The 135,653-nt window shown below is 55.1% G+C and overlaps 10 protein-coding genes across 18 annotated transcripts in view; 5 read left to right on the forward strand and 5 right to left on the reverse strand.

Annotated features, from left to right (window-relative positions):
- Window positions 1-2,775: 2,775 nt before the first annotated feature.
- MEX3A (mex-3 RNA binding family member A) lies at window positions 2,776-16,171 on the forward strand. Its single transcript, XM_063176293.1, has 2 exons — window positions 2,776-3,259; window positions 15,063-16,171. The coding sequence occupies exons 1-2, from the start codon at window positions 2,791-2,793 to the stop codon at window positions 16,166-16,168; spliced, it is 1,575 nt and encodes a 524-aa protein (XP_063032363.1). The 5' UTR covers window positions 2,776-2,790; the 3' UTR covers window positions 16,169-16,171.
- Window positions 16,172-28,502: 12,331 nt separating this feature from the next.
- LOC134429348 (ras-related protein Rab-11A-like) lies at window positions 28,503-39,283 on the reverse strand. The gene is made up of 6 exons (XM_063176482.1): window positions 39,185-39,283; window positions 33,220-33,341; window positions 32,050-32,123; window positions 30,998-31,191; window positions 30,310-30,390; window positions 28,503-29,707 (listed from the first exon to the last, which is right to left on the reverse strand). Exons 1-6 carry the CDS (start codon window positions 39,222-39,224, stop codon window positions 29,568-29,570), a joined length of 651 nt encoding a protein of 216 aa, XP_063032552.1. The 5' UTR covers window positions 39,225-39,283; the 3' UTR covers window positions 28,503-29,567.
- Window positions 39,284-40,126: 843 nt separating this feature from the next.
- On the reverse strand, window positions 40,127-44,753 carry RAB25 (RAB25, member RAS oncogene family). Its single transcript, XM_063176630.1, has 5 exons — window positions 44,505-44,753; window positions 43,210-43,405; window positions 42,905-43,098; window positions 41,795-41,875; window positions 40,127-40,781 (listed from the first exon to the last, which is right to left on the reverse strand). Exons 1-5 carry the CDS (start codon window positions 44,542-44,544, stop codon window positions 40,651-40,653), a joined length of 642 nt encoding a protein of 213 aa, XP_063032700.1. The 5' UTR covers window positions 44,545-44,753; the 3' UTR covers window positions 40,127-40,650.
- A 2,210-nt stretch (window positions 44,754-46,963) lies between these two features.
- Window positions 46,964-48,933, reverse strand: LAMTOR2 (late endosomal/lysosomal adaptor, MAPK and MTOR activator 2). Of its 2 annotated transcripts, XM_063176438.1 has the most exons (4): window positions 48,835-48,933; window positions 47,636-47,798; window positions 47,431-47,520; window positions 46,964-47,172 (listed from the first exon to the last, which is right to left on the reverse strand). In XM_063176438.1, the coding sequence occupies exons 1-4, from the start codon at window positions 48,900-48,902 to the stop codon at window positions 47,116-47,118; spliced, it is 378 nt and encodes a 125-aa protein (XP_063032508.1). In that variant the 5' UTR covers window positions 48,903-48,933; the 3' UTR covers window positions 46,964-47,115. The 2 variants fall into 2 exon arrangements, with proteins under 2 accessions (XP_063032508.1, XP_063032509.1); XM_063176439.1 differs by lacking the exon at window positions 47,431-47,520.
- Window positions 48,934-49,329: 396 nt separating this feature from the next.
- Window positions 49,330-64,877, forward strand: UBQLN4 (ubiquilin 4). 2 transcript variants are annotated; one of them, XM_063176628.1, is made up of 11 exons: window positions 49,330-49,482; window positions 51,460-51,611; window positions 53,736-53,941; window positions 54,829-55,091; window positions 56,193-56,351; window positions 57,008-57,233; window positions 57,580-57,719; window positions 58,166-58,249; window positions 58,843-58,958; window positions 59,526-59,703; window positions 63,664-64,877. In XM_063176628.1, exons 1-11 carry the CDS (start codon window positions 49,330-49,332, stop codon window positions 63,814-63,816), a joined length of 1,830 nt encoding a protein of 609 aa, XP_063032698.1. In that variant the 3' UTR covers window positions 63,817-64,877. The 2 variants fall into 2 exon arrangements, with proteins under 2 accessions (XP_063032698.1, XP_063032699.1); XM_063176629.1 differs by lacking the exons at window positions 49,330-49,482; window positions 58,166-58,249 and having other exon boundaries at window positions 51,147-51,611.
- A 3,350-nt stretch (window positions 64,878-68,227) lies between these two features.
- LOC134429238 (G patch domain-containing protein 4) lies at window positions 68,228-70,880 on the forward strand. 2 transcript variants are annotated; one of them, XM_063176357.1, is made up of 7 exons: window positions 68,228-68,433; window positions 68,897-68,970; window positions 69,050-69,142; window positions 69,323-69,430; window positions 69,523-69,623; window positions 69,717-69,767; window positions 69,864-70,880. In XM_063176357.1, the coding sequence occupies exons 1-7, from the start codon at window positions 68,358-68,360 to the stop codon at window positions 70,540-70,542; spliced, it is 1,182 nt and encodes a 393-aa protein (XP_063032427.1). In that variant the 5' UTR covers window positions 68,228-68,357; the 3' UTR covers window positions 70,543-70,880. The 2 variants fall into 2 exon arrangements, with proteins under 2 accessions (XP_063032427.1, XP_063032428.1); XM_063176358.1 differs by lacking the exon at window positions 69,717-69,767.
- Window positions 70,837-72,881, reverse strand: NAXE (NAD(P)HX epimerase). Its single transcript, XM_063176359.1, has 6 exons — window positions 72,694-72,881; window positions 72,364-72,472; window positions 71,893-72,003; window positions 71,646-71,759; window positions 71,413-71,560; window positions 70,837-71,333 (listed from the first exon to the last, which is right to left on the reverse strand). Exons 1-6 carry the CDS (start codon window positions 72,879-72,881, stop codon window positions 71,131-71,133), a joined length of 873 nt encoding a protein of 290 aa, XP_063032429.1. The 3' UTR covers window positions 70,837-71,130.
- A 499-nt stretch (window positions 72,882-73,380) lies between these two features.
- On the reverse strand, window positions 73,381-78,511 carry TTC24 (tetratricopeptide repeat domain 24). Its single transcript, XM_063176168.1, has 11 exons — window positions 78,451-78,511; window positions 76,926-77,627; window positions 76,641-76,853; window positions 75,583-75,711; window positions 75,353-75,474; window positions 75,170-75,271; window positions 75,002-75,072; window positions 74,840-74,904; window positions 74,601-74,733; window positions 74,317-74,375; window positions 73,381-74,241 (listed from the first exon to the last, which is right to left on the reverse strand). The coding sequence occupies exons 1-11, from the start codon at window positions 78,509-78,511 to the stop codon at window positions 74,195-74,197; spliced, it is 1,704 nt and encodes a 567-aa protein (XP_063032238.1). The 3' UTR covers window positions 73,381-74,194.
- A 1,013-nt stretch (window positions 78,512-79,524) lies between these two features.
- Window positions 79,525-103,187, forward strand: IQGAP3 (IQ motif containing GTPase activating protein 3). The gene is made up of 39 exons (XM_063176410.1): window positions 79,525-79,599; window positions 80,782-80,869; window positions 81,205-81,361; window positions 82,024-82,101; window positions 82,281-82,357; window positions 82,486-82,553; window positions 82,799-82,912; window positions 83,832-84,010; window positions 84,633-84,720; window positions 84,958-85,121; window positions 85,726-85,813; window positions 85,935-86,098; window positions 86,890-87,050; window positions 87,269-87,393; window positions 87,768-87,928; window positions 88,622-88,712; window positions 88,792-88,959; window positions 89,057-89,199; window positions 90,211-90,381; window positions 91,265-91,348; window positions 91,795-91,866; window positions 92,443-92,512; window positions 92,837-93,045; window positions 94,118-94,270; window positions 94,793-94,956; window positions 95,597-95,821; window positions 95,905-96,045; window positions 96,542-96,626; window positions 97,531-97,763; window positions 97,843-97,975; window positions 98,258-98,360; window positions 98,506-98,647; window positions 98,784-98,871; window positions 99,467-99,679; window positions 99,780-99,946; window positions 100,102-100,203; window positions 100,538-100,646; window positions 101,464-101,581; window positions 103,068-103,187. The coding sequence occupies exons 1-38, from the start codon at window positions 79,575-79,577 to the stop codon at window positions 101,575-101,577; spliced, it is 4,917 nt and encodes a 1,638-aa protein (XP_063032480.1). The 5' UTR covers window positions 79,525-79,574; the 3' UTR covers window positions 101,578-101,581; window positions 103,068-103,187.
- A 30,263-nt stretch (window positions 103,188-133,450) lies between these two features.
- The window catches only part of MEF2D (myocyte enhancer factor 2D), a 109,618-nt gene continuing 107,415 nt past the window's right edge, over window positions 133,451-135,653 (forward strand). For 3 of the 6 annotated variants that reach the window (XM_063176220.1, XM_063176218.1, XM_063176221.1), the window contains exon 1: window positions 133,451-133,513. The gene's annotated coding sequence lies outside the window, so the exon portion shown is untranslated. Of the gene's footprint in view, window positions 133,514-133,860; window positions 133,996-135,653 lie in introns of those variants that run through there. The other 3 variants (XM_063176209.1, XM_063176210.1, XM_063176216.1) reach the window with 3 other exon arrangements.

Consider the following 135,653-nt stretch of genomic DNA (forward strand, 5'->3'; position numbering starts at 1 on the left):
TCTCTGGATGGATCCCAGGGTGTAACCCAACCCAATCCCTGTGGGTCTCTGGATGGATCCCAGAGGTGTAACCCAACTCAATCCCTGTGGGTCTCTGGATGGATCCCAGAGGTGTAACCCAACCCAACCCAGTCCCTGTGGGTCTCTGGATGGATCCCAGGGGTGTAACCCAACCCAATCCCTGTGGGTCTCTGGATGGATCCCAGGGTGTAACCCAACCCAACCCAGTCCCTGTGGGTCTCTGGATGGATCCCAGAGGTGTAACCCAACCCAACCCAGTCCCTGTGGGTCTCTGGATGGATCCCAGGGGTGTAACCCAACCCAATCCCTGTGGGTCTCTGCATGGATCCCAGGGGTGTAACCCAACCCAATCCCTGTGGGTCTCTGGATGGATCCCAGGGGTGTAACCCAACCCAATCCCTGTGGGTCTCTGGATGGATCCCAGGGGTGTAACCCAACCCAACCCAATCCCTGTGGGTCTCTGGATGGATCCCAGGGGTAAAACCCAACCCAATCCCTGTGGGTCTCTGCATGGATCCCAGGGGTGTAACCCAACCCAGTCCCTGTGGGTCTCTGCATGGATCCCAGGGTGTAACCCAACCCAATCCCTGTGGGTCTCTGCATGGATCCCAGCCCTGGACACCCCTCTAACACCCTCAGGAGTGGGCAGCAACAGGTCCCCACACAAACCCTGCTTCACCCATGACCCCTCCACAGTGTGGGGCACATGGTGGGTGTCCACAGAGACCCCTTCCACTCATGGCCCTCCATGCTGGGTGCACCCAGTGGGTCCCCTCACAGACCCCTCATTCCTGGGACCCCTCTCTGGCAGGGTGTGCACAGAGAGCCACTCGTGGAACCCACAGTGGGTCTCCATGCAGCCCGTACACCCACCCAGGGCATGGTGGGTCCCCAAGGAGTCCCCTCCACGTGTGACACAGGGAAACCCCACTGCAGCCCACCCCACCCATGGCACAGCGATCCCACCACAAACCCTTCCACCCACGCCATGGCATATCTGTGTTTTGGGGTGCACATCTGTGTTTTGGGGGGGGACATCTGCATTTGGGGGTGCACATCTGCATTTTGGGGAGCACATCTGCGTTTTGGGGTTGTGCTCCTCTGTGTGTGCACATCTGGGCACGCCTGGATGTGCATCATCCTCCAGCCGGGTCACGGTGGCTTCCCCGCAGTCCCCTCCATGGCTGGTCCCCTCGCACCTCCCTAGTCCGTGTCACAAAGGGACCCCCCAGTCCCCATCCCCACGTCATGGCATGTCCCCCTGCAGCCTCTCCACGTGTGACACAGCGTGTGTACCCTCTGCACGATGTGTGTCCCCACACCATCCCCCTCTCCGTGTCCCCACACCTCCCTCCACCCCTGTCACCGCGGGTGCCTCTCCACTCGTGTCACCGCGGGTCCCCTGGAGCCCCCTCACCGTGTCCCAGCCGGTCCCTCACATCCCACATCCCACATCCACTCGTGTCCCCGTGGGTCCCCTGGAGCCCCCTCACCGTGTCCCCCACATCCCACATCCACTCGTGTCCCCGCGGGTCCCCGCATCCCCCTCGCAGTGTCACAGCGCGTCCCCCCCATCCCACGTCCCACATCCACTCGTGTCCCCGTGGGTCCCCGCATCCCCCTCGCAGTGTCACAGCGGGTCCCCCACATCCCGTATCCCACATCCACTCGTGTCCCCGCATCCCCCTCGCAGTGTCACAGCGGGTCCCTCACATCCCACATCCACTCGTGTCCCCGTGGGTCCCCGCATCCCCCTCGCAGTGTCACAGCGGGTCCCCCCCATCCCACGTCCTACATCCACTCGTGTCCCCGCGGGTCCCCTGGAGCCCCCTCACCGTGTCCCCCACATCCCACATCCACTCGTGTCCCCGCATCCCCCTCGCAGTGTCACAGCGGGTCCCCCACATCCCACATCCACTCGTGTCCCCGCATCCCCCTCGCAGTGTCACAGCGGGTCCCTCACATCCCACGTCCCACATCCACTCGTGTCCCCGTGGGTCCCCGCATCCACCTCGCAGTGTCACAGCGGGTCCCCGCATCCACCTCACCGTGTCACAGCGAGTCCCCCCCATCCCATATCCCACATCCACTCGTATCCCCGTGGGTCCCCGCATCCCCCTCACCGTGTCCCAGCCGGTCCCTCACATCCCATATCCCACATCCACTCGTGTCACCGTGGGTCCCCTGGAGCCCCCTCACCGTGTCCCCCACATCCCACATCCACTCGTGTCCCCGCGGGTCCCCGCATCCCCCTCGCAGTGTCACAGCCTGTCCCCCCCATCCCACGTCCCACATCCACCCGTGTCCCCGCGGGTCCCCCTCCGCACGCCGCCGGTCCCCGCCGCCCCGGTGGCCGCCGCCGCGGGCGGGGGTGTGCCGCCACCGGACTACATCCCCCATGAGCCCGCGGGCCGGGCCGCTCCCGCAGCGCCCAGCCGCCTTCAAACAAAAGAGTTTCCCCCCGCGGGGCCGCGCTCCGCTCCGCGCCCCCCGCACCCCCCGCACCCCCCGGCGGCGGCGGCCGGGGGCGGGGGCGGCGGCGGGGGGACCGCGGTGGAGGCGGCGGGCGCGGGGCTCGGGTTACACGGGAAAGGGGCTTGGCCAGGCGGGGGGCGGGGGGCGGAGGGTCCTTTTCTCTCTCTCGTTCTCTCTCTCTGCCTTTTTTTTTTCCCTTCTCCCTCCCGAGCTCTTTGTGTCCCCCCCCCTCCCCTCCTCTCGCCCCCCCCCCCCCCCCCCAGCCCCCAGCCCCCTCCCAAGCCTTTGTTAGCCATGCCTAGCCTGGTAGTCCCAGGGATAATGGAAAGGAACGGGGGTTTCGGCGATTTAGGCTGTTTCGGTGGGAGCGGCAAAGACAGAGCGCTGCTTGAGGATGACCGGGCGCTGCAGCTCGCCCTGGACCAGCTCTGCCTGCTGGGGCTAGGCGAGCCTTCCTCCTCCTCCTCCTCCTCGGCCGTGGTGCTGGTGGAGGACAGCAACAACAACAACAATAACCCGCCGCCGCCGCCGCCGCAGCAGCCCCCGCCGCCGCCGCCGCCGCCGCAGCAGCCGCCGCCGCCGCCGCCGCCGCCGCCCCCGGCGGCCCCGAAGGGCTCGGCGGCGCCCAGCGCCGGGGCGGCGGAGCCCAAGTTGTGCGCGCTCTACAAGGAGGCCGAGCTGCGGCTCAAGAGCAGCTCCAACACCACCGAGTGCGTCCCGGTGCCCAGCTCCGAGCACGTGGCCGAGATCGTGGGACGGCAAGGTGAGCTCCGGGCCCCCGGTACCCCGCGATGTGCCCCGGTGTGTCGCCGCTCGCCGGGCCCCGGGACACTCCCCCCGCGGCCGCGGGGCCCCGCCGCTCCCTCCCGCCCATTGTTCGGGGCCGGGGCCGCTCGGCCCCGCCGGGGACAAAGCCCGGGGCTCCCGGGATGTGGGCGGGCGGCCGCGCTGCCGGCACGGCGGGGCTGGGGAACGGCGGCACGGGGGCTCTGCGGGAACGCTGCGGGGGCTCGTCCGGCACCGGAGCCCCGCGCGCCGCTCCCCGGCTCTGCCCGAGAGCCGAGCTCGACCGCGCTCTGCTTAAGAAAGGAAAAAAAACCCTGGGAATAAGGCGGGGGAAGGGCGGGGGGTGCAGGCTGAGCCCGGCCCCGCGCCTCGGAGTCCCCCTTTGTTGGCCGGGCGGAGGGGGTGTGGTGGTGCCGCCGGGCTCGGTCCGAGCGGCCGCTGGAGCGGCGGGGAGCCGAGCTGCCGAGCTGCTCCCGCCGCCCCCCGGCCACGGGGGGGACCCCGGAGCGAGGGGACCCCGGAGCGGGAGCCGCCGTCCCGCGTGGGCCCCCCGCAGCCGCTGCCCGCGCGCCGCCACAGTGATGCTTTTGTTCTCCCGGCTCCGTTCGGAGCGAGGTGGAATGGAGGAGGGCTTTAAAAAAATTATATATATCTATATATATCTATATATATATATATATATATATCCCCATACCACACCCACTCTTAAGTCACCCCTCGCCCACCCCCACCACTCCCGGGTGTGCGGTGCGGGGCCCCGCGCCTCCCGTGGGCACTGCGGGAGTCGGGGCACGGCGCTGCCGAGAGAAGTTTTGTGTCGCTACAGAGAAAAAAAAAATAATAATAGTGCGGCTAAGTGTTGGGCTTTTTTTTTTTTCCTTTCTTTCTTTCCTTCTTTCTTTCTCTGAACAAGTAACTTGACGCTCTGGAAGTGCGATGGGCAGAGCCTGCGGCTCCATGGGCAGATGCTCCCCTGTGGGTTGGGATGGAAGGGCCCTGAGCAGGGGGTTTTTGGGGGGACACGGGGGGTGATGACCCCCAGTGGCCCGAGGAGGGCTGAGGTGGGCGAGGGGAAGCCACGGGAGAGGGACACAAATGGCTCCGTGCTGGACATCTCTGACGCTAGGGCGTGCGGCTGGAACAATGGGGCCTGCGGAGGCTCTGCTTGCTCCCAGCCCTGGAGCGGGGTCCGGTTCCACGGGCCGGTGCCGGTTCTCCGGGATGGAGAGCGGGCAGCAGTGCGGGCGTGCTGACCTCCCCAAAGCTCGGGGTCTCTGCGGCAGAGGGAGCAGCTCCTGCTGTGGTGTTCACACTGGGATGGGGGCCCTCATGGGGGAGATGGGCAGGAAGGGGTGAAGGTCCAGCCCAGGAGATCCCACTGGCCCCGATCCTGATCCTGGACATGATCCTGATCCCGATCCCGATCCTGATCCTCCCTTGGCTCTGCAGGCGCGGCGGGGCTCAGCACCAACTCTGCGCTGGTGTGTGTGTGTGTGTGAGGCCGTGGAGAATCAGGCCCCCTTTGTTTCATAAAGTTGGGAAAGAGGATTCGGCAGGCGGAACCGAGGGGGAATGTGCCAGGGCTGTTTTGTTGCAGGATCTCAGCGCTGCCCCAGACTCCAGAGAAGGGGGTGTGTGCTCAGAACGCAGCACGTGCCTCTTGTGTCCAGAGCCATGGAGAGGAACGTGGAGACCTGGATTTTTTCCACCATTTTTTGTGTGTGTGTGTGTGTCTGAGTGAGTGAGGGTTTTCCCACATCTGGGAAGCTGAAATGTCAGCGTGCTGGAGCTGGGGGGATGCAGCTGTGGCTGTGCTCCTTTGGCTGGTGGGGCAGCCTGTGCCCCACCGTGGAGGTGGGTGGGATGGATCCTGTGCTGGGGGCTCCTTCAGCACGGTCCCTGCAGCTGTGGCTCTTCACCCCAGCGCACATCGTGGCCCACACTTGTTTCTGAAGGCCTGCAGGAATGTCTCTGCTGTCTCCTGTGCCTTGTTTTTGTGTAGAAGGCCGGAGTAAGAGGGTCTGGAGCTGGGTGTGGGGCTCCCTGGGGGATTGATTCCTGGACTCTCATGGATGCCTGACCAGGAATCCCACAATGCCAGGTTGTCATCCCTTGGTAGTACTGCTCCTGCTGCAGATGGTTTTCTAGGAAAACAATTGTTTTTATGGGTACCTTTGAGCAGGGTGACGAACATCTTGAAAAAGGGAGGGGGAAAAAAGTAATAATGAAATAAAAAAATTATTTCACAGCTTTACTTGGTAACGGGGTTTAGCTTTTTCTTCAACTTATTATTTTCTGAAGAAACACACTATCCCTTCAGATTATTTCATAATAATATCAACCATCTATTAAAGTGTTCCTCACAGGCAGGTGTGGATATGAGAGGCCTGGATCTGGGCACAGGGACCTGGCCACAGGAATTCCACCTGCTATCAAAGCACTGAAAAGGCACTTAAGTGTAAATAATGCTCCAGCCCGATGTATTTTTATTGGAATGCCTGTAAGAGTGGTTTGTGAAGAGGTGTAATCGTGGCAGAGGGGGTGGCTTCACTCCAAGCAAGGATGCTGCAGGAACTCGACCTGAGCCTGGCAGCTCCTGCTTTCCCCAGGAGCTGTGAACGTGCCCTGGAGGAGCCAATGGCCTGCTGAAATCCTTGCTCCAGTTTGTGCTGGGGCTGCTTTGTGCTCTGAATTTGAGCCACGAGCTGGTTGGGGTGGGAGACTGGCCTGGGGTGAGGTGGTGGTGGGCTGTGGGAAGGGGGATTGGTGGGAACTGGCCAGGCTGGTGCCCCTGGGTCCATGGCAAAGAGCTGGGTGATGTGCCAAGGGCTGCTTTGCAACCTGGAGGGCAGGAAACTGGGAAAGGAGGAAGGAGGGGATGAAGTCACAAGAATCCCTTTGACTGGGCATGGTTGGTGGAGCCGTGACCTCCACGCCCGTCCTTCTGTGGGACATATCAGGGGTGAGTCTGCCTGAGTCAGGGCTCCTGCAGGTCACCCCCTTCCCTTGGCGTGTGTGTGAACTCCAGCTGTGCTGGGTTTGGGTGACCAAACCTCCTGGTGTGCGCCATGGCACAGCCAGTGCTCCCTGGGACCTGTGTGGCACATCAGGGAGCTTGGTGGCCCTTGTGTTCCTCCTGCCACCCCTCATTGTGGGTGTCCTGCCTGCAGCACCCTGTCCATGGCTCTGCTGGCTCTCACGGCCATGCCCGTGAAATTGTAAAGACAAAGCACTGGAGGGGTTTGCAGCAGGTTTTTCTGGAGATGGTGGGACATCGAGGGATGTGGGCTGAGATGGGGTGTGGGTGCTGGGAGCAATGCAGAGTGTCTGAAGGGCATCATCGTGTTTTGGTTGTGCAGACTGAAATTAGGAAGGGGCAGAAATCATCAGGCGCTGCAGCTCTTCCCGAGAAGTGACCCGAGGTGGGTGTGGATTAGCCAGATCAAGATTTGTATCCAACTTTTCTGCCTGCTCCCACAGACAAACCGGGCTGCTGTCGCTGCAGCCAGGGGAGAGGCTGAAGGGCACGTTTGAGGCCAGATGTTGTGGGCAGGGAGACGTGGTGCTGGTTCTTTGTGTGCCTGGTGTGTGCAGGTGTCGGGAGAAGCCGTGGGGTTTGTGCTGCGCCCACTCCTAGATAAGACTTTCCCTGTAAAGGATTTTTGGACTCTCTTAAGGATTTTTGGTCCTTCTAAGGGTTCTTGGTCTCATCACAGTAATAGCATCCATTGTCACCTGTACTCACAGACACCCTTTGATGCAGCATCTCCCAGCCTGCTCCAACCAGCCTGTTGTCACCAGGAATGAGATTATGCGAGAGAGGATCTTAACATAAATTGCTCTTTCTTGGCAAGGTGAAGTCAAATAACAAGAGGCTCCACTAAACCCAAGGTGATTGGGTTCTTTGTGTAGCTCCAAACATGCTCCAATGCTTTCAGCATTTAAAAATAGTCCGAGGAAGCCTTTTCCATTGAGGAAGTCTGATGATGGCAGCTCCCCCACCCACCCTGTGGAGGTGGATGTATGTACAGCATCCGAGGAGCAGCGAGGGGGGCAGATCTTCTTGTCTCCTTGTTTCATGGAAATCTTGGCTCGAAATCCACCCGATCCGCTGAGGTCTGAAGGCTCCTCCAGCACCTCGGGATGGGCCCGAAAGGGAGGGAAAGATTTGCAGCCGGTATCGGATTGTTACAAAGTGTTAACGAGAATTACTCCGAATTTACACCGGCGTGGGGGGGGGGGGGGGAAAGTGCGGAGCGGCGGCGACTTTGTGCCGTTTGAACCGGAGGTGGGAGGAGAGAACGGCTCTGGGAGAGAGAGGGAGAGGGAGACAAAGGGAATTTTCTGCGAGGGAGCCACGCACGCTCCCCGCGCAGCGCTCGGGCGGCCGGTGCGGCGCTGACCGAGTGAACCGCAGCGCGGCCGCCCGGAATCTAGGGCAGTGGGGAAGAAAGCGGCGCTGGCACTGGGTGGGGGCCCCCGCCTTTGTCTGGCAGCCCCCTCCCTCGCTGCCCGCGTCCCCCCGCGCTCGCCGTGCCCCGCTTCCCCCGCTCCGCCCGGCCCCGGCTCGCCTGGAGCCGTGCGGGACCGAGCCGTGCCACGGGCACACCCACTCCGCGCCGGGGGCTTCGCTTCCCAACTTTGCTCCGCCGCACAAGGGTTGTCTGTGCCTCTAGGCTTGATGCCGTTTACTGTTTTTTGTTTTTTTCCCCTTTTTCTTTTTGTGTGTTTTTTTTTTTGTTGTTTCATAAACAACTTTCATCACAATGTGAAAAAGCGTAAAATCGCCGCGCTGGAATGAGGCAGTCGCTGGTTTTCCTGGCATGGTGTGCGTTGGGTGGTGGTTTTTTTTTTCCCCTTCTTGTAAACACAACTTGCATCATCGGGACAATAAACCCTGCGTGCAAAGAGATTTACTCGGTTGGTTGTGGTCCTTTTGTGTGCATTTGTGGGGTTTTTTTTTTTGACACCACTTTCATCGGGTTTTCGATGCAGCAAAACCTTACCCCACAGGCCGTCAGGAGGGTTTATTTGTGAAGTTCTTTGTGTGCTTGTCTTTTAACAAGGCTTTCATGTTAACGGGGGGAAGAATGCCCCACCTTACCCGAGGTAGCTGAGGGTTGTTTATTTTATGATCCTCTTCAATTTTATGACTACAATAGAAAAAAAGGACCAAGTTCTAATTTGCCCTTAGACCCTCTTGCACCCCACTAGCAGCGCCAGAAGGGACTGGTGGGGTATTTGCAGGTGTAATTTGTATCTGCGCCTTGCCAGAAATGAGGAGAGGGCTTAAAAAGCTTTTGTCTGCAGAGATTACTTTGTATCTGATGAAAGCATGAAATATCAGGACCTGGAGTGGTTTGCGGGGTGTGTTTTCCAAAATAAAACCACGACGCAGTCAATCAAACAAAAAGATGCAGCTTGGGGTTGGCTCTGGAGCTGTTTGCTGTGGTTGGTGCAGCTCCCTTGGTGCTTCCAGGGTCAGGGTGATGCTCCTGGCATGGAGGTGCCAGTTGGTGCCAGGTGGGAGCCTCCCCTCTGCATCAGTGGCAGAATATACCTGTGCAGGGCCTGGCCTTGTCCCAGCACCGAGGAGGTGGTAATCAGCAGGTCTAACTCTGAATTTACACCAAAGTGAAATCATTTCAGGGATCTGCTTCACAGGCACAGCTGAGTGTGCCACTGCACTGTCCTGGTGGCATTGTCACCGTGGTGCTGTGCTGGGCACATCCCTTCCATGCTCTGATCACCCTCTGCCCAAGGATGGAGCAGCACCTTGGGGTAAACCCTGTGAAAACCAAACACTGGCTTGGGGCTGCTCAGAGTGGGAACATTTGGGATGGGTTTGGCAGCTGGATCAGATGCATCCAGCACCCTGGTGTCCCTTGTGAGCAGCTGGAGAGGTGAAGCAAGCTCCTGGAGCATTCTCTGTTGATTTTGATGGATTTGTTGCCCCGATGCAGGGGAAAGAGAGAGAGAGAGAGAGAGAAGGTGGCCATGCATCCAGATCTCCCCCTGACCCCCACCACCCATCTTGGCAATGTCTAGACTCAGTTTATTTCTGTGTTTTCAGCCAGAGATGGCTGCTCTGCGGATTAATTCCAGTTAGCTGACTGGTCTGGGCGCCAGAGGCTCTCCACTCCTCCAGGGTTTGGTCCTGTGTGGGAATGTTTGTGATGTACTCAGGTAATTTGCAAACACGTTTACTTTGAGTCAATTGGTAATCAGTGAAATTAAAGAGAAAAAAGGATGAGGGAGGAACTGAGCTTACAGCCTCCTTCATGGAATGCTTTGGGATCTGCTTTATTGACAAAACCCAGGATAATAGAAGGTAGGCTGTGGAAACACAATGAGAAAGGGCTTAATTCTCTGTTTAATATAAAAATCTAAGTGGCAGGGGTCTGCCAGGGATCGACGCACTGATGTCTGTGTGCTGCCATAACGAGGAGAACATAGACCAAGTTATGTTTTTATGGGTCCCTTTCTTCCCTCAGCTTCATTTTGACACCACCTGCCAGGCAATCCCCTCCCTTCCACCTCCCTCTCCTTTGAATAATCCCCCGAGTAAAATGCTTTGTTACACGGTGTTTTCAAATTTCAGTTATGCACGAAGGGAAAGTGTCAAAAACCACCCCATGCACGATGAATTTTGTTTGGAATAAGCACATTGGGGTGTGCTGCCCATCTGGCTGGGGCCACATCCTGATCCAGCTGAGCTCCATCAGAGCAGGGGGATCTCAAAGGAGGCTCAGCCCCTTTTTAGTGTGCAAAGCAGTCAGGGATGGGGCTGAGATGGGTCTGGAGCCTTGGCACTAAGTGAGTAAATCACATGTAAGCCCAGCCTGGTTTTAGCTGATGTAAAAAACCAGTGCACACCCCTGGAAGTTGTGGAGTTCTCTGGATTTGGGCTGCTGATGGTTTGCCCATTGTCTGTGCCAGGTCAGAGCTGCTGGAGGTCAGGGCTGCTGAGCCCTCTGGGCTTGCTGGGGTTGGTCTAATTTCCTAGGAGGTGATTTTCTCCTGTTTTTAAGCACAGGATCCCCATCTGTCTGTCTCCACAAAGCTGGCTTTCCCGTCTGCAGGCCTGCACAGGGACCCTCCCTCCTCCCCCCCTTCTCACACCACCGACTGCACCACGCGTCCTTTTGTCCGTTCCACATCCTCCTTCCCCTCCCTCTCGCCGTGCTCTCTCCTTGCCCACCTTCCCTTTGCCCTTTTGGGGTGTCTTTGGCTTTGCTCCCACGCACCTCATTCTCCTCCTCCCTTGGAGGCATCAGGGTGTGCCTCTCCCTCGATTTCCACCACCTTTGCTCCATGCCCAACTCCCTCCCGCTCCTCCAGCTCGTGTAACATGCTTACATTTGCCCTCATTCGTGTGGATTCCTTGCCACTGCTCCCTTCCATCTGTCCCCAGCGTGGAGCCCTGGTCCTTTGTCACAGCTCTGCCTGCCTGACCCTCCCTGTCGGCTTCGTGATTGTTTCCTGTCCTGCCGGGCTCACATCCCTGTCCCCCACATGCTGCCATTGTCCCACAGCTGAGAACAGCACGGAGCCCAGATCCAGCCCCAATGCCAGCCCCAATGCCAGCCCCAATCCCATCCATGCCACACGCCTGCCCGAGGTCTTTTCTGCACAGGAGAGCGAGCCTGGCTCCAGAGGCAGAGCTCGGGTCACTGCGGAATTCCACGGAGCTCCTGCAGCCCGGGGTGATGCACAGGGGAGGCATTTTCAGCTTGGTGCTTGCTGTCAACGCCCCCCTGTCTTTTCCACACGATGCTCTGGTGATATCCCTGGGGAAATGGTGGCATCTCGGTTAATCTTCCTAAGATGGAATCTCCCTCTTTGGAGAGGGAGGGAGCAGCACAGGAGAGGGGCAGGGAAATGTCTGCCAGCGGTGGGGCAGGGACAGCCCACCCTGCCAGGGCTGCCAGAGGGCACGGGTGACCTCTCAGGGATTTATGCAGCTCTCCTTGGGATGCACCTTTATTATTTATTATAATTTATCCCATAGTTGAGTTGGTGCCTTTATCCTATGGTTGAGTTATGCCTGGCTCCATGAGGTCCTGTCCTTTATCCTGCAATTGAGTCGTGCCTGGCTCCATGAGGTCCTGTCCTCTGAGTTTCCTGGAGCTGACAGCACACCCACTGCGTGACCACTGCTCCACATGGGCTGTTTGCAAACTTTACTCAACAAAGCATCACAAATCTACCTCACGGTGCAAACTCCGGGGAGTAACCCGTGAGCTACACTGCGTTTGGCGAGGGGTGGATTTGGTTTGGATTTAGGGATTTTCCCAGATCCTTCTTTGTGGCGTTTCCATTCCCCAGGAATGTGGAATTCCTGTTTCAGGGATGGCTTGAGTGCAGCAGTGCTGAGATATGAAACTGAGAGGGAATTTTGCGGGAGCACAAGGCAGGAGACAGCGATTCCTGCTCCGGAAATGGGAAATGAGGCTCGGGGAGCTGAGGTGGCTCTGAGGAGTTCAAAATCACAGCGGGAGTTGACAGTGAAGTTCTGATTTACCAGCGTGCGTCCCGTGCTGCTGCCAAGACCCTCTGAGGGGCAGCGGGCTCATGGCTGTGCCAGGGGCTGTGTGGGGCTGCACTTGGCCAGGGCTGTGCCCGGTGTCCCTGTGGTGCCATGCCCGCGCTGTGCCATGCCTGGTGTCCACGCAGCACCACGCCCGTGCTGTGCTGTGCCATGCATGGTGCCCGCATGGTGCCGTGCTCAGTGTCCGTGTGGTGCCGTGCTGTGCCCGGTGTCTGTGCTGTGCCTAGTGTCCCTGCGGTGCCATGCCCATGCTGTGCCCAATGCATGTGTGGTGCCGTGACTGTGCTGTGCCATGCCTGGTGCTCGCACGGTGCCCGTGCTGTGCTGGGCCTGGTGTCCATGTGGTGCCATGCCTGTGCCGTGCCTGGTACTTTTGTGGTGCCATGCCTGCTGCCCACGTGGTGCTGAGCCCAGTGCCTGTGCAGTGCTGTGCCCATGTGATGCCATGCCCCATGCCCACATGGTGCCGTGCCCCTGCTGTGCTATGCCCGGTGCCCATGCCATGCCTGGTGCCCACATGGTGCCATGCCCGGTGCTTGTGCGGTTCCATGCCCCTGCTGTGCTGTGCCTATCGCCTGTGCAGTGTCGTGCCCATGCCATGCCCGGTGCCCACATGGTGCCATGCTTGGTGCCCGTGCAGTTCCATGCCCCTGCTGTGCTGTGCCCACTGCCTGTGCAGTGTCATGCCCATGCCATGCCTGGTGCCCACATGGTGCCATGCTTGGTGCCCGTGCGGTTCCATGCCCCTGTTGTGCTGTCCCCGGTGCCTGTGCAGTGTGGTGCCGTTCCTGTGCCATGCACGGTGCCCACATGGTACCGTGCCTGGTTCTTGTGCAGTGCCGTGCCCCTGCTGTGCAGTGCCCAGTGCCTGTGCAGTGCCGTGTCTGTGCCATGCCCCATGCCCCTGCGGTGCTGTGCCCAGTGCCCGTGCGGTGCTATGCTCATGCCATGCCCGGTGCCTGTGCGGGGCTGTGCCCCTGCAGTGCCCCTCCTGTGCCATGCCATGCCTGGTGCCCATGCTGTGCCATGCCCGCTGCCCATGTGGTGCTGTGCCCCATGCCTCTGTGATGCTGTGCCCATGCTGTGCCCGGTGCCTGTGCAGTGTTGTGTCTGTGCTGCGCCCCATGCCCCTGCAATGCTGTGTCCGTGCCATGCCCGGTGCCCACATGGTGCCATGCCCCATGCCCCTGCAGTGCCATGCCCATGCCATGCCCGGTGCCCACATGGTGCCATGCCCCATGCTCATGTGGTGCCGTGCCCATGCCATGCTCGGTGCCCACGCAGTGCCAGCACTGCGAGCACAGCTGGCCGGGCTGAGCGCGCTCCCCGCCGGGCACTGCTGGATGCAGCGGCTGCCCTGGCACCTGTGAGCCCAGGGAGCTTTTTCTGCCAGCTCTTGTGGCACCAGGCTGCTCCAGTGCCACAGGTGTGGGTTCAGCTCTTGCTGGCATCCCAGGGGGCACCCCGATGTCACCAGCCTGTGTCTCCCCAGAGGGGCTGAGCATGAGTGGCAGCCCTGAGCTGCCAGCCTGAGAGGTGCTGTTATTGATCAGGATCTGTAGAAATAATAAAATCCCAGCCCGGGAGTTGAGGAATCTGCATTTGGTGGTTGCAGAGGGAGTATTTGCAGGTCATTGTGTGTTGAAGTGTGGTGTCAGTGGGGTGTGTGGAGGAAAAGCTGCTGGTGTCAGGTAATCAGAGGAAAATGGTCTTTTCTGGGGAGGGAAGGTGGGGTAGGAGGTGCTGGGGGACCTCAGAGAGGTCCCAGTGCTGTGTCCTTGTCCTCTGGTTCTGTCAGACACCCAAATCCTCAGGAAACCGCGGCAAAGTGCTCACCTCGCTTCATCTGCACGGGAGAATCACAGGTTTCAACTTTCCTCTGAGATCTGAGCTCAGAGCACACCTCCTGCAGAGGAACCCCCAGCCTGCCCTGGAGCTTGTGCCAGAAATGCCTTGGGGCACCAAGTGAGGCTTCTTGAGGGGCGGGACAGCAGCAAGGAGGGCTCCAGGTGTGGTTTAGAGAACTGTGCCACATCCGTAAAAAACTCTTAGTTGTTGATGGCATCCTGGTGTCATCTGGGAACCTGAAGCCACCCAGCTGGATCGAGACCCTCCAAAAAATCATTTGGAAGCCAAAACACACCGGAAAGTCTTTTGCCCTTTTTGGGAAAGCAGAAGGCTGTTTTCTGAGCTGTGAGGAGCTGGGGAATTGGCTTGGTGGGTTCTAGGATTTGGGGAATGGGCTCTGGGGTGTGGGTGTGGTACACAGAAGTATCACTTGGCCAGTGATCTCAGGAGAGGCTCTGAGTACCTGGAGCAGGAGTCTTTGCACAGCCTGCTCTGGGGCTCACAGGAGGGCAGCCCTGCCCCATTTCTTGCTGTTTCAGCCCCAGAGCAAATCCTGGCCTCCTGCTACCCTTGGCCATCTAGCTCTGCTGGCATTTGTTGTCCTGCCCTATCTGCCGTGGGGAGGCGCAAAGTGCTGCATCTCTGCAACTCCCCTGCAAACTTGTCCCCCTGAAGTTCATGGTATTGACCCCAAAACCTCCTCAGTAGTACCAAAATCCTCTGGAGTCAAGGCGACTCCCCGTGGGAGCTGGCACAGGGTGGCCAAAGGCTCCACATTGGCAATCCAGGCTGTGGGACCAGCATCTCTCTGTTCTCCTGTGACCTCCAGGCTGCCCCATGAGGGCATCAGCCCTGTCCCCAGAGCCCAAGGATGACCATTGTCACTGGGGGGCCACCCTGGGGCTCTGGGGATAGGCCTTGTCACGGAGACCACTGACACCTGGGGTGGATCCCCCATTGCTCCATGGTGTTGGGGTGGGTGGAAGGGAGATCTTTGGGATGGCTGCTGAGGGAAGGCAGTCGGGGGGGATGGTGTGGTGGGCTGCAGCACGCAAAATGGTGATCCCCATTTTGGGGGACGAGGGAGCATGGCACTCCTGAGGGAGAGAGTCTGTGGGAATAGTGAGGCTGGGCCTCCCTCTGGCATTTCCCCTCAGGGAGGGAGTCTGGGAATGGTGAGGGTGGACTTCCCTCTGGCATTTCCCCTCAGGGAGGGAGTCTGGGAATGGTGAGGGTGGACTTCCCTCTGGCACTTCCCCTCAGGGTTAGAGGCCTTTCCCTTGTTCCACGTCCTGCACAGTGGCTGCCAGGTGGCACAGGAGATTGTGGCCTGGTGGGGCAGCCTCATTAACTGCTGTGCCTTCTTCTCTCTCTTCCCAAGGCTGCAAGATCAAAGCCCTGCGGGCAAAGACCAACACCTACATCAAGACCCCAGTGCGAGGGGAGGAGCCGGTCTTCATGGTGACGGGGCGGCGGGAGGACGTGGCCATGGCCCGGCGGGAGATCATCTCGGCGGCCGAGCACTTCTCCATGATCAGGGCCTCGCGCAACAAGGCGGGCACCACCTTCGGCAGCGCGCCCACCCTGCCGGGGCAGGTCACCATCCGCGTGCGCGTGCCCTACCGCGTGGTGGGGCTGGTGGTGGGCCCCAAGGGAGCCACCATCAAGAGGATCCAGCAGCAGACCAACACCTACATCATCACGCCCAGCCGGGACCGGGACCCCGTCTTCGAGATCACCGGCGCGCCGGGCAACGTGGAGCGCGCCCGCGAGGAGATCGAGACGCACATCGCGGTGAGGACGGGCAAGATTCTGGAGTACAACAACGAGAACGACTTCCTCTCCAGCAGCCCCGACTCCGGCATGGAGAACCGCTACTCGGAGGCCTGGCGGGTGCACACGCCGGCGCCGGGCTGCAAGCCCCTGTCCACCTTCCGCCAGAACAGCCTGGGCTGCATCGGCGACTGCTCCGTTGACCCCGTCTACGAGACCCCCCGGCTGAACGACCAAAACGACTTCAATTACGGTTACCTCTTCCCCAACTACGGTGTGAACAAGCAGGATTTGTACTACGGGGTGCCGGAGTCGGGCGCCCCGATGTGGGCCGGGCAGGAGAACACCAACCCCGTCTCGGTGCTCTTCTCGAAGCAGCAGCGCTCCAGCAGCACCGGCGCCATCCACCCCAACTCGCACCGCTCGCCCTCCTCGTCCATCCCCGAGCCCGGCCTGTCCGGGCTGCCGCGGCGGTCGCAAGGGGAGCCCCTGCAGGGCTTCTCCAAGCTGGGCACGCCCGCCGCCGCCCGGACGTCGGTGGGCAGCAGCCGCGAGTGCATGGTGTGCTTCGAGAGCGAGGTGACGGCCGCGCTGGTGCCCTGCGGCCACAACCTCTTCTGCATGGAGTGTGCCGTGAGGATCTGCGAGAGGACTGATCCCGAGTGCCCCGTCTGCCACGCGGCAGCCACTCAGGCCATTAGAATATTTTCCTAAAAGAGACAGAGCAGGGCATTGGGGGGCGGGGGGGGGGGGGTGGGAGTAGGAAGGGAGAGCGGGTGGGATGAGAGAAAAATGATGATGATAATAATAATAATGATAATAATAATAATAATGACATCTGAAGAACAAAAAAAAAAAAAGAATGAAAGAATAAATTAATTTAAAGAAGAAGAAGAAGAAGAAAAAGAAGAAATGAAATTATTTTACAAGCAATGTATGTTATTTTTTAAAAAAATAATAAGTGAATAATAAAATTAAAATGAATAGCAAAGCCAGAAATTTTGAAGGGCGAACAATGCTCCAGCCTGCAATGTCTTTTGTAAACCAAGTACTCAGAACGCACACTCGGATCTCGCAAGCAAAGCAGTTTAGTTCAGTTTTTTTTGGTGGTGAGATTGGGACTTCTTGGCGATGACCAAGCCAGGCCACCTGGATCGACCGGGGAGGGAGCAGGGATGCAGGGAGGGCCCTGCCAGCCTTTCTCCAGCCACCTTCAACCTTTGTCTTGGCTTGAAGCCCCCACTCTCCTCCCCCCAGGGTTGTCGGCCCAACTGGGAGCTCAGAAAGGAACAACAGAAAGAAAGGAAAACGGATGACAGGGATTTGGAAGAACAAGAAAGAAACCATCAACCTCTGGGAACCTGTTAGAACGAGGGCACAACTGTATTACCTCAAAGATTTAAACAAAAAAAAAAAATCACAGCTAAAGAACTTTTATTGTTTTCCTTTTTTTCTAAAAAAAACCCAAACAAAAAACACAAAAAAAAGAAAATCAAAAAAAGAAGGTGAAGAAATAAAAAACGACGCCAGTGAAACTGAAGAAGGTTTGGAAGAACCTACTGGGATCACACCAGGCGACGAGCATTTATTTTGTTATTCTGAGCCACCGTGGAGTCTGGAACTTTGTTCTTTTTTCCTTATCCAAGCAGGGATTTGTTCATCAGTCCAATCAGGAGTCACTAACAGGGTATTTCCAAAGCATTCCCGTCCATGGGGGGAATGCGTCGACTTCCACGTTTCCGTAGGTCACTCTTCATTCTTTCCTCCAAGTGATGCCAGCTGCAGCTACACACACCACACACACACACACACAGAGAACATTGTGCTTTTCTTTTCTTAAAAAACATACCTATTGCACCAAAACCTAAGAGAGACGATCATGCAATACAGGCAAATGAGCCCATAAGAAACCAACATGCATCCCAACAGAGAGCAAAAAAAAAAAAAAAACCCTGAGTTTATAGAGATAATTTTGTTGTCGTCGTTTTTAAACTGGACCAAAACTTTTGTTACCCAAACCAAGTAGGGGAAAAAAAAACAAAAAAGAAGAAAAAGTATTTCTTTATGGACCAAAACCTCTTCAGCTGTCCTTTTCCTGGATCTTCCTGAGGTTGGCCACTTTTATATATTATATTTTTTTCAGAACGAAACAAAACAGAAAAAAAATTGCCTTGTTGAACATCCTTTAATCATTTCAAGACTCCTGGTTTTGTTAAATGAGATACTTTAAAACCATTGGGAAGTGGGAGAGGATGGGCTTCAGATCTGGCTCCCGTGCCAACGCATGCAAGGTGCAGGCCAGCACCTTCACTCCATCAGGTTTGTTCAGCTGGTCTGTGGATGCCAAAATGCTGTGATGTTAAAAATGTGTTGGATTAACCTATTGAGTACCAGTACACCCAGCTATAAATATATGTGTGTATATATATATATAGGCACTTAATTAATCAAGCACCTATATATATATATATGTGTGTATATAAACCCATATATATAATTTTTCTCCCACTACCACCACTTCCCCATTTCCTACCCCTCAACTTCTGCTCACAGATCCTGGACCCTGATTTAGAGCTGAACCAACAAGTTTCACAACTTGGCACAGACAGTTCTAACATCAAAAAAAAAAAAAAAGAAACCCAAACAAACAAACAAAAAAAAATCACCTGAGATTTTTTTTTATTCCCTTCAGTTACAGGAGACTTTCTTTTCATCGTGGTAATGTTCCTGGGAACATCCTCCCTTCTGCTTGGTTTGCTGCCTGTGCCCTGGCACAGCGGGCTCAGGGGCACAGTCACTGAAGGGCTGAGCTCACTGTGCTGGGGCAGGTGCTGCTGGTGCTCTGTGCTGATAAAAATCCACTTTTGATCTTCAGATACCAGTTGGAGGGTTGGAAATGGTGGTGGGATGATGGGATGCCTCCACTCTTTTGCATCGACAGTGATGTATTCCGTAGGGGCGGATTGGAGGGGTGGACAATGTTCCCAGGCTGTAGTAGATGCTGATGTTTTGGAAGCAGTAAAGACAAAAGTTAAAATGCTGTGGTAACGGGACGCTGTCAGGCAGGATTGGTACTCCCCTCCTCCCCAAAGCTTTAGGAAATCCCTGGCCAGGCTGTTGTCCCAGCCCTGCAGCCTTTCGCACCAGGAGCGGGTTGGGATGCCAGCACTTCCTGGGGGAAGGCGCCGTGTTCTGCACCCTCTGCTGTGGGGCCTGTGGGGTGATGGGGTCTGGGGTGCTCTGGATGGAACCCCCAGAGCCCCCATGTCCCGACTTTTCCTGGGGCACAGCCCGTCCTCAGCATAGGAGCCCCGGCCAGCACTGGCTGCATCCTTCCTAAAACTGCCCCATTCTCATTCAAAATCTGGCCTCAGTTTGGTCCCAGTTAAGGAAGGGCAGGGCAGGGCAGGGCGAGGGGGACACGGCCGTTCTCCGGGAACCTCTCCCCTCCCCAGTGCCACCTCCCCCGTGCCGCGCTGCCCTCCCCACGCCAGGGCTGCACGGGATCCGTTCGTGGCGCAGAATTCTCCCGCCGGTGTGGAGAGAGAGTGGTGGAAGCACGAGCTGGGGGGCGGGGGGTGGGGGTCGGGGGTGGGCAGGGGGCTCAGCCACCCTTCGGAGGGGCGTTCAGAAACGTTGGTGTTGGTGCTGGAGGGGCTGAGCTGGGGGGCTCGGCCGCTGTCTTAGTGAGTGAGTAGTCGTTCTTGGCTGAGTGGAGTCTGTTCGTGGTAATGTGAGCAAGTTCTTGATCAATGTCTTTATTCGATGCCAGGTTGTGAAGAGGTGGGTGGGAGTGGGGAGGGGGGGAAGGAGACCCCTGTGTTGGGGACCTGGGGTGGGGGGACCTGTTCTAGCACTGACTGTAGGGGGTGGGGAATGGGGAAGATACAAGGGGCTCAGCTCTGCTCCTTGTACCTCCTCCCTCACCTTAACAAGCGAAAACGATGTAAAAGCCTCCTGCATGCTGAAAAAAAAAAATGTTAGAGAAAAAGACAAAACCCCTTTCTTTAAAAAATAAAAAAAAAAAATAGAAAAAAGAAGGGAAAAAAAAAAGAAGAATCATGACCCAAACAAACGTCCAATGCTTGCTGTTGGGAACCGGAGTGGGGCTGTCCTGGGGGGGCTGCCCCTCTCTACAGATGAGGTTCCTACTCAAGTCTCCAAGTTGGCCTTTAATAAAATCTTCAGTTCCAATAACCTTTATATATATATATATATATACACATATATATATACATATACATATATATTAAAAAAAAAAGCTTGATGTAGCAGTTCTAGTTTAAAATGAATAGAAGTATTTCGGCCCCTGTTTTTATTTTGATTTTTTTCCCCCCTGTGCCCTGCTTCCCGCTGTACCCCCCACCGACTCCATATTTTGATGTAGCAACTTTGGAAGAAAGAAAAAACAGGCGCTGTAAATGCACCGAGAGCTACCTCTGCCTCGAGTGGGGGCTGCAGGGAACTCGGGGGGCTCATGGGGCACCCAGAGAGGGGCAGCCCGGGCCCTGCCTGTTGGCATCCATGGGGAGCCCGGTTGCGGGGCTTGAACAACAAAAATTTGCGTAATTTTTTTTTTTTCCTCTTTTTAAATATATGTATATATATAAAAATCTTTAAAAAAAAATAATAAAAACAAAAAACAAGAAAAATGCCCATGACCTTAACTATTTGCTCTGACTTGTATCTTCCTTGATAGGTGACTAAAAATGGCTTGTTGGTCTAATTCACCAGCAATAATGATAACTAAATACAGCCCCCTCCTCCTGCACCCATCCCTTTTCTGCAGCGCCCACCGAGCCGGGTCCTTGCGCTTCTCCCCTTCCCTCCCACCACGAGGATGCCCTTGGTGACATCTTGTTGCAGTGTGAACCAACTGGCCTGAGCCTCGCTGGCTTCAGCTGCCCCACAATCCCTCCCAGGCTTTTGGGATACCCCTTTGGGGTGTTGAAGCCACGGGGGGCTGGAGGGAGGCAGGTGGAACTGGGACCCCGTACGCCAAACTGGGTCTTCCTCCCTCTGGAGTAGGAGCAGCAAGACCCTTGTGGGAAGCCTGGTCCCTGAGACCTCCATCCTGCAAAATCACGTCCCAGCAAAGCAGGGTGGGTTCCTGGGAGTGATGACAGGGCACAGACACCCCACGAGGGGGGGCTGATGCCAAGTGGGTGCTGCTGGTTTCCCCTTGGCCTGGCTGGGGAATGGGGAGATCCTTGGGGTTTGCATTTGCTGGAGCTGGGATGGGGACCGAGGTGACCCGTGCCATGCTGTGCTGTGTACGTGGTGGTGATCTTTGCAAGGCAGTGACACGAGGGCACAAGCAGTGGCGCTGAGGGCAGGTACCCAAAACGCAGGGCTGGGAGCAGAGAGGGCAGGAAGGCGCTGAGCTGCTGGCAGGACATGGCCAGGTGTGAGCAGGACACGTCCAGGTGTGAGCAGGACATGTCCAGATGTGGGCAGGACAGGTCCAGGTTTGTTCAGGACATGTCCAGGTGTGAGCAGGAGGTGTCCAGGTCCAGGCAGGACAGGTCCAGCTTTGTTCAGGACACGTCCAGGTGTGGGCAGGAGGTGTCCAGGTGTGAGCAGGACGTGTCCAGCTTTGTTCAGGACGTGTCCAGCTTTGTTCAGGACATGTCCAGGTTTGTTCAGGACGTGTCCAGGTTTGTTCAGAACGTGCCCAGGTTTGTTCAGAACATGTCCAGCTCTGTTCAGGACACGTTCAGCTTTGTTCAGAATGTGTCCAGTTTTGTTCCTGACCTGTCCAGGTTTGTTCAGGATACATCCAGGTTTGTTCCTGACCTGTCCAGCTTTGTTCAGGACCTGTTCAGCTTTGTTCAGGACCTGTCCAGGTTTGTTCAGGATACATCCAGGTTTGTTCCTGACCTGCCCAGCTTTGTTCAGGACATGTCAAGCTTTGTTCAGGACGTGTCCAGCTTTGTTCAGAACATCTCCAGGTCCAGGCAGGCTCACCCCAAGGGAGGACAGAGGGGCTGTAGTGGGGTGCCCACCCAGTTCAGCACTGGGATTTCCATTCGTGCTTTGCCAAACTGCCGCCGACTTCAGCCCCGGCTGCAAATAAAGAGTGGGGCCTTGGGGCTCTGCTGGGTTTGGGACTCATCCTGTGGCTTTTCCTTGTGGATGTGACCTCCTGGGTGGAAGGGAGCTGTGACAGGGCTGTGGGAACTCCCTGTTCCCATGCCAGGGTCCTGCCGTGTCCCCAAACTCCGTTTTGGGGCGGTGTTTGAGAGCTGCCATGGGGGGGACAGCGACTGCTGGACAAGGGACGGTGCAGGGGAGCGGGTGACAAATAACAAAGGGAAATGGAGGGGAAAAGTAATATCATGCTGTGATGTCATCCTCATCGACATAAATTATATAGAGAATAGTGTGTATTATAATGCATAACAAAAGAAAGTAAAAAAGAACCAAAATTGGATTTATAGTTAATGAGGAGATACTATAAAAATATCTTGTCCTAGCTCCCATTTGCAAAAGTATTTTTCAGCTGGAGGGATATCTATTATTTTTTTCTCTTTTCTTTCTTTCTTAAAAAAAAATAATCTTCATACATACAAAGGCTCAGACTGTTAATATTGTTAACCTCTGAAATCAAAATACTCCAACCTGTTTTGTTTGGTGTTTGAAGGGTTTATTTTGATGCATTTCCTGGTGTTTTTTAAAGAGAGAGAGAGGAGGGAAAAAAAGATTAAGATTTTAAAATTAGAACATTTCTTTATAATTTAATATTCTATTTTAATAAATGCATTTATTACATGTAAATGTAGCAAGGAACTGGGCTAATAAAAATACTTTTTATTAGGTAATTTATTATAAGAAAAAAGGATATTTTATTTTATGATAAAGTGATCCTTAAAAGTTTAGAAGGTTTAGAATATATGTAGGTTAAAAAATACATTTGTATCCAGAGTATTGCTTAAAAAGTGTTTTTAATATATGTTTCATTTTTCGTGTGTGCGTGTGTGTATGTAAAGGTGATAGTTATGGTGCAGATAGCCCTTTCCACAAATAAGAAATTAACACAGTTGGATGTATTTAAACAAAAAAAAAAAAAGATTAAAAAAAAGGTGATTAAAAACAGAGAAGTAGAAGAGAAAAAAACCACTATGAACCCAAGCCTGTGCCCCCATCCTGTGGCTGCTCCATCTGGGAACCCCCTTGGAAAGGGTCGAGGTCTGGATTTGGGATTGGGGCAGTCTTTGGGTGGCACAGCCCTTCCTGGGCACCCTGAGCATCCATGCCAGGCTCCCACCCACCTGCCAGGCTGGGGAGCAGCGATTGCTCCTGCTCTGCTTCCCTGGGGCTCGTGGAGAGCTGGGTGCTCGCAGGGCAAAGCTGGCACTGCCAGCTCCCACCCTCCTCCTCCTCCTCCTTGTTGCCAGCCAAAGGAGCCGGAGGAGTTCTGTCCTTGCTCTGCTTGCAGAGGGCCCAGTGTAATGCCAGGATCCGTGGTGCTTTCCCCAGCCTTGCAGACAGGACTGACGGACACTGCTGGCACAGACACGCCCTGGACACGCTCCGGGGGGCTCTGGGTGGTCTCTGGTGCCCCCCTTGAGGCTTTGGCTCCGTCTCTCTCCGTGCTGGGTGGGTTGCAGGGAGAGCAGGAGGGTTTGGTGCCGGTGTTGAGGCCCGGCAGGATCTGAGACCATCCCTGGTCGTTCCTTTGGAGGTTGAGCCACACCAGAGCCCCGCACTCGTCCTGGGGCTTTGTCCAGCTCACACGGAGCTCCTGGCCAGCTCCAGCCCATCCTAGGAGGGAACAGATCACCCCATCTGCTGCCCAGGGCAGTGTGGGCACAGCTCCTGCTGGACACCCATGGCAGGGACAGCCAGAGCAGAGCGAGTGCCCCCGATGGGTTCTGAGCTTCTGGAAATCCAGGAGAGCACTTCAACACGGCTCCAGCACATCCTGAGGGGTCTCACAGCATCTTCTCTGCTTTAGGGGTGTGCTGAGCAGCCACCACCTCCCTGTGGGCTGAGGATGGGGAGAAATTTGTCCCCCCTCACACCCCAAATCCAGCCCGTGCCCTGCAGCAGGATGATGGGGTGATGTTTCTGCTCTGTTGCCTTTCAAAGAAGCATTTTAAAATAAGATTTTTTTTCCTGTTTGTTTGTTTGTTTTTAACCAAAAATGAGAAGAAGAAAAAAAAAAGTTTGCTTTGATGGGTATTAAAAAAAATGTTAATAATAATAAACACTCAAATTTATTTCATATAATCCTAGAGTAAAGATTAAAAAAAAAATTAACTAGTTCAAATAGTAGATGCTATCCATATTGTTTAATCTATAGTAGATCCAAGTGATCCCAGACAGAGCAGAATGTAAAATAAACTTGTGAACACGATCATTGTTAACTTCCCCAGGAATTCCATCTTTTTTTGGTACTATTTTTCTGAAGCAAACGAATAAATGACCGAAAGCCTAACAAAATAACAACCACCAACTGGTACCTTCTGTCAATCAAAGTCCTGAAGTTATTTTTATAGAGGGGAAAAAAAAAGACAAAAAAAAAAAAGGGATCTAATAATATGTATTTTTTTAAAAAGATACGTTTGGGGGTTTATGTTGCTTTTTTAATAAAAATAGACAGATTTGGCTAGTCATGGAACAAAATAAGGAAGTTTTAGGCCATTAATTTTTGCCTTATTCTGACTTCCAGCCTTGGGCTTGGAGCAGGAAATTGCAGAAAAATGTTCAAAGTTGCTGTTACTTTCCTTGGGCTGTTGTTGGTTTTTGAACTTCTCCAAGCACCAAAGGTGTGGGAAGCTCCTGGGCTGGGCAGGTGGGGCCGTCCCAGGCGGGAAGGAGAAGGAAAGGAAGATTTGGGCCATCTCCCCTCTGTAAGGTGACAGACAGAGCTCGAGGGCAGCGAGGTGCCAGGAGGAGGCTCTGCCCTTGCGCTGGGCAGTGCCAGGGCATTAGGGTTGCTTTGTTCCCTCTTTGTTTTCTTTCTTTTTCTTGGTTCTCTCTCACCCCGGTGCCGCGCGCCTCGAGACGGGCTCATTGCCCCGCGCGCAGCATCTTCCAGGAGATTTGCTTTGTCGGGCGTCTCTTTGCCTCCAAACATCAGCTTTGAGCATTGCAGCTGCTGTGAGATGTTTGGGAAAGCTCCTGCTGGCCCCAGAGGGCTTTCTCACAGCCCTGATGGGGCCACCACGTCCCTGATCCCCCAGCTCTGCTCCCTGGCAGCTGCCCTGGCACTCAGTGGCACTGGTGGCACCTGCCTGGGTCTGGCTGCAGGAGCACGGAGGAGGCTGAGGGCTGTTCTTAGCTGTTGGGTGTGGATGGATCTGAGTCCCTGCAGTGCTGAGGGCAGGAGCGAGGGCTCCTGGAGCTGGCAGCAGGCAGGGGGTGATGCGGTGGCACACGGGTTCAGATGCTGAACCCCTGGCGCCAGCACTGGGGCAGGACGTGGCCCACACCCCTGCCAGCTGCTCCACTCACTCCACAGAGAGGCCAGCCCTTCTCTCTGGATGCTTTTCACTGCACCCAAAATCTCTGCTTGAAGGAGAGAACTCAGAAAGAAACATCCACGAGGCAACGTTGTCATTAGCAAAGAAAACCCCCTTGGGGAGTTGCTTCCCTCTGGGTTTAGCCTTTGCTCCTCTCCTCTGAGCTGTGGCTCAGCTGTAGCAAACCCACGGATCTCCTGCAGCTTGGGAGCATCCACACAGATGCCTTGAGGAGCACGGTGGCCTCCCCCTGCCCCCTGCCTGCCTCGGGGGGCCGGGGGGGCCCTTACCAGCATTCATCACTCAGCAAAGCCATGCAATAGGTCAGGACAGGAATGAAGACAGTTCTCATTCGGTTTCTGAGCATTAATAGCACTGTGAATCTGAGATCCCTCCCCTGGGACCCTCCTTGGTGCTGGGGTGTTTTGGGGAGCGGGGCAGGGCGGCTCCTGCACTTCTGGGGGGTTCACACTCGGTGAATCAAGCGCCTGGTCCTTCCCTGCCGGGGCGGCGAGGCAGCCTGTTTGCTCTTTCAGTTTTGTTTTACCTCATTTTTAATTTTGTTTTTTTTTAATTTGATACTTGAAGAAGCGTCAGTGATGGACATTGTGCATTGTGGTGCCCCTGGACTGGAGAGTGGATGCACTTTATTGTCACTTGTGTGTCACAGTGGCTCCATCCCACCCGTGTGAGCCCCAGCCAGGTGCCCTTGGTGTGGCAGCAGAGCCAGCACGGGCTGGTTCTTCCAAAAACCCTTTCTAGGATGTTTAGGGAGCAATCTCTGTGTTTTAGTGTGGGTTTTCACATCCTGTAGAAACTTGAAGTCATGTTCTGCTGTCAGTGGACCCAGTGGGAAATTCAGCTGGGGTTGTGCTGGGGCAGAATTTGGTTTGCCCATGCGGCTCCTGCCTCCCTCCCCTGTGACCCCCCTGTTCCAGTAGGTTTCTCTGCTGGAATCTGGAATCTGGAGGCTGCAGCATCCCTGCTGGATCTGCTCCAGCAGCGCTTCAGGGCTGCTAATGGAGCAAATTGAAAGTCACCCCCAGTAAAGTGACACTAATGTAAAATCTGGAGTAGTTCCACTACTGTCTGTGTGAAAATGAAGCCCCCCTCCAATGGTGGCACCGGGTTGCTGACAGCAGGATGTGCTTTCTGGGCTTATGATGATGCTTTTGAAACAACTTGCAGAGAAAAGGAGCAGTGAGAGGTAGCAGTGTGGTGTGGCCATTGAGATCTGCTGCTGGCTCCCAGGAGTCGGGGCACAAAGCTGGTCACAGGCTGTTTTGCTTATCTGTGAAACCATCAGCAATTCCTTTTCCCCTTTTTATTTATGAATTCTGTTCAAGATAATCATTAAAAAAGGGAAAAATAAAAAGACCAGGGGCTGGATCCTGTTTTGCAGTATGGGGTTTGCTCCTGAGTTAGAAAGCAGTGCTAAGCAAACGTGAAAGGCAACGGGCACGAGGGCTGGAGGATCCTGGCAGGTGTGGCAGAGCCAGCTCTGGTCCCAGCCCCAGGCACGCCAAGGAAATGCCCAGGGACGCCCAGAGCATCCCTGCATTTCCTGTGGCTCTGCCCTGTATCAAACACACCCGGGCTGCAGTGGCTGCCCTGGGGCTGTGCCAGAGCAGCTCCTGTGGGATTTCCCACTGAAATAACCCCCGGGGCAGGGGGTCCCTGCAGAGCTGATCCCCCCCAGCCCTCCCCAGCCCTTCATGGCTCTGCTGGCACAGCACCACGTTGGCTTCCTCTGCTCAGAATGATGCACACGGGGCTGGCACCGCTCCTGCCCCACGCTTCTCCCACCTCACGCTGAGCCAGCTGGGCACGGGGTCCCCTGGCATCGCCACGCCAGCTCCGTGCCCCTTCCGTTCAAAGTCCATTCCCTGGTATTTTTATTTTGTGTTTGCCTTTTTTGTTTTTGTTGCTGTTGTTGTTGTTGTTGTTTTTTTTCCTCTTTTCTTTTAACATCATAGGAAACCTGTAGTCGGGATTGTTACTATTGGAAACCGATCACATGTTCCATCCAGGTATTTTCATCTCTCTCTGGCAAAAATAAAGGCCTGAGAGGGAGATATAACCGAACATAGAAGTAGAGTTAGGCTTGTTGTCTGAGTTTTGAGGCATATAGTATAATGGGAGAAGGAAAAAAAAAATTAAAATAAAATAAAATTAAAATAATGATGTTGCACAACTTGTAGAAAACAAAGAAGGGAAAGGGTTAATGTATTAAATGTGCTAAATTACATTAAGAACTTAATTTTATTAAAGTATTATTACTTAAGAAACTTGGTGTCTGCTCTTGATTTGTGTCTGTTCACACTTTAGGAAGGGCCAGGGCAGTGGGGCTGGACCTCCCTCTGCCACCCCTCCTGTGTGTCCCACCAGCCCCCTGCTTGTGGCAGCAATTCTTGGGGCTCATTAAAGCCCCTGTGAGATGAGGAGCCTCCCAAGGCAGCTCCCTCTCCCAGAGCTGGGGATAGCAGGTCCCAACCCTGTGTCACATTTTACCCTTCCTACTCCTCCACCCCAGCAGAAAACACCCAAAAAACTGGAAAGCCTGGATTAAAATTGTTGCCAAGCCCAAAAGTGCCTCCATGAGTCCATAAATGAGCCCACCAGCCCTGTGTCCCTGGCTGATGGCACATCCCATGGCAGTGGGGCCCGAGGGATGCTTGGCACAGCCCTGTCCCTTTGTGGAGCAGCATCCCTGCCCTCCATGCCCACCCCTCCTGTGTGTCCCACCAGCCCCCTGCTTTTGGCAGCAATTCTTGGGGTTCATTAAAGCCCCTGTGAGATGAGGAGCCTCCCAAGGCAGCTCCCTCTCCCAGAGCTGGGGATAGCAGGTCCCACCCCTGTGTCACATTTCACCCTTCCTACTCCTCCACCCCAGCAAAAACTACCCAAAACCTGGAAAACCTGGAACAAAACTGGGCTACCGAGGCCAAAAGTGCCTCCATGAGTCCATAAATGGGCCCACCAGTCCTGTGCCCCTGGCTGATGGCACATCCCATGGCAGTAGGGCCCGAGGGATGCTTGGCACAGCCCTGTCCCTTTGTGGAGCAGCATCCCTGCCCTCTGTGCCCACCTCTCCAGCCCCTGGGGCTGACATCACCTCCTGGCACTGTGCTGTGGGCAGATGGTGTGGGAGGAGGGAGGTGGTGCTTGGCACTTTTTTCCACTTTTTTCCCTGCACGTTCCCAGGGCTTTTCCAGCTGAGGTGGGCATGGGGTGAAGCACAGGCACCATCCAACCTGGGACAGCCCCCAGAGCTGCAGGCAGAGCCAGGGTTGTGCAGCAGAGCCAGCCCAGGGATCAGGCTGCCTCTGGAGGGGCAGTGGGTGGGTAAAAAGGGGCACCCCTATGGTGTGGCTGCTTCTGCACCCCATTTGTGCATCCCTGTGCAGGCAGCAGGATCCAACCTGTTCTAATCCTGAATTTCAAGCTCTCCCCTCGGGCCTCCCAGCAGGACACGGCCATATCTTCCTCCCAGCCCTCCTCCTCCTCACCCTCCATTGCCTGTGGGTGCTTCCCTGCAGCCCCACTGCTCTTGCCTCAAGGAGAGACCTGGCAGAGAGAGAAAAGGCTCCAACAGCAGCTTTATTTGGGGATTTTGCCTCAATTTCTGTTTCATTGACAATTCATGCCCCAAGGGGGAGCCACGGCCTGGATCCTACTGGCACGGCCAAGTGAGATGCAGACACTGGGGGCAGCGGTGGAGAGAAAGATCCCCCAAAACCCCACAGACAGGGGCCACATTCCCAGTACTGATCAATGGGGCTGGCCTTCCCACCTTCACCCCTTTGATTGACACCTGCCAATCACCCTGACAGCAGCACGGGGCTCAGCAGGGTCTGTCCCAGTACCCTGGGGGTGGCTGCTGTCCCCCAGGCAGGGGGCAATGCCACTGTCACCCTGCTCAGCAGGCTCCCCATGCAGTGGTGGCATGTCCCCAGCCACAGTGGCCAAACGCTGGAGCAGGGCAGGGCCAAACTATGCCAGGGGGGACCTCGAGGGGGTCCCCAGTGCTGATCCTGGCTGCCCCACAGGGTTCTGTGCAGAGGGACCATGTGCACATCATCCCTGCCCTCACCCCAAATCCCTGCTGTCCCCTCCTAGGGGCTCCCCAGAGCCCCCCAGCCCATGCTCCCATCTCTTTCCATGGGGGAGTCACAGCTTTTCCCTTGGCTGGGGTCACACAGAAACACAGAGGCACCCCCACAGCCCTCCCTGGATGGCCCCAGAGGCACTCCCAGCTCTCAGGGATGAAGGGACAGGGCTGGGCACCACAGGACACATCACTGCTGGCCTCAGCAGGCAGGAGAAGGAGGCACCCAGTGTCCCCTCCACACCCAGGGTGTCACCAAACAGGGACTCAGCGCGTTCAGACTTGCTCAGTGCCACCCAGTGAGTGTGCCTGCAGGGCTGAAGGGAGCAGGGACACAGGGGATGGCATGGGGAGAGGGGGGACACCCTCCTGCTTTGCCTCCCCCCTGTTTTTGTCGGTCCTACACAAACACGGGCAGAGCAGCACAAGAGCAGGGGGATGGTGCACAAGCAGCAGGCAGAGCTCACTGCCCTGCCCAGAGCTGCAGGCTGGGGATGCCACCAGGAGCTGGGGGGCACGGTGGGGGCAGCCCAGGGGCTCAGATGTTCTGGCAGCACGGTGCCTGCCTGGCCTCCTGCTGCGTGGGCAGCACCTGGATGGGCTCGATGGAGGTGGAGGGTCCAAACTCGGACTCTGGCTGTCCTGTGATCTGCCTCTGCGACACGATGTGGTAGATCTCTGCCAGAGAGAGAGGGAAAGGGAAAATGTTCTTTAAATAAGTATTTCAGTGGGGGATCTGCTCCCTCCTGTCTTTTATGGAAAATACTTTCCTTAAGATTTTTCCTCCTGAGAAGCTGGGAGGCCTCAGGAACAAAATGTAAACAATGGTTATCTGCTGCTGTGGAATGCAACAGGTGGATCTGTGATTGGCCCGTGTTAATTGTTTCTAATTAATGGCAAATCACACTGAGCTGGCTGAGACAGACAGCCTGAGCCACAAGTCTTTGTTATAATTCCTTCTTCTTCTATTCTTAGCTGGCCTTCTAATGAAATTCTTTCTTCTATTGTTTTAGTATAGTTTTAATGTAATATATATCATAAAATAATAAATCAAGCCCCATGAAACATGGAGTCAGATCCTCATCTCTTCCCTCATCCTCAGATCCCCCTGTGAACACGGTCACACCCTGCACAAACACACAGCTGCCCACCTCTCCCCAAGAAGGGCAGCAGGATTCCAAGCCAGACCCCACCCAGGCTCCCAGGGCTTGTCCTGAGAGGCCACAACGTCCAAAGCCATCTCCACACTCCTGTCCCTGCCTTTCCTGGCTGCCCCTTACCGGAGAGGATGTTGTGGAAAGCCGTCTCCACGTTGGTGGAATCCAGAGCGGATGTCTCAAGGAAGGACAGCCCATGCTTCTCTGCAAGAACAGCGTGAGCTCAGGTGGGTGCCAGGATCTCCAGCCAGGTGGGAATGGAGCAGGGAAAGACCAAACTATGCCAGGGGGGCCTTGAGGGGGTCCCCAGTGCTGACCCTGGCTCCCACACAGGGAGCTGTGCAGAAGGACCATGTGCACATCATCCCTGCCCTCGCCCCCAAATCCCTGGTGTCCCCTGTCCCCTCCTTGGGGCTTCTCAAAGGCCAGAGCCCCCCCAGCCCCTGCTCCCATCTCTTTCCATGGAAGAGCCACAGCTTTTCCCTTTGCTGGGGGGGGGTCACAAGGAGGGGCTGCACAGGAGGGGGGGAAGATGTAGGGGGATAGAATATAAGTAAATAAAGGTAGTATAGAAAGTAATCTGGCCCCCTAAAGAGTTGCAGCTGGGTTAATTATTAATGATTAGGAGCAGGCCTGATTTTAAGAAGAGTGTTATAACAGAAAGGGTTGGTTGGTTGAGGGAAACTGGACTCAGCTGGCTGCTGTGAGGACAAGGAAGAGTCACTAGAGGAGCTGCCCACAAGAAACGTGAAGGAGGTGCGAAACTCTGGCAATATGGAACCCTTGCAGTGTAACGACAACACGAAGATACCTGCAAAGCTCCTGGCCTCGTCGGTGGGCACGGCCCTCAGGTGCCTCAGGTCACTCTTGTTGCCCACCAGCATGATGACAATGTTGGCATCGGCGTGGTCCTGCAGCTCCTTGAGCCAGCGCTCGGCGTTCTCGTACGTCAGGTACTTGGCAATGTCATAGACCAGCAGGGCCCCCACTGCCCCTCGGTAGTACCTGGGGGTCACACACATCTCTTATCAAAAATCCTTTCCTTAGCATGGTTCCTTTTGAGAAGCTGAGAGGTGTGGCTGGCAGGGGGCTATTTACGAATCACAAATGGGATGTGGGCTGCTGTGGAACGTGCCTTGGGCTGTTTTATTTTCCAGCATCACTCTCATTGCATGGTTATGGCAATGGGAAGATGCCAGCAGCTCACATCTTAGGCAGCAGACAAAGAACTTAATGTTACAACTTACTTTATAAGCTTCTCGACCAATCACACAAAGCAAAAGCATATTGAGTTAATACACAGGCCGTTGTTCTATTTGTCCTTGCTTTTCAACAGTTTAAATAATTTTTCTGCTGACCAATCTCATGGCTGCTGCTTAGCTCTAACCACAGTTCTGCTGTCTCTGAGGCCTGCCTTTTGCAGCTTTCCCAAAACCCTCTAATTTTGTGGATTCCCACAAGAGGCTTCAAGAGCAAAATGCAAACAATGATTATCTGCTGCTGCGGAATGCAACAGGTGCATCTGTGATTGGCCTCATGTGGTTGTTTCTAATTAATGGCCAATCACAGCCAGCTGGTTCGGACTCTCTGTCTGAGACCCAAGCTTTTGTTATCATTGTTTCTTTTTCTGTTCTTAGCTAGCTTCTGATGAATTCTTCTAATCTTTTAGTATAGTTTTAGTATAATATATATTATAAAATAATCAATCAAGCCTTCTGAAACATGGAGTCAGATGCTCATCTCTTCCCTCATTGTGGGACCCCTGTGAACAGGGTCACACCTGGGGACAGGGGGGCACAGGGAGGGGACAGGGTCACAGCAGGGCCCCAGACAAGGGCTCCAAGCTGGAAGAAGGAGACTCACGCGGAGGTGATGGCGCGGTAACGCTCCTGCCCGGCCGTGTCCCAGATCTGAGCCTTCACTGTCTTGTTGTCCACCTAGGTCACAGATATGTTTTATTAAAAATCCTTTCCTTAGGATTTTTTTCTCCTGAGAAGCTGAGAGGCCTCAGGAACAAAATGCAAACAATGATTATCTGCTGCTGTTAGCCTTTTAAGCTAAAGAAAGATCGTTTCCCCCCTGTTTAATGATTTGCCTCAACTAAACCCCAGGCCCACACACATTTCATGACTCACTTTCTCTTTAATTATCCAACCCAAACTTCTGTCATTCGTATCAATAAACTCCCCTCTAGCAAACCACCCATCACTCCAAGCACTGCCCCCTGAACCTGACCATGCAACAGGTGCATCTGTGATTGGTCTCATGTGGTTGTTTCTAATAAATGGCCAATCACAGTCCAGCTGTTTGCACTGTCTCAGTCAGACACAAACCTTTGTTATTTCTTCTTCTTCTATTCTTAGCCAGCCTTCTGATGAAATCCTTTCTTCTATTCTTTTAGTATAGTTTTAATATAATATATTAAATATAACATTAAATATAATATAATATCATTATATATATAACTATATATATAGTTATATATACACTTATATATATAAATATATACTTATATATATAAATATATATAAAATACATATTTAAATATATATAAAATATATATATTTAAATAGAAATATACTAGAAATAAATACACATATTAATCTCTAATATTTATATAATATTTATAATGTGATATTTATATTAGAAATATACATATTATATAAATATGATGCATAATATAATGTATAAAATATTGTATATATTATATATATTTATCTATTATATAACATTTATATTATTTATAGAAATATATGTTTATATAAATATAATATAGTTATATTTTGTTTATATAAATATAATATAGTTATATTTATATAGAATATTTATATGTTTATGTTTATATTTATATTTATAGTGTGGGTATATTATACATTATATATATATATATATACATAAATCAATACATGTCAGTAAATTTACATATCAATAAATCAATATATATAATAAATCAAGCCTTCTGGAACATGGAGTCAACATTCTCATCTCTTCCCTCATCGCAGGACACCTGCAAACACAAACACCACCACACACCTGGATGCTCCTGGTGGCAAACTCCACCCCGATGGTGCTCTTGCTCTCCAGGTTGAACTCGTTGCGGGTGAAGCGGGACAGCAGGTTGCTCTTGCCCACCCCCGAGTCCCCGATGAGCACAACTGGGTGGGCACAAACACAGGGTCAGCTCTGCCAGGCAAGGGGAACCCACATCCCACAGCCTGGCAGGGATGGGAATCCCCCATCTATCCCCACATCTCCATCTCATGCAGGAGGAGCTGCCTCCATCCCTCCCAGCAGCGTCACTGCTGCCTGTAAATCCCCTTGAGAAAATCCCTGACAGCACTGGGAAGTTACCAGAAGTGGAGGGGTTGGATGCAACCCTCCTAAGACAAAAGCCAACCCTAAAAATAAAACAAATTCTATCATAAATTCCTCTCTCCGAGATCTACGGCCTGAAAAACCATTGTTATAAAATTTAACTAAAGGAACGCCAAACTGTCCCCTCCTTTCCCCCTTCCCTCCCCATGGGGGATGGGAAAGCACTGATGATCTGCACTGATGTACCCAAAATGGGCAGAAAAGCAGGGCCAGGAGTGTGCAGGCAGAGCCAGGCAGAGCTGGGGCTCCTCTTGCCAACCCTGAGTGCCCTCCAGCCCTGAGGGCACTCTGCAGGACTTTTAGACATGGTTGGAAAGGGAGCATCCTCCTCCTCTGCTGCTGCCCATGAGCTGGGAAGTCCCTGGGTGTGGGTTAAATGCACTTTGTGCCTGTCCCAGATCAGGCTTGGTTCCTGTAAAACCTGGTGAAACAGGCTCTGGAGGAGCTTTATCACGCACCTCCCCAGTCTAGTTTGTTGAGTTTATGACTCAACAGGTTTTGGTTTTAATTTTTAAGTTATTTTTTAATTCCTTCACTGCCTATCCTGCTGATTGCCCAGGTGCACTCAGACACTTCACCCACCTGTGGGACACATCTCCCCAGTTCCCAACTCAATTCCCAGTTCATGGGACAGGAGGGCACTCCCAAATCCCTCCATCTTGGCTTCTGAAGCCCCCATTCCAAAAACCCCAAAATCCTACATTTTCACCCTGTGACAAACTAACTATCATTCTTCATAAACTCTCATGACTTGTAAATCCTCATATAAAGTTGGTGATTTTCTCCATAGGTTAAAATGAAAGGTGCAGGGGTCTGTGGCTTTGTGCCAAGGTCTCTGAGCCCCCAGCAAGGGGCTGGAGCCCTCCAGGACACCCAGAGGAGTTTCCTGGGTTCTGACCATGGTGGTCTCTGGAGTCCTGAAAAGAACAGGAGAACTCAGTTTTCAATGCCAGGGCAGCTCATCCCTTCCAAAGCTGGAGCAAAGTCAAATGGAAATGCAACGTTCAGGGGCTTGGATCAGTGCTCCCAGGGTGCAGCAGCTCTCCCCCGTGAGAAAAGGGAGATTGTCACAGCTGGAAGCAGCACCATCCCCAGTTCCACTGAGGTGGGAGCATCAGCAAAGCACAATGCACCTCCCAGCTGTGCAGTGTCCCCTCCTGTGCTGCTGCAGGGGCTCAGGGTGGCTGAGGAGCAGCTCTGGCCATGGCTGCCCCTCACACCCTTCCCTGGGGCCCTGTGAGGAGCTCCAGGCTGTTTCCATCCCTGCAGTGAGGACAGAAAGTGCCAAATGCTTTTGTGCCTGGCTTAGGGGGTGCTGCTGCAGCTCCTGGAGCCATTCAGGCTCAGGGACAGGGGGCTCATCACCCCCACAGGCTGCAGCACCCACCCTGCACCCCTGGGGTACCCAAAGCCCTCTGGAGCCTGCCCTGGGGCATGGTGGCACTGCCAGGATGGGCACTGTGGCAGCTGGGCTGGGGAAGCAGCAGCCCCATGGCCTGGATGACTCCTTCCCTCAGCTCCAGCTCGTAGATGTAGCTCCCCTGCATGGTGCAAAGCCTCCTACACCAGTGCAGCTGACAAAACCCTCAGGCTGGTGCCAGGAAACCCAGCAGGAAACCCAGCAGCTCTGTGGGATCACTGGGGGAAGCTGGAAGAGCTCAGGACAGCCAGTGAAGGAGCCAAGGGCAGCTCCTCCACTGCATCACAGAGTGCTTGGGGTGGGCGGGACTGTAAAGCTCATCTTGTCCCACCCCTTGGTTTACTATCCCAGGTTGCTCCAAGCCCTGTCCAGCCTGGCCTAGGACATTTCCAGGGATGAGGCAGGCACAGCTTCTCTGTGCCAGGGCCTCACCACCCTCACAGCCAAGAATTCCCTCCCAATATCCCACCCAACCCTGCCCTCTGGCAGTGGGAAGCCATTCCCGATTGTCCTGTCACTCCATCCCTCATCCAAAGTCCCTCTCCAGCTCCCTTGGAGCCCCTTTGGCACTGGAAGGGCCTCTGAGGTATTTCCAGAGCCTTTTCTTCTGCAGGCTGAATATTCCCAGCTCCCCCAGCCTGGCTCAGCCCTTGGAGCATCTCTGTGACCTCCTCAACTTCTTCAAGGAGCTCCACACCTTTCCTGTGCTGGGAGACCCCACCAAAGTGGAGGAGAGGGGCAGAATCTCCCCCATGTCACAGACATCTCTTATGAAAAATCCTTTCCTTAGGATTTTTCCTCCTGAGAAGCCGAGAGACCTCAGGAACAAAATGTAAACAATAGTTATCTGCTGCTGTGGAATGCAACAGGTGCATCTGGGATTGGTCTCGTGTGGTTGTTTCTAATTAATGGCCAATCACAGTCAGCTGGCTCAGACTCTGTTATTCATTCCTTCTTTTTCTATTCTTAGCCAGCCTTCTGATGAAATCCTTTCTTCTATTCTTTTAGTACAGTTTTAATATAATATATATCATAAAATAATAAATCAAGCCTTCTGAAACACGGAGTCAGATCCTCATCTCTTCCCTCATCCTCAGACCCCTGTGAACACGGCCACATCCCTCACCCTTTTCCCAGCTGCTGGGGAGAATTCTCAGCTGCTGCCACTGCAGGGAGGTCTGAGAGCACCACGGCAGCCTGGACTGCCCTGGACAAGCAGCAGGAAATGCAGGCCACGTTCGTTAGCACTTTCCCAGCTCCGAAGTTTTGATGCGAGCTTGGTTTTTTACCAACAGGAAATTGCTGCTTCCCCAGCCCAACTGCCACAGTGCCCATCCTGGCAGTGCCACCATGCCCCAGGGCTTTGGGCACGCCAGGGGTGCAGGGTGGGTGCTGCAGCCTGTGGGGGTGATGAGCCCCCTGTCCCTGAGCCTGAATGGCTCCAGGAGCTGCAGCAGCACCCCCTAAGCCAGGCACAAAAGCATTTGGCACTTTGTGTCCTCACTGCAGGGATGGAAACAGCCTGGAGCTCCTCACAGGGCCCCAGGGAAGGGTGTGAGGAGCAGCCATGGCCAGAGCTGCTCCTCAGCCGCCCTGAGCCCCTGCAGCAGCACAGGAGGGGACACTGCACAGCTGGGATGCGCGTTGTGCTTTGCTGATGCTCCCACCTCAGTGGAACTGGGGATGATGCTGCTTCCAGCTGTGAGAATCTCCCTTTTCTCATGGGGGAGAGCTGCTGCACCCTGGGAGCACTAATCCAAGCCCCTAAACATTGCATTTCCATTTGACTTTGCTCCAGCTTTGGAAGGGATGAGCTGCCCTGGCACTGAAAACTGAGTTCTCCTGTTCTTTTAAGGACTCCAGAGACCACCATGGTCAGAACCCAGGAAACTCCTCTGGGTTCCCTGGAGGGCTCCAGCCCCTTGCTGGGGGCTCAGAGACCTTGGCACAAAGCCACAGACACATTTTATGAAAAATCCTTTCCTTAGGGTTTTTCCTCCTGAGAAGCTGGGAGGCCTCAGGAACAAAATGTAAACAATGGTTATCTGCTGCTGTGGAATGCAACAGGTGGATCTGAGATTGGTCTCATGTGGTTGTTTCTAATTAATGGCCAATCACAGTCAGCTGGCTCGGACAGAGAGTCTGAGCCACAAGGTTTTGTTACTCATTCTTTCTTTTTCTATTCTTAGCCAGCCTTCTGATGAAATCCTTTCTTCTATTCTTTTAGTATAGTTTTAATGTAATATATATCATAAAATAATCAATCAAGCCTTCTGAAACACGGAGTCAGATCCTCGTCTCTTCCCTCATCCTCAGACCTGGTCACACACAGCAGAGGTATCAGTGGGATGGGACACCCTGAGAGCCAGGAGGGGATGAAGAGCCTGTGGTGAGCTGCTCCCAGGGGAAGAACAACAGGGGATGGACAGACACACAAGGGCCATGAGCTGAAGGCCCCTCAGAGCCACGCAGCTGGCACAGCAACGGGTGGGAAATGCAGAACAAAGCAGCTGGAGCAGCTCCTGCCTGGGCGCCCCACTGCAGGCACCACTCAGCATCAGAGTTTCCCCCATCTCAGGTGCCAGAGTGACTCCAGGCAGGAGGATTTTCCTGGGCAGCAGCCAGGGGAGGTGTGCAGGGAGCCAGGGGCTACCAGAGCGTGGCTGGCTGGAATTACGTCCTGTGCTGGCTGGAATTACTCAGGGCCTTGCAGGCAGGCCTGAGTGGGTAGGCTGACTCACAGGTGAGCTCACAGCCTGGATTTTACAGCTCAGGAGGCAGCTGTGGCATTGCCAAGATGTCCCTTCGCTTCCCCAGCACTGCTTTGGCCACAGCAGAGTGCATGGCATGCACAGGGATGGGGGCACCGGGCAGAAATGCCAATGTCATGTCTCCAAGAGCCTGTCCCTGTCCCCCACCCTTCCTGGGCACAGCAGAGAGGTCAGAGCATGACCAGCACCAGGAAGGGTCCCTGGATGCTGGGGAGCAGCAGGGGTTCCTCTCCTGGGGGAGATCACTCAGCTCTCAGCTGGGCTCCCTTCACCCAGCGCCGCAGAGCAGAGCACCCATGGGCGCTCAGGGCCTGACACAGCACCCACAGAGTCCCACGGAGCAGCCCTCCCCAGCACCCTGCCATGGTCACAGCCACCTTGCCATGGACCACATCCACGGCCACCCTGCCATCCTGCCCTGGTCACAGCCACCCTGTCCTGCCCACGGCCACCCTGTCCTGGCCACAGTCACAACCACGGTCACAGCCACCCTGCCACAGTCACAGCCACCCTGCCATGGTCACAGCCACCCTGTCCTGGCCACGGCCACCCTGCCCTGGCCACAGTCACAGCCATCCTGCCCTGGCCACCCTTCCACAGCCACCCTGCTGTGGTCACAGCCACCCTCCAGGGCACTGCACACTCGGGCTGGGGCTGCAGCCCCCTCCTCAGGAGCCAAGAGCAGCTGTGATGAGCATCGGGACCACAAACCCACCCAAAAAGGAGCAGCTCTAGCAAACCCTCTGACCACCTCAGCCTCAGCAGCACCCACCCTCCTGCACAGCACAGTGAGACACCACAGCAAGCCCCCCCCTCCCGTCCTGTGAACTGGGAATTGAGTGTTCTATCCCAGTACAAGCCCCCCTCCCCATCCCCTGGACTGGGAGCTGAGTGTTCTATCCCAGTACAAGCCCACCCCGTAAACTGGGAATTGAGTGTTCTATCCCAGTCCAAGCCCCCCATACCATAAACTGGGAGCTGAGTGTTCTATCCCAGTACAAGCCCCAGTTCCCCATCCCATGAACTGGGGGCTGAGTGTTCCATCCCAGTCCAAGCCCCAGTTCCCCATCCCCTGGACTGGGAATTGAGTATTCTATCCCAGTCCAAGCCCCCACCACGAACTGGGAGCTGAGTGTTCTATCCCAGTCCAAGCCCCAGTTCCCCATCCCATGAACTGGGGGCTGAGTGCTCTACCCCAGTCCAAGCCCCCACCACGAACTGGGAGCTGAGTGTTCTATCCCAGTCCAAGCCCCAGTTCCCCATCCCATGAACTGGGGACTCAGTGCTCTACCCCAGTCCAAGCCCCAGTTCCCCATCCCATGAACTGGGGGCTCAGTGTTCTATCCCAGCTCCAGCTCCCGCCCCACACCAGGGCTGCCCGCAGCGGGCTCAGAACTGGCACGGGCACGGCGGGCACGGGCAGCAGACCCACCTTTGAAGAGATAATCGTACTCATCGTCCTTGCCCCGCATCTCTCCCAGCTCCACAGCCCCGCTCCCACTGGGCCAACTGGGATTTCCGGCCCTTCCCAGCCCGGCCAGGGGCTGTCCCCAGGCACCCATTGGTGGCCACAGCCTTTCCTGCTCCGCGCCCATTGGCGGCCAGGGCTGCCCGTCACACTCAGGTGTGCTCACCTGGGCCAGGTGAGGGGGCAGGGACACGGCAGCGCCTGTGTGCGCTCCTGATGGGGACAGCGCGCCCCGCGCAGAGCCCGCGTGTGACACGGAGCGCGGCTGGTGCAAAGGGAAATCCAGTGAAAAAACACGAGAATCCAGCAGGAATTATCCCCGTTCCGAGGGGTTTCAGATAGCCGGCAGAGGCTGCGTCATTGTCTGAACTGATAAAGATCAAACGGGGGAGCTAAACTGGGAAAGGCTGCGTGGGGAGGGGGCACGGGGGACACGGGTTTAGGGTGGGAAGGGGCACGGGGGGCACGGCTTTAGGGTGGGAGAGGGGGCATGGCTTTAGGGTGGGAGGGGGCACAGGATGAGCCCAGTTTCAGGGGGAAAGTGGGCACAGGGGGCACGGCTTTAGTGTGGGAGGGGGCACAGCTTTAGGGTGGGAAGGGGCACAGGGGGCACGGCTTTAGGGTGGGAGAGGGGGCACAGGATGAGCCCAGCTTTAGGGTGGGAGGGGGCACAGGGGCCATGGCATCGGGGTAGGAGGGGGCACAGGGGCCATAGCATCGGGGTAGGGGGGCACAGGGGCCATAGCATCGGGGTAGGAGGGGGCACAGGGGAGCCTTGGCATCCAGTCGGGCAGCTTTGGAGGCCACGATCTTCATTCAGCACATTATGAAGGTGGGGAGCCCCAGGGCGTGGAGCGCAAACACGCAGGAATTCCAGCTCAGTAAACCTGCATTTCACAAGTCCTTTAATGGTTGTGTCACGCCCCTGCTGGACACGGAGCTGCTCCCTGCCCCGTGGCACCGGGCCCTGCCGGGACAGCCAAGGGCTGAGCGCTGCCACTTCACACCCCAGAGCAGTCCCTGGTGGGACAGACACCTGCAGGGCAGCCTCATCTCCGTGCAGGGCACAGGGTGGCCCTACAGGAGCCACAGATAATCAGAGATGCTCCTGTTGCTGGCACGACCCTGCCCAGAACCTCCTGGCTCCTTCCCCAGAGGGTGTCCTGGTCATTTTGCCCTGCAGGTCCAGAAGGGCTGAAACAATTGGTGACAATGGTGATGCTAATCGGGGCCCAGCAAAAATGCAACAGAGCTCCTGGAACTGCGGCTTCTCGCTGTTTATGGCACAATTTAACCCCTCCCTGTCCAGGCTGCTGGACCCCACTGCGCCAGGACAGGGGTGGCACTGCGGGCAGGGTGGCACCAGCTGGTGCTGGGGGCCACTGGTGTGTCCCGGGCTTGTGGGGGTCCCTGGGGACGTGCTGGGGTGCTCAGAGGGCCACGCAGCACGGGCGCCTCTCTGCCTGTGCTGGGGCTGTGCTCGCAGGGCTCTCACTGGCAAGTGACACCGTGTTGCTCTGGCTGCTCCTCTGCTTCTGCTTCTGCACTTTGTGGAAGATTTCTGCAAAAGAAGAAGTGCTGGGGAGGGGGGGTCTGTGTGTCAGGCAAAGCCCCCTGGGGATGCAGGGACAGCTTCAAGCCTGCAGCCCCCACTGCTGGGTGTGCTGGTGGCTCCCCTTCGCCTCTGCACAGCACAGGGGTGACAAGGGGCGAGGGATAGAATGTAAGAAATAGTGCAGAAGGGAATCTCATCCTCATCTCGGAGGAGTTGGAGCTGTGCTAATTACCAAAGGTTAGGAACAGGCCTGCTCTTAATAGGCCACGATAAGGATGAGTGCTATAAAAGAGTGGGTTAGATGGTCGAGAAGACAGCTGGAGTTTGCTGGCAGGGCTGTGAGGAGCTGCCCATGAGCAATCACCGAGGATGCATGGAACTTTTGCAATAAGATAAAGACAACAAGGGACAGGGCCTGCATCCCTGCAGCGCTTGGGGAACACCCTGTGCTTGGGCCATTTCCTCTTGCCCAACCTGGGATTAGTGCTTCACCCTGTGCTGGGGCTGGCAGCTCACTGGGCCAGGCTGGCTCAGCATGGCATGGCATGGAACAGCACTGCATGGCTTGGCACGGCTCAGCATGGCATGGAACAGCACGGCATGGCATGGGACAGCACTGCATGGCACAGCACACCTCACTGCCTGGATGCTGCATTCCTGAAGAGCTGCTCTTGGACTCCATCCTTGGCCCCCCAGGTCCCCCCAGCCGGTTTGGCAGGATGCTGGAGACACCAAGTCATGAGCCCAGGACAACAGGAAGGAGACTGGAGATTATGGGGGAGAAGCAGCTCCTGGGGCTTCAGGGACGCCCAGGGGCCGTGAGAACAAAGCTTCGGGTGTGGGGAGTGAAACGCCCAGCACCAAAGGCTGAAAACCAAAGCAGACAGAGAGGCAACACCAAAAGACCTCATGAAAATAGCCCCAAATAGCTCAAGTGGAGCAGGGAGAGAAGTGCTGCACATCATCTGCCCAGCCCTGCACCCCTGGGACCTGCTGCAGCACAGCAGCAGCGCCTGTACCCTTCAGGATGGTCTCGAATGCTTCCTCAACATTGGTGGAGTCCAGCGCCGAGGTCTCCACAAACAGCAGCCCGTTGTTGTCTGCAAGGAGAGGAGACCCCTGAGATGATGCTGACCCCATGGCTCCAATCTGGAGCACCTTTAGAGGTGTTCAGGTGCCATGACTCCAATCTGGAGCGCCTTTGGAGGTGTTCAGCCCCATGGCTCCAATCTGGAGCACCTTTAGAGGTGTTCAGGTGCCATGGCTCCAACCTGGAGCACCTTTGGAGGTGTTCAGCCCCATGGCTCCAATCTGGAGCACCTTTAGAGGTGTTCAGGTGCCATGGCTCCCATCTGGAGCACCTTTAGAGGTGTTCAGGTGCCATGGCTCCATTCTGGAGCACCTTTAGAGGTGTTCAGCCCCATGGCTCCAATCTGGAGCACCTTTGGAGGTGTTCAGCCCCATGGCTCCAACCTGGAGCACCTTTAGAGGTGTTCAGGTGCCATGGCTCCAATCTGGAGCACCTTTAGATTTGTTCAGGTGCCATGGCTCCAATCTGGAGCACCTTTGGAGGTGTTCAGCCCCATGGCTCCATTCTGGAGCACCTTTAGAGGTGTTCAGGTGCCATGGCTCCAATCTGGAGCACCTTTGGAGGTGTTCAGGTGCCATGGCTCCAACCTGGAGTACCTTTGGAGGCGTTCAGGTGCCATGGCTCCAATCTGGAGCACCTTTGGAGGCGTTCAGGTGCCATGGCGCCCATCTGGAGCACCTTTAGAGGCGTTCAGGTGCCATGGCTCCAATCTGGAGCACCTTTAGAGGCGTTCAGGTGCCATGGCTCCAATCTGGAGCACCTTTAGAGGTGTTCAGGTGCCATGGCTCCCATCTGGAGCACCTTTAGAGGTGTTCAGGTGCCATGGCTCCATTCTGGAGCACTTTTAGAGGTGTTCAGGTGCCATGGCTCCCATCTGGAGCACCTTTAGAGGTGTTCAGGTGCCATGGCTCCAATCTGGAGCACCTTTGGAGGCGTTCAGGTGCCATGGCTCCAATCTGGAGCACCTTTAGAGGTGCAGGTCCACACTGTTGGGGAGGTTCTCAAGCCCCCAGCCCTGCGGGGGAGTTCCAGCCTGTACCTGCAAACATTTTGGCCTCCTCCATGGGCACCTCTCGAGCCTGTGCGAGGTCGGTCTTGTTCCCCACCAGCATGACAACGATGCTGGCCTCAGCGTGGTCGTAGAGCTCCTTCAGCCAGCGATCCACCACGTCGTACGTCTGGTGCTTGGTGATATCAAACACCACCAGAGCACCCACAGCCCCCCGGTAATACCTGTGAGAGACCCCCACCATCATTCCCTGCTCCAGATCCCCTCCCCCAGCACCCATTGTCACCCGTGGGGCTGCAGCCAAGCCCCAGCAGGGCCGGCTCTGAGGTCCTTACGCGGAGGTGATGGCGCGGTAGCGCTCCAGCCCCGCCGTGTCCCAGATCTGAGCCTTGACCGCGGCGTCTCCCACCAGGATGGTGCGCGTGGAGAACTCCACGCCGATGGTGGTGCGGCTGTCGTGGTTGAACTCGTTGCGGGTGAAACGAGACAGCAGGTTTGTCTTGCCCACTCCCGACTCACCAATCAGCACAACTGTGGGGGTAAGGAGAAGGAGAAGGAGAAGGAGAAGGAGAAGGAGAAGGAAGGAAGGAAGGAAGGAAGGAAGGAAGGAAGGAAGGAAGGAAGGAAGGAAGGAAGGAAGGAAGGAAGGAAGGAAGGAAGGAAGGAAGGAAGGAAGGAAGGAAGGAAGGAAGGAAGGAAGGAAGGAAGGAAGGAAGGAAGGAAGGAAGGAAGGAAGGAAGGAAGGAAGGAAGGAAGGAAGGAAGGAAGGAAGGAAGGAAGGAAGGAAGGAAGGAAGGAAGGAAGGAAGGAAATCAATCTCACTGTGCTGCCCCAGCTACCAGCACTGGTTGCACGGGCATTGCTCACTTTGTTGGGTGCCCCAGCCCGGGCAGCTGTGTGGGTTTAACCCCTGATGGGGTCACTCCTTCAGCAAACAGGGTCCCCGTGGGAGCCCAGCTGTGCTCCCTAGTGCTGGTCAGGGGGGTCATATCTGCTGGGCAGCAGGAGCAGGGCGAGGATGTTGGTGAGCCCTGGGTCACCCAGGACAGGTGGCACACCAGACCCTGTCTGTGCCCACTTGCCCAAAGGGGGCACTGAGCCCAAGCAGAGTCCAGCCACCAGCACCTGGCAGTGACCAGGTGGGCCCAAGGAGCTCAGCATGGGAGGTGTGAGGCTGTGCCCCCATTTCTGCAGCTCAGCTCTGACCCCCATGTCCTCAGCATGTGCCACTGCCCAGGTCGCTGCAGGAAATGACATTTCAATGCCCACTGCTCTCAGGGGTTACAGGCTCTCATGGCATTTGTCTCACACACTCAGCCCCAGTTTCCACACCCGCCCTATCCCATAACAGCAATTTGCCTGGCACTGCACACCTTCAGCCTTGGGGTGAGTGTGGATCTCCCCGGGTCCCTGTGGACCTTTCTGCTGCTCACCAGCCCTGGCTGGCCTCACTGCCTGCCCCCTCCGTAGCTCCCGGTGCCCACCACAGCTGCAGGGAATCATCAACACGGTGCCAGCTCAGGGCACAGCCACCCTTGGGGAAAGGGAACCCACGTCCCCTCCCCGCAGCCCCTGGATTTCTGCTCCCCTCCTTTTGGGGAAGTGGGATCACACCGAGAGCAGGACTCACCCTTGAAGACAAAGTTATAATCCTCCTCGGCGCTGCCCATGTCGCCCCGGCCGCCACCCGCCCTGCAGGGCCGCCCTGCCTTTGCCTTTCCTCCTTCCCGCTGCCGAGCCCCGAGCACCGGGCGGGCGGAGGCACCGAGGGAGCGCACGGAGCCACCGGAGCTTCCTCTGTGCCGGGAGCGAGAGGGGGGTCCGGGGCAGCGGAGGGTCCGGGACAGCGGGCAGGGAGAGGCCGAGCTGGCGACAGCGCGGCCGCTTGACTCAAGGGGTGGGACCGGGTGTCGCAGCGCAGGTTGGGCAGGTAATGTCACCCCTGGGACGGTCACGGGGCGGCGGGAGGAGGAGCCAGGGACCGATCCGGAGTGCGGGCAGGCTGGGGCGGCGAGGGCAGCACCGACAGCACGGGCAGCACCGACAGCACGGGCAGCGTCAGCATGGAGGGTGCCAGGGCAGCACCAACACCGTGGGCACGGAGGGCATCACGGGCAGCACCGACAGCACGAGCAGCGTGAGCATGGAGGGTGCCAGGGCAGCACCAACACCGTGGGCACGGAGGGCATCACGGGCAGCACCGACAGCACGAGCAGCGTCAGCATGGAGGGTGCTAGGACAGCACCAACACCGTGGGCACGGAGGGCATCACGGGCAGCACCGACAGCATGGGCAGCGTGAGCGTGGAGGGTGCTAGGACAGCACCAACACCGTGGGCACGGAGGGCATCACGGGCAGCACCGACAGCATGGGCAGCGTGAGCATGGAGGGTGTCAGGGCAGCACCAACACCATGGGCACGGAGGGCATCACGGGCAGCACCGACAGCACGGGCAGCGTGAGCATGGAGGGTGCCAGGGCAGCACCGACGGCACGAGCAGCCCCGGCAACACGGGCAGCGTGAGCATGGAGGGCATCACGGACAGCACGGGCAGCGTGGGCACGGAGGGTGGCAGGGCAGCACCGACAGCGTGGGCACAGAGGGCAGTACCAACAGCACGGGCACCGTGGGCACGGAGGATGCCCACGGGCAGCCCGCACAGGACACAGAGGGCATCACGGGCAGCGCGGCAGGGAGGGTGTCGCCCAGATTTTTTAAGATTTTTCCAAGCCTTCTGATGTTTACATTCTTGTAACGAACTTTCTCACTTTCTGTAAGTAACTCATTGTTTTGCATTCTTTTATGGAGGAGGAGAAATTTGACGGACTGTTGCATTGTCCGGTGTCGTTGGAGAGGTGGCACTGTCACCCTCCAATCCACTGTCGCTTTTGGAAATCTGTAAATGTTGGAGTCAGAAAATAAACGTCCCTTTTTTTGCCTTGAGAACAGCAGTGCGTGCGCGCCGTGTCGTGTCGTGTCCTGTAGTGACAGGGAGGGTGCGAGGGCAGGACACGGGGAGGGTGGCACGGCCGGGAGGGCAGCACGGGGAGCGGACGGGTGCGATGGCATCGCGGGCAGCGGTGGCAGCAAAGGCACAGCGGGGCACTGTGGGGTAGGGATGGCATGGCAGCGAGGGCAGCTGTGCCAGGAGCTGTGCCCCCGCCCAGCCCGGCTCCCGCCGCTCCGGATGTTCCCTCGCCTCTGCTGCCATCGTGTGAAAGGCAGGGAAATAGGGATGGGAAGGAGCCCCCAGCACCCCCAGCTAGCCCAGGGTGACCAGCAGGGCTGTGCCGGGGCTCGGCTCTGTCGGAACCCCCCTCCTTTGACAACAACCTCTTGTCTTTCCCCAGGGCGATGGGCACCTCCCAAACACTGACCACTGTCCTGGATTGTCAAACTAATTGTATTCTATTTCCCATCTGTGTGGCAGCTGTCTTCTGTTAAGTGGGCAGTGTTCCTTATCTCTTCCACAACTGGGGAGACATCTGCTGATAACAGGCTATTGAATATCACTGCATGACTGATAAGAACTACAGCATCCCAGTGTGAGATGTGAGCCCAGAGGGAAGAGCCAAGCATTCTACCCCGATATAAAGTGGAGATTCTGGGATACCAGCATGGCTTTTCTCTACTGGATTTACCAGAGGAACAGCAGCTCTCTTCCCCTGGATCTTTAGAGGAAGACTACACCTTTTCTACAGGATCCCTGCTCCAACAGAACCACCCCTGGCACTGCAGGAGGACTGCAGCCACATTTCCAATGGGACTGCTGCCAACACCCTGACCAACAGGGTGTCAGGTGGTGTTCTGACTCTGGCAGTGTTGTTTTAGTTTACTGTGTTCTTTTTATTTTCTTCCCTATTAAAGGGAACTGTTATTCCCTGCTCCCATATTTTTGCCTGAAAGCCCCTTAATTTAAAATTTATAGCAATTTGGAAAAAATGTGGGAAATGTGGTTTACATTTTCCATTTCAGAAGAAGCTCCTGCATTCCTTAGCAAACAAGGAATTGTTTGAATTCCTTTTGAAACCAAGACAGCCCAGTCTGGCTGTGTAACCCCTCAGCTCCCCCAACAACAGACACAATGGACACAAGCATCAAACACACTTTATTCACCCCAGATTCTGGATTCCTGCCACATTATTTTTCAGACCACACTGGAGCTCTGGGATGCCCGTGGGGCCTCTCATGCCCAGCCCACGGTGGTGATGGTGATGCTGTCAGAGCTCTCCACTGCCTGCTCACGATGCAGCCACCTGTGTGAGTGGCTCCTCCAGGTACTGGACCAGTGCCTGTGCCTGCAAGCAGAGAATGGCATGAGACACGCTCAGGTGGGTTTTGCAACACATGTGCCCACTGCTCGCTTGTTTATTGTAATTTATATTTCAGTTTAGAACCTTGAAAAGGTGTCACCGGGGGGAAGGGAGACAGAGGAGTCTCTGCAAGGTGCAGAGTGTCCCAGGCAGCTTCCTCCAGCCCTTCCATCCCAATGCTGTTCAACAGCTCCTCCCCACACCAGAGCAGGGATGCAGCCCTGCAGCCTCCCCAGCCCTTACCTTGGCTTTCAGCATCCCAAACCCGACCGTCTCCTTGGCGTACATGCAGAGCAGCAGGTTTGCCACCCGTGTGATGGCCACTCGCCCCTCCTGCCCGGGGAGAAACAGCACCCATGGCACCCCAGCTCGGCCTGGAGCCCCAGCAGGGCCCTGGCACCACGGGCACGGCCCCAGGGAGGGCAGGGCAGGCTCCAGCCCCACATACCATGCAGTCCATGAGGATGAATTTCAGGTTGTCCTCATTGAAGGCCTGGTGCCCGTTTTTGTCGTAGGCCACCCAGATGTTGCTGGCGATGGCTGCAGTGACCCTGGCATCAGTGTCCCCATAGCCAGAGTAGGCAAGCAAGGAGCCCTCGTTGTTCAGCAGCCTGGCAAGGACACAGCAGGGCAAACTGATGCCTCTAACAGCAGAACACTTTCAGCACCAAGGGAAGAACAAACCCTCCCACCCAGTCCCAAGCACTGCTCCCAACACACTCCCACTCCGCAGGGGTTTGGGGGCTTCAAAGCCAGAAAGTTCTGCAGTGTCCCCAGGCCCGAGCAGGGCAGGATCTGTCTGGTGAAGCAGCAGGACCTGCCACAGGCTGGGCATGAGCCTGGGGGACAAACACTGCGCACAGCCCCAGCTTTGTGCCTGGCCCTTGCACTGTGCACCAGGCACCAGGAGCCCCACACACTGTGCACAGTGCCAGCACCATCTGCAGCCCAGCTCCATGCAGGGTGTGTGGTCTCAGTCTCATGCTTGCTCCTGGAAGGGCCCCTCACCTTCCCCAGGTAGGGACAGCGAGCATCCCTGGGCAGGGGCAGGAGCAAGGGCAAGGTGCAACGCTGGGCAGGGGCAGGCAGCATCCCTGGGCAGGGGCAAGGGCAAGGAACATCCCTGGGCAGGGGCAGGAGCAACGGCAAGGAGAATCTCTGGGCAGAGGCAGGGGAAAAGTAGGCAGCATCCTTGGGCAGGGGAAGCATTCCCAGGGCAGGGGCAGGAGCATCCTCCAGTGCAGGGACAGGGGCAGGAGCATCCCTGGGCAGGGGCAGAGGCAAGGAGCATCCCCAGGCAGGGGCAGGGGCTGGGGAAAAGCAGGCAGCATCCTTGGGTACGGACAGCATTCCCAGGACAGGAGCAGGGAGCATCCCCCGGTGCAGGGACAGGGGCGGCACGGCCGAGGCAGGTTCAGGGACATGGACAGGAGCACGGTTAGGGTCTGGGGCAGGCAGCATCTCCGGGCAGGGGCAGCATCCCCGGGGCACGGACAGCGGCAGTATCCACCGGGGTCGGTACGAGGGAACCATTCCCGGGCAGGGAAAGCATCTCCCCTCAGGGGCGTCACCCCGCATCACGGAGCGCTCGCTGCCCGCGGTGCCCGCTCGGGGAAAGGCGCCCCCCACCCGGCCCCCCGCACTCACAGCGTGCTCTGGACGCCGCCGGTGTTGGCCTGGCTGAGCACCTGCGTCAGGGCCTTGGGCCGCAGCATGGCCGCCGCCGCCGGCACCGCGGGGCGGGGGTGCGGCCGCGCCGGGCCGCGCCGTCACGGGGCCGCGCCGGGCCCGCAGCATTCTGGGGGTTGTAGTCCCGCCCTGCCCCGCCGCTGGCCCCGTGGGCACCGGGACTCCAGAGGGGCCTCGGCAGCAGAAGGGAGCGCGGGGCAGGCGCGGGGCCTCGGCGACCGCGGGAAGCGGGGATGGGGTCGGTGAAAGGGGAGGTCGGTGGGGGCACCGGCGGGCGGCGCCCCCTACCCAGGCTCCGGCCGCCTCTTTCCGCTCCCGTTCCGCCTCCGCGCCCCGCGCTGCCGCTGTTCCTCCGCGCCGCCGGGAGGCGCTGTCCCGGCCCCAGGCGGTGCTGTGGCGCCGCTCCCGGCTCTCTGTGGTGGCGGTGGCCCGGGCTGGCGGCGGGCGGCGAAGATGGCGGAGCCGAGTGGCGGCGGCGGCGGCCCCGGCCCCGGGTCTGGCGGGGAGGGCCAGGCGGGGCCCGGCGGGGCGCTCATCCGCGTAACCGTGAAGACCCCCAAGGACAAGGAGGAGATCGTCATCGCGGATGGCGCCTCCGTGCGCGAGGTGGGGGCGGCGGCAGGCCGGGGAGGCGGAGAGGCCTGGGGGGCGCTGCCGCGGGTGCTGAGGGGCGGGGGCGGCTGCTCCGCGGGGGCTGAGGGATCCGGGGGTGCCGTGAAGGAATTTTGGGAAGGAACCTGAGTTCTGGGGCCGGGGAGGAATTTCGGGCGCGCCTGAGGAGCGGGGGAAGGGTGCTGTGGGCTGGGGGGCGGTCAGAGGGTCCGGGAGGCCGCTTGGAGAGCCGGATCAGGGCTGGGGCTGCGTTCGGGGGCTTTTCGGGGCAGCCCCGGCCGTTGGGCCTTGCTGGAGCCAGGGTGGGAGGGAGCGGGGAGATCCGAAGGAGGGCAGGTGCTGGAGGCCTTTGGAGGGCTCTGGAGGTGGTTTGGGGGGCTCACCTGTGGGAGGGGTCGTAGGTGTGGGAACCACAATAACTGAGGGGCTCGGAGAGCGGCTTTAGGGGGCGGTGGCAGTGGGAAGGACCGGGTGGGGTCTGGGGGCTCGGCCAGTGGGCTGGGCTGGGCTGGGCTGGGCTGCGGGGGAGAGCGTTCCTTGGACGGAGGGGTGAGAAAGGTGCTGGGGTTGTGAGCAGAGCGTGGGGGGCTGCCGGGGGGATATCCAGGGGTCCTGGCGTGCATCTGCGCTTCTCTGGAGGGAAATTCTCCAGGCGAGGAGCCGGGCAGATGTTTGGGGCCAGCGTTGGATGAGGTGGAGGAAAGGAAACATCGGGTGGGCTGGGGGGTGCTGTGCACCTGCTAGGGAGCGGGAGAGGGCCGGGATTGCCGAGAACTGCGCTTAGCAAAGGCTGCCATTGGCAGGGGCGGGCTCTAGGGCCGGTCCTGGCGTTGAGGAAGCGGCGATGCCCACTGGGACAAGGTGTCATGGGCTCTGCGTTGGGCTGGCTGGCGCTTCGCTCGGGCGTAGGGCACGAGGTCGGCGTGTGAAGGGCCTGGCAGAGAGCTCCGGGCAGCAGTTCATGCTGTGGGCAGGAGCTGTGCACGTGTGGCCCTCCTGATCCTTTCCCTCGGGAAAGAATCCCTTGGTAAGGGTGTGTGGGGAGAGAGCAGAGAGGGGGTGTGGGGAGAGAACAGGGTATGTGGGGAGAGAACAGGCAGGGTATGTGGGGAGAGAACAGGCAGGGTATGTGGGGAGAGAACAGACAGGGTGATCTGGGGCCAGGGCTGTGCTGTGCCCAACCTTGATTTTAGAGTTGTGAAGGCTGAGAGCTCTGGAACCAGCGTGTGTTTCACTCTCCGTCCTGGCCTTCCCCTCTGAATTCCCTTTAGTTTTGTGTTTTCGTCGATTTCCCTTCCCCTCTGGAACCAGCGTGTGTTTCACTCTCCATCCTGGCCTTCCCCTCTGAATTCCCTTTAGTTTGTATTTTCCAAGTGCAAGGCTTTATTTCCTCCAAATCAATCTGGGGATGCCCTGGCAGGGCCAGCAGTGAGAGTCTTGCTTGCAGGTGTAAATCCCAGCACACAGTAAGGATGAGGTGTCCATGCTCCGTGGCGTGCTCACAGGGAATTCAGTTGCAGAAATAGGAATTGGAGAAGACCTAGTTTATTTCCATTGGCTGATAAAGGATTATTGCCTTTTCCATAGAGCTCTGTCCTGTATTAAATCAGAGTTTGGCTTTCCTTAGAAAAAAAAAAAAAAACTCAAATGAGCAGATGAAACCAGTTCAGTCATTCAGCATAAAAGATGTGTTTGGGTTAGGCCTGAAGCAAATTGGTCTGGCTTTGGAAGCCTTCAGCCTCTTCTGAGGGAATGGCTCTGTTTTTTATGAGATTTACTCCATAATTTGTGATTTCAGAGCTTGTCTTTGCTTTGGTTTGGTTTTCATTAACACCTCAGACATCATCAGCACCTGGTGAATGTGTGGTACCTTCATGGGCTCCTTGGGCTCTTCCTAGACTACACGTGAGCCCTGGAGCTTTGTGTTCCTGGTACCAATCCGTTGCCTGAAAAATGCTGTTTGTTTTTCAGTTCAAAGAAGAGATTTCTAGACGGTTTAAAGCCAAACAGGATCAGCTGGTTCTGATCTTTGCTGGGAAGATCCTGAAGGATGGAGACACGTTGAATCAACATGGGATCAAAGATGGGCTCACTGTTCACTTGGTCATTAAGACTCCGCAGAAGTAAGAGCTTGGTCTTGGGGAGGCTGGGCTCAAATAGGGGTGGGAATTACTGATTGTGATGATTTTTCCCTGCCCCAGCAGTGGGGTTTGTCCCTAAACTGTCCATGGATGACACAGCTGTGATGGTGTATGGCAGGTACCTGGAGGGGCTGGTACTTTACCATTAAATGTGTGTGTCTGTGTTGGAAGAACCCATCAGAAATGGATACTGGTTCTAGCAAACCTGCAAGAGTTCTAGGAAAAGTTGCTGATAAAAGGAATTACTTTCCCAGTGAATTTGTGTTAGTACCTGGGTTTTCTGTCACCTCCTCAGGCTCTGAGAGGTGCCACAGAGGCACACGTGCCCTGCAGGCACAGCTGCCCAGGCTGGGGCAGGCACAGGGCACTGTGGGGTTCACTCATGTGGGTGCACCTGGGCACTTCCCTGTGCTCAGGATGTGGCTCAGGAGCACCACAGACCTCAGACTGAGGGCAGGACACAGGGCTGACCTCAGGCTCCTGCAGGTTTAGCTCTTCCCAGCACTTTCCAGAGGGGTGCTGGGCATGGAAGGGCTTTGGGAACAGCTGCTGTGCTTTAGTTGCAGCCACATTTCATTGATCTTGAAGGACCTTCACAGCCATGCCTCAGGCTCTGGCCACAGTGAGCCCCAGCTCTCAGGGCTGTGTCTCTGTGCAGTTCTGCTGTCCCCTGGAGGAGCTGCATTAATCAAGATGAGTTTTCTCCCCGTTTTTTTTTTTTTTTTTTTATTCCACTTGTTTTTTTTTTCACAAGCACAAGGAAGTTTGCTGCCAGGTTCTGCAGCCTCTCCTTGGATTCTGCCTCTCCAGGTAGCCTGAGAGCCCAATACTATTTCTGCTGTCTCCACTATAAATGTGGTATTGGTAAATCATTTCAAAGAGGGAATCAGAGCTGTCCTGGGCTGCTCATTTTTCTCCTGCTAATAGTTCTGTAATGTCTTCAGTAAGGACTTTTCTAGAGAAACCAAGTGCCCTTTCTCTGGCTTCCTTCTTCCTTTCTTATTCAGCTTCCCATTTGCTTTGTTTCCCCACTCTTTGCCTCCCTCAGTGGCCACTGGTTTTCAGCAGTAGTCAGGTCTGTCTGGACAGTGGACAGGGACCTCCAGGTTTGATTTTTCATGTTCTAGAAGAGTGAAAAAAGAAAGGGAGATAGAGAAAATGAATAATTAATGGTTCGGGAAAAAAAATCAGGAGATCATTGGTATTATTGTCAGAGGCATAACAGCATTATTGAGGTGGGTAAAGTGAATTTTGTGGTCTAATTTAATGAAAGCTCTTCAACACTAGTCCAGGGCTCACTGTTGTGACTGCAGGGGCTTCAGAAAATCTTTAAATGTTCTCTTCCAAATTCCTGTAACACACTCTTGAGGATAACTGTGGTAAGAAGGTACTAACCTGGGTTGGTGCATTCAGCAAAGCTGATGTCCAGCACCTGCTGCATGGTGGCTTACAGCACAGTGTCTGTGTGGGTGGGTTTAAAGAAGCTCCAGACAATTGTGTTGGAGCAGGAGCCTTGCATCGACGTGCAGCCAGTGGCAGAGCTGGGAATTTGGAGCCAAGCTGGCCAGAAACATTCCATGGCTTTGTGAGACAGGCGCTGGCTGCCTCGTGCCTCAGTTTCCCTCTTTGTACAGCAATGCTGATGCTTCTTTTTGCCCCAGAAGCACTGATAGGAATATTCAGAAGTGAACATTGTTGTTTACCCCATGCACTAGCCCTGCTGTAACCTGCTGTGGTTTCTGTGGGAGCAGCAGAAGGATTTTGCTGTTTGGAGCACACTCCTTGCTCAAGGATATGGCTGCAGTAAATAGTTCAGTGGGATTCAAGGAAGAGCTGGAGACAACTCAGGGTAAGACCCGTCCAGGAGCTCTGCGTGGGCCAGGACATGTCAGGGGCTGCAGTGCTTCAGAAGGGAGGCAGATCCCAGCAGATGGAAGGCATCTGGGAGCACAGCTGTGCAGCAGTGCAGGCAGACACGGGCTGGAAGCTGGGCTGGCTGCTGTGCTGGGAGCCTGCTCATTATGGGGTGCACACCCCGTGTCCCCACGGAGCACTCCCCTTGCCTTTCCCCAGTACCAGCAGTTTAATACCTTCTATCCTTTACAGGGTCCAAGATTCAACATCTGCTGCTTCTGCCCCCAATGCTGCTTCTGCCCCCAATGCCAGCCCTTCTTCTCCTGCTGCCCCATCTCAGCCCTCCACATCCAGCAGTGCTGGCCCGGACGCAGGGAGCGGCAGCAGACGGAGCAGCGGCTCAGGGAGCGTGGGAGGGCCTGGAGATGGAGGCCCCAACAGTGCTGCATCCATCCTGTGTAAGTGGGCACTGGGAGAAGGAAGAATTTTCTGGGCTTAGACCAAGGAGTTGGGGTTCTTGGCTCCTGTTGCTGCCATGGGTTTTGCTGAGTCACTCCCATGGTACACCTCTGTCCCTGCTCAGGGTAATGCCACTTGGTGAAGTGTGTGTGTGTAGGGGTGTCCTTACTCAGAGCTGGCTGCTGTAGGAACACAGGGTACCCCTGGGTTTGTGGGGAGGCAGTGCTGTGCCTGTCCTTATTACAGCGACCTGAGTGGTACTTTACCATTAAATGTGTGTGTCTGTGTTGGAAGAACCCATCAGAAATGGATACTGGTTCTAGCAAACCTGCAAGAGTTCTAGGAAAAGTTGCTGATGAAAGGAATTACTTTCCCAGTGAATTTGTGTTAGTACCTGGGTTTTCTGTCACCTCCTCAGGCTCTGAGAGGCGCACGTGCCCTGCAGGCACAGCTGCCCAGGCTGGATGAGAGATGGACAGGAATCTTGTTTCTTGATCAGAAGGCTGGATTTATTGATAGATGATATATATAATACATTATAACAATACTAATAGAAATAAAGAGAGAAGTTTGCAGAGGCTGCTAGGTAAGAATAGCAAGAAAGAAAGAATCTATAACAAAGTTGTGTCCAGGGACTCTGTCCCTAGCTTGCTCCTGTGATTGGCCTTTAATTATAAACATGGAAACATGAGCCAATCAAGGTGCATCCCATTGCATTTCACAGCAGCTGATAACAATTGTTTACATTCTCTTTCTGGGGACCCTCAGCTTCCCAGAAAATGCAGAAATCTGAAAGGAAGGATTTCTGTGAAAAAATGTCTGCAACATGTCCTCTCTGCCAGTTCCTGACTCATGCCTCTCTTCCCCTGTGTTGTTCCCTCTCCAGCTGGCTTCGGTGGCATCACTGGGCTGGGCAACCTTGGCATGGGCTCTGCCAACTTCATGGAGCTCCAGCAGCAGATGCAGCGGCAGCTGATGTCCAACCCAGAGATGCTTTCCCAGATCATGGAGAACCCCTTGGTGCAGAACATGATGTCTAACCCTGACCTCATGAGGCAGATGATCATGGCCAATCCCCAGATGCAGCAGCTCATGGAGCGAAATCCAGAGATAAGCCACATGCTCAATAACCCAGAGCTCATGAGGCAGGTGAGTCACACCAGGGCTCAGTAAGAGTGCTGAGGAGAGTCTTTGTGGACCAACATCAGTGTCTGCACTGCAGAGGAGGAGTGGGAATGGCAGAGCAGTGGTTTTGGAGATCTCTTCCTTCCTGCTGTGAGCTCCCCACAAACAGATGGTGGTCTTGAGTTATGTGAATACTAAATGCTCAACCCACATCCTTGCAACTCTTTTCTTCCTTTCAGAGTTATTGAATCCATGGTGTATTGGGAAAAAAAGGGATTTTGGGATTTTCCTAGCAAGGCTACTGTGGTGTGATTCAGGAATGGGAGTAAAAACAGTGCTGGAGAAGTGAAGCTACTGCAATAGTTCTTTGTTTCTCTCTAGTTCTTTTGACAGATTATGTAGAGATTCCAGAGCTGTACAGTGAATGTTTCACTACCTGTATCAGTGGGGAGCATTAGTGTAGGCTGGGATCCCAGAGAGGTCTCATTTTTCCCTGAGCAGAGAGGACCCATGTCCAAGAGAACTGGCTGGCTGGAAGACCAAAGGTTCATTGGAAGGGAATCCTAAGGGATCAGTGAGAATCTGGGTGTTAATAGTCATTAATGTTAATAGTCATTAACAGGACTCTGCTGTTTACTGGGGAGGCTTGTGAAGAGGATTGTGCTGAACAGGCCTCATTTCCATCTGCTTCTCAATCATTCTGCTTTCAGCTGTGCTGGCCACACATGAAATTCCAGAGCTGCAGGACTAAGTTGTGAATAATCTGTACTTGAGCAGTTCTTTAAATTGAGACCTGGATATATTTTTGTGCAGGGGAGACCCATCAAAAGTCTGGAGAGGGTGGAAGGATCCATCTTCCAGTTGTTGTATGTAGTCCATGCAGTGTGAGTGGGAACATATGGGTGTTGGATGTCCTGATGCTGCTTAGGAACAGAACAATTTCATCAAGCTGAGCTGAGGCTGAGAAGGAGGAGAGCTGAGCAGGGCTGGGGAGGAGCCTGGATCCCTGGTCTCTCTACTTGTATAAATGATCTCTCTGCTCTCTGCCTGTGAATTGGGTTTCATTATCCCCTCTCTCTCCTGGGAGAGGAGCTTGAGCTTTCCCCCTTCTCCTCCTTGTGGCAGACGATGGAGTTGGCTCGGAACCCTGCCATGATGCAGGAGATGATGCGGAACCAGGACCGTGCTTTGAGTAACCTCGAGAGCATTCCAGGAGGATACAACGCCCTGCGCCGGATGTACACGGACATCCAGGAGCCCATGTTTAGTGCAGCCAGGGAGCAGGTACGGCTGTAGTGTGGCAAGGGGGTCTTTAGGGGGTCTTTCTCTGTCCCCTCTGCTGATGGGGCAGTTGTCCTACAGCGTGGCTCCACTCCAGGCAGGCACTGGCTGGACAACATGGTGCAATGCCTCTTGTGACATGGGTTGGGGTGTCAGAGGAGAGACCTGCTCTGGCTCCTGCAGTCCCCCAGCAGCCTGACTGATAGGCAGGCCCTGTCACTGTTAGCCCAGCCCTCTGCTCCCTGGATTAGCTGGAGCCTGACGCCTTCAGTATGGAGCTGGCTCAGATCCAGCTGGCTGGTAGTGCAGGAGGAGGGAGCACAGGCCTGGCTGCAGAGGGCTGTGCAGGCAAGGCATGCTCCAGTCCAGCAATACCTGCTGCTGTGTCCGGGTGCTGCTTTTACAAGGGCATTTTGAAGCCCTGCATTTGGGAGCTGAATCTGAGGCTGTGGCCACTCCTGAGCCTGGTCTTTTTGTGAGTGAGGTGTGTTGTGGATTGCAGATTTCTCAGGAGGCGGATCATGGCACATGTTTAGCAAATTCTGGACTTGGCTGAATATGATCTGCTGTTCCCTGGCTCGCTCAGTGCTGGGGTTGGTCTGCTGGGACTAACTGATTCCATCTGTTTCTTTTTTTTTTTTTTTTTTTTTTTTCTCTAGTTTGGCAGCAATCCTTTCTCTTCCTTGACGGGGAATTCTGACAGCTCGAGCTCTCAGCCTTTGCGGACGGAGAACAGAGAGCCATTGCCAAACCCCTGGAGCCCCACACCCCCTGCTTCCCAGAGTCAGGCACCCAGCAGTGAAGGGAGCACGGGCTCAGCAAGCACCCAGGGCACCCCAACTGTGTCCAACCCCTTTGGGCTGAATGCTGCCAGCATCGGTGCTGGTACGTAAGGGGGGAGCTGCAGGGTGCTGCTGGCTGAGCAGGTCACCCAGGCTTCCTTGGAGGGCTGGTTCCTCTGGCATTTGAGCCCTGTCTGTGGCTGTTATCCACCAATGAATTATTCTGATGCACTTGTTGGATGGTTCCTTTGGGAACTGTGCTGTCCCTGAAGCTCTCAGGAGCAGGATAATGGCCAGCAGAGCACTGCCATGGCTGTCCACAGCCCTGTTTGCTGCTGGATAGGGGATGGAGTGCAGGCAGTGCTGTCACCTGTCACATTGTGTTTCAGGCAATGCAGTGGTGCTCAGGCTCATCAGATGTTTTCTTTTGTCTTCCCTTCCCCTTGCAGGCATGTTCAACAGTCCAGAGATGCAAGGACTCCTGCAGCAGATTTCTGAAAACCCTCAGTTGATGCAGAATATGATCTCTGCCCCTTACATGCGGAGCATGATGCAAACTCTTGCCCAGAACCCAGACTTTGCAGCACAGGTAAAAGTGTTGCAGGTGTCTGCTGTTGCCAGGCAGGCCATGAGCTCAGCGTGAGGTGTCAGTCTGCTCTGGGGTCAGACTGGTTCCTCCTGCAGACCCTGGAGCAGAGTGAATGCACAGTCTGGTTGTATTTCTCAATAGCCAGAAGGCAGCCCCAGCTCTGAGCCCTGTGTGTTTTGCAGAGCCCCTGACACAAGAGGTGGCTCTCAGAGGGACATGGGAATGGCCCTTCTCTTTGCCTGTGGCCAAGTGGCCCCTGTTCAACACTGCTGTCAGGATTTGAGCTGTCCCATTTTGATCCCCCATAGCAGGGCAGCATGTTGAAAGCCCAGGGAGGGAGTCAGGGGCCCCAGGAGTGACCTGTTCTTCATGGCTTAGTTGCATAGGGTTTAACAGCAAGTGGCAGCAACCCTCTGACCCTACCTACATGTGCTGTCTCTTGCTAGATCATGGTAAATGTCCCCCTCTTTGCTGGGAATCCACAGCTTCAAGAACAGCTCCGCCTTCAGCTCCCTGTCTTCTTGCAGCAGGTAAAGGCCTCTGGCTGGCCCTGTGCTGCCCTCAGCCCCTGGCTCCAGAGCTTCTCCCCCACTGTGGCACAGGCAGGATCTTGGTTCAGTGCACTAGGAGGAAGCATGTGGGCTTGGGAGGCTGGGCTGAGCAAGCAAGGGGTTGCACAGGGGAGACAAAGAGGAAGAACTTGGTTAGAAAAGGTGATCTGAATTTTAACTCCTCTGAATTATTCAAAGGTGGACTCCAGATTAGGCTTGTTAAGATACTTGGAACCCCTATGTAGACAGTCTCTCACTGTGTAGAGTTTACACGAATGATGCAGTTAATTGTGCTAGAGCAGCTGGTTCTCAGGTAAATCAGAATCCAGCTGTGTCCCCAGTTCTAATGTGACTCACCCAGTTCATTTAGGAACCTGCTGTGAGCTCTGTGAGTGTCCCTGCAGGCGAGCCCTGCAGTCTGGAGCCTCAGAGGAGGATCCAGACACGACGGGCAGCCCTGGCTGTGGGCAGGAGGCACAGCTTGGTGCCAGCCCAGGTGTGGCAGTGCTGGAGCTCTGGCTGCCTGAGCTCTCACTGGTTGGTACCGTGTGTGTCTCTGCCTTGCTCCCCAGATGCAGAACCCGGACTCGCTGTCCATCCTCACCAACCCCCGCGCCATGCAGGCCCTGCTCCAGATCCAGCAGGGGCTCCAGACGCTGCAGACGGAGGCGCCCGGATTAGTGCCAAGGTATGGAGTGCTCCAGAGCAGAACTGCTGTGCCCAGCCCCAGCAGGCAGAGCTGGCTCTGCACTCATCCAGGAGATCTGCTTAGGGCAGTCTGTCATGGTGTGCTGGGCTGTGCCTGCAGGCCCCTCTGAGCGAGCTCATTAGCACTTGCTGCTCGCTCGTCCTTCCCTGGGAAATCCTTGACCCGTTGCTTTTGGAGAAAAGGTTTGGAATGCACTTGGTCCTTCCCCCATCCTTTGTCTGCTGCGTTTAATGTGGACTGAACTCAAGAGTTTTATCTCTGGAGAACAGTGTGAGATGGACAGACACAGACACAAGGCTGGGTGGGTGTGCTGGGGCAGGCTGATCTACTGGCTCTCTGAGCTCCCTGCTTACTGTCACAACAGTTCTCTAGAGGCTTCTGCTCCCTCCCAGTGCCAGCTGTGACCACAACATGGGTGCAGCTGGTTCAGTTTGCAGAGCTGCCCTGTAGCAGGGCCTTCAGTGAGGGTTGTTCCTGCTGGCTGCCCCACTCTGGGGGGTGCCCAGTGCCAGTGTCACCCTGAGCATGCCCTGCCTTCCTCTGCAGCCTTGGCTCCTTCGGCATGCCCCGGATGCCCCCGTCCTCCACAGGAGGAAGCACAATCCCGGAGAACCCCGTTCCCTCTGCTTCGACGCCGGCCAGTGCCTCTCCAGCTGGGGGTGGGAACCCTCAGCAGCAGCTCATGCAGCAGATGATCCAGCTGCTGGCCGGAGGAAGCTCTCAAGTACGTAACACCTGGGGGTGCTGGCATGGCCAGGGAGGTCTCCAGGGGGGTGCCCACCTCACCCCACTCAGGGCATGTGGTCCCCAACAGTCTCTTGTGGCTGTGGTGCTCTAGGCCAGGTTTGGTGTTGGGGTCTGGCTGACTCTTTGGGGTGTTGAACCCTTTAAGAGGTTTAAGCTCAGCATGCTGGGGTCCTTCTGCCTGCACTGCTGCCACTGTTGGTACTAAACCAGGACTGACTCTGGTGTGGCTGCTCTGCCACATCCTAAGGGGACATGGAGACTGTCCCTACACAACCCTGAAGCTGAGCTTGGGATTCCTGCACAGGCTGCTGGCAGTGCCTGTGTTGGGATGCTGTGTGTGCTCTGACTCCAGGCTCTGTGTGTGCTCTCTGACTCCAGGCTCCCTGTGCTCTCTGACTCCAGGTTTTGTGTGTGCTCTGACTCCAGGCTCTGCATGTGCTCTGTGTGTGCTCTCTGATTCGAGGTCTGTGTGCTCTGTGACTCCAGGCTCTGAGTGTGCTCTGTGTGTGCTCGGTGTGTTCTCTCTGACCCCAGGCTCTGTGTGTGCTCTGACTCCAGGTCTGTGTGTGCTCTGTGACTCCAGGCTCTGTGTGTGTGCTCGGTGTGTTCTCTCTGACCACAGGCTCTGTGTGTGCTCTGTGTGTTCTTTCTGACTCCAGGCTCTTTCCTCTCTAACCCCAGGCTCTGTGTGCTCTGTGTGTTCTCTGTAACTCCAGTCTCTGAGTGTGCTCTGAGTGTGCTCTGTGACTCCAGGCTCTTTGCTCTCTAACTCCAGGCTCTGTGTGTGTGCTCTGTGTGTTCTCCCTGACCCCAGGCTCTGTGTGCTCTGAGTGCTCTCTAACTCCAGGCTCTGTGTGTGCTCTGTTACTCCAGGCTCCCTGTTCTCTCTGACCCCAGGCTCTGAGTGTGCTCTGTGTGTGCTCTGTGTGTGATCTGTGTATTCTCTGACCCCAGGCTCTGAGTGTGCTCTGTGTGTTCTCTCTAACTCCAGGCTCTTTGCTCTCTAACTCCAGGCTCTGAGTGTGCTCTGAGTGCTCTCTAACTCCAGGCTCTGTGTGTGTGCTCTTTGTGTTCTCTCTGACCCCAGACTCTGTGTGCTCTGTGTGTTCTCTCTAACTCCAAGCTCTGAGTGTGCTCTTTGTGTTCTCTGTGTTCTCTCTAACTCCAGGCTCTTTGCTCTCTAACTCCAGGCTCTGAGTGTGCTCTGAGTGTGCTCTGAGTGCATATTACCGCACCTGAGTGGACGCGGCTGGTGAGAGAGAGACGGTGAATCTTGTTTCTTGAATCAGAAGGCTTGATTTATTAAGATATTATATATAATACATTATTACTATACTAATAGAATATAGAGAGAGGTCTGCAGAGCAGCTAGCTAGCCTAAGAATCGATAGAAAGAATCTATAACAAAGTTGTGTTCAAGGACTCAGTCCCCTAGCTTGCACTGGTGATTGGCCCTTAATTATAAAGATAGTAAATGAGCCAATCAAGGTGTCCCTGTTGCATTCCCCGGCAGCTGATAATAATTGTTTACCTTGTCTTCTGAAGCCTCTGGCCTCCAGAAGACGCAGAAATCCGAAAGAAAGGATTTCTGTGGAGAAATGTCTGCGACAAGTGCTCTCTAACCCCAGGCTCTGTGTGCTCTGTGTGTGCTCTGTGTGTTCTCTCTAACTCCAAGCTCTGAGTGTGCTCTGTGTGTTCTCTGTGTTCTCTCTAACTCCAGGCTCTTTGCTCTCTAACTCCAGTCTCTGAGTGTGCTCTGTGTTTTCTCTCTGACCCCAGGCTCTGAGTGTGCTCTGTGTGTTTTCTCTGACTCCAGGCTCTGTGTGTGCTCTGAGTGTGCTCTGAGTGCTCTCTGACTCCAGGCTCTGTGTGTGCTCTGTGACTCCAGGCTCCCTGTTCTCTCTGACCCCAGGCTCTGAGTGTGCTCTGAGTGCTCTCTAACCCCAGGCTCTGTGTGCTCTGAGTGTACTCTGTGTGTGCTCTGTGTCTTCTCTCTAACTGCAGGCTCTTTGCTCTCTAACTCCAGTCTCTGAGTGTGCTCTGTGTGTTCTCTCTGACTCCAGGCTCTGAGTGTGCTCTGAGTGCTCTCTAACTCCAGGCTCTGTGTGCTCTGAGTGTACTCTGTGTGTGCTCTGTGTCTTCTCTCTAACTGCAGGCTCTTTGCTCTCTAACCCCAGGCTCTGAGTGTGCTCTGAGTGTGCTCTGAGGGCTCTCTAACCCCAGGCTCTGAGTGTGCTCTGTGTGTTCTCTCTAACTCCAGGCTCTTTGCTCTCTAACCCCAGGCCCTGAGTGTGCTCTGAGTGTGCTCTGTGTGTTCTTTCTAACTCCAGGCTCTGAGTGTGCTCTGAGTGTGCTCTGAGGGCTCTCTAACCCCAGGCTCTGAGTGTGCTCTGAGTGTGCTCTGTGTGTTCTTTCTAACTCCAGGCTCTGAGTGTGCTCTGAGTGCTCTCTAACCCCAGGCTCTTTGCTCTCTAACCCCAGGCTCTGAGTGTGCTCTGTGTGTTCTCTCTAACTCCAGGCTCTGAGTGTGCTCTGAGTGCTCTCTAACTCCAGGCTCTGTGTGTGTGCTCTTTGTGTTCTCTCTGACCCCAGACTCTGTGTGCTCTGTGTGTTCTCTCTAACTCCAAGCTCTGAGTGTGCTCTGTGTGTTCTCTGTGTTCTCTCTAACTCCAGGCTCTTTGCTCTCTAACTCCAGTCTCTGAGTGTGCTCTGTGTTTTCTCTCTGACCCCAGTCTCTGAGTGTGCTCTGTGTGTTTTCTCTGACTCCAGGCTCTGTGTGTGCTCTGAGTGTGCTCTGAGTGCTCTCTGACTCCAGGCTCTGTGTGTGCTCTGTGACTCCAGGCTCCCTGTTCTCTCTGACCCCAGGCTCTGAGTGTGCTCTGAGTGCTCTCTAACCCCAGGCTCTGTGTGCTCTGAGTGTACTCTGTGTGTGCTCTGTGTCTTCTCTCTAACTGCAGGCTCTTTGCTCTCTAACTCCAGTCTCTGAGTGTGCTCTGTGTGTTCTCTCTGACTCCAGGCTCTGTGTGTGCTGTGAGTGCTCTCTAACCCCAGGCTCTGTGTGCTCTGAGTGTGCTCTGTGTGTTCTCCCTGACCCCAGGCTCTGAGTGTGCTGTGAGTGCTCTCTAACCCCAGGCTCTTTGCTCTCTAACTCGAGGCTCTGAGTGTGCTCTGAGTGTGCTCTGAGTGCTCTCTGACTCCAGGCTCTGTGTGTGCTCTGTGACTCCAGGCTCCCTGTTCTCTCTGACCCCAGGCTCTGAGTGTGCTCTGAGTGCTCTCTAACCCCAGGCTCTGTGTGCTCTGAGTGTACTCTGTGTGTGCTCTGTGTCTTCTCTCTAACTGCAGGCTCTTTGCTCTCTAACTCCAGTCTCTGAGTGTGCTCTGTGTGTTCTCTCTGACTCCAGGCTCTGAGTGTGCTCTGAGTGCTCTCTAACTCCAGGCTCTGTGTGCTCTGAGTGTACTCTGTGTGTGCTCTGTGTCTTCTCTCTAACTGCAGGCTCTTTGCTCTCTAACCCCAGGCTCTGAGTGTGCTCTGAGGGCTCTCTAACCCCAGGCTCTGAGTGTGCTCTGTGTGTTCTCTCTAACTCCAGGCTCTTTGCTCTCTAACCCCAGGCCCTGAGTGTGCTCTGAGTGTGCTCTGTGTGTTCTTTCTAACTCCAGGCTCTGAGTGTGCTCTGAGTGTGCTCTGAGGGCTCTCTAACCCCAGGCTCTGAGTGTGCTCTGAGTGTGCTCTGTGTGTTCTTTCTAACTCCAGGCTCTGAGTGTGCTCTGAGTGCTCTCTAACCCCAGGCTCTTTGCTCTCTAACCCCAGGCTCTGAGTGTGCTCTGAGTGTGCTCTGTGTGTTCTTTCTAACTCCAGGCTCTGAGTGTGCTCTGAGTGTGCTCTGAGTGTGCTCTGAGGGCTCTCTAACCCCAGGCCCCGTGTCCTTCCCCCCCGCAGGCGCAGAGTCCCGAAGTGCGATTCCAACAGCAGCTGGAGCAGCTCAATGCCATGGGCTTCATCAACCGCGAGGCCAACCTGCAGGCGCTCATCGCCACCGGCGGGGACATCAACGCAGCAATCGAGAGACTGCTGGGCTCCCAGCCTTCCTAAGCTCTGCCCTGCTGCCCCACAGACGTCAGCACATGCATCCATACACATGCACAGGGGATCTTTCCGGAAAGCCCGCCATCATTTTCATATCTGACAGCTGTCCATGTATTTAAAAACAAAAAGATACAGCTTAACCCTGACCTTCCTACTAAGTTAAGATTTCATGTTGAAATGCTCTTTAACTGGCTTGTATGTGGATTCCAGTTCTCATCGTGGCCACAGAGACTTCAGATGTGTATTTTTTCCTAAATATGCCCTGTCTCAGACACTCTTCTCTCTCTCTCTAGATGGTAGAGGCGATACTTCTAGTTACTTACCTGAATGATTGTGTTTTGAGTAGCTTGATTTTAACTGTACATGATTCCTTCCCCTAGCCCTCCTTTCAGGCAAATATTTAAAAAATTGAGCCAAGTTTGGGGATTGGTTATTTCTCTCAGTGTCTTATTGGGAATGGATCAAAAGAAAAAATTGAAATTACCTGAGAATTTCTGATGTCATTTGTCTTAATGTTTCCTGGGATGAACCGAGCCCATGTCCCTCACTCACAGGTGCCTCCAATCTCCTGGTAGAGGGTTAATGGGTGAGAAACCTGCATTTGAAGTGTGGCCTCTTTACATCTTGGGGGTGGTGTAATGGAGCCCAGGGGTGTGCAGTGACCAGGTGTGCTGTTCTTGAGCTTGAGTTGAAGGTGCTGTGCAGATGAAGGTGTTTGGAAGGTGTTTGGTTCTGCCCAAGTCGTGTGGTTCCTGGTCAGAGGTGTCCAGGGGCATCGACTCCTGTGCTCAGTGGGTTCATTTGTACAAGTGTGAAAAAAACTAAAAAGGAAATGGAAAAATAAGCTAACGGTCTTTTCGCTTCACTGGAAAATGTTGGAAGTTCATGTTCCTCCCAGTTTAGATCCATCCTCCACCCCTCTTCCATTCTGGTGTGTTTGAATGCTCAGACTGTCCAAGAGCCTCCCCAGGACCAGCAGGGTGGTATTTCCCAGGAGCCTCCATGGCTGTGTAATTTGCATACACCATTTTTATCAAAAGGAAAATAAATGCGCACAACCATCTGTCTCCCTGCATCCCTGTCTCATCCTTGCCTGCCTTTGGCTCAGCTGGGCCACTTCCCAGTCACTTGGGATGAATCTGTGCTGTCCTGTTCCCCCGAGCTCAGCTCAGTGCAGGCACGGGGGAATCACCCCCTCCCTCCTGGCCAGGAAACCTCTGAAACTCCAGGAATGCAGCACTGGCCCTAAAGTGCCGGGTTGGAAGCTCCCTTTGAATCAGAATTGGCAATTAGCGGCTGTTAAGAGCCGGGAGTCGGTGTTATTTGAGAGTTTAGAGTTTCTTTCAGTGTGGGAGGATTGGGCAGAGAGGGAACAGGAGGTTTGCTGCATACCTGTAAAACCTGCTTGCACCCAGCTGGAACTGGGATCATCTATGGGTGTTGGTGTTGCTGAGAGTGTAGGTGGTGCTGCTGGTGGAGAAACACGGGGCTGGAAACGCTCCTGCCTCTCTGTGTGCATCCTAATGAAGCTGCAATCCCTTGGAGGAGGATTTAGAAAGCAGCTTCAGCCTCTTCTGGAGGCTGTGCACAAATGTGTGCTGGGCTTTGTGCAGCCTCTCCTCAGACGTGGGAAGTTTGCACAGAGCTGTGTAGGGACGGGGCTGGAGGTCCCAGCTGGCACTGGAAGGGTTAAAGCTTTTCCCAAATGTTCCTGATTGGCCTCTTTTCAGCTCAAAACAGGCTCCTGAGAGTGCCTGTGGGAGCCTTGGGACCTCTTCAGGGTCTCTTGATGGCACTGAAACCTGCACGAGCCTGCTCTTGTAAGGGATGGATGGATGGATGGATGGATGGATGGATGGATGGATGGATGGATGGATGGATGGATGGATGGATGGATGGATGGATGGATGGATGGATGGATGGATGGATGGATGGATGGACGGATGGACGGATGGATGGATGGATGGATGGAGCAAGCAGGGAAGGGGGGATATAGCCCTGAGTGAGTGAGTCCCTGAGGAGCAAAATTAGTCCCAGCAGTGTTTCTGGCCAGGCAGAAATGATCCTTGCACCCCCTCAGTGTGTCAGCAAGGTGTGACATGGTGGTGTCAGTGACACAGTGCAAGGGAGCTGTGTGTGTGTGCTGGACCACGGCCTTGGAGGGCTGGAGCAGGTTGGTGACTCCAGAGCTGGCTGGAATAAGTCCCTGCATGGTGGAAGAACCCTGCTGCAGTGTGTGCTGTGAAGCACTGAGGGGAATGCACAGGAGTCTGAGAAGCCCAGAAAGGGTTGGGTGGGAAGAGCCCTCATAGCTCATCTCACCCCACACCCTGCCATGGGGGCACCTTCCACCATCCCGGGTTTCTCCAAGCCCTGTCCAACCTGGCCCTGGGCACTGCCAGGGATGGGGCAGCCACAGCTGCTCTGTGCCAGGGCCTCCCCACCCTCACAGGGAACAATTCCTTCCCAATATCCAGCGTAAATATTCCCTCTTTTTGTTTAAAACCATTTTCCCTTGGGTCATCATTATCTGTCCATATAAAAAGAGTTTGTCCATCATTTAACAAGTTCTCTTTAACTCCTGAAAGGCCATGATGAGCCCTCAAAGGCTGTCCAGTCCTTGGTTAAGTGGGAAAACAAATTTTTCCTGTCTCTCCACATTGTAGCATCTGCTCTTGTCCCACTTTGGGATCATCCTGCCCTGCTGCCAGCCCAGACATAGAAACAGAGACCCAGGGCATCAAACAGAGACTCTGGTGCCCATCCAGTGCCACCTCCCCCAGCAGAGCTGCCCATCCCACGCTGCTCCCACGGACTTTGCTGCTCTGCTCTGTGCTGGAAGGAGAGTTGGGATCCCAAACCTTTCTGGGATTCTCAAACCCTCCTGGGCCTGCAGCCTCCTCAGGGGTGGGACAGCGAGCCTGGGATCACTGGGACAGGGCTGGGAGGTGGATGCAGCTGGGTCTGATCTTTGGTACCCGCAGGGTGCAGATCCTTCCCAAGCTCTGGAGGAAAAGGAGCTTTGAAGGCTGGTGGGAAGGAGCCTTTGAGCCTCTTAATCCCCTCCAGAGCTTTCCCTAATCCCTGGTAATGTGCTGTTCAAAGGCCCACTTCCAAAGGAACCACTGCACTTTCTCGCTCCCATATCTCTCCTTCCCCAAGGAACTGCCCCAAGGTGTTCCCACTGACTGTTCCCTCTCATTTTCCTCTGATAAATAGAATTAATTATTTTAAAGTATAATGAGCGAAGCAATTTCTGCAGCAGGCAGAGGTAAATCCAGCTGATTGATTGGGAGAGATTTCTGCTGTCAAGGATATATTTGTGCTTCATTCCTCCCCCTTTTCCTGGAGGGGGGGGATCCACAGCCTTTCCCCACAATGTCCCGGTGCAACACTTCAAAATCAAACCTCAAAAATGTCTGTGTGTGTGTGTGTCTGTGTACAGGTCACCTCTGTGTGTCTGTCTGTGTATAGGGCAGAGTCAGCTCTGTGTCTGTCTGTCTGTCTGTCTGTGTACAGGTCAGCTCTGTGTGTGTGTGTGCATGTGCCTGTGTGCCCACGTTCCTGTGTGTGACACGGCTGCAGCTGTGGGTACGGGTGTGTGTGCACACGCGTGCGCGAGGTTTTGTTCATGTGTGCACACCCATGTGTGTGTCCCCGTGTCCGTGAGTCCCCATCCCTGTGTATCCCACACCTCCATGTTCATGTCCCGTGTCGCCATGTCCGCTATGACCCCGTGTCCCCCCATCCCCATATCCCTATCCCTGTCCCCATGTCCCTGTGTCTGTGTCCCCCTGTCCCCATATCCCTATCCCTGTATCCGTGCACCCCCGTCCCCATGCCCCTATCCCTGTTGCCATGTCCGTATGTTCCCCTGTCCCCATGTCTGTGCGCCCCCATCCCCATGTCCCTATGTCCATGTGTCCTCCCCATATCCCTATCCCTATCCCTGTGTCCGTGTGTCCCCCTGTCCCTATCCCTGTCCCCCTGTCCCTGTCCTTATCCCTGTCCCCATATCCCCATCCCTATCCCCCTGTTCCTATCCCTGTCTCCATGTCCGTGTGTCCCCCTGTCCCTATCCCTGTCCCCATGTCCCTGTCCTTATCCCTGTCCCCATATCCCCATCCCTATCCCCCTGTTCCTATCCCTGTCTCCATGTCCGTGTGTCCCCCTGTCCCTGTCCCCCTGTCCCCATGCCCCGCCCCACTCTCGACGCATCTCCGCCCCGCCCCTCGCGCATGCGCACAGCCCTTCCCGGGCGGCGCGGCCGTGACTCCGCCCCGGCCTCGTGCGGCGCTGCCGGGACCCGCCGGTACCCACACCGGGACCCGCACCGGGACCCACACCGGGACCCATCGGGACCCACACCGGGACCCACACCGGGACCCACACCGGGACCCGCACCGGGACCCATCGGGACCCACACCGGGAGTCATCGGGACACGCCGTGACCCGCACCAGGACCCTCCCCGGGACGCACCGGGGCACACCAGGACACACCGGAACTCCCCCCGGGACCGTCCGGGATTCCCCGGACCCCCCGGGCCATGAGCGCCGCGGAGCCGCCGGGCCGCGGGATGCTGTTCGCCGAGACCCAGCTGAGGCGGCACGGCTGGCGGCGAGGTGGGGCCGCACCGCGGTCCGGCCTGTCCCGTCCCGCCCTGCCCTGGGACCCCTGAGCGCCCCCGGCTCCCCCAGACTCCGATCCCTCCCAAAGCTCCCTGTCCCCAGTGCCCCCCAAGCCCCATCTTCCCAGCTCCCTCCAGGCCCCAGCTATCCCCGAGCCCCGGGACCCTCCCAGTCCCGTTCCCAGAGCCCCGGGACCCTGCAGGCCCCCAGACCCCAGTGTTCTCCCGGGACCCTGCAGCCCCCCGATCCCCACCCCAGCCCCAATGGCCCCCCAAGTCCCGAGACCCTGCAGACCCCGGCAGTCCCTCTGTCCCCACCCCAGAGCCCAATGGTCCCAGAGCCCACCCCCTCCTCCCTGCAGGACCCGGTCTGGACCTCTCCCCACCCTCGGGCTCCTGCAGCCCCCGGTGCCCCCGGTGTCCCGGGCCGTGCAGGGGTGACGCTGCCTTGTGTGCAGGGCAGGGGCTGGGCCGGCGGGAGGACGGCATCGCCGAGGCCATTCGGGTGAAGGTGAAATGCGACACGGCCGGGGTGAGTCCCGATGCCCGCCCTGCCCCGCCCGGTGCCGCTGCCCGGTGCAGCCATTCCGGCAGCTCTCTGCACCCCGCAGGTGGGACACGACGCGGCAGAGCCCTTCACCTTCCACTGGTGGGACCACGTCTTCAACAAGGCAGCTGCCAACATCGCTGTGGAGGCCGGGCAGGTTGGAGGGATGGGGTTGAAGGCAGGGTTGGAGGGTGTTTAGGTTATTTGGTGACTCCTGTAGTGCCACCGTATCCCCAGGCCCTGTCAGGAAGCAGCATCTTGCACAGGGGCTGTGGTGGTGGAAAGGTGCTGCTTGGACAGATCATTTCCAACCAAGCCTTTGCCTTTTCTCTCCCAGGATGGCATCTCTGTGAAGGCACTTTCTGAGCAGGGAGGCAGCATCAGCAATAAGAAGCCACGCAAGGCTGGCAGCAGCGGGAGCCTGCTGTACGGCCGCTTTGTGAAGGTGACTGTCCCCAGGAGCTTTGGGCTGCTGTGGCCCCAGAACCCCATTTTCCGTGCCCCCTTTCTCACAGTCCCTCTGTGTCTGTGCTGCAGTCAGCCACGCTCACAGCCTGTGGGGAGGAGTCGGTGCCAGCCAGCTCTGAGAGCAGTCAGGAGGAGGAGGAGGAGAAGCTGGACCTCTCTTCGGTCAGGAGGTGAGGCTGGGCTCACGGGGAGGGACGAGGCCTGAAAGGAGGAGCTGTGTTCCCCACAGATGCTGAGGTGACAGGTCCTGTCTGCGTCCCCAGGCTGACGGACGAGGAGCTGGTGCAGGCGTGCGGGGGCCGCACAGCACACAAGTGAGTGCCTGGGGGGTCAGGGCTGCCCCCTCCTCGCAGCCCGGGCTGGGGAACACCTTCCCTGCTGGGGAACCTCACTGCCTGTGGTCATTGCAGGGGTGCCCGGCACGGCCTGACCATGAGTGCCAAGCTGGCACGCCTGGAGGAGCAGGAACGAGCCTTCCTGGCCACGTACCGGCAACGGGAGCAGCAGCAGGAGCCCCCAGAGAGCAGCCAGGGCAAAAAGAAGAAAAGGAAACGGTCCAGGGATGGAGCTGAGGTGCCACAGAGCCAGGAATCAAACACAGAACAGGAGGAGGTGTTGGAAGAAGAAAAGGTTGTGAAGAAGAAGAAAAAGAAGCGGGGGCCAAGCAGAGAAGAGGAGGTGACAGGAGAGGAGGAGGTCATGAGGAAGAAGAAGAAGAAAGTGATCACGGAGCCATGTGGAGAAGAGGTATCAGCAGAGGAGGGGAAGGTCATGAAGAGGAGGAAGAAGCCAGAGCTAAGCACAGAAGAGGTGGTGGAAGAAGATGGGAAGGCTGCAAAGAGGAAAAAGAAGAAAAAGAAGAAGAAGCAGCAAGAGGAGGACAAAGAAGAGCCAGCTGAAACAGAGACAGATGAGCCAAACTTGGGACACAGGCCTACAAAGAAGAGGAAGAAGAAGAAGCAGGAAGAGGAGGATGAAGAAGAGCCAGCTGAAACAGATGTACCTCTACAAGAGACAGATGAGCCAAACTTGGGACACAGCCCTACAAAGAAGAGGAAGAAGAAGAAGAGGAAGAGGGAGCCAGAGTGAGCAAGTGACGTGGCTGCCATGCAGTCCCACCTGGCTGTAAGGGTCCTGATCCTGGTGCTGGTGGGTGCCATGGGCTGCTCTGAGCTCGTTCCAGCCAGAGCCCAGCACTGTGACCCAGCTGCCTGGGGATGCTGAGCTAGGACAAGTTGGTCTGCAGCTGGATCAAGCTTTACTTCACCACCTGAACCTTCAGGAGTGACCCTGGTTCCTTCCCCCCAGGCCCTGGGGCAGGGACCCATTTGCCATGGGTCTGTCACAGAAGGACACAAGGACACGCCCTGCAAAGTACTAAAGTATTTTTTCAAGGGCATGAATAAATCTTTATTGTGATCAGCTTACCCCAAAGCGTGAGTGGTGCCATGAGTGGCAGAACCCCAGATCACCTTACACCTGCAGCACTTGCATTAGGCAGCAGCCCCAAAGAGAGCAGCCCCTCACCACTCCCACCTGCTGGGCTTTTCCATCCTGCAGGCTCACACCAGAGCCCAGTGAGGTGCTGAGCACCCTCCTGGCAGAGGCTTGGGCAGAATTTGGCCCCGGTGTGCAGTGCTGAAGCTGAGCCTGGCCCCCAGCCCCTCTGGGCCAGCTCTAGGTGAGCTGCAGGACGCAGTCTGTGCCAGGGTACTCCGGCAGGTTCAGGCTGTATTTCTCCTGCAGCGCAGGGGGCACAAACCTGCCCCCAAGGAAGTGGTACCGGCCTGTGAAATGCATCGCTGCCTTCTTGGGCGCCGTCAGGGAGATGAGCATGTCGGGCTGGAGGCCGTCTGCCTTCCCCTTCTCCACATCCCAGCCTGCAACGAGCCACGGCCATGCTGGAGCTGGGAGCACCCTGGCTGGCACCTTCCCGCAGCAGGTGCAGCCACAACTCACCTGAGGGGATGTCAATGCTGGCAATGGGCACCGTGACACGCTCCAGAGTGCTCAGGATGCTGCCAAAGGGCTCCCGCACCGCTCCCGTGAAGCTGAAGCCGAAAATGGCATCCACCACCAGGCCGTAGAGCTCGTCAATGAACTCAGCCTGCGGTGGGGATGGTGGCAGGTGAGGAGCAGTCCTGGCCACAGCTCCAGGGGCAGGTGCTGCCAAGCTGGGGGCTGCTCCTCACCTCAGCTGGGAACTCGGGGAGGAAGGGAATATCCATCTTGTTGCACTGGGTGGTCAAACCTTCAAAGAGGGGCTTGCTGGAGCGCTTGGGGTAATACACAGTTGGCTGGTAACCCTGCAAGGGCAGAAGGAACCTGAACTAATCCCACTCTGGCACCAGCAGCAGCCAGAGGAGTGGGACCCTGGAGCCCACAGGTACAGGGGCGCACAGGACCAGCACCCTCATGGGGATCCTGTGCAAGACTCACAAACATCTTCAGGTGCCTGGCACAGACCAGCCCATCACCGCCGTTGTTCCCTGGCCCGCAGACCACCAGCACAGCAGGCTGGCTCGTGGTGAAGGAGCTGGGTGGGTAGGCCTGATGGGGGACAAGAGGCACAGGGTTATGATGGGGAAGTGGGCCCACACCATGGAGCCAGGATTTGCAAGACCCCCAGCTTGGGACTGGCATGCCCATGGCGCTGGGATGATTCCCAGGATCACCATCTGCGTCCCTGGTGCCCACCTTGGTGGTGGCACAGCTTGGTACACAATACTAGAACCTACAGGACCCTCCCTTGGCTCCCAGGGCCTCCAGCTTGGTGGTGGGGATAGCACTCAGCTGGTAGTGCTGGAACTCTCTCCCAGGACCTCCACCCACCTCCTGGGCACCCATCCCAGTAGTGGCACAGCTCAGCCCACCACAGCAGGACCCCCTTCTGCCCCCCAGGACCCCCACCTTGGCAATGGCAGTGGCACAGCTCAGCCCCGCCAGCTCCATCAGCTGATCCACGCTGAACTTGTACTCAGTGAAGAGCTCCTGGTCGATAGCCTGGGCCTCCTCCTGCCTAGGGTGGGACACGGCACCGCTGGTACCCCAAAACCCGGCCAGGCCCAGCCTGGGGGCTGTGATCCCCTCGACTTTGCATGACCGGGGGGGGACACACAGAGCCGAGCCCCCCGTGTACACCCGCACCCCATCCCCGACCCCTCCTCAGCCCGCCCGTACCCCGGCCCGGTGTCCCCGGGGCCCGCCCGCGTGCCCTCCCGCCTCCCTCCCTCCTCCTACCCGAGGAAGCGGAGCCCCTTCGGGCCGGCCCCCGGGCTGGGGACGTGCATGGCGCGGCGGGGCAGGCACCGGCACCGCTCCCGGTTCCAGCCCAAACCCCAGCTCCAGCCGCGCTCCCCGCACCGCCCGCCCGCCCGCGCCGCCGCCACCAGCAGCCCCAGGCCCAGCAGCGCCCGCGGGCCCGGCATGCGGCGGGCACGGCCCGGTACAGCCCCGGACGGCACCGGAGCGGACACGGCCCGGTACAGCCCAGTACGGCCGGAGCTCCACGGAGCAGGCGCGGGGCCGCCCCGGGGCGGAGCGCCCTTCACGGCCCGGGGAGGAGCCGCGGAGAGACCGCGCTTCCTGCAGGCCCCGCCGGGACTCCGCGGTTCCACCAGCCCCGTCGGCACTCCGGGTCCCTTCAGTCCTTGCCGGCTCTCCGCCGTTCCCCCAGCCCCCGCCGGTTCTCCGGGTCTCTGCAGGCCTCACCGGCTCTCCGCCGTTCCCCCAGCCCCGCCGGCTCTCCAGGTCCCTTCAGTCCCTGCCGGCTCTCCAGGTCCCTTCAGGCCCCACCGGCTCTCCGCGATCCCCCAGCCCCGCCGTCTCGTTCCCCAGCCCCTGCCGGCTCTCCGCCGTTCCCCCCGGCCCCCGCCGGCTCTCCGCGATGCCCTAGCCCCTTCCTTTCCTCCCCGTGACATACAAAGGATGGCAGAAACGGAGCGGGGTCAGAACCGTGTTGGCTGAACGGCCCACCCTCCCTCCGGTTTGGGCCTGCACAGCGCCCCGAGAAGCGGCGTTTCCCCGGTGTCCTCCCGGTCACACGAGGCTGCAGACGAGGGACAGAGTCCTGGTGGCCGTGCGGGGTCCCCGGCGGGACCAGCAGCCGGCAGCGGGGTCATTGTCACGCCTGCAAGGTCACAGAGGTGTCACAGGGAGTGAGGGTGTCCAGCAGGATGCAAGATGGAATAATCAAATCACGGAGTCACTGACTGGTTTGCGTGGGAAGGGATCTTAAAACCCATCTCATCCCACCCCCTGCCATGGGCAGGGACACCTTCCATTGTCTCAGGTTGCTGCAATCCCTGTCCAACCTTGCCTGCAACGCTTCCAGGGATGAGGCAGGCACAGCTTCTCTGTGCCAGGGCCTCCCCACCCTCACAGGGAAGAATTCCTTCCCAATATCCCATCTAACCCTGCCCTCTGGCAGTGGGAAGCCATTCCCCCTTATCCTGTTCCTCCAGGCCCTTGTCCAAAGTCCCTCTCCAGCTCTGTTGGAGCCTCTTTAAGCACTGGAAGGCAGGAATGGGCAAGAGGTTCATACCAGGGGACTGGAAACCACCCTCAGATCTGCTGCCCCATCCATAGGGCACGGTTTTGGTGTTGGCTATGAGGTACCAAAATCCCCAGCTTGGGGTCGTGTCCATTCCAAGAAACAGCTCTGCTGGGTCCATGAGGTTCCACTCATGAACCCTCCCCTCTGGAACCCAAGCCTCCCTTGCCCACTCCCCCAAGGCATCACCTACCTCTCTGAAGGCCTCCGATGGAGGGTTTGGTGGTTTTGGTGCCCTGTGGGATGCAGTGTGAGACCCTCAGGCCTGGGCTCACTGCAGGATTGATGTTCTGGTGGTCTGTGGTACTTACGGAGCTGGAGGCTGGCATGGGGCAGCTTGGCCGGGGGCAGGGGGCTGGTGGTCCTCGTGCTGAGAGACAAGTGAACCTCGTGTGGGGCTTCTGGACAGGTCCCCTGTCACATCATGGCTGGATCCCCCCCAGGATCCAGCTGGAATGACCCCAAACACACTCCCAGAATTATGTATCTTTAAAAATCTCTGGATTTTCACCGTTAAACAGGAGAGGTCCCCTATGCTGCAGAGGTATTTGGGTGCCAGGGGCTGTACTGAGGTGCCTCCCCCTTGCCCACCCACCTGTTAGCCTGGGGCTCACTGTGGTACCCTGGAGCTGAGCTGGGACCATCATCATCCTCCCCAGAGGTGCCCAGGAGGCCACTTGGGTTGCAAGGCTCCAGTGTGAGACCACCAGTCAGGGCCACTCTTGTGCCTCCAAAACAAACAGACAAGAACACAGTATCAGACTGTGCCAAAGACTCAGCTCCACCAGGATTTGCCTGATGGCTCAACCCCACGTTTAATTTGCAGCCTCTCACCTGAATACCTGGGATGTGCTCCTGGTGTACACCAATACAGCTTGTCCACAGCCTGGGCTTTCCCCCTGAAGGACATGGAGTGAAGAAAGGCTTTTCTCCTGGATGATCTGGAAACTCATTCCAGAGGAAGGAGAGAGAGAGGATGGCAGCTTTGCTACTCACACCTTGCTCCCCTGGAGCTGTGTCCCACTGGCACGGGGCAGCGTGGAGCAAAACCGCAGGTGGCTGGGCTCCTGATGGGATGAACATGTGTTAATGTGCCCAGCAAAGCCCTCCTGGGGTCCCAGTTCCCAGCCCTGCAGAGCGTGCCATGCCCTGGCTGATGCTCACCAGGCCTGGGTTGGGGTAGGAGAGGTGGCTGAGGTGGAGTCGGTGCTGGATGGCATCTGTGAGCTTGTGCACCACCCGTTTGTGGGCAGCTCTGGGGCTGTCCTGTGATGGAGAGAACCCATCTGTGTGATGGGCTAAGTGTGCGTGCCCCTGGGCTGAGGCCAGTGCCCCATCATGCCTTACCTGACAGCGGGAAAGCAAAACCAGGGCCTCCTGATAGTGCCCGATGGCTTTCTGGGCGTCTCCCAGGTGCAAGCACGCTGCACCCAGCCCCTCGCACGCTTGCCACTGCCCCTGCAAGTCCCCTGGGAGGCAAAGGGCTGCGTTAATCCCTGCACTGCTCAGCTGAGATCCCCAGCAGGCAGCATTGCCCAGCCTGAGCCCGCTGGGCTGTGGGATGTGCCTGCCCTCACCGGAGTCCCTGAAGGCCTGCAGGGCGTGCAGGTAGCTCTCGGCAGCATCCCCGTGCTTCCCCAGCTGGCTGCAGGCGAACGCCAGGTTCCCGAAGCTCTGCCCCTGAGCCCTGCGGTTCCCCAGAGCACCTGGAATGGGAACTTTATGCTGAGCTGGCCCGTCTGGCACAGCCAAGGGCAGGGATGGTGGTGTGAGGTACTGGTGTGAGGTACCAGTATGGAGTACCGATGTGAGGTACTGGTGTGAGGTACTGGTGTGAGGTACCAGTATGGAGTACCGGTGTGGGGTACTGGTATGGGGTACCGGTGTGGGGTACTGGTGTGAGGTACTGATGTGAGGTACCAGTATGGGGTACTGGTGTGGGGTACTGGTGTGAGGTACAGGTGTGAGGTACCGGTGTGGGGTACAGATGTGAGGTACCGGTGTGGGGTACTGGTGTGAGGTACAGGTGTGAGGTACCGGTGTGGGGTACAGATGTGAGGTACCGGTGTGAGGTACCAGTGTGAGGTACCAGTGTGAGGTACTGGTATGGGGTACTGGTGTGGGGTACTGGTGTGAGGTACTGATGTGAGGTACCAGTATGGAGTACCGGTGTGAGGTACTGGTATGGGGTACCAGTATGGGGTACCAGTGTGTGGTATCAATGTGGGGTACTGATGTGAGGTACTGGTGTGAGCTATAGGTGTGAGGTACCGGTGTGGGGTACTGATGTGAGGTACTGGTGTGAGGTATCGGTGTGCGGTACTGATGCGTGGTACCAGTGTGTGGTACTGGTGTGAGGTACCAGTGCCAGGTACCGCTGTGAGGTACAGGTGTGAGGTCCTGGTGTGAAGTACCGGTGTGTGTGAGGTACCGGTGTGTGTGTGAGGTACTGGTGTGCGGTCCAAGTGTGAGGTACCGGTTTGGGGTACCGGTGTGCAGTACCCGTGCCCGTTACCAGTGCGAGGTACCGGTGTGTGTGAGGTACCGGTGTGCGGTACCAGTGTGTGTGAGGTACCGGTGTGCGGTACTGGTGTGTGTGAGGTAACGGTATGCGGTACCGGTGTGTGTGAGGTACCGTGCAGCGCGGCCGCTCGCCGGTGCCAGCCCAGCGCGGTGCCGAAGCTGCGCAGGGCGTTGAGGGCCGCGCCCAGGTTCTGCAGCAGCGCCGCCTCCCGCTGCCGGTCCCGCTCCCCGCCGCACAGCCCCAGCGCCCGCTCGAAGCTCTCGGCAGCCAGGGAGAAGATGTGCAGCTGCGAGTAGCCGAGCCCGATGTCGCTGTAGAGTTTCCCTGGGGGCAGAGAGGAAAAGCAGGCGTGGGAGCTGCCGCGCAGGGCCCTGAGAGGGGAGGGCGCGGCGTTACCTCGCAGGGCCGGGTCGGGGATGGATTCGCAGAGCGAGCGACACCGGGCGAGGACGCCGGCGATGTCCGCGGCCCGGAACCGCCGGCTCTGCAGCATGGAGCCGCTCGCCTTGCTCAGAGCCACGGCCGCGGCCCCGGGGCTCTCCGCCGCCGCGTAGGCCTGCGCCGCGTCCAGGAAGCACCGCGCGGCCCGCGCCGGCTCCCGCATGCCCAGGTAGCAGCAGCCCATCTGCACGCAGGTCCCCGCTCGGCTGCCAGCCTGAGCAGCACCGGCGTGCCCGGGGACTTGCTCAAAACACTCCAGAGCCTTTGGAAAATCCTGGAGCCCTTCGTGAGCCGCCCCGACGCTGAAATAAAGGCTCCCCGAGTAGTCCCCGCTCTCCGCCTCTGAGGGCTGGGACTGGAGGAGGAACTCAAAGCCCTTTTTGGGCTTGCCAGTCTCCACGTAGGCAGCCCCTAGGTTGAAGGCACAAGCCCTGTGGAGCTGCGGGCTCGCTGTGTCCCTGGAGAGGAGCAGGGCTTTCCTGAAGCACCCCACTGCCTCCCGCACCGCGCCCAGGGCCAGCGCCCGGTGTCCGGCCCGTGTGAGGCCCTCGATCGCAGCCACCCGCCCTGCCGCCTCATCCCCTCCCTCCTGAGCGGCTGCCCTGGCCTCAGCCGCCTTCTTCTTCTTCTTCTGGCTCTTCTTGCAGCTGGAGGGGGCTGCGGGGGTGGTGGGGCCAGTGGGGTGTGTGGGGGCAGAGGGGTGTGTGAGGCTGGTGAGGGCAGAGGGGACAGTGGGATGTGTGGGGGCTGTGGGGTCAGAGGGGACAGTAGGGTGTCTGGGGTCAGAGGGGGCAGTGGGGTGTGTGGGGGAAGAGGGGTGTGTGGGGGCAGTGGTGACAGTGGGGTGTGTGGGGGCAGTAGGGACAGGGGGGACAGTAGGGTGTGTGGGGACAGAGGGGGCAGAGGGGTGTGTAGGGGCTGTGGGGACAGAGGGGAGTGTAGAGTGTGTGGGGGCAGTGGGGTGTGTAGGGGAAGAGGGGGCAGAGGAGGCAGTAGGGTGTTTGGGGGCTGTGAGGACAGAGGGGGCAGTGAGGACAGAGGGGGCAATGGGGTGTGTGGGATCAGAGGGGACAGTGGGGTGTGTGAGGGCAGAGGGGTGTGTGGGGTGTGTGGGGGCTGTGGGGTGTGTGGGGGCTGTGGGCTGCACTTCAGGCTCAGCAGCCTCTTCCAAATCCATGGGCAGGGGCAGCAGCCTGCCTGCAAGAGAGAGAGGTGCTTAGGCAGCCAAGCCAACACCGTCCAGCACTTCAAACGAGCAGCATTATTGTATATTATTTATGAACATTAGGGATGGCTTGTAGCCTGTTTGCTATTAAGTTCCAGGAAGAAAAAAAGGCCTTTCCATGGAGGACCCCACAAACCTTGGCAGCCATGAGAAAGGAAAGAGGTCACTGGGGGAGGAGGAGGAGGGACACCACAGCATGGAGTGGGATGTTGCTGGCGTCCTTTTTTGGGAGGCAGGATAACGGGTTGCACTCACTTACTGTTTTCTCTTCAGGTTGCAAAGGGTGCCGAGAGCAGGGAGCAGAGAGACGAGGCATCCCCGGTGCCGCAGCTGCATTGCTGCCACCAGCCAGGGCCCTCTGCTGCAGGGATGGAGGATGTCTGAGGCACCTCCCAGCTTGGGCTGCCTGGAAAGGTGCCTGGAGCAGGTGACAGTTCTGAGACAGGAGCGTGGCAGGCGGTGGCACAGGCTGGGACAAAGCCAGGCCTGTTCCTGGGAAAGCACATCCCACAATGGCCCCGCTGGCTCCAGTTTCAGCCCTGTCACCAGCGTGCTGTGCAGTGCCATGGCAACTCGGTGCAGCAGTGCCAGTGTGAGGCCTGTGAGGGATGGAGGGACGGGAAAACTGTGTGGTGGATTGTGGTGGTGTTCACAGGGGTCCCAAGACCAGGGAAGAGACGAGAATCTGACTCCATGTTTCAGAAGGCTTGATTTATTATTTTATGATATATATATTATATTAAAACTATACTAAAAGAATAGAAGAAAGGATTTCATCAGAAAGCTAGCTAAGAATAGAAAAAGAATGATAACAAAATCCTGTGACTGACTGAGACAGTCTGGACAGCTGGACTGTGATTGGCCATTAATTAGAAACTACTTGGACACGCTGCTCTTTTCAAGGCAAAAAGGGATTTTTAAATTTCTGACTCCAACATTTATAGGTTTCCAAAAGCGACAGTGGCTTGGAGGGTGACAGTGCCACCTCTCCAATGACACTGAACAAACCAACAGTCCATCAAATTTCTCCTCCTCCATAAAAGAATGCAAAACAATGAGTTATTTACAGAAAGTCTGTGAGAAAGTTCCTTGCAAGAATGTAAACATCAGAAGGCTTGGAAAAATCTTAAAAAATCAGGGCGACACCGGTGCCCCGCTGTGGCTGGGTCCCAGTGCCGCCGTTCCCCGGGGTCCCGCGGTCCCCGTGTCCCGCTTTTCCGGGGTTCGGGGTCCCGGTGTGCCGGTGCCGCCGTTCCCCGGTGTACCGATGTTCCGGTGTCCCGGTGTTCCGTGTCCCGCTGCCCGGCAGGCCCCGCGCGGAGCCACGTGGGCGGCGGGAGATTCAAACCTCGGGCGGAGCCACCGGAGCCACCGCGGCCATGGAGGGAGCGGGGCCGGGGCGCTGTGAGTGACCGGCACCGGGGGGCACCGGGGGGCTGAGAGGCACAAGGATGAAAGCAGCGGGAATGTCCGGGGTGCAGGGGACGGGAGGGGACGAGTCTGGGGTACGGGTAAGGCTGGGGGTACAAGGGATGGGGGAACAGGCGGGTTTGGGGTGCAGGGGAATGTGGGGGGACAGACAAGGCTGGGGGCCAGGGGGATGTGGGGACAGGTGAGGCTGGAGGGGCAGGGGAATGGGGGAACAGATAGGTTTGGGGTGCAGGGGAATGTGAGGGGACAGGTAAGGCTGGAGGGGCAGGGGAATGGGGGAACAGGTAAGGTTGAGGGGGCAGGGGATGTGAGGAGGACAGGTAAGGCTGGGGGGGCAGGGGATGGGGGAACAGATAGGTTTGGGGTGCAGGGGATGTGAGGGGACAGGTAAGGCTGGCGGGGCAGGGGGATGTGGGAACAGGTAAGGTTGAGGGGGCAGGGGATGTGAGGAGGACAGGTAAGGCTGGGGGGGGCAAGGGAATGTGGGGAACAGATAGGTCTGGGGTGCAGGGGGATGTGAGGGGACAGGTAAGGCTGGGGGGGCAGGGGATGGGGGAACAGGCGGATTTGGGGTGCAGGGGGATGTGGGGGGACAGGTAAGGCTGGGGAGGCAGGGGAATGTGGGGCCAGCTGTGGGGTGCACATGGGGACAGGGACTCTGGCAGTGCAGAGGGATGGGGGAGCAGTCGGATTTAGGGGTGCAGGGGGTTCAGGGGGAACAGGCAGGTCTGCGTGTGGGTAGAGTGATGGTGGTGGCAAGGTGCCAGGCCCTGGGGACAAACTGAGGGTGACATATTTTGAGGGATGGTTTGTTGGGAGGCAGCCAGGTGCCCCCCAAAAGTCATGGGTGCCTCCAGCACCAGCAGCAGGGTAAAAGGGCCCCAAACCTGTCGCTGTGCTCCCCTGAATGCTTGCTCTGTGCCCTCCCCCACTCCAGTGCCAGCTCTGATGGCCGTTATTTGGGAAAAAGGGAAATTGGAAACTTTCCTTCCACTGCCAGAACTGTGACGTTGGTGCCACTCCCACAGCGCCTGTGGGAGGCTACTGCACCCAAAGCCTGGCTCCCTTTCCCAAATCACAGTTTCAGTGGCCATGGGGGCTTCAAAAAGCCTCCCTGCACAGGGGGCTCTGATGGGAGACCTCCTTTGTGCCCAGGTGAGCGCCTGACTGCCGATGAGATGGACGAACAGAGGAGGCAGAACGTTGCCTACCAGTACCTGTGTCACCTGGAGGAAGCCAAGCGGTGGGGCTGCATTGGGGACATCCTCGAGCTCACATTTTGGGGGGAAAAGGGGTGGTAAGGGGAGGGACAGGGGGAGTGGGTGGGGAATGCCCATAGTGCTGCAGAATGCTGCTTGGATCCTGTGGCTTTATGGCTCCTCAAAGCTGGTTGGGGGGTTGTGGTTTTTTGTGGGGGGGACACTCAGCCCTCCACCCAAACTGAAAACCACCCAGCAGCAAAAGCCTGAGGGCTGAGCAACCCTGCCAGGGGGGATTTATTGGCATGGAGTTGGGGGTGATGTCCTTTGGGTGCTTTTCTCTGGGGGTCTCTGCCATGCCCTATCCCTGCCCTGGCAGCTGGATGGAAGCCTGTCTGGGTGAGGAGCTGCCCCCACCCACGGAGCTGGAGGAGACCCTGCGCAACGGGGTCCTCCTGGCCAAGCTGGGCCACTGCTTTGCCCCTGCTGTTGTGCCACTGAAGAAGATCTACGACCCTGAGCAGACACGGTACAAGGTAAGGCTGTGGCACCAGAGGAAGGTGTGGTAGCCCTTGAGGTGTAGCCCCAAACCTTTCCCTCTCTGGTGAGTGCAGAGTGAGGAGGGACTTGCTGACAGCTGTGACCGTGTTCACAGGGGTCTTAGGATGAGGGAAGAGATGAGGATCTGACTCCATGTTTCAGAAGGCTTGATTTATTATTTTATAATATATATTATATTAAAACTATACTAAAAGAATAGAAGAAAGGATTTCATCAGAAGGCTGGCTAAGAATAGAACAAGAAGCAATGATAACAAAGGTTTGTGTCTTAGGCTCTCTGTCTGAGCCAGCTGACTGTGATTGGCCATTAATTACAAACATCCAACATGGGCCAATCCCAGATGCACCTGTTGCATTCCACAGCAGCAGATAACCCTTGTTTGCATTTTGTTCCTGAGGCCTCTCAGCTACTCAGGAGGAAAAAATCTTAAAGAAAGGATTTTTCATAAAAGATGTCTGTGTCAGACAGCAGTCACTGAGGGACTGCTCTCTAAGGGGGGCTGCAATGGGGTCCCTGGGGATCACAGGCATTGCCTCTGCCTTTGACCTCCTGCCTTGGCTGGGTTGCTCTGGGGGCAAGGGGGACCCCAGGGATGGGGAAAGTGGGGTTCAGCCTGACCTCAGCTCCTCTCTTCCAGACAGCTGGGCTGCACTTTCGGCACACGGATAACATCAACCACTGGCGTGATGCCATGAGCCACGTGGGGCTTCCCTCGGTAACACCTCCCCTCTGCTCTCCCCAGCCTAGGGGCACACTGGCCTTTGCCTTGTGCCACTACTGGGGGGTGCTGATATGGCAGGGGGGCTTTGTCTTTGCCCCCACTCTTTGACATCAGCCAACCCTGGGGACTGTCTCTCTGCCATTGTCCCTGATGTGTCTCTGTCTTGCTGGCAGATCTTCCACCCAGAGACCACTGACATCTATGACAAGAAGAACATGCCCCGGGTGGTCTACTGCATCCATGCACTCAGGTGGGTGCCCTGGCCAGGCTCTCATGGAGTGTGTTCATGCTCATCAGCCCTTTGGTGGTGTCACCTGTCAGCCTCAGGTGACACAGAAGCGTCAGGAGGGGATGTCACCGTGTGGGTTTGTATTTCAGCTTCTACCTCTTCAAGCTGGGGCTGGCTCCTCTGATCCAGGACTTGTATGGGAAAGTGAACTTCACAGGTATGTGCAGGGACACCTGGGCTGGGACTTGCCAAGGGGGGTTTGCCACCAGTGCTCTGGGGTCCCGTGGAGTGAAAGCCTTGGATGCCTTTTGCCAAAGCTGCCTCAGGGATGCTCACCCCAGTGTGGGGGCTTTCTGCACCCCTCTTGGTCTGGCAGGGGAGTGGGGGCTCTGCTGGCTGCCCCTGCTCCAGCACTGGGCTGTGGGGCTGGTGCTGAGCTGTGCTGCCTCTGCTCTGCTCCAGAGGAGGAGATCAACAACATGAAGCGGGAGCTGGAGAAGTATGGGCTGCAGCTGCCTGCCTTCAGCAAGATTGGAGGCATTCTGGCCAACGAGCTCTCTGTGGATGAAGCAGCAGGTGATGGGTGCCTGGTGGGGAGCAGGGTGTCAGCCTGTAGCAGGATTTTGGCTCAGCTACCAAATCTTCTATTTTTGGGGTGCGCAGACGAAGGAAAGAATGATGAATCTGACTCCATGTTCTTAGAAAGCTAATTTAGTATTTTATGATACTATATTGTATTGTATTTTCAAAAGCTAAAAAATATTTTTAATATATATATAAATATATTAAAAATATATTATATATACATATAAAATATATATATTTAAAAAATATATACTATACTAAACTATACTAAAGAATACAAAAAGGATACTTACGGAAGGCTAAAAGATAATAATGAAAACTCATGACTCCTTCCAGAGTCCTGACACAGATTGACCTTAATTGGTCATTAAGTCAAAACAATTCACATGAAACCAATGAAACAACCACCTGTTGGATAAACAATCTTCAAACACATTCCAAAGCAGCAAAACACAGGAGAAGCAAATGAGATAATGTTGTTTTCCTTTTTCTCTGAGGCTTCTCAGCTTCCCAGGAGAAGAATCCTGGGCAAGGGGATTTTTCCAGAAAAATATGACTGTGACAAACTGAATGCCAAATTTGGGGCCAGCAAACTGGGAAGGGGTGCCCTGGGAGGTGATGGTGGTCTGGGATGCACCTGGTTGTTCTCTTTGAGCCTGGCACGAGGCTGCAGGTGCTGGCACAGCCATTGCTGGGCAGCAGCAGCAGCAGCAGCTGGGGTTCTGCATTCCCTGGCTTGCTGTGAGACTTCCCAGGTGCTGGGAGCTCCAGCTGGGTCCCAGAAAGGGTGGCTTCCCACCATTGCCTGTGGAATGTCTTGTCCCACTGCGTGCAGGGATAAAGCAGATGGTCCCTCCTGCCCCTCTGTGTCCCATCTCACCCTCTGTGTCCCTCCCTGCCCCACCTGCAGTCCACGCTGCTGTGCTGGCCATCAATGAGGCGGTGGAGCGAGGGGTGGTGGCCCAGACCATGGAGACCCTGCAGAACCCCCACGCCATGCTGGTGGGCCTGCGCCAGGAGCTGGCAGGTGCCTACCAGGAGGTGCTGCACCAGGCCAAGCTGGAGAAGGGCAGCAGTGCCAGGAACAGGGTGAGTGAGGAGGGCGCAGGGGGCTCTGGGCTGGATGGGAGAGGAGCAGCCCCTTTGCTGATGGGGAGGTGGAGGGGTCCCTTGGCTGAAACACAGCCTGGGAGCCCTTGTGCTGAGCAGAATCATCTCAGCAGGAGATGTTTCCTCTTTGGGGGCTGGTTCATGTGACAGTGTCCACAGGGGTCTGAGGATGAGGGAAGAGACGAGGATCTGACTCCATGTTTCAGAAGGGCTTGATTTGTTATTTTATGATATGTATTATATTTAAACTATACTAGAAGAAAGGATTTCATCAGAAGGCTAGCTAAGAATAGAAAAAGAAAGAATGATAACAAAGGCTGACTGATTGGCCATTAATTAGAAACAACCACATGAGACCAATCGCAGATGCACCTGTTGCATTCCACAGCAGCAGGATAACCATTGTTTACATTTTGTTCTGGAGGCCTCTCAGCTCCTCGGGAGAAAAATCTTAAAGAAAGGATTTTTCATAAAAGATGTCTGTGACAAGTTCACCCAGGGGCTGGGGTTGGGAAATGAGCCCAGGCATCTGCAGGGGACCCCACTCTGCATGGTGGGGTGTGCTTGGGCAGAAAGCTCAAGCTGGGGAGTCCCTGTCCAGTGCCCACAGGTGATCCCTGAAGGAGAGGACATCTACGACTGGTGTCTGACCCAGGCTGAAATCCAAGGCAACATCAACAAAGTGAATGGTGAGCAAAGCTGGGCCTTCCCTCTGGGGGTTCTCCAGGGCTTATGGTGGGACCATGGTAGCCCTGGGCATGGGGAGAATAGTGGGCATAGCAGAAAGACCCAGTGGGGAGAAGGGCTGGGTGTGCATTTCCAAGGGGAAATTAAAATGATGGGTATGCAGGCTTTAGCCATAGCTGCCTTGCAGCCCTGTGGGATGATTTACCTGCTCACCTCTGGGGTGAACTGGCCTCTTGCAGTGCGTGGAGCCCTGGAAGAGGTGGACAATGCCCTGGAGAGACAGGATGTGCTGGCACTGCACTGTGCACTGCAGGAGCCCAGCCTGGCCCTGCGCTGTGTCCAGCGGGACAACCTCGAGCTCTACCTGGAGCAGCTCAGCACGGACAGGGAGGAGAAGGCACTGGTAGGGGCTGGCAGGAGCACTGGCAGGGGCTGGCAGGACCTGGGGTGCAGGGTGCTGGTGCTGGGGGGGCAGCCCATGCTCCCCAGGAAGAGGGAGGGCCCCGAGTGTGACGGTGGTCACAGGGGTCTTAGGATGAGGGAAGAGGTGTAGATTTGACTCTGTTACAGAAGGCTTGATTTATTATTTTATTATATATATTGCATTAAAACTACACTAAAAGTATAGAAGGAAAAGTTTCATCTCAGAGGGCTAGCTAAGCTAAGAATAGGAAAAAAAAAGAATGGTAACAAAGGCAGCTGCCTCAGACTCTCTGTCTGAGTCAGCTGGGTTGGCCATTAATTAGAAACAACCACACGAGACCAATCACAGATCCACCTGTTGCATTCCACAGCAGCAGATAACCTTACCTTGTTTACATTTTGTTCTTGGGGCCTCTCAGCTTCTCAGGAAGAAAAAATCCTAAGGAAGGATTTTTAATGAAAAGATGTCTGCGACACCTGGGCTGGGGAGTTGGCAGCTTTCTGCCAGGGGTCTGGGCATGGCTGCTCTGTGAGCACAAGCATGGTGAGCTGTGAGAGCTGACAGCTCTCTCTGCCTGCTGCAGGAGCTGGGCTACCTGGAGCTGCTGGAGCAGGAGGAGGTGCAGGCAGGGATCCTCACAGCAAACCGGAGGGGCGAGAAGGAGCGAGCCAGTGAGTGCCTGGGTGAACTCTTACTGCAGCTTCTGCTGCCCAGGAGCTGCTGGGCATGCTGGCAGCCTGGCCCTGAGGCAGGGCACAGCCCCCCTGTGCCAGCCCCCTGTGTGTCCCTCAGTGCTGCAGGCCGTCGGCCGCATCAACGCTGCTGTCCGCCAAGGGACGCCAGCCAAAACCTTGGAAGCTCTGCTGGACCCTGCAGCCCAACTGCCTGATGTGCACAGCCCTGCTGCACCCCTGTACCAGCAGCAGCTGGCCCTGCTGCAGAGGCAGCACCCACGGGTGAGACACCCCAGGGATGGGCCATGGGTGCCCTGGACAATGGGTAGGGTCGTCCCTTGCTGGGTCTGGGGTGCTTCCTTTGCTGCTGATCCTCTGGGGAAGCTGGGCCTGGAGGGAGGAGGAGGTGGAAAAGCTTTGGAAGCTCTGCTGGACCCTGCAGCCCAGCTGCCTGATGTGCACAGCACTGCTGCATCCCTGTACCAGCAGCAGCTGGCCCTGCTGCAGAGCCAGCACCCACGGGTGAGACACCTCAGGTGTGACCGTGTTCACAGGGGTCTGAGGATGAGGGAAGAGACAAGGATCTGGCTCCATGTTTCAGAAGGCTTGATTTATTGTTTTATGATATATATTACATTAAAACTATACTAAAAGAATAGAAGAAAGGATTTCATCAGAAGGCTGGCTAAGAATAGAAAAAGAAAGAATGATAACAAAGGTTTGTGGCTCAGACTCTCTGTCTGAGCCAGCTGACTGTGATTGGCCATTAATTAAAAACAACCACATGAGACCAATCCCAGATGCACCTGTTGCATTCCACAGCAGCAGATAACCATTGTTTACATTTTGTTCCTGTGGCCTCCCAGCTTCTGAGGAGGAAAAATCCTAAGGAAAGGATTTTTCATAAAAGATGTCTGTGACACCCAGGGATGGGCCATGGGTGCCCTGGACAATGGGTAGGGTCGTCCCTTGCTGGGTCTGGGGTGCTTCCTTTGCTGCTGCTCCCCTGGGGAAGCTGGGCCTGGAGGAGGAGGAGGTTATGTGGGTTCAGTGTCTCTGCCTGCTCTGTGCAGGGCGAGTTGGCACAGGAGGAGCTGTTTGTGGCTGTGGAGATGCTCTCAGCTGTGGCACTGGTTAACCAAGCCCTGGATGCCAGGAACCCCAGCAGGCTCTGGAGCAGCCTGGTCAGCCCTGCCCTGGGCCTCTCAGGAATTGAGGATGCAAATGCACAGCGGTGAGTTGGGCTCTCTGTTAGGGGCTGGGGTGAAGAAATCTTGTGGAAAGGGCTGGTCACAGTGCCTGGGCTTTTTGTGGCTTATTCCAGCAGCCTCCCTATCCTGTGCCTTGCCTCTCCCCTCTGAAGGATCTGCTCAGAATGCACCAAACCCTCCTTGGAATGCACTGAGCCCCGCTTGGAATGCTTCAGGTCATTGCTTTGTTTCTCTCCTGCAGGTACTTTGATGACTTGCTGCAGCTGAAAGTCCAATCGAGGAAAGCAGGAGCCGAGTTCCTGAGCTGGAACGACATTCAGGACAGCATCAACAACACCAACTCATCAGTGCAGGATGAAACCGACCGTGAGTGCTGCCCACACAGAGTTTGGGCATGCAGGGGGTGGCAGATATCCTCGGAGGGAGGTTGCACTGGGATTCCATCCCCAGTAAGACACCGGAGAATCTCACACCACCCTGGGCTGTGATTCCCTTGGTGCCTGGAGATCGGAGGGGCTGTAAGGCGGAGATCGGAGGGGCTGTAAGGCGGAGATCGGAGGGGCTGAAAGGCCGGAGATCGGAGATCCGAGGGGCTGTAAGGCGGAGATCGGAGGGGCTGAAAGGCCGGAGATCCGAGGGGTGGAAAGCGGAGATCGGAGGGGTTGGAAGGCAGAGATCGGAGGGGTTGAAAGCGGAGATCCGAGGGGTTGGAAGGCGTCTCCTCCCTTCCCTGCCCGCAGGTGTCCGTGCGCTCCGGCTGCTGAACGAGGCGCTGCTGCAGGAGGACCCTGAGGTGACACTGGCAGCGCTATTGCTGGTGCCAGCCCTGCCCGACGTCGCCCTCCCCACTGCCCCGCGCTACCACAGTGTCCTGGCCCGGGCACGGAGGCAGAAAATCCAGGTGGGGGGGGTCATCAGCTGTGGGGACCCTCCATGGCAGCATGGCACACCCCCTGGGACCGTGCCTTGGTCACAAGACTGTGAAATAACCCCCGCTGGGGGTTATTATTATTGATATTATTATTATCATTATTTACTATTATATTTATACATTATAATATATCTAGATATTAATTTTTATTATACATATTTATTAGTCACTATTATATTACATTATTATACTACATTATTATATTTTATTATTATATTTCATTTTATTATTATAATTGTTATATAATTATAATTTATGATTATATTTTTATTAGATTTACATATCATTATTTATATATTATTATTATATTTGTATATTAGTTATAGTTATTATATTACATAATTACTATTATTATTACTATTATCATTACATTATTATTATTATTTATAATATATCTATATATTAATAATATTTATTTATCAGTTATTATATTTTATTATTATATTTTATTATTATATTGCAATATTATATTATATTAAATAATTATATTTCATTTTATATATTAATTTTAATATTATGATATTTTAATATATATTTACTATTATATTTACATATTATTATTTATTATTATTATTACTGCTACTACTACTACTACTACTATTATTACTATTATCAAAGCAGGATGTGCCCAGCTCACCAGAGCCCATCTCCCCCATCTCCCAGGCCACCCAGGACAGTGGAGCTGCTCTTTGCTGGGAAGAAATCCAGGAAGGGGTCTGCCAGGCCAACCAGGACACAGCGGCAGCCAGGAGGAGTGAGTGCTCACCCCATGTGGGTGCTGCTGGAGGCTGGGGGACAAGAAGGGGCTGATGTGAGCCCCTCTGCTCCCACAGTGGCTCTGGGCATAGCTGCCATCAACCAGGCCATCAAGGAAGGGAAGGCATCACAGACACTGAGGGTGCTGTGCAACCCTGACGTGGCCCTGCATGGGGTGGTGAGTGCCTGTGCTGAACCCTACCAGGAGCAGCTGGCGGCTCTGATGGCCACCAAGGGACCAGCAGGTAAAACCCTGGGGGCTGCAAAACCTCCCCTACCCCTGGTCAGGGTGTTCTGGGGGAGCAGCACCCTGCAGCAGCTCCCATCCATCCTGGCATGCAGGGGGCACAAAGCCATGCTGGGTCAGGCACAGGCTGCTGGATGGGGCCGAGTTCTACCTGAACCTGCAGACCTTGGAGGGCAGCTGGCAGTGCCCACGCCATGGCAGCTTCTACACCACACACCTGAGCAGGGAGGAGATGCAGGTATGGCAGGATGGGCTGGGCGGGTGTGATGGTGTTTGCAGGGGTCTTAGGATGAGGGAAGAGATGACATGTTCCACCATCCCAGGGTGCTCCAAACCCCATCCAACCTGGCCTTGGACACTTCCAAGGATGCCACAGCTGCTCTGGGCACCTGTGCCAGGGCCTCTCCACCCTCACAGGGAAGAATTTCCTACCAAAATCCCATCCATCCCTGCCAGCTGGCAGTAGGAAGCCATTCCCTGTGTCCTGTCCCTCTGTGGGCACAGGGAGGTTTTGTTTCACCTGGACCAGCCCCAGCACATCCTGTCCAGCACCCAGGCACCACCAGCACTCCCTGCATGGCACAGGGCATCACTGTGCTTGCATTAATGCCCCCAAAGGGCATCACTGTGCTTACATTAACCCCCTTGCACACCCAGTTGTAATAGAGCATCCCCAGGTCTGTGCTGAAGGTGCCACCTCCCCAGATCCCTCACCAACTCCAGCCTTGCTCCTGCTCCCTCCTCACTGCCAGAATTGCCTCCAGGAGCACAAAGGAGCTGCCAGATGGGTGGATTTTGGGAAAAAAAAAAAAGTTAAAAAAAGAAAAGGAATGAGGGAGTGTGACGGTGTTCACAGGGGTCTTAGGATGAGGGAAGAGATGAGAATGTTGACTCCATGTTTCAGAAGGCTTGATTTATTATTTTATGATATATAATATACTAAAACTATACTAAGAGAATAGAAGAAAGGATTTCATCAGAAGGCTGGCTAAGAATAGAAAAAGAATGATAACAAAGGCTCGTGACTGACTGAGACAGCTGGGCTGTGATTGGCCATTAATTAGAAACAACCACATGAGACCAATCACAGATCCCCCTGTTGCATTCCACAGCCAGCAGATAACCATTGTTTACATTTTGTTCCTGAGGCCTCTCAGGAGGAAAAATCCTAAGGAAAGGATTTTTCAGAAAATATGGCTACAGGTGGGCAGCGCTGGCACTGAGCTGGTGCTGCCTGGTGTCCTTGCAGTCTGTCATCGCCCGAGTGACGCTGGCCCACGAGCGGGAGCGCCTGTGGGCATCCCGGGTGGCGCTGGTGGTGAAGCTGCAGGCGCGGCTGCGCGGGTTCCTGGTGCGGCGCCAGCTCGCGGCACGGCGCCACGTCCTGCAGGAGCAGAGGCCAGCTGCCATCAGGATCCAGGTGACACAGCCAGGGCCTGTGCCTGCTCCCAGCACAGCCACACAAACCAGGGGCAGCCGCTCGCAGCCCCTCGCAGCCCTGGGAGGGGTCAGTGCTTGCTGCTCTCTGGTTTTACTGCCAGGACCCCTGAGGCCCTGCAGAGAGCAGTGAGGGGCTTGTTCCTCTCACAGTGGCTGCTGCTTTCCTCTTTCCCCATGCTGTGTTATTCTCTTTCTTCATGTGCTCCCTGAAAAACCAGTGGAGTCACAGTGACCTCACTCAGGTCTCTCTATTTGGTGTAGAGAGGGGTCAGTGCTTGCTGCTCTCTGGTTTTACTGCCAGGACCCCTGAGGCCCTGCAGAGAGCAGTGAGGGGCTTGTTCCTCTCACAGTGGCTGCTGGTTTCCTCTTTGCCCTTGCTGTGTTATTCTCTTTTCTCATGTGCTCCCTCAAAAACCAATGCAGTCACAGTGACCTCACCCAGGTGTCTCTACCTGGTGTACAGAGGGGTCAGTGCTTGCTGCTCTCTGGTTTTACTGCCAGGACCCCTGAGGCCCTGCAGAGAGCAGTGAGGGGCTTGTTCCTCTCACAGTGGCTGCTGGTTTTCTCTTTCCCCATGCTGTGTTATTCTCTTTCTTCATGTGCTCCCTGAAAAACCAGTGGAGTCACAGTGACCTCACTCAGGTCTCTCTATCTGGTGTAGAGAGGGGCCAGTGCTTGCTGCTCTCTGGTTTTACTGCCAGGACCCCTGAAGTGCTGCAGGGAGCAGTGATGGGCTTGTTCCTCTCACAGTGGCTGCTGCTTTCCTCTTTCCCCATGCTGCTGTGTTACTCTCTTTCTTCATGTGCTCCCTGAAAAACCAGTGGAGTCACAGTGACCTCACTCAGGTGTCTTCTTGTGCCCAGGCTTGCTGGAGGGGGTACAGGCAGCGCAGAGCTTACCTGCACAGGCTGCACTACCTGAAATCCAACACAGAGGCTGCAATCAAGGTTTGGAGGATTCTTTCTTCGGCCTTTGTTCTCATGTTGGGCATTGTCACCTGCTTGTTCAGCTTGTGAGGGTGGCATCTACCCCTGCCCAGCGCAGAGGAGCCAGGGGGGATTGTGGCAGCTGGGCCAGGGCAGTGTGTGAGTGGACAGGGGAGAAAAAATCATACAATAGAATAGTTACCATGGGCTCACTGGGGCTGGAAAAGCCCTTGAAGATCACTGAGTCCATCTCAGCACTGCCAAGGCCACCACTAACCATGTCCTCAAGTGCCACATCCCTGTGGGTGTTAAATCCCTCGCAGGATGGTGAACCCACCACATTGCTGGGCAGCCTGTGCCAATGCCTAACCACCCCTTCTATGAAGAATTTATCCTTAATATCCAACCTAAACCTCCCCTGGAAGTTCTCATGATCCAGATTCCAAATGTTTGAACATCTCTCCCAGATCCAGGCAGCTGTGAGGATGTGGCAGGCACGGAGGAAGTACCAGGAGAGGCTGCATTATTTCAGGCAGAATGTAAGGGATGAGATGGGATGGGAATGGGGTGGGATGGAGTCAAACAGCTCCTGCAACTCTGTTGGTGTGGATGTAGGGGGATGATCTGGAGCAGTTGGATCCCTGTCCCCGAGTGCTCTCAGTGCAGCTGGAAGAACTGATTCATCCTGGCAGGGGGGACAGATGGGAAGGAATAGGTACCTGGTGGGTCTGGAAGCCAAACTCTCAGGTTTTGTGAAGTGTGAGGAGAGCAAAACCACTCCAGTTCCATCAAAAAGCAACAATGACTTCAAGATGTCCATTAAAAGGGGAAGGAATTTTTGGGGGAGAAAAGGGGAGGGTGTCAGCTGTAGGAAGTGAAGCTGCACTCCTGGAGTTGCTGCAGCTTCTGATATACAGTGAGTGGAGGGGAATGACCACTGAGAAGGGCAGAATCCCACAATCTCTCCTGTTTTGTCGAGACCCTCATCCCAGGCCTCAATACATTCCTGGCAGTGGGACCAGGCAGCAATGTGCTTGCCCAGCACTCCTTCACTCCCCATGTGTGTTAGGGACACTATGGAAAAACACCTCCCACCCCCTTGTTTGTCTTGGCAGATTAAAGCTGTAGTTAAAATCCAGGCTTTTGTGCGAGCCAACAAGGCCCGTGGGGATTACAGGCTGCTGGGTAAGTGTGTGCCTGCTCATTGCTGCTCTGAGTGTGATGGCTAATTGGGAAGGGGACTCTGCCTCCAAAAGAGGGAAGCAGTTATGAGCAGGGCTGCTGGTGGCCCCTTGGCAAGGACAGCATGGCAGAGCCTTGATGGTCCTTGATCATCAGCTCTGGTGCTGCCCCTCTGCCCCCAAAACTTCCTGGAGGTTTTTGCAGTGTGGCTGTGTGCTGTTCCCGTGCCCTGGTGCTGCAAGGAGATGCTTTTTGGGGAGCAGGATGGGGTGTCTGAGGGTCTGTGGTGGGGGAAATTATTCATGGCCTTACTGGGCATTGCTGCAGTCCACACCAAGAGCCCACCCTTGAGCATCGTCCGGCGCTTCATCCACCTGCTGGAGCAGAGCCAGCACGACTTCTGGGAGGAGTCAGAGGTGCTGAGGCTGCAGGAGGAGGTGGTGAAGAGGATCCGTGCCAGCCGGCAGCTGGAGAGCGACCTGGACCTCATGGACATCAAGATTGGGCTGCTGGTCAAGAACAGGATCACTCTGCAGGTACAGAGAGAGGGGGAGGACTTGGCTGCCTCAAGCCAGCCTGCCCTCCATGGCATTGCAGCTTGGGCTTGTCTCTGCTTCACTTTTTAAGCAGTTGGAGGGGTTGGGGAGCACTAGGGTGTTGTCATCTTATTCCAAAAGTTCCATGGTGATTTCTCATGGGCAGCTCCTTGCAGCACTGACTCCTTCTTCCTCACATCACAACCAAGGAACTCCAACTCCCTTCTCTACCAGCTAACCCACTCTTCTGTAGCACTCTTCTTCTTCTTGGACACAGCTGTGGACTATTAAGGGCAGGCCTGTTCCTAATCTTTGCTGACTGGTACAGCTGCAACTCCTCAGGTCTCAGAATCTCTGCTGGCCACAGTGACTCTGTGTACAAGTCTCTTTTCCCAGCCTGGTAGTCAAAGAAGGAATCAGGATTTTTTTGTTCTTGTTCTCAAGGTTGTTTATTATTTCTTATCTATAAAATTCTTTCTCTGACTCACTGAGGTCTGTTCAGCAGGTCAGACAGAGGCACACTGGTGTTATCTTTTTATACTAAAAACTATGTGTACATTACTTACCATAACCTCCCAATACCTATCAGCCATGATAGACAGTGAGTTTCTACCTTAAACCAATCCAAAAGTGTCACCATCACAGCAGAAGATGGAGGCTAAGAAGAAGAAAGAAGGACTGGACACACTGAGATTTCTCCATCTTGCCTCCTGAGCCCCCATTCTAAAAACCCCAAAAATCTATTTTTCACCCTGTGATAAACTATTAGTCTACTTAAACAATCTTGACTTGTAATTCTTCATATAAGGTTGGTATTTTTTTCCACATGTCAAGATCAAAGGCACAGGGGTTTTGGGCTCTGTGCCAAGGTCTCTGAGCCCCCTGGCAGGGGTTTGAGCCATCCAGGGCAGCCAGAGGAATTTCCTGTGTTCTCACTCAGGGCTGAGATTGCCTTCTGCACTACTCTCCTGCATTCTGTCCCTCCACACTAGGGTGCCTCTGGCTGTCCCAGAAACTGGTCAGAACTCCAGAGCCTCAGGCAGACCCCAGTGCTTCTCTGCCCCCACCACAGGAGGTGGTGTCTCACTGCAAGAAGCTGACCAAGAAGAACAAGGAGCAGCTCTCAGAGATGATGTCCATGGACAAGCAGAAGGGCCTCAAGACACTCAGCAAGGAGAAGAGGCAGAAGCTGGAGGCCTATCAGCACCTCTTCTACCTGCTGCAGGTGGGGCTGGGGTGTGGTGGTGTTCACAGGGGTCTTAGGATGAGGGAAGAGATGAGGGTCTGACTCCATGTTTCAGAAGGCTTGATTTATTATTTTATGATATATATTATATTAAAACTATGATATATATTATATTAAAACTATACTAAAAGAATAGAAGAAAGGATTTCATCAGGAGGCTGGCTAAGAATAGAAAAAGAATGATAACAAAGGTTTGTGACTGACTGAGACAGTCTGGATAGCTGGACTGTGATTGGCATTAATTAAAAACAACCACATGAGACCAATCACAGATGCACCTGTTGCATTCCACAGCAGCAGATAACCATTGTTTACATTTTGTTCCTGAGGCCTCTCAGGATATTCTCCTCAGGAGAAAAAATCCTAAGGAAAGGATTTTTCAGAAAATATCCTGGCTACACTGGGGGGCTCTGCTCTGTCCCCCACAGCTCGGGGGGCAGTGCAGGGACCTGGCCCTTGGCTACCCCACCTGAGCCAGCTTGGTGTCCCTCCTCCCTGCAGACACAGCCAGTGTACTTGGCCAGGCTGATCTTCCAGATGCCCCAGAACAAATCCACCAAATTCATGGAGTCGGTGATCTTTACTCTTTACAACTACGCTTCCAGCCCACGGGAGGCTTATCTGCTGCTGCAGCTCTTCAAAGTGGCACTGCAGGAGGAGATCAGGTGGGTGTCCTGCTGTGGGAAAGGCAGGAGGAGATCAGGTGGGTGTCCTGCTGTGGGAAAGGCAGGAGGAGATCAGGTGTGTGTCCTGCTGTGGGAACAGGGAAAGGCAGGATGAGATCAAGTGGGTGTCCTGCTGTGGGAAAGGCAGGAGGAGATCAGGTGGGTGTCCTGCTGTGGGAAAGGCAGGAGGAGATCAGGTGTGTGTCCTGCTGTGGGAATAATGAAAGGCGGGAGGAGATCAGGTGGGTGTCCTGCTGTGGGAACAGGGAAAGGCAGGATGAGATCAAGTGGGTGTCCTGCCCAGGGAAAGGCAGGAGGAGATCAGGTGTGTGTCCTGCTGTGGGAATAATGAAAAGCAGGAGGAGATCAGGTGGGTGTCCTGCCCAAGGAAAGGCAGGAGGAGATCAGGTGTGTGTCCTGCTGTGGGAAAGGCAGGAGGAGATCAGCTTTGTATCCTGCCCAGGGAACAGGGAAAGGCAGGAGGAGATCAGGTGGGTGTCCTGCTGTGGGAAAGGCAGGAGGAGATCAGGTGGGTGTCCTGCCCAGGGAAAGGCTGAACTGCACCAGCTTGGATGCTGTTGTCTCTGCTGCCTCCTGCTTGGAGTACACCCAAACCCTGCTCCATCCCCTCTGTCCCCAGGTCCAAGGTGGACCAGGTTCATGACATCCTGACGGGCAATGCCACGGTGATCCGGCTGCTGGTCGGCTTCTACCGCAACCTGCCTGGGCAGAGCGCCCTGAGGCACATCCTGGCTGGCCCCGTGCAGGAGGTGCTGCAGGACAGGACCCTCAGCATCAACACTGACCCCGTGGACATCTACAAGGCCTGGATCAACCAGACTGAGTCACAGAGTGGGCACAGAAGGTCAGAGCCTGGGGAAGAAGGCTTGGCTGGGCCACAGGGTGTGGGCATTGAGATGGTGATGGGGTCCTGTGCTCCCTTCACAGCAAGCTGCCCTATGAGGTGAGCCCTGAGCAGGCTCTCAGCCACCCCGAGGTCCAAAGGAGGTTGGACATTTCCATCCGCAATCTCCTGGCAGTAACAGACAAGTTTGTCTCTGCCATCACCTCTTCTGTGGACAAGATCCCGTGAGTATCCCCACGGTTTCTGTGCCCACCCCAGGAGTGCTCTGGGCTCTCAGGTGTCTCCAGCAAGGCCTTAGAAAGGAGGTTGGATTATGGGGGGGCTTCCTGGCCCCTTTGCTACTGTAGGACTGAGTTACTGCACTGTCAGCAAGGAGAACCCCAAATATCAGCAGCACCTCATGGGCTGGCTTGTTTCTTGTTTTTCTGCTGTTTCTGGGCAGTTTACTGCTGACATTGAGATGCATGCCAGCTTTGTGGTGATCTCAGAGGATGAAGGCCTCCTCCAGAGATGCCTGGATTGGCAGCAGGGTGAGGGGAAGGAACTGAGGGGTGCTGTAGCTGCCAATCCTACCTGTGGGCTTCTCCATCACCCCAAAGCAGGGAAAGGCAGGAGGAGACCACCCAGCTGGTGGTTTGCTGCTTCCTGGATGATGGGTAGTAGGACTGGGTCATCGGGGTGGACTCACATGCTGATGGTCCTCTCCCTACCTCTCCTCAGCTATGGGATGCGCTACATGGCCAAAATCCTGAGGATGTCCTTGGTGGAGAAATTCCCCAAGGCCTCAGCAGAGGAGGTCGATAAGGTACCGTGGGACCGGGGCACCTGCATGGTTTGGTGGGGCTCAGCTGTACATGAAAGGCCACCAAAGGTCCTCTTGACTTAAAAACACCTCCAAGTCAACATTTTCCTTGAGCCACTAAGGAAATGCCAAGGGTGGGCTTTTCCCTGCACTGCCATCTCTTTCAGGAGGGTCCTACCATGCAGAGCAAGGATGAAACCTCCTTCCCTGCTGAGGTGTCACCTCCTTGGGCCCTAACCAAGGATGAAACCTCCTTCCCTGCTGGGGTGTCACCTCCTTGGGCCCTAACCAAGGATGAAACCTCCTTCCCTGCTGGGGTGTCACCTCCTTGGGCCCTAACCAAGGATGAAACCTCCTTCCCTGCTGAGGTGACACCTCCTTGGGCCCTAACCAAGGATGAAACCTCCTTCCCTGCTGGGGTGTCACCTCCTTGGGCCCTAACCAGGGATAAAACGTCCTTCCCTGTGATGGGAAGTTTTCGGACTGGGGAAGAGACGAGGATCTGACTCCATGTTTCAGAAGGCTTGATTTATTATTTTGATATGTATTACAATAAAACTATACTAAAAGAATAGAAGAAAAGGTTCTCATCAGAAGGCTGGCTAAGAATAGAATAGAGAGGAATGATAACAAAGGTTTGTGGCTTGGGCTCTCTGTCTGAGCCAGCTGACTATGATTGGCCATTAATTAGAAACAACCACATGAGACCAATCCCAGATGCACCTGTTGCGTTCCACAGCAGCAGATAACCATTGTTTACATTTTATTCTTGAAGCCTCTCAGCTTCTCAAGAGAAAAAATCCTAAGGAAAGGATTTTTCATAAAAAGATGTCTGCGACACTTCCCTGCTGAGGTGTCACCTCCTTGGCCCTTAACCCAAGTGCTCCCCAGCCTGTCTCCATCCTAGATCGTGGGGAACCTGCTCTACTACCGCTTCATGAACCCAGCAGTGGTGGCCCCTGATGGCTTTGACATCGTGGACATGTCAGCAGGGGTGGCCCTGCGCCCCGAGCAGCGCCGCAGCCTGGGCGCCATCGCCAAGGTGCTGCAGCACGCCGCTGCCCACAAGGCCTTCCAGGGGGACAGTGCCCACCTCTGCGGGCTCAACCAGTACCTGGAGCACACCCACAGCAAGTTCAGGTGGTGGGCATGGGGTGGGAGGGTGGCTTGGAGCCCGTGGTAGGGTTATGGGGCTGAGCGAAGGGGTCTGTCCCTGCAGGAGGTTCATCTCTGCTGCCTGCTGTGTCCCTGAGCCTGAGGAGAGGTTTGACATGGATGAGTACTCAGAGATGGTGGCAGTGGCCAAACCAGTCATCTACATCACTGTGGGGGAGCTCATCAACACGCACAAGGTCAGGGCATAAAGCTCAGGGCAAGCTCTGTTTCCTCTGCTCCCACCCCCTGGGCTTTCTGCTGGATTTCCTCCCATTCTTCTTCTGTATTCCACCCCTGGCACAGCTTCTCTCTATCTGACCCTTTTTTCTCTTCTAAGCAAGGAAATAACCTGGATTCTGCAGGTTTGTCCTTTTACAAACCTCAGATCTTCTCCATCCCCTCTTGGGTGTGAATGGTGGCCCTCCCTCACTCTCCATTTGCATCCTCCTTTGCCACTGATTCATCCCTTGCATGTCCAGCTCCTGCTGGAGCACCAGGACTCCATCACATCACACCCCAGTGACCCCCTGCACGAGCTCCTGGAGGATCTTGATGAGCTCCCTACAGTCCAGTCCCTGCTTGGTAGGTCAGATTCTGGGATCTGATGGGAGGAGGGTGGACGTGGGCACCCTTTCCTTGCACAAAGCTTGAGCTGGATTGCTTTGGGCATGGGAAGCCAACCCTCTAGATCCCAACAAAGCTAGCAGGGCTCTCTGTGCCCTCACAGGGGACAGTGTTGGCAGCCTGGCAGACAGCAGTGCTGAGCAGCTCTCCCAGCTCAGCAGAACAGAAATCTCCCTCACCCTCACCAACAAGCTGGTGCCAGTGGCCAGCAGCGAGGAGAGTGACACGAGGAGCCTGCTGCTGAGGTGAGGATGGGCTCTGGGGGCATCAGGAGGGTACTGGGATGCTCAAGGAGGGCAAAAAACCCTTGGGAGGCAACTGAATATTGGGTGGAGGGTGATGGTCTGGAGCAGATTCCTCACATCTCCCTCTGGTCTCTAGCACCAAGCAGATGCTGGTGGATTTGATCCAGTGCCAAGCAGGAGATTCCCTCCCAGACATCTTGTGGACACCAGCCTCAGAGCATGAGGTGGGATGTGTGAGGCTGCTGCTAGGGATGAACTGAAAAACTTGATGGGCAAAGGGTGAAAAAGTTCTCAGCAAAAAGCTGCCCTGCTCCTCTCAGAGGTTTGGCCACTGCTCTTGTGATCCAGCAGTGCCTGGACTCTGTTTTTTCAGAAAAATCACCTGTTCTGGGCCACATCAAAGTGTGGGTGGAGGAGTTCTACGGTAAATTCAAGGTGACTCCTGTGGCAGGGAGAAATGATTAATCTGACTCCATGATATCAGAAGGCTAATTAATTGCTTAATTATACTATATTATTCTGCACTATATCTAAGCTGAAACTGCACAAGCACTCAACTGCACAAAATCGTGTGACTGTCAGGACACAGTTTGCAGAGATTGGTCAAGAAAACAAAACACCATCACTTTGGGTAAACCATCTCCATATTGCATTCCACTTTGGCACAGCACAGGCACAGCAAATGAGATAAGAATTGTTTTGATCATTCTTTTCTCTGCTTCTCTCAGGTTCAGAGAATGTGAATCCCGCACAGTTCGCTCGTTCCATCTCTGTACCCCATTCCAGCTGTGTTCCAGACTGACCCTTTCTCATCTTTAGGAAGCTGCCCATGAGCACCTGGTGTGCCAGCGAGCTCTGTGGGATGCCCAGTCCTCTGCCCAGCTGAAGCACCACCCCTGCCTGGCTGCCAACAGCCAGCTCTCCATGGAGGAGAAGAAGCGCAAGGTCATCCGCAACCTGCGGCGCTTGGAGAGCCTGGGGCTGGTGCACTCTGCCAGCCACTACCAGGAGCTCATTGATGAGCTGGCCAAGGTGTGCTGAGCTGGGAATCACCCCTAAACCCCCGGAGGTGCTGCTCTGGTAAAGCTCCCCGTGACAAACATTGGTTTTCTGGCGCTGCTGTTTCCTGCAGGACATCCGGAACCAGCGGCGGCACCGGCAGCAGCGGCGCGGGGAGCTCCTGAAGCTGAGGCACACCCTGGAGGGCCTGGATGCCAAGACTCTGTTTTATGAGGAGCAAATTGATTACTACAATCAGTACATCAAGACCTGCCTTGACAACTTGGCAGCCAGCAGCAAGTGAGGTTCCTTACCAAAAATCAGTAATTTTTTAAAGAAAAATGTTGTTTGTTTTCATTGCTCTCTGGTTGTTGGGAGTCCTGGAGATGTTGGGGATCCAAGGGGTCACAGATGGCCAGAGGTGAGCTCTCAGCATGTGCTCCCTTCTCTTCCAGGGGCAGTGGGAAGAGCAAGAAGCTGCCATCTCTGCACTACACAGCAGCCCAGCTGTGGGAGAAGGGGGTGCTGCTGGAGATCCAGGACCTGCCACCCAGCCAGTGAGTGACCCTGCCCCAGGGGAGGAGCTCCTGCTTGGGGTTATTCAGTGCAGGGCCAGGAGCTGGACTTAATGCACTCAGAGATCCTTGTGGGTCCCTTCTGATTCAGGATATTCCGTGATTCTATGAAAATTTGGGCAGGTAGAGGAAAATAACTGAGGAGGAGGAGGATGCACGTGGGCCACTGTTGTCCTGCTATGTGGGACAAGTTTTGTGTAGGAAAGTTGGGATTTGCAGTGGGGTCTGGTCTGGCTGCTGTGCTGATGCACTGGGTGGGTGAGCTGCTCCCTGGCTGTGTTAAAGCTTTTGGCAGTGAGTGGCTCTGTCTTCTCAGGCTCAAGAACGTGGTTTTTGACATCATCCCCTGTGAGGAATCAGGGAAGTTCCAGGTGAAAGCCAAATTCATGGGGATCGACATGGAGGACTTCCAGCTGCACTACCAGGTGGGAAACCTGTCCTGCAGCTCCTGGGGCTCACAGGGACGGGGACAGCCAGGGTGTGTGGGGCTGGCTGCTGTCCCCACACCTGCAGCTCTTGTGGGGACTTGGAGCCCGTGTGGAGCCCTGCCCTCTTGGGGTTTATGTGGTTGAGATGACCCCAAGGTGTCAGAAAGTCTCATTTTCCCAGCCCTCAGACTGAAGAAGGAGTCAGGATTCTTTGGCTGTGGTTTTCAAGGTTGTTTATTCTCTGTTATCTCTAACATTCTTTTCCTGACCTGCTGAGGTCTGTCTGGCAGGTCAGGTTGTGGCACACTGACTGCCCTCAGGGCGGTGTTAACTTTTTATACAAAAAACTATCTGTACATTATTCACAATGATATTCCAGTACCTATCACCATGTTAGACAGTGAGTTTCTACTCTAAACCAATCCTAAAGTGCCCTCATCACCCAGAAGATGGAGGCCAAGAAGAAGAAAGAAGGACAAGGCACACCCAAACCCCTCCATCTTGGCTTCTGAACCCCCCATTCTAAAAACCCCAAAGTTTTACTTTTTCACCCTGTGACAGACAAACTATCATTCTACTTAAACTCTTGTGGCTTGTAAATCTTCACATAAAGTTGGTAATTTTCTCCATGGGTTAAAATCAAAGGCACAGAGGTCTTTGGCTTCGTGCTAAGGTCTCTGGGCCCTCTGGCAGGGTCTGGAGCCCTCCAGGGCAGCCAGAGGAGTTTCCTGGGTTCTGACACAAACCCAGCTCCCTGTGCCCGGGCTGGGCACCCGGCAGGGCACAGTGCCAGTGACAGTCCCCTCTCCCACAGGACCTGCTGCAGCTGCAGTACGAGGGCGTAGCGGTCATGAAGATGTTCCACAAGGCCAAGGTCAACGTCAACCTGCTCATCTTCCTCCTCAACAAGAAGTTCTTCAAGAAGTGACAGGGTCAGGGGTGGGGCTGGAGGGAAGGGAGGGCAATAAAAACCTGCCAAAGAGACCTCAGGGTTGGTGGTGCCAGGGCAGGGGAGCTGCTGCTGGCCATGGAGCTTTCCTGCATGGATTCAGTGCCTGGCTGGGGAACTCAGGGCCCAGCCCCAGCCCTGGGCACCCTGAGCTTGGTACTGAACCAGTGCCCAACCTCCCTGCAGGAGGATGCACTGCCAAAGCTTTTGCAGCTTTTAAAATCTATTTAATCTGGGTGTTTTGGCTGTTTAATTCCTGTGTTGCCAACAGCCAGCTGCCCACTCTGTATTTCTGGACACTACACAGCTTCTACTGATATAATAAAGGTATCTTATTTATCTATATATCTAATCTGTCTATCTATCTATCTATCTATCTATCTATAGATATATATCTATATTTATATATATGTATCCATATCTATATGTATGGATGCATATATATAAATATAGATATGGGTATCTATCCATATCTATATTTATATATGAATATAGAAATAGATAAGAAATATATATATCTATATATCCAAATCTATATACATATATATATATGGATAGATATATATATAAATATAGATATATATATTTCTTATATAAATATATTTCTTCCTCACACTAAGGCTGCTCTGCAGAGGAAGTTTTTTTGGGAATTGGAATCTCCCTCCCTGCTCAATAACTGCCATGGGACCTTGGGGCAGCTCAGGGGTACCTGATCTATTGACATCCAAGCTCTGTTTTGTCTTTGGAAAGTCGTGTTTATTTGTGAGGTTTTTATGTGTTTTTTCTTTCCCTCTTGTCATAGAAAAGCCTCAAACTGTGCTTATTCTGTCCCCATCCATGCTGCAGGGGAAGTTTTTTGGGGAATTGGAGTAGGAATCTCCCTCTCTGCTCAATTACTGCCATGGGACCTTGGGGCAGCTCAGGGGTACCTGATCTATTGACATCCAAGCTCTGTTTTGTCTTTGGAAAGTGATGTTTGTGAGGATTTTATGTGTTTTATTTTCCCTTCTCTCATGGAAAAGCCTCAAACTGTGCTTATTCTATCCCTATCCATGCTGGATTCCCAAAGCTGCTCTGCAGAGGAAGTTTTTTTGGGAATTGGAATCTCCCTCCCTGCTCAATTACTGCCATGGGACCTTGGGGCAGCTCAGGGGTACCTGATCTATTGGCATCCAAGCTCTGTCTTGTCTTTGGAAAGTGATGTTTGTTTGTGAGGTTTTTATGTGTTTTATTTTCCCTCCTCTCATAAAAATGCCTCAAACTGTGCTTATTCTGTCCCCATCCATGCTGCAGGGGAAGTTTTTTGGGGAATTGGAGTAGGAATCTCCCTCCCTGCTCAATAACTGCCATGGGACCTTGGGGCAGCTCAGGGGTACCTGATCTATTGACATCCAAGCTCTGTCTTGTCTTTGGAAAGTGATGTTTGTTTGTGAGGTTTTTATGTGTTTTTTCTTTCCCTCTTGTCATAGAAAAGCCTCAAACCGTGCTTATTCTGTCCCCATCCACGCTGCATTCCTGCTGTGCTGCCTCTGCTTGTAAAGATGTAAATAAAGACGTACCAGAAGTAAAAATAAAGATGTATCAGGAAATGCAGGATTTCTCTGGATTATCTCGTTTCCCTGTGCTCCTCTCCCTTTGTTTCCCAGGGTGTTTGAGGCTGCTGACATTTCCTGCAGCTCCTGGCCAGGGAGCAGCCGCTCCCAGCAGTGCAGACTCAGGTGCTGAGGCACCAGCTCAGCTCTTGCACCGAAGGGAATTTAGGCCACTTTCAGGCACACTTAATTCTTAAATAAATACTATGATTATGTCTTCCAGAAGACTATGATTATATCTCTACAGGAATGAAGTGGGATCAAGCTGCAGCACTTTGCTGTGTTTAAAATAGGACCAGGCTGCCATTAACCTGTTGGATGCTGCACCATCTGCAGGGACAGGATCCTGGGGAAAGTTGCTGCTGCACAATTCCCATTACCACATGGGTTTTTATCTCCTGCTTACCATATTTGTTTATTTTTTTTCCCTGCTTGCCTTTAGAGGAGGATCCAGCATGTCTCTGGCTGTGGTTTGCTGCTGCCAGCCTCCTCCCCCAGCAGCCAAGCAGCCACTGGCTTTGCACCAGCAGCATTTGGCACGTTGAAACCCCTTTTTTGGGGTGCTTTGGGGCTGGAGGGGAACCCTGAGGCAAAGAACTCCACCTCATAACACCAATCCCAGCTATTCACTAAGCACAGTTGCAGCATGGGCTGCAGGGGACTCGGTGTTGCTGTGGAAAAAGCGATTTTTATTTTTTTTTTGCTTTTTGGCTCCTGGGAGTCGTGCTGTGGCCAGCCATGACTCAGAATCAGGGTGCCACCTCTTGCCTGCTGCCCACACGCTTTGGAGAGGAGCTGGGAGGGGAAAACGAATCCCTGGGAGTGCTGGAGGAGGCCTGGCTGGCTGAGCTCCACTAGATGTCATTGCAAGCTGGGGAGAGAAGCACTCGGTGCTGGGTGAGCACAGCCCTGTGAGGGCTCCGAGTGGCTGCAGAGGCTCAGGGTGGCCCCAGCTCCAAGGATGGATCCCCCAGGGCTGAGGGTTGGAGGTGCGGGAGCTCCAGCACAGCCCCTGCTGAGCCCCGGAGCACAGAAAGGGATCTGTGGAGGAAAAGCAGCTCCTGCCCCAAGCTGACACCATCCTGAGGTGGTTATTGGGGAAAAAGGAGAAAATTTGGCTCCCTCGGGGGTTTGTGTTTCATACCAGAGAATCCCACAATGGTTTGGTTCAAAGGGACCTTCAAGCCCATCCAGTGCCACCCCTGCCAAGGGCAGGGACACCTCCCACCATCCCAGGGTGCTCCAAACCCCATCCAACCTGGCCTTGGACACTCCCAAGGATGCCACAGCTGCTCTGGGCACCTGTGCCAGGGCCTCCCCACCCTCACAGGGAAGAATTTCCTACCAAAATCCCATCTAATTCTGCCTGATGGCAGTGGGAAGCCATTCCCTGTGTCCTGTCCCTCTGTGGGCACAGGGAGGTTTTGTTTCACCTGGACCAGCCCCAGCACATCCTGTCCAGCACCCAGGCACCACCAGCACTCCTTGCATGGCACAGGGCATCACTGTGCTTGCATTAATGCCCCCAAAGGGCATCACTGTGCTTGCATTAACCCCCTTGCACACCCAGCTGTGATACAGCATCCCCAGGTCTGTGCTGAAGGTGCCACCTCCCCAGATCCCTCAGCAACTCCAGCCTTGCTCCTGCTCCCTCCTCACTGCCAGAATTGCCTCCAGGAGCACAAAGGAGCTGCCAGATGGGTGGACTTTGGGAAAAAAAAAATTAAAGTTTAAAAAAGAAAAGGAATGAGGGAGTGTGACGGTGTTCACATGGGTCTGAGGATGAGGGAAGAGATGAGGATCTGACTCCATGTTTCAGAAGGCTGATTTATTATTTTATGATATATTATATTAAAACTATACTAGAAGAATAGAAGAAAGGATTTCATCAGAAGGCTGGCTAAGAACAGAAAAAGAAAAAATGATAACAAAGGTTTGTGTCTCAGACAGAGTCTGAGCCAGTTGGACTGTGTTTGGCCATTAATTAGAAACAACCACATGAGACCAATCCCAGATGCACCTGTTGCATTCCACAGCAGCAGATAACCATTGTTTACATTTTGTTCCTGAGGCCTCCCAGCTCCTCAGGAGGAAAAATCCTAAATGAAGGATTTTCCATAAAATGTGTCTGTGACAGAGGGAGGGTTAAGAAAACTCTGTGTCCAAGTAGGTGCATGTGGAGAGATGTGTGTGAGAGGGAGAGGAAATTTGGGTACAGCAAAGGCATTCAGCCTTTCACATCTCACCAGGCTGGTTTGGTTTGAGTCCTGCAGCCCAGAGTGTCCCTACAAACTCCAGAATGTCCCTATAAACCCCAGGGTGTCCCTACAAACCCCAGAGTGCCCAGGGCTTCTGCCCCATAGTTGGCACAGGCTGCTCTGAGGGATAACTCTGCTGTTCCCTTCTGATGGCAGCAGCTTCCTTGTGGGAGAGAGGGGGAAAAAGCACAAAGCAAAGCAGGGAGAAAATAAGAGGGGAATGTTTGCCGACTGTCTGCTGTGTGTTGTTGGTGTTTGTTGTGTTTCTGTGGTTGCTGTGGCAACGCTGGCAAGGGATGCCAGGCTGCAGCACGGTGGGTACCAGCACAGCATGGTGAGGAGCTGGGCATGGGCTGCTGGGTGAGGCCGGGCAGGGCATTTCTGGGGTCACATTTGGGGCCCAGCTCAGCTCCTGCACTGCTGGTGAGCCTGGGGTGGGTGTGGGTTCACATCCCGTGGTCTGGGGTGGGTTCTGGTTCACATCCGAGAGCCTGGGGTGGGTTCTGGTTGGGTTCTGGTTCACATCCCAGAGCCTGGGGTGGGTTCTGGTTCACATCCCATGGTCTGGTTGGGTTCTGGTTCACATCCCATGGCCTGGGATGTGTTCTGGTCCACATCCCATGGCCTGGGGTGGGTGTGGGTTCACATCTGAGAGCCTGGGGTGGGTTCTGGTTCACATCCCATGGTCTGGGGTGGGTTCTGGTTCACATCCGAGAGCCTGGGGTGGGCTCTGGTTCGCATCTGAGAGCCTGGGGTGGGTTCTGGTTGGGTTCTGGTTCATATCCCAGACCCTGGGGTGGGTTCTGGTTCACATCCCAGAGCCAGGGGTGGGTTCTGGTTCACATCCCATGGTCTGGGGTGGGTGTGGGTTCACATCTGAGAGCCTGGGGTGGGTTCTGGTTCACATCCCATGGTCTGGGGTGGGTTCTGGTTCACATCTGAGAGCCTGGGGTGGGTTCTGGTTCACATCCCAGGCCTGGGGTGGGTTCTGGTTCACATCCCAGAGCCAGGGGTGGGTTCTGGTTCCCATCTCAGAGCCAGGGGTGGGTGTGGGTTCACATCCCATGTTCTGGTTGGGTTCTGGTTCACATCCCATGGTCTGGGGTGGGTGTGGGTTCACGTCCCATGGTCTGGGGTGGGTTCTGGTTGGGTTCTGGTTCACATCCCAGACCCTGGGGTGGGTTCTGGTTCACATCCCAGACCCTGGGGTGGGTTCTGGTTCAATATTCTGGTTGGAATATTGAACATAGGAATACAAGGCTGTTGGAATATGTTGGAATATGTTGGGATATATTGGAATACAGGAATGCTGAAATTTAGGAATGTTGGAATTTAGGAAAACAGGGCTGTTGGAATATTGAAATCTGGGAATATTGAAACACAGGAATATTGAAATATAGGAATATTGCAACATAGGAATACAGGACTTAGGATATGGAAATGTTGGAATATTGGACACAGGAATACAGGGCTGTTGGAATATTGGGATATATTGGGATATATTGGGATATATTGGGATATATTGGGATATATTGGAATACAGGAATGCTGAATTTAGGAATGTTGGAATTTAGGAAAACAGGGCTGTTGGAATATTGAAATCTAGGAATATTGAAACATAGGAATATTGAAATACAGGAATATTGCAGTATAGGAATACAGGACTGTTAGGATATGGGAATGTTGGAATATTGAACACAGGAATACAGGGCTGTTGGAATATTGGAATATATTGGGATATATTGGGATATATTGGGATATATTGGGATATATTGGGATATATTGGGATACAGGAATGCTGAATTTAGGAATGTTGGAATTTAGGAAAACAGGGTTGTTGGAATATTGGAATACATTGGGATATATTGGGATATATTGGGATATATTGGGATATATTGAGATATATTGGAATACAGGCATGCTGAAATTTAAGAATGTTGGAATTTAGGAAAACAGGGCTGTCGGAATATTGAAATCTAGGAATATTGAAACACAGGAATATTGAAATATAGGAATATTGCAGTATAGGAATACAGGACTGTTAGGATATGGGAATGTTGGAATATTGAACACAGGAATACAGGGCTGTTGGAATATTGGAATATATTGGGATATATTGGGATATATTGGGATATATTGGGATATATTGGGATATATTGGGATATATTGGAATACAGGAATGCTGAATTTAGGAATGTTGGAATTTAGGAAAACAGGGTTGTTGGAATATTGGAATACATTGGGATATATTGGGATATATTGGGATATATTGGGATATATTGGAATACAGGAATGCTGAAATTTAGGAATGTTGGAATTTAGGAAAACAGGGCTGTTGGAATATTGGAATCTAGGAATATTGAAACATAGGAATATTGAAATACAGGAATATTGCAGTATAGGAATACAGGACTGTTAGGATATGGGAATGTTGGAATATTGAACACAGGAATACAGGGCTGTTGGAATATTGGAATATATTGGGATATATTGGGATATATTGGGATATATTGGGATATATTGGAATACAGGAATGCTGAATTTGGGAATGTTGGAATTTAGGAAAACAGGGCTGTTGGAATACTGGGATATATTGGGATATATTGGAATACAGGAATGCTGAAATTTAGGAATGTTGGAATTTAGGAAAACAGGGCTATTGGAATATATTGGGATATATTGGGAAATATTGGGATATGTTTGGATATATTGGGATATATTGGAATACAGGCATGCTGAAATTTAAGAATGTTGGAATTTAGGAAAACAGGGCTGTTGGAATATTGAAATCTAGGAATATTGAAACACAGGATTATTGAAATATAGGAATATTGCAATATAGGAATACAGGACTGTTAGGATATGGGAATGTTGGAATATTGGACATAGGAATACAGGGCTGTTGGAATATTGGAATGCATTGGAATATAGGAATGCTGAAATCCCAGAGAGGGATTTGGCCTAAAATCAGGGCTGGGTGAGGGCTGTGCCCCTGGGAGCCAGCAATGCTCTGAGCAGCTCCAGAGATGAGGGTTAACCCTTTGGGGGCTGCAGGCATGAGTGCGGGGGCTCCTCGGGGCTGTGGGCATTGCCATCCCCCCAGAGCCTGCAGATCCTGGGGTTTGGGGAGAGATTTCAGTGGTTTGGGGGCATTGCCATCCCCCCAGAGCCTGCAGATCCTGGGTTTGGGGAGAGATTTCAGTGGTTTTGGGGCTCTGCATGGCACTAAAAGGTTTCAGCCTTTCACTGGTCAGAAGTGCCAGTTTAATGGGATTGTTTAATTGCTGCATCTCCAAATGGTGATTTTTTTTTTAACAGAGAGGCCTGATGAGGAATCCTGCCCTGAAAACTGGAAGCTGACTCATCCTCCTCCAAGTCCTGGGGTCATTGTTATAATGCAAATAAACACAAATTCCCACTGCTGGGCTCTGGGAACGTGCTCCGTGCAGGCCAGGGACCCAGGAAAGGGCTGGGTGTGTGCTGCCCCCCTGCATCCTCCCATCCTTGGAGCAGGGGGGGCTTTGGTGGCACCTGGGGCTGTCTGGGGTGGGGGCAAACACAACTTTAACTCTGGAAAATCCAAAAGTGCAGAGATTTTGCTGTTTTCTCTTTGAAAAGGCAAGAGCAAAAATCATCTCTCTCATCCCAATTCCCAATTTCTTTGCTTTCAGCATCTCTGGGCGCAAAGGAAAACTGAAGAAGCTGGAGCTGGGCTTGAATCCACATATCCCAGCATGGGGAGGTGAGGGGAGGGCAGCGTTTTCCAGCCCCCAAAAAAAAACCTCTCCACAGAAGCTGGAGCCAGCGTGAGTCACCCTGAGCAGCTGCTGCCAAGGCAGGAGCGACCTTGTGCTGCTGAGCCAGCGTGGGCTGAGCCGCGAGAAGGGGAAGCTTTTGCTCAGGCCGGATGCTCCAGGGGAAAGAATGAGCCCTGGGGCTGAAAGTGCTGCCCAAAAAGGGCCAGAGCCACGCTCAGGGAGGGTCTGGGGTCTGCAGGGAGAGCAGCAGGGCGCCAGGGTTTGGGCACCCCCAAAATTCCGGGGTTTGGTGAGAGATATCCGTGAGCACCCAGGGATGGGATTCACTTTCCATGAAACTTCAGGGAAAATGAGATCAATCTCCCCTCTGCTCCTGCCACCCTGTCCTCAGCCTTGGTTTCCCTCCAGGCTGGCACTGCTGGATGTTTTCCCCTCTCAGCTTCTCTCTCCCCTGAATCAGCGGACGTGACTCACAGGGCACAGAAGGAGGGAGGGAGGGAGGAGAGGGCTTGGGGACAGCTCTGTCCCTGCAGGAGCCACCAGGGGAGCAGCATCCTGACCCCCTCCCTGCCAGCAGCCAGGCCCAGGGCTCACATTCCCCTTGTCCCAGGCTGTCCCCTCCCTGTGCCCAGCCCAGTGGGTGCAGCAGAGGGGGAACTGGTTGAGCTGGTGCACCCTGTCCCAGCAGAAAGGGGACATTCCTGGAGGGCGGGGGGGGGGGGGGGGTGACATGGGGGCCTTTGTCACCGAGGTGCCACCACACCCTGACTGATGGGGACACCCTTCTTCCCAAAGAAACCCCTCCATGGTGGCTCTGAGCCTTGTGGGGTGGGCGGAAGGTGGGGAAAGGGCTTGGGGGAGTCAGAGATTTCTGGATTAGGTGAGGAAAATCAGCTCTGGGCAGGAAGAAAAGAGACTGGGTCAGGGGAGCAGAGCCAGGGTGCCCAATCTTGGCTGGATTATTTAAACAGCTTAAAAACAGAGGGATTAGGGAGCCAAGAGAGCTGCAGGGGAGGGAACAAGGCAGGGTGGGAGAGGTGTGCAAGGCCTGGGCTTTGGAGCAATTAGATAAGTGAATCAGGGCCTGGGAGCGATTAGAGAAAGAAATCAGGTTTTACACCAATTAGGTGAAGTCCCCAGGCGATTAAGACACAGAGGTGGCTGCAAGAGGAGGGCTCCCAGCAGCCCCTGGAACTGATAGGGCTGGGCATTGATTAAAGGAGCATCAGAGGCTGAGAGCAATTTGATAAGGAAACAAAACAGCGCATCAATTAGCCTGGGAAAAAGGAGTGATAATGGGGATGGGGAAGTGGGGCCAGTGCAAACAACCACAACAGCTCTGAGTGTGGGGCAGGGAAGGGGTGGAAAGAGGGAAAATGGTCCCAGCTGGAGCTTCAAGGGCTACAGGATGAGATTGGCGTGTTTCAGTTTGGCCTCAGTGAATTACACCTGGCCTGAAGATGGGTTTGTTGTTGGTTGTGGCTTGTGGGATGCAGTGCAGCATCACCAGAGAGGAGCAGGGAGTTCTGCATTGCACAGAATCTCAGAATCATGGAGTGGGTTGGCTTGGAAGAGACCTAAGAATTCATCTACCTCCAATGCCCTTCCATGGGCAGGGACAGCTTCCACTATCCCCGTGGATCCCATTATCCCAACCTGGCCTTGAACACTCCCAGGATGGGGCACCCACAGCTTCTCTGGGCAAGCTGAGCAAATCAATTACAAAAAAAAAAAATTAAAATTAAAAAGTCATTTTTAATTTTTTTTTCCAGCAGTTTTTGCTCTGAACCCACACTGCCACACACCTGGAGCAATTTCATACACTGGAAAGGCAGGGATAGCAGCATAACTCAGCCCTGCGCCCTGTCTCAGATGCTCTGGGAGTTTCCAGATCCTGGGTGCCAGACGAATTAGCAATTAAGTAACTCAACGGAGCCTAGAAATAATTAGACCAAGGAATGCAGCTCCAGCAGATGAGTTTAGTGAAGAAATGGGAGTATTGGAGAGATGGAGATGAGAAGGGTGATCAGGTCTCAGCACAATTATCTGGAGAAAGTCTGCTCCAGACTGATTAGAGGAAGGGAAAAGAGCTTTCTGGGCAATTAGGTGAGGGAAATCAACTCTGGGCAGGAAGAAAATAGACTGTGAAAGAGATTGGGGTGGGAGATGCTGAGTTTTCTCTGCCCCTGACTCAGATAAGGGCCCTTAGATAAGGGCTCTCCGAGGCAGAAATGAGGATGAGGAGGATTAAGGAGCAGAGGTGGGTGGGGAAACTGAGCCCTGCCCCGGGAGGGCCAAAAGCTGGGGATCAGAGCTAAGAAACAGAATAAACCAGGGTAAAACAATAAACCACGGTAAAACAGAATAAACCACGGTAAAACAGAATAAACCAGGGTAAACCAGAATAAACCAGGGTAAAACAGAATAAACCACAGTAAAACAGAATAAACCACGGTAAAACAGAATAAACCAGGGTAAACCAGAGTAAACCAGGGTAAAACAGAGTAAACCTGGGTAAAACAGAATAAACCAGAGTAAAACAGAGTAAACCAGGGTGAAACAGAATAAACCAAGGTAAAACAATAAACCACGGTAAAACAGAATAAACCAGGGTAAAACAGAATAAACCAGAGTAAAACAGAGTAAACCAGGGTGAAACAGAATAAACCTGGGTAAACCAGAGTAAACCAGGATAAAACAGAGTAAACCAGGGTAAAACAGAATAAAGCAAGGTAAAACAATAAACCACAGTAAAACAGAATAAACCAGGGTAAAACAGAATAAACCAGGGTAAACCAGAATAAACCAGGGTAAACCAGAATAAACCAGGGTAAAACAGAGTAAACCAGGGTAAAACAGAATAAACCAGAGTAAAACAGAGTAAACCAGGGTAAAACAGAATAAACCAGGGTAAAACAGAGTAAACCAGGGTAAAACAGAATAAACCAGGGTAAAACAGAGTAAACCAGGGTAAAACAGTAAATCAGGGTAAAACAGAATAAACCAGAGTAAAACAGAGTAAACCAGGATAAACCAGAGTAAACTAGGGTAAAACAGAATAAACCAAGGTAGAACAATAAACCACAGTAAAACAGAATAAACCAGGGTAAAACACAATAAACCACGGTAGAACAGAATAAACCAGGGTAAAACAGAATAAACCAGGGTAAAACAGAATAAACCAGGCTGGAATGGCTGTGGGTGGGAGCAGGGAAGGGAGCTGGGCACCGTTTCCAGCCCAGCACGTGGCAGGATCCTTCCTTAATCTGTAAAACTGGATTAGTCCCTCGTGCCCAGCAAAGTTGAGAGCCAGCAGAGCCTTTGTGCACGGGTGACTTTGAGCTCAGGACAGAGGGAGCTGCAGGGTGGCAGCGTGACCAGGGATGAGCATGGGCTGGCATGGGATGTGCCCTGGGGCACCCAGGAACCCCTGAGTGAGCCTGGGGTGACCACAGCAGGGAGCTTCACCCAGGTTTTGGGGTGCTGAGCTGCCCTGGGAGGGGTGACCATGGTCACCAAGGTTGCAGGTCAGCAGCAGCAGCAGCTGGAGAGTGCTGGATCCTTTGGGAATGGCTTCATTCGCTCCTTAATTAGCCTTGACGGCTGCTGGAGCAGATTTTGCTGGTCCTTTCCTCTCTGAGGCTGGCCCTGGCTTGGAGTGGCAGGGTTCAGTGAGGTCAGGCTCCTTTCCCCTTCCTTGTTTGCCATTTTCCTTTCTTCCATCCCTGCAGAGCGGCATCGCTGAGGCACATGATGCTGACTCTGGTGCTGTGGGAAGGGGAAGCTGTGGTTTGGCTGCCAGGGCATAGTTTGGCCTCTGGAAATGACCCTTTTGGAAAGGGAAGCAGGGTCTTGCAGCCCCCAGGAAATGTGGCAGCATTGCTGGGGAGTGGCTGGAGAGGCACTGAGGGACCTCAGCAGCAGCCAAGGGCAATGGGAAACAACCCCAGGTTAAACCAAGCACCTGTGGGGGTCACGGAGGGGTTTTCACATTTGAAATTTCTTCTTTTAATTATTTATTTTCGCATTTAGCTGAGTGCTTTCCGCCAGAGCTGCTGCTGAGTGACAGAGAGCAGTGCTGGGGCCATCCAGGGCAGCTCTCATGGACACTCATCCCTCCTGGGCATCCCAGCCCTGCTTTTCCCAGCAGGAGGGTGCCTCTGACATATCTCCTTCACCCCTTGGCCTCTGCTGAGCTGGCTGGGACGAGCCTGCTTTCTGTGGCTTGACAGCATTATCTGGGACACAGGCAGGGCCAGGCTCCACTCTGGTCCCTGCTCCTTGGATATCCTCAGGAGATAGCACAGCCAGCTCTCCCCTGGCACTCCATGTGCTTCTCCTCCTCCAGCACAGCATGGAAAAGGGGATTTGCAGAGCACCAGAGCCCAGCAAAGCCCCAGAGGCATGGGGATCTGTCAGAACTCAGTGCATCCCTCTGGGTGTCCAGACTTGCCCAGGACCCCATCAGGGGGCTCAGAGACCCTGGCACACAGCCCAGAGCACCTGGGGATTTGATTTTGACCCCTGGAGCAAGTTACCCGCTTTGTATAAGGATGTGAAAGTCACACAGGTTTGAATGGTGCAATAACAAAATGATCACTTGAAAATGTAGATTTTAGGATTTTTGGTTACGGGGACAAGATGGAGGAATCTGGGCATGTCCAGCCTTTCTTCTTCTTCTTCTTTTTCTTCTTCTTGTTCTCCATTTTCTGCTGTGATGTTGGCACTTTGGGATTGGTTTAGAGTAGAGGTGCACTGTCTAACATAGGTGATAGGTATTGGGAAGAAATTGTAAATATGTTATATTTAGAGTAGAAGATCACTGTCTAACATAGGTGATAGGCATTGGAAATAAATTGTAAATTTATTATATTTAGAATAGAAGTGCACTGTCTAACATAGGTGATTGGGAATAATAGTGATAATTGAGTATTAAGTGTAAATATGTTATACATAGTTTGTAGTATAAAAGGACAACACAGAGAGTGCCTGTGGCTGCCTTGCTGAGCAGATCTTGGCTGGGCAGGAAGAAAATTTTGTAGATAAGAATTAATAAACAACCTCAAGACCAAAAAGTGAACAGTCCAGACTTGTTCTTCAGTTGCACAGGACGAAGCAGAGACATCCTGCACATCTCAGGGCAGCAATTATCAACACAACCCGAGAGGGATCCATCCCTGGGCCCATAGGTGTGTCCTCCTCCCAATGCTCAGACACTGCTTTTCTTCAAGCCCTATTGTGGATTTCAGTGTTTTCATGGTTTTTTAATTTTTTTTTCCCCCTTTCCAATTCTGAGGAAAAAATGTATTTGGGGAAAATAGAAATATTTAGACAGTTCCCTGACAGGCAGCAGAGCTGGAAGAGCTGTGGTACAGCACTGCTCACGTGTGCTGGTGGGGAAAGCTCAGCACAAAGAATCAGGCTGAGGAATGAAGCAGGAGACCCACAGGGTGAAGAGTCAGTGCTCACCCCTCTTGCCAGCAGCCCAGCACCAAGCTGCCTCCAAAATCTGGATAGGAAAATGCATTTGAGATTGTTTTGGGGAGGTTTTCAATGTATATATATATATATATTAAAAAAAATATATATACACACATACATATCTGTATATATATGTGTATATATATACATATATATTATATGTATAACTATATATACATATATTTTTATTTATACATATATTATATTATATTATATTATATTATATTATATTATATTATATTATATTATATTATATTATATTATATTATATTATATTATATTATATTATATTATATTATATTATATCATATCATATCATATCATATTATATTATATATTGTATATTATGTTATATTATATTGTATAATATAAAATATATCATATACAATATACAATATACAATATATAATATATATTATAAAATATATAATATAAAATGTATTATATATTACATATTACATATTACATATTATATATTATATATTATATAGTATATAGTATATAGTATATATTATATAGTATATAGTATCTAGTATATATCAAATAATATATATTATATATAATATAATATATTATATATCATATAATATATATTATATATACATATATATGTATATATACATATATATTAATATATATAGTTTTATATATTCATATTTTTATATATATGTGATATATATTATATATTATATATGTATACATATGTATAAATGTGTATATATATGTATATATAAAATATACATATATAAATGTATATTTATATATTTATATATATTAATATATTTGTCTATATAAAAGATATATATTTATATTTATATATAGATATCTACATATACATATAAATCTTGTGTACACAAACATACATGTACTACATTAAAATATACTATATAGCACATGTGAAACCTCACTATAGTAGGAGTTTTGTATTAAATAAGTAGCATAAATGTATGACAAATCTTGGTATATTTTGTGTTCTGCAGTGACTCTGTCAGGGCTGGAAAGGGGGCTGGTGGTTGGGGTCCATTCCAGCCCCCCACTCTCCCACCAGGACGTGTCTGGACCTTGAAAGGGTCAGTGAAAACCCCTCTGGAGCTGCAGGATGCTCTGGGGACCTTGGACAGGTCAGTGAGGAGCAGAGCTGCTGCTCTGTGCAGGTGCCTCTGGGATGAGCCCACACCTCCCTTTCCAGGAGGCAGAGGAATCCCCAGCCCCACAATCTGCCTTCCCCACCCCATTTTTGTCCTGCTCACACCCTGGGGTGTTGATGGGACGAGCACCACACCTGTGCTGGGGAGGTGTCAGCCCCCATCCTGCACCCACTCCCTTTGTCCCAGCCCTTCAGGCTGCCCCCCCTTGTTCTGCCTCATTCCAGGGGGTTCAGAGCCTCCTTCAGGCTTCCCCCCATTTCTCTGCCCCATTCCAAGGGTTCAGAGCATCCTTCAGGCTTCTCCCCATTGCTCTGCCTCATTCCAGGGTGTTCAGAGCCTCCTTCAGACTGCCCCCCCTTGTTCTGCCTCATTCCAGGGGGTTCAGAGCCTCCTTCAGGCTCCCCCCACTCCTCTGCCTCATTCCAGGGGGTTCAGAGCCTCCTTCAAGCTTCTCCCATTTCTCTGTCCCATTCCAGGGGGTTCAGAGCCTCCTTCAGGCTCCCCGCATTTCTCTGCCCCATTCCAGGGGGGTTCAGAGCCACACTTCCATTTCCAGAAGGCTTCAAACCTGGTTTTATTCTATTAAACACAAATAGAATAAATTTTATCAATTCTTTTTATAAATTCTTACAAAACTCTTTAAGTTTACATTTGCTCATTGGTCAGGAAAGACAAACAAAGTGCTCCTTCTTTCTTTCTTGGTTTCTATGTCAACAACCTTGGTAGAAAAATTCTTTCAGGGGTAAATCTTCTCAAACTCCGCTCTGGCTCACAGAATTTGGTGTAAAATCTCTCCCCCAGGTGTGGATGCCCCATGGCCAGGGCAGCTCTGCAGAACTGGGTGTGTGGGGCTACTGGGGAGTGACAGGGACTGGAGGCCATAAACTCATAAAATCATGGAATAGTTTGGCTTGGGAGGCCCTTAAAGCTCCTCTCATTCCACAATGCCAGGCTGCTCCAAGCCCTGTCCAACCTGGCCTTGGGCGCTTCCAGGGATAGAGCAGCTGCACCACCCTCATTGTCAAACACTTCTTCCTTCAATCAAACTTCAATCGACCTCTTTTAGTTTAAAAATGCTGCCCCTTGTCCCATCCATCCTTCTGCTTGCACTTAGGAGGAGAAGCCCAAGGTTCCAGTGCCCAGAGATCTTGCAAAGTCATTTTCCTGCTGGAATTTTGGGGAGTTTCCCTGCAGATCCGTTTGGTTTCCCTCTCCCTTCCCTCCCTTTTCTAACCTGGCGCTGGTGTGGGGGGAAATAAACGCTCTTAAAGAGTTTTGTGGCTGGAAAACCTCTGGATTTCACACAGCTGGAGACATGCTGGGGTAGGGCTGAAACAGTGACATGAGCTGCCTCCACCCCTGGCTGCTGGAAAGAACAAGGCAGTTGATTTCAAACCACCTGAAAACCACCTTGGTGTCCTCATGTCCCTTTGGGACATGTCCTGATGTCCCTTTGGGACATGTCCTCATTTCCCTTTGGGAGAGGTGTGCAGGAGGTGCAGTTTTTACCCCACGGTTTTTGTCAGTTCTGCCTGAGCCACCCTTGGTTTGGGTGGTGGGAGGAGGAATCAGAGACCCAGAGAGAGCCAGAGGGAATGGAGAGGTTGGAGAAGGGAGTGATGAACCCATGGGATGAGTTCTGTGTTCAGAGGGAAGGACCAGAGAGCCAGAGGGGATGGGAAAGTTGCAGAGGGCAGTGCTGAACTCATGGGATGAGTTCTGTGTTCAGAGGGAGGAACAGAGACCCAAAGGGATGGGAAAGTTGGAGAAGGGAGTGCTGAACCCATGGGATAAGTTCTGTGTTCACTGGTGATGCAGGGAGGGACCAGAGACCCAGAGAGAGCCAGAGGGGATGGGAAAGTTGCAGAGGGCAGTGCTGAACCCATGGACTGGGTTCTGTGTTCAGAGGAAGGAACCAGAGACCCAGGGACAGCCACTGGAGATGGGAAAGTTGCAGAAGGGAGTGCTGAACCCATGGAATTGGTTCTCTGGTGGAGAGAGGGACTAGAGACCCAGAGAGAGACAGAGGGGATGGGAAAGTTGGAGAAGGGGGTGATGAACCCATGGGATGAGTTCTGTGTTCAGAGGGAGGAACCAGAGAGCCAAAGGGATGGGAAAGTTGGAGAAGGGAGTGCTGAACCCACGGGATTGGTTCTCTGGTGGAGAGAGGGACCAGAGACCCAGAGAGGGACAGAGAAGATGGGAAAGTTGCAGAGTGATGAACCCATGGGCTGGGTTCTGTGTTCATTGGTGGAGAGAGGGACCCAGAGGGGATGGGAAAGTTGGAGAAGGGAGTGCTGAACCCATGGGCTGGGCTCTGTGTTCAGAGGGAAGGACCAGAGACCCAGAGAGAGCCAGAGAAGATGGGAAAGTTGGAGAAGGGAGTGATGAAACCATGAGCTGGGCTCTGTGTTCAGAGGGAAGGACCAGAGACCCAGAGAGAGCCAGAGAAGATGGGAAAGTTGGAGAAGGGAGTGATGAACCCATGGGATTGGTTCTCTGGTGGAGAGAAGGACCAGAGACCCAGAGAGAGCCACTGGAGATGGGAAAGTTGGAGAGGAGAGTGATGAACCCATGAGATGAGTTCTGTGTTCAATGGTGGAGAGAGTGACCCAGAGACAGCCAGAGGGGATGGGAAAGTTGCAGAGGGCAGTGCCGAACCCATGGGCTGGGCTCTGTGTTCAGAGGGAAGGACCAGAGACCCAGAGAGAGCCAGAGAAGATGGGAAAGTTGGAGAAGGGAGTGGTGAACACATGGGATTGGTTCTGTGTTCTTTGGTGGAGAGACGGACCCAGAGAGAGCCAGAGGGGATGGGAAAGTTGCAGAGGGTAGTGCTGAACCCATGGGATAAGTTCTGTGTTCACTGGTGGATGCAGGGAGGGACCAGAGACCCAGAGAGAGCCAGAGGGGATGGGAAAGTTGGAGAAGGGAGTGATGAACCCATGGGCTGGGTTCTGTGTTCACTGGTGGAAGGAGAGACCCAGAGAGAGCCAGAGGGGATGGGAAAGTTGGAGAAGGGAGTGATGAACCCATGGGATTGGTTCTCTGGTGGAGAGAAGGACCAGAGACCCAGAGAGACCCAGAGGGATGGGAAAGTTGCAGAGGGCAGTGCTGAACCCACGGGCTGGGCTCTGTGAGCCGTGCCACGCGCGGGAGCCGGGCTGGCACCGGGCACACCCCGAGGGCTGCGGGCAGTGCCAGGGACGCAGTGGTGCCTTCCCCACCTCTCAGGGCTGCTCTGGGGGCTGGGGCTGGCTGCCTCTTCCCACAGCCCCCGCGCATCCTGGCTCCATCGTCAGCCTGACCCCTGATTCCACTCCTCGGGCTCTGCATCGCTGCCGTTGCCCCGGCAACGTGTCGTCGCCACGGCAACCGTGACAACCTTCTGCTCATTAATTTAAAAAGGTTCGCAGTGTAACAAATGAAATAGTTATAAGCTTGTCAGGGTGTTAAGGAGCAGGGGATGACAACTTGCCCCCCTTGCCTGCGCTGCCAGAGCAGCCTGGCTCTGCCACGAGGTCCCCAGCCCAGAGCTGGCTCCATCCCACCAGCTCTGAGGGCAGCAATTCCTTCAGGGCACTCCTTGCAGCATCCTGGCACGGTGGCATCGCTTGGTGACCACCCCAAGATGCAGGTGGGGGATGTGGCAGAGGTGGCTTTGGGGGGGTTTGAACCACTTCTGTTGGGCCATTCCTGATGTTTGTGATACAGATTTACCCCAGGGTCTGTCCTGGAGGATAATTATTGATCACGCAATAATAAGTAGCACCCCTGCATCTGCACTATTAAAATTAATATTTTTACCTTTGTACCTAATAGGATTGAGAGGGGGAGGATGAACAGATCAAACACTTTCTGTACACACATATATTCCTTGGGAAAGCTGGACACATCACAGATACCCTGGATATCCCCAGCTGGGGGAAGTGAATCCCAGCTGGCTAAGCCTGGCAGCTGAGGTAAATCAATGTTTCCCTTGAAGTCCTGGGCCAGGTTGCTGACAGGTACAAAGAGGTTTTGGAAAGCTGAAGCTGCTGCAGCCAGGGCAAAGGACACCAGTTGAGGATTTGGCTCCTGCTTCATTATAAACCATTTTGCTGAAATCTCTGTGGATTTCAAGTTGACCAAACCCCTTTAATCTCAAATAAAGGCCATTCTCTGGCTTTTTGTAAGTGGAAACACGAAAGGAAATGGTTTTAAAAAAAAATCCTGCCATTGCAATTCTGCTTGGCAAGCTGAGAATAAGGTCATTTTACAGCAAGAAAAGTGTCCGCTCAGTTAAAAATAAAAATTGTGTGTTCTGGGCCACATTCATTCCTAGTGGAAGCTGGTGCTGGGATTGCACTGGATTTTGTGAGCTGGGAACCAGCATTTCCCAGCTCTGACACAGCCCCTTGTGCCAGGCAGGTGTTGGTTTGGGAATGGAGTTTGTCCTTTGTTTTGGGTCTGGAGCCTCTCTGCTCATGGTCACCCAGTGGTTCCAAAGCCCTGCATCCATCCCTGCATCCATCCCTGCATTTATCCCTGCATTTATCCCTGCATCCATCCCTGCATCCATCCTGCATCCATCCTGCATCCATCCCTGCATTTATCCCTGCATCCATCCCTGCATCCATCCTGCATCCATCCCTGCATCCATCCTGCATCCATCCCTGCATTTATCCCTGCATCCATCCTGCATCCATCCCTGCATCCATCCTGCATCCATCCTGCATTTATCCCTGCATTTATCCCTGCGTCCATCCTGCATCCATCCTGCATCCATCCCTGCATCCATCCTGCATCCATCCCTGCATCCATCCTGCATCCATCCCTGTATCCATCCCTGCATCCATCCCTGCATCCATCCTGCATCCATCCTGCATTTATCCCTGCATCCATGTATCCATCCATCCATCCATCATCCATCCATCCATCCATCCATCCATCCATCCATCCATCCATCCATCCATCCATCATCCATCCATCCATCCATCCATCATCCATCCATCCATCCATCCATCATCCATCCATCCATCCATCCATCCATCCATCCATCCATCCATCCATCCATCCCTGCACCCATTTTTCCATCCATCCATCCATCCATCCATCCATCCATCCATCCATCCATCCATCCATCCATCCATCCATCCATCCGTCCATCCATCCATCATCCATCCATCCATCCATCCATCCATCCATCCCTGCACCCATTTTTCCATCCATCCATCCCTGCACCCATTTTTCCATCCATCCATCATCCATCCATCCATCCATCATCCATCCATCATCCATCCATCCATCCATCCATCCATCCATCCATCCATCCATCCATCCATCCATCCATCATCCATCCATCCATCCATCCATCCATCCATCCATCCCTGCACCCATTTTTCCATCCATCCATCCCTGCACCCATTTTTCCATCCATCCATCATCCATCCATCCATCCATCATCCATCCATCATCCATCCATCCATCCATCCATCCATCCATCCATCCATCCATCCATCCATCCATCCATCCATCCATCCATCCATCCATCCATCCCTTCATCCATTTTTCCATCCACCCTCCAGGCTGGAGCCACCCTCAGGTTCCTGTGCCCAAGGGCAGCTGCAGCTGCTCCATCCCTGCTCTCTGCCCTGAGCTTCAGGAAGGGAAACCCAGTGAGTGCTCCAGGGCCTTCTTTCCTTGCCTTCAAGAGATCCTTCAAAACCTTTCTCAATAATTAAACAAGCAAGGCCTAAAAATAGCCCCAATATCTATTATATGTGGCAGAAGAATGGAAGGGGAGAGCAGGGAAGAAAGTGTCCTCAGTGTCCCAAACTCCCCCCCACCCCAGGCTCAGGGGGTTCAGAGCCTCCTTCAGGCTTCTCCCCATTGCTCTGCCCCATTCCAAGGGTTCAGAGCCTCCTTCAGGCTTCTCCCCATTGCTCTGCCTCATTCCAGGGGGTTCAGAGCCTCCTTCAGGCTTCTCCCCACTCCTCTGCCTCATTCCAGGGGGTTCAGAGCCTCCCCCAGGCTCAGTGGGTTCCTGAAGGGGGCAGGGAGGCTGCAGGATGTCAGGAGCCCAGGGGAAGGTGGCTGGGACCTCTCCTTCCAAAGCAGCCAGATTTGGGGATGGTTCATTCCCTAGAAGAGTTTTTTTTTTTTTTTTTTTTTTTTTTTGGCAGCTTTTTATGCCATGCTGGCTTTTGGAAGGGCACAGCAGCTGCAGCAAGGATGGCCTGGCACCTACACCCATGGCTGGAAGCATCTTGCCCACCCCGGGCACCCTAAATCTACCCCAAAACAAGCTGGTGGCACAGCTGGTTCTTGGAAATTGGGCTGCTCCCACCCAGCACGTGGTGCAGATGCCGCTGTGAGTGGCAGCCCAGGAACAGCATCGCTGGAAGTGACAGCTGGAGCCTTAAATCTGCACTCTCCTGAGCTCTTGCTTATCTCCAAAGCTCCCAGCACTGAAGTGGGGCTCTGCTGGAGCAGATAAAGCCCTGGCTTGGAAGGCGCTGCTGGAGCCTTGGCTGCAGGGAAGGGCAGTGAGGGGAGGCCCTGAACTGGGGGTGCTGAATTTGGGGCTGAGCCTGGTGGTCCTGGGAGGGGCTCACAGTGCCCTGAGTCATGTGGGGAGTCAAAATGAGACTCAGTGCCAGCAGCACCGTGGCACTGCAGCGTGACATGGCACTGCCACACTCCGAAATGTCACTGCCACACCGAGCAGGGTGAAATGGCGCTGCCACACTGTGACATGGCACTGCCACACTCCGAAATGTCACTGCCACACTGAGCAGGGTGAAATGGCACTGCCACACTGTGACACGGCACTGCCACACTGAAATGGCACTGCCACACTGAAATGGCACTGCAGCGTGACATGGTGTCGGTTTCTCGGCTGTTTTAATGACCCGGGAAGGCCCGGGGTGGCCTTGGGACAGCCCGCGCTCCAAAGGACGAGAAGAGGCTTCAGGTTTTTTCTCGGTCTTCAGTGTTTATTAGTTATTTATCTAAAAGATTTTCTCTCGGCCCGACAGAGGTCTGCACAGCAGCCAGCCATGAGCACACTGAGAGCCCCCGGGGCGGTCACTTATCTTTATACCCAAAACTACGTATACAATATTTACCTATTTTCCCCAATGCCTTTCACCCTTATTGACCAGTGCACTTTTAGTAATTACCAATCCCAAAGTGCCACCATCACCACAGAAGATGGAGGCCAAGAAGAAGAAGAAGAAGGACAGGACATGCCCTAATTCCTCCATCTTGTTTCTCCAGACCCCCCTGTACAGAAATCCTAAACTCTGTGTCTCACACTCTAATTAACATATCCCTTCACCATTTATCCCAGTGAAATCCTCCCATCCTCATACAGGTGTCGTCTCCCGTGCAGGATCAAAGTCCAGCCACCAGACACTTCTGGCAACGTTCCAGGACTCCCGAGCCCCCCAAGGGTGGTCTCGGCCACTCTGCACCTCAGGACTGTGGTGCTGAGATCCCACAACATGGCACTGCCACACTCCGAAATGTCACTGCCACACCGAGCAGGGTGAAATGGCGCTGCCACACTGTGACATGGCACTGCCACACTGAAATGGCACTGCAGTGTGACTTGGCACTGCCACACCGAAGGTCGGTGATGATCCCAGCTGGGAGCTGGCAGGGGCCAACTGGGATGGCAGAATTAGCCAGGATGCTGTGCCATGGATAGCCAGGATGGTGTGCCAGGGACAGCCAGGATGCCATGGCAGGGTTAGTTAGGATGCTGGGATCTCTGGCAGGATTCACTGGGATCTGTGGCAGGATTCACTGGGATCTGTGTCAGGATTCACTGGGATCTGTGGCAGGATTCACTGGGATCCCTGGCAGGATTCACTGGGATCTGTGGCAGGATTCACTGGGATCCCTGGCAGGATTCACTGGGATCTGTGTGAGGATTCACTGGGATCTGTGTCAGGATTCACTGGGATCTCTGGCAGGATTCACTGGGATCTGTAGCAGGATTCACTGGGATCTCTGGCAGGATTCACTGGGATCTGTGTCAGGATTCACTGGGATCTGTGTGAGGATTCACTGGGATCTGTGTCAGGATCCACTGGGATCTGTAGCAGGATTCACTGGGATCTGTGGCAGGATTCACTGGGATCTGTGTCAGGATTCACTGGGATCTGTGGCAGGATTCACTGGGATCCCTGGCAGGATTCACTGGGATCTGTGTCAGGATTCACTGGGATCTGTGGCAGGATTCACTGGGATCTGTGTGAGGATTCACTGGGATCTGTGGCAGGATTCACTGGGATCTGTGTGAGGATTCACTGGGATCTGTGTCAGGATTCACTGGGATCTGTGGCAGGATTCACTGGGATCTGTGTGAGGATTCACTGGGATCTGTGGCAGGATTCACTGGGATCTGCGTCAGGATTCACTGGGATCTGTATGAGGATTCACTGGGATCTGTGTGAGGATTCACTGGGATCTGTGTCATCACTGGGATCTGTGGCAGGATTCACTGGGATCTGCGTCAGGATTCACTGGGATCTGTGTCAGGGCTCACTGGGATCTGTGGCAGGATTCACTGGGATCTGTGTCAGGATTCACTGGGATCTGTGGCAGGATTCACTGGGATCTGTGTCATCACTGGGATCTGTGGCAGGATTCACTGGGATCTGCGTCAGGATTCACTGGGATCTGTGTGAGGATTCACTGGGATCTGTGGCAGGATTCACTGGGATGCTGTTCCAGGCACACCGTGAGCTTGAAGAAAGCTCTTCCTGCAGCATGGAGAGGCCATGTGGAAAGGGAGCAGGGCCGAACCTTGGAGGATACCCGGGAAAAGGAGAAGGGGAATGCATTAGGAACAGACAACAGCCCCTGGGGCAGACAGAGGGGGTCCAGCCCGCAGCTTCCCCATCCCCATTTGGGCATCCCGGGCCCTGCCCATTGCCGGACAGGGCAGCCAGCCCGGCCTCCCAAACTCCTCCCGGAGAAAGGCAAACAGCTCAGCCGCGCGTTGCATAACCAGGAAAAAAGGCGTCCTCGTCCTCGGAGCCGAGTGGCTGCCGGCCAGCTCCGGCATTAAAGTGGAGCAGAGGAGAGCGGGAGGGGAGCGGGATTAGGCGGGGAGGAGACGGGATCAAGTGAGCAGCAGCGAGGGCAGGCTGGCCGCAGCCTCAGCGGGGTCACGGTGCCCAGAGAGAGCCAGGATCCATCCCCGGGGCTGTGCAGGGCCCCGGGGACAGGGGGGAGATCCAGGATCCATCCCTGGGGCTGTGGAGAACCCTGGGGACAGGGGAGATCCAGGATCCATTCCCAGGGCTGTGGAGAACCCTGGGGACAGGGGAGATCCAGGATCCCTTCCCTGGGCTGTGCAGGGCCCCGAGGACAGGAGGGATCCAGGATCCATTCCTGGGGCTGTGGAGAACCCTGGGGACAGGGGGGATCCAGGATCCATTCCCGGGGCTGTGCAGGGCCCCGGGGACAGGAGGGATCCAGCCAGGAGGGATCCAGGTTCCCTTCCCTTCCCTGTGCAGAGCTCCAGTGACAGGAGGGATCCAGGATCCATTCCCGGGGCTGTGCAGGGCCCTGGGGACAGGGGGGAGATCCAGGATCCCTTCCCTTCCCTGTGGAGAACCCTGGGGACAGGGGAGATCCAGGATCCATTCCCGGGGCTGTGCAGGGCCCCGGGCACAGGGGGGAGATCCAGGATCCATTCCCAGGGCTGTGGAGAACCCTGGGGACAGGGGGAGATCCAGGATCCATTCCCGGGGCTCTGCAGGGCCCCGGGGACAGGGGGGAGCCAGGATCCCTTCTCTTCCCCGTGCAGGGCTCCAGGGAGAGGAGGGAGCCAGGATCCCTTCCCTGGGCTGTGCAGAGCTCCAGGGACAGGGGGGAGATCCAGGATCCCTTCCCTTCCCTTCCCTGTGGAGAACCCTGGGAACAAGGGGGAGATCCAAGATCCATTCCCAGGGCTGTGCAGGGCTCCAGGGACAGTGGGGGATCCAGCCAGGAGGGATTCAGCCAGGGGAGATCCAGGATCCCTTCCCTGGGCTGTGGAGAACCCTGGGGACAGGGGGAGATCCAGGATCCATTCCCGGGGCTCTGCAGGGCCCCGGGGACAGGGGGGATCCAGCCAGGAGGGATTCAGCCAGGGGAGATCCAGGATCCCTTCCCTTCCCTGTGCAGAGCTCCAGGGACAGGAGGGATCCAGGATCCATTCCCTGGGCTGTGGAGAACCCTGGGGACGGGGGGAGATCCAGGATCCATTCCCGGGGCTGTGGAGAACCCTGGGGACAGGGGGAGATCCAGGATCCCTTCTCTTCCCTGTGCAGAGCTCCAGTGACAGGAGGGATCCAGGATCCATTCCCGGGGCTCTGCAGGGCCCCGGGGACAGGGGGGAGATCCAGGATCCCTTCCCTTCCCTGTGCAGGGCTCCAGGGACAGCAGGGATCCAGCCAGGAGAGATCCAGCCAGGAGGGATCCAGGATCCCTTCCCTGGGCTGTGCAGGGCCCTGGGGACAGGAGGGATCCAGCCAGGAGGGATCCAGGCTCCCTTCCCAGTGCACAGCTTTGGGGACAGGAGAATTCCAGCCGGGGGGATCCAGCCAGGAGAGATCCAGCCAGGAGGGATCCAGCCTTCCTTCAGAGCCCCGGGGCCAGGAGTGATCCATTCTCCCTTCCCTGTGCAGAGCCCTGGGGCCAGGAGGGATCCAGCCAGGGGGGATCCAGGCTCCCTTCCCTTCCCTGTGCACAGTTCCAGGCCCAGGAGGGATCCAGGCTCCCTGTGCTGTGCAGGTCCCACCCGTGCCAAGGAAGGGTCAGACCCACAGCAGCCACAGAGGCTGCCCTGACTCACTGGTGATAAGAACTCACCCGGGAGAGGCTTTTTGTGTGCGATGGGCTCAGTTTGTGCAGGTTTAACTGGCTGGGCGATGGGGAGGTGCTGAGCCCTTTCATTAGGGCCAGGTGTGCGTGCAGGAATCACAGAGAGCATCTGGAGGAGGAGGAGGGGATGAGGTGCTCGTGTTCAGCACCGAGGCTGTGGCTGCAGAAACCCGGAGCTTTGCTCTCTCTGAGCTGCTGAGCGTGGAGCTGCTCTGGATCTCGCACTGATTCAGCAAGATGTGAAGGCTTGTAACTTTTGGGAGTTCTTGGAAATTGTGCTGCTCCCAGTCAGCAGCTACTCCTACACACAGAGGAGATACACTTGCTTGGGGAGCTTCTGGAGCTCTACCCGCTGGCTGCCTGCACCAGAACCGGGCTGCATTTCATGCTGGGAAGAAAAAGGAGAGATCAAGTGAATTTAGAATTGCTCCAAAGTCTCCATTAGCTGATAATCATTGTGCAGGGCTTAAGCCTCCACTTACCTAGCTGATAACCCCCCAGAGCAGAGATGGGGGGTTCTGCTGTGCCTGCTCTGCCCCAGGAACTGCTGCTGCCCCAGCTGGGAAGGTCCAATACAGACCAGCAAAGCTGCTGCCAGCTTGGGCAGAGCTAAAGCCCAGCTGGGTTTGCTGCCTGCAGAATCACAGAGTTACAGGTCTGGAAGGGTCCTTAAAGCTCATCTCGTTCCACCCCGCTCCTACTATCCCAGATTGCTCCAAGCCCCTCCATGCTGACCTTGAACACTTCCAGGGATGGGCAGCCACAGCTTCTCTGGGTAACCTGTGCCAGAGCCTCATCGACCTCCACAGAGAAGAATTTCCTTCTAATATCTCATCCTCTGGACTCGCTCCAGCAGCTCCATGTCCTTCCTGTGCTGAGGGCCCCAGAGCTGGAGGCAGCTCTGCAGGTGGAGTCTCACCAGAGCCCAGCAGAGGAGCGGAATCCCCCCCTTTGGGTGCTGCTCACACTGTGGGATGGGCCCCACAGAGGTGGGACAGCATCGCTTGTGTTGGCTGCCAGGTCACATCGAGCTTCTCATTCCCAACAGCTCCAAGTCCTTCTCAGCAGGGTTTGGCCCTGGTGGTTACCCCACAGTGTCAGCCCTGGTGAGCAGATCCCACACCCTGCAGCAGGGTGAAGGAGCCCCATCAGTAGCAGATAAGTGTGTTGGGGTTGTTGATAAATAATCCTGACCAGTGGCCAGGCCAAGGCAGTGGGGTCCTCCCCCATCCCCTTGAATTTATCAGGTGTTCTCCAAACGCAGCAGCCAAGGCAGCCAAGCTCACGACTGGTACCTGTGCCCTGAGTGTGCCGCTGAGGATGAGGATGGTCCCAGTGAGTGTGCCGCTGGCCCGGGGATGCTCTGCCTGTTGCCTGCAAGGGGTGGCCCTCACTTAGGGTGGCTGCATTCTGCAACATGAGCTATTTTAATTTTCCCCCCTCTCCCGTTTGAGGGCTCACCACGATGGCTCCCACTCACCCATCTGTCTGAGCTGAGCATTCCACAGCCCGGGCGGCACTGCTGGCGGGGAGGAGATTCAGGGCTGCTCCGCGGGGAGCTGAAGGGCAGCGTGTTTGCTCTCAGCTTTGCATCAAAACCCAGGGTCAGAGCCAGGAATCTGTGTCCCCCAAGAGCCTCGCAGTGCCAGCGCCCATGGCACAATGCCCAGGCTTCCCGGCCTTGGGTCCAGGATCAGGGCGAATCCCGTTTTAAGGCAAAAGGTTATGGGCGGGAAGGAAGCAATCACAAAGCAAACAGCACAGCCTTCTCCAACCGCACACGGCTCCAGCACAATAAATAGAAGGGAAGGGACAAAAATAGCCCCCCGTGTGGCAGCGTGGACACAGCGAGGAAGCAGGGCTGGGCTCAGGGGTGGCGGCGTGTTCTCCTGCCCACCCTGACACCTCCTGCAGTGCTGTGGCTGCCAGGCAATGTCCCGGGGCAGAAATGATGAGCGGGTTCCAGGGCAGGTAGTTGAGCCCTTGGAAAAGTCACTGCAGCCCGCAGCTGAGCCCTTGGAAAAGTCACTGCAGCCCGCAGCCGAGCCCTTGCACAGCTCGCTGCATCCCACGGCCGGGCAGAGCCGGGGCTCTTCCCCTGCTCCCAGCCCCCAGCAGCCGCACCGTAACTCGGGCAGAGGCAAAGCCCAGATGTGCAGGCACAGGGACTGGCTGGGGGCCCGGCAGCCGGGGGAAAAACCACTGCGAGCCTGGCTCTGCTTTTGGGAGCCAATGCAAGCTGCCTTCCCCTCCAACAGAGCCGCCCGTCCCCATTTGGGGTGGGTCGGGAGCACGGCGGGGAGGATGCAAAACGTTCACGGTCCTGTGCAACCCTTGTGAGGGGTGACCAAAATCCTCATGCTGCCCCAGCCCGCGCTGGTTTGCCCAGGAAGCAGCGCCCGGCGGCTCCGGGAGCGGGTCCCGTTCGGGTGGGGGGCCCGGGGCAGCCCCTCCCCAGGCGGCCCCGCTGCCGGGGGCGCGCAGCTGGAGCCCTCCCAGGGCCCTGCCGCTTTAACCTGCCTCTCCCACGTGCTGTCTGGTTGTGCTGGAGACGGTGACGCAGGCAGGACGTCAATGGACGCTGTGGGAGAATTTAGACTTGGAGAGGAAGGGGGGGGCAGGGAGGAAGGCAGCGCTGGCAGGGGCGGGGGGTGCACGGCCGGGGCAGGGGGGACCCCCGCACGCAGCCCGGAGCGTCGCCCCGGAGCATCGCCGGCACTCGGTGCCATCCTGCCCACCCCGTGCCCGGCACGGCTGGCAGCAGGGCCGGCTGCCAGGGCAATAATCCTCCTGCCTTGCCCAAGCCCCCCCAGGGGCCACGTGAAGGCGACGCTTTCTCCCTGCCCGCTGCTGCCTCCCCCCGCATTGTCACCACACGTGTGCCACTCTTGTCCCCGCGCGGCTCGGGCACGCAGCGACCGTGCCGGGCTGTGCCCTGGGCGTGCCAGCCCAGCGCAGGCAGGAGGGCACGGGTGGGCCCGGAATGGGGGTGGCAGAGACACTGGTGGTCACTGGGGCTGTCCCTGGGGAGCTGGGAATGACCCCGGTCATGGGTGGCCAAGGAATGGGGGTGGCAGAGACACTGGTGGCCACTGGGGCTGTCCCTGGGTTTGGAAGCTGGGAATGACCCCGATCATGGGTGGCCAAGGAATGGGGGTGGCAGAGACCCTGGTGGTCACCAGGAATGTCCCTCGGCTCAGGGTGGGGAGCTGGGAATGACCCCGATCATGGGTGGGGCAGGAACAGGTGTGGCAGAGACCCTGGTGGTCACCGAGCTGTCCCTGGGTTTGGGAGCTGGGAATGACCCCGGTTATGGGTGGCCAAGGAACAGCGATGGCAGAGACCCTGGTGGTCATCAAGCTGTCCCTGGGTTTGGGAGCTGGGAATGACCCTGGTCACGGGTGGGCCAGGAACAGGGGTGGCAGAGACCCTGGTGGTCACCAGGAATGTCCCTCGGCTCGGGGTGGGGAGCTGGGAATGACCCCGATCATGGGTGGGCCAGGAACAGGGGTGGCAGAGACACTGGTGGTCACCGGGACTGTCCCTGGGTTCTGGAGCTGGGAATGACCCTGGTCACAGGTAGCCCAGGAACAGGGGTGGCAGGGACCCTGGTGGTCACCGAGCTGTCCCTGGGTTTGGGAGCTGGCAATGACCCCCTGAGTGCCCCTCTGTGCCCGGCTCTGCTCCTCTCCCCATCCCGAGATGGGCTGTGGGGCATCACCCCGAGGGCATCACCCCCACCCTGGGCCAGGGTCCAGCTGATGTGGCACGGCAGGACCCCCATCCCCCTCCCTCTTCCAGAGCCTTCAAAGCTCTTCCAGAGCTTCCAGCTCTGCATACCCATGGCCCTGGCACTGCCAGGGACAAGCTGGAGCAGCACTTCCACTGCAGGGAGGGATGAGATGAGCCACAAACCGTGATTCCTCCCTGTGTTCAACCCCAGTCTTTAAGAGCTGCACTGGTCTCCCCAAAACTCGCATGGAACTCTGCTCCCACTTGGTTCAGAGGGAGGAACGCTCAGAGAGAGACAAAAAGTCGTGGCAAAGAGGCTTCAGATGCTGCTCTGCAGTACAAGACTCTGCTCTGGGCCTCTTGGCTTTGCCCCCAGCCCCTCACCCCGCTCCCCTCCCTGAGCTCTGTGCAGGAGAGGAACAAATATCTTTCCCACTTTAGGTTTTTGGGTGCATTCTTTTTTTGTTTGTTTTTGTTTTAATAGCCTGAGGGTGTAGGTGGCTGCATATCTTGGAGGACCCAGGAGTCCTGCCTCCTTCCTGCTGGCATAGGGCAAGGGAAAGCAGTTTCCACTGTCAAGAGGCTGCACACCAGCTGTACAAAGCAGCAGCCTGGTGTGGGAAGGGAGTTACTCAGCATTTGGTTCCCAAGAGACAAAAAAAAAAAAAAAAAAAAAAGAAAAAAAAGAAGAAAAAAAAAGCAGCTCAAACTGACTTTCCAAAATACTTTGAGGTTCATAGTAATGTTCTCGTCTTTGTCTCATAAATATCCTGGGTTGGATCCTTCCCTCGTTTTCATCCTGTAACTCACGGAGAGGCACCAGAGCGCGGCTGCTGCATGTTATTCTGACTATTTTTATTTTTTATATCTTTGGATACATGATCTCAGTTGATTGGAAAACAAACCCCAGAGAATCCTTGAGGAGAGACTGCAAACAGCTCTTGGTGAGATGAGTAATCCCATCTCTATCTAAACCAACAGCGTCCTAAAAATAGCCTTATTTCTAACAATAAATATAATAAAATAACTAACTGACAACAAACAGCCCCAAAAAGCCAAACACATTGAAAAGTCCACTAGAAATACATATTGGGATGGGGGAAGGAGCCAGCAGGAAACTGTGTCACTGAGTCACAGGGGTGGCCATGCCACCAGTGATGCTGGGTCAGATCCGGCCTCTCTCTCGAGACCACAGTGGCCTCTCACCCTTGTGCTGTTGCTGTCCTTGTCCCAGAGCAGCGTGAGGAAGGCACCAGACCCAGGGGAAGCTGATCCCAGAGTCACCAGCATGCACTGACAGCCCTGGAGTGGGACCCCCTGCCCCAGTTCGGGGTGTGGGTCCATCACCCCAGTGCTGCTCCGTGCCCACCAGGCCCTGAGCTCAGCACACACCTCGGATCATTTGGATAATTTGCCGCCTACTTTCCACACACCAGGAGCCTCCCACACCCAGCGTGTTGCAAAACACCCCCCTCAGCTGAGTCACTGGCATGGGGGAGCTTCTCCCTGCCCTCCTGGCCTGGGATGGGGCTCAGGGCAGAGCCGGCCCTGACCAACAGCTGTGATGGGAGCACAGCCCAGCCCATCCCAGCCCACCCCAGGCCTTTGGGGGAGGAAATTGGGTGTTCTGGGCTTGTGCAGTGTCCAGTGCACGGGGACCATGTGCTGCTGCATTAATGGTTGTGGGCACCATCTGGGTGAAAACATCCCATGCCTGGCAGCTCCCCTGTGACACTAGGAATGCTCATATTCTCAGTGCTCCAGCTGAATGTGACCCAGCAGGGCCGGGACATCCCTGTCAGTGCCCCCTTGAGCTGGGACAGTGGCTTTGTATGTGACAGAGCCATCGCTCAGTGTTTTTACGGGGCACTGGAGCTGCACCAGACTCGTGCTGGCTCCGTGTCACCAGTATGGACGGTGGGCTGCGTTCTGCCAGTCAGGGGAACCCATGAAACATCTGCTGTGGGAGGCTCTGACCCCTGGCACCAGTGTTTTACTGCCAGAAGCAGCCCCCACCAGCCTGATTTTTATTTTTACTGCTTCGTGTGGCACGTGGGAGCCTGCCCAGCCCGCCATGCCTGGGAAAGGACAGCTTGTGCCCCATGCTGACCCCCAGCCCTGCCATATGGCACTGCTCCAGCATTCCCAGCGGTGGGAGAGCTCATCCAGCGGGATCTCCAGCTCCCACCAGTGCAGACCTGGGGTGTAGCTGGGTGGTCTGCATCCCCCCAGCCACAAGGATGCTTGTGCCCACCAGGGACCCTGCTCTGAGGCTGTGGATACGCAGCACTGGACATGGTGGAGAGACAGGAACAGAACTAGTTACCCAACCCCCTAAAAAACAGATTCCTGCCCAAATTCACAGCCCCAAACTGTGCTGGCAGAGAGGGGGGAGACTGTTTGACCTGTTGGGTTTCTTGTGGGTAGCACAGAGAAGTTTATCTGGCTTGCAGCTACTTTAGGAGCTGGGGGACAGCATCGTACCCACAAGGGCTCCGTGCCAGACACACAACTGGGACCTTGCACTGTGTCTGAGTGCTGTACTCAGCATGCTGGCAGCACAGCTGGCACCTTCTGGGGCAGCTGATGGCACCTGTGTGGCTTTAGGGACACCTGGACCCCAATGACCGGCTGTACTGAGCCCAATCCCCCATGGGAGCCGGGCAGAGCCCACCGTGCCCTCATCACCCCGGGGCAGCCACTGTGGCCGCGGGGCTCGGCCGGACACTCCTGCCCAGCCCGGGGAACACGAGTGGGACCCGGCCAGCCCCCGAGGGCGGCCGAGGGGAGCTCCGGGCCCAGCACACCCCGCCGCCGGCTGCCATTGCCCGTGCCCGGCTCAGCGCACCGTCGGGCCTGGCTCGGCCCGGCCCGGCCCCGCTAGGCCGCGGCTCCCCGTGCCCGGCTCAGCCCCCCTTGGCCCCGGTCCCACCCCGTCCCCCCCGGCCCCGCTCGCTCCCCCCCGCCGCGGCCATTGGCCGCCCGCGCCGCCGCCGCCGCCCCTGACGCTGGGCCGGGCCCGGCCATGGTCGCTCCCCGCCGGCTCCGCCGCAGCCCCGGCAGCGGCCGGTCCGCGCCCCGCTCAGGTGGGTCCCTCCCGCTCTCGCGCTTCTTCGCCGTCGGCTTTTTTTCCTTTCCCCCCCTTCTCCTCCTTCTAATTGTTATTTTTAATTATTTTGGATTTCTTTTCACGTTTCGCGATTTCTGGCGCTTACTTCCGAGAACAGCACCCCCCCCCCCCCCCTCCTTCCCCGGGCGGCCTTGGGGGGGCGCGGAGCCCCGCTCAGCCCGGCGGTGTTCGGGGTGGGGGGAACGGAGCGGAGGGACCCCCCCCCGACCCCCGGAGCCGCACGGAGCCGCCCCGAGGCGCGGGGATGGGCGGGGGCGGGAGCAGCAGCGGCGGCGGCGGCGGCGGCGGCAGCGGCACATCCTTCCCCCGCGCCCCCCTCCTCCCTCCTCCTCCCCCCTCGGCTTCAAAACAAACCGTCACCAAAATGGTGCAGAGGTGAAGGAGGGAGCGGGAGGAAGGGGAAGAGGTGGCGGCTCGGCCTGGGCGCTGCGGGGACAGGTGAGGGCGGCGCGGGACGCGGAGGGACGCGGGACGCGGAGGGGGTGCGGGACACCGAGGGGGATACGGGACACGGAGGGGATGCGGGTGCCGGGTGCGGCAGACGGGGATGGTCCCGCTGGGTGCTGCCGGTGCGGTGGGGGCAGCACTGGGGGTGCCCACCCCGCTGCGGGGCGCTGGGCAGTGTCCCCGTGGGACCCCCGTGGCGACAGAGCACGAACCCACCCGCGACACTGCGCCCACCCCGAGCGGGACCCGCTGCGGCCTGGCGGGACGCAGGGAGAAGCAGGGCCCGGCGGATTTCGGGCTTGGGGGGGTGCCTTCCGTGGCAGGACATGGGGTGATGACATGGGGGCTGCGGGGGGACCCGCCGGCTCGGCTCCGGGTGCCGCTGGGGGCTGCGGTTTGATTGGCAAGAGCAGATTTTGGGTAAATCGAGTCCTGGAGCGTCCATGCCTTGGCCGTGCGCCGGCTCCGGAGCCGACAGCTGGGATTGTTTGTCCGGGGGGGGCTCAGCGCCTCGGCTCCATCCCTCAGCGGCCGGAGCACGGTGTCGTGTGGGGCCGAACCGCGTCACCGCTGCTGCCGCGGCCTCCCCGCGGTGCCGAGCGCTTCCCTGGCCGGAGGGACCGGCGGTGCTGAGCGGGGATGCGCTGGCTGACAGGGCGCCCGGCATCTGCGGCTCTCCGGCATCTGTGACGCCCGTGCGACCGCAGCTTATCCCTTCCCTGCGGCTCCCAAACCCCTTCGGCTTTGTCGTTGGTTTTTATTCTTTTATTTATTTGCCTTTTCTCTCCTCACGCCCAAGAGCAGCATCATCAGCTGTGCCACACACGCAGCTCTTACCCCTGCGCCGTGGTACCCCATGGTACCCCCAGCTGTGCGTGGCCACCAGCTGGGTTGTCCCCTCCTAATCCTCCACAAGTGTCGGAGCTGCCACGCGGTTTTGGGTTGTGACTCCCCCTTGCTATGGGCAGGGGTCTGGGCAGGGACAGGGACACCTGTGCTGCTGCAAATTCCCCTGGCACTTCAGCTCAGCACTTCTGCCTGGCCTGATCCTGTCCCTCCAAAGCCCCTTCTCCCGCAGTGCGTGGCTGTGTATGGGTTTTTGAGCTGGTATTGCTTTGCTAAGGTGGGTGTTCTCAAACCTCTGTCCCAGCTCGAAGTCCTGCTGCTGATGGAGAAGGGGCTGTGCCGGCCTCAGTGCGACAGGGATGCTCATCAGGCCAGGGGTGCAGGTTTTGGGTGTAGGTAAGGGTTATTCTCATTATGTTCTTTCCTTCCCTGAGCTGATTCAGTGCAGGTGGCCCCGGCATGGGAGCGCTGAGCTGCCCCTGTCTCTTTGGAGCTCCAAAGCAAGCTGCTCGCCCTGCGCTCAGGATCACTTGAACGGGCTCCTGAAGGTCACAGACCTGTGGATGGGCCTCATGGATCCTCCTTTCCACTCCCACCTTGCCCTTCAGCCCCTGCAGTTGTCGAGCTGAGGCATCTGCACTTGTGCTGGCTCCGAGCAGGTGGCTCATGTCCCCGCAGCAGCAGCAGCAGTGGGGGCCGCCGCTCGGGTTTCGCCGGTGCCTCTGCCACAGCAGGGATTTAACGAGCTCCTGTTGAAGGGACATCAGCTCCCGTGTCAGGTGGCTCGGGGGTTTCCACTCCTG

This window comes from Melospiza melodia, chromosome 25, assembly GCF_035770615.1.
Source record: "Melospiza melodia melodia isolate bMelMel2 chromosome 25, bMelMel2.pri, whole genome shotgun sequence".
NCBI lineage: Eukaryota > Metazoa > Chordata > Aves > Passeriformes > Passerellidae > Melospiza > Melospiza melodia.

Bases quoted from the DNA above. Each gene is read 5' to 3' on its own strand.
- MEX3A (XM_063176293.1), top strand. From the start codon at position 2,791: ATGCCTAGCCTGGTAGTCCCAGGGATAATGGAAAGGAACGGGGGTTTC. The intron at 3,260-15,062 runs GTGAGCTCCGGG...TCTCTTCCCAAG, and splicing joins CGAGATCGTGGGACGGCAAG to GCTGCAAGATCAAAGCCCTG.
- LOC134429348 (XM_063176482.1), bottom strand. From the start codon at position 39,224: ATGCGGGGCAAGGACGATGAGTACGATTATCTCTTCAAAG. The intron at 31,192-32,049 runs GTGAGTCTCCTT...TGTGACCCCCAG, and splicing joins TACCGCGCCATCACCTCCGC to GTACTACCGAGGGGCAGTGG. The intron at 30,391-30,997 runs GTATCTTCGTGT...CTGTTCTTGCAG, and splicing joins CGAGGCCAGGAGCTTTGCAG to AGAAGCATGGGCTGTCCTTC.
- RAB25 (XM_063176630.1), bottom strand. From the start codon at position 44,544: ATGGGCAGCGCCGAGGAGGATTATAACTTTGTCTTCAAGG. The intron at 43,099-43,209 runs GTAAGGACCTCA...GGTCTCTCACAG, and splicing joins TACCGCGCCATCACCTCCGC to GTATTACCGGGGGGCTGTGG. The intron at 40,782-41,794 runs GTACAGGCGCTG...CTTCTTTTGCAG, and splicing joins ATTCGAGACCATCCTGAAGG to AAATCTTCCACAAAGTGCAG.
- LAMTOR2 (XM_063176438.1), bottom strand. From the start codon at position 48,902: ATGCTGCGGCCCAAGGCCCTGACGCAGGTGCTCAGCCAGGCCAACACC. The intron at 47,799-48,834 runs GTGAGTGCGGGG...TGTCCTTGCCAG, and splicing joins GGCGGCGTCCAGAGCACGCT to GCTGCTGAACAACGAGGGCT. The intron at 47,173-47,430 runs GTAAGGGCTGGG...CTCTGCTTGCAG, and splicing joins TTGGGATGCTGAAAGCCAAG to GCACAGGCACTGGTCCAGTA.
- UBQLN4 (XM_063176628.1), top strand. From the start codon at position 49,330: ATGGCGGAGCCGAGTGGCGGCGGCGGCGGCCCCGGCCCCGGGTCTGGC. The intron at 53,942-54,828 runs GTAAGTGGGCAC...TTCCCTCTCCAG, and splicing joins CAGTGCTGCATCCATCCTGT to CTGGCTTCGGTGGCATCACT. The intron at 58,250-58,842 runs GTAAAGGCCTCT...CTTGCTCCCCAG, and splicing joins TCCCTGTCTTCTTGCAGCAG to ATGCAGAACCCGGACTCGCT.
- LOC134429238 (XM_063176357.1), top strand. From the start codon at position 68,358: ATGAGCGCCGCGGAGCCGCCGGGCCGCGGGATGCTGTTCGCCGAGACC. The intron at 68,434-68,896 runs GTGGGGCCGCAC...CCTTGTGTGCAG, and splicing joins GCGGCACGGCTGGCGGCGAG to GGCAGGGGCTGGGCCGGCGG. The intron at 69,431-69,522 runs GTGACTGTCCCC...TCTGTGCTGCAG, and splicing joins TGTACGGCCGCTTTGTGAAG to TCAGCCACGCTCACAGCCTG.
- NAXE (XM_063176359.1), bottom strand. From the start codon at position 72,881: ATGCCGGGCCCGCGGGCGCTGCTGGGCCTGGGGCTGCTGGTGGCGGCG. The intron at 72,004-72,363 runs GTGGGGGTCCTG...GTCCCCCATCAG, and splicing joins GTGCCACTGCCATTGCCAAG to GCCTACCCACCCAGCTCCTT. The intron at 71,561-71,645 runs GTGAGGAGCAGC...TCCCCACCGCAG, and splicing joins TCCCCGAGTTCCCAGCTGAG to GCTGAGTTCATTGACGAGCT.
- TTC24 (XM_063176168.1), bottom strand. From the start codon at position 78,511: ATGCCTCGTCTCTCTGCTCCCTGCTCTCGGCACCCTTTGCAACCTGAA. The intron at 75,475-75,582 runs GTGAGGGCAGGC...TTTGCCTCCCAG, and splicing joins GCAGGCCTTCAGGGACTCCG to GGGACTTGCAGGGGCAGTGG. The intron at 74,734-74,839 runs GTGAGAGGCTGC...TTTGTTTTGGAG, and splicing joins AGCACATCCCAGGTATTCAG to GCACAAGAGTGGCCCTGACT.
- IQGAP3 (XM_063176410.1), top strand. From the start codon at position 79,575: ATGGAGGGAGCGGGGCCGGGGCGCT. The intron at 82,554-82,798 runs GTATGTGCAGGG...GCTCTGCTCCAG, and splicing joins TGGGAAAGTGAACTTCACAG to AGGAGGAGATCAACAACATG. The intron at 87,051-87,268 runs GTGAGTTGGGCT...TCTCTCCTGCAG, and splicing joins GAGGATGCAAATGCACAGCG to GTACTTTGATGACTTGCTGC.